Below are 144,179 nucleotides of genomic sequence, written 5' to 3' on the forward strand. Positions count from 1 at the left end.
AAAATTAGTTTCTGAAGTAAAAGGTGAAAAAAAATTAAAATGTGCAGTAGTGAAGGTCCTTCATTTCCTCTACTCTTCTGTTTGGCATGCCTTAGTCCTGTCAGGTATTCAGGAGAGTGTTGAAGTTCCCTTTGATACACTGTTCCTCCGTATTGTAAACCACAGTCCTGATTTTAAAGCAGGCAGTATTTCTTTGTTTCCCAGTCTGCCTTTATTTGTGTTTACAGAAGAGTCAGTTTGTGGTTCAGCCCCTGGGTGGCAGTGTTTCTGGATTGACCTCTGAGGCTACAGATCCTGTCTAGCCAGTATTTAGTTTTTGTTTTCCCTATCACACTTAATACTGGTTTGGGAGAGTCGACTGCCCCAGAGCTGGTTCCTTAGTCATTACTCCCTGCTCTGATTCCCAGGTTCCACAAAAACAACTTTCCCCTGCAGTCTCTGTGAGTGACCCCAACTGGGCAATCTTATGTATTGGGTTTAATAATCAAAAGCAAAGATTTTTTTTTTTTTTAAATATATTTTATTGACTTTTCACAGAGAAGAAGGGAGAGGGATAGAAAGTCAGAAACATTGATGAGAGAGATCGATCAGCTGCCTCCTGCACACCCCCCCACTGGGGATGTGCCCGCAACCAACGTACATGCCCTTGACCGGAATCGAACCTGGGACCCTTGAGTCTGCAGGCCGACGCTCTATCCACTGAGCCAAACCGGTTCGGCCAAAAGCAAAGATTTAAGGAGAAAAAAAAAAAAAAAGCCAGAGTGCACAATTCTCCCAAAGTCTCTTCTGCACGTCCTCTCTCCCCTGGCACTAAGCAGCCAGCACACTGGCAAAATCCGAGACTGCCTTTTTGCACCCAGTTCAGCTATGGGCTGATTTTTAGAGTTCCCTTCTGCCAGCAGCCCTGCAGGACCCCTTCCACACTCGTGGATCATGCTGGCCCCAACGGCCGCGGACTTTGTGGGGTGCAGACTTCCCCTGCATGCGTTCCTCTCTCCAACCTGAATTATAAACCGCACCTTTATCTAGGCGAAATCTGACCTTTCTGTGAGGAGGAGCAGGGCTCGGGCTCGTCTGAGTCCAAGTATTTGCGCTGCTTGAGATCTGGTGTTCCTAGGTTCGTAGCTGGACCCTGGGTGCCGTGGTTGCAGGGTTTCTGGATGTATACGTTTCCGATATCAGCCACTCAAGATGGCGTGGTCTCCGAGGCTGAGCCGGTTGCTCCAGGGGAGAGATTTCAGCAGCAGTGGAGGCTGCCCGGTTAGGGGAGCCCGATCCGGCAGTCTCCAACAGTCCCCTGGAGTATAGCTATCGCTCACCCACAAATTTACACTCTCGGTACGTCCATACACTTTTCGTTCTCTCACTCTCACACTGTCTTGCAGTCTGCCTTTCCTTCAGCAGCAATCTTCTCAAAAATCTCTATCAAACATTTAAAGAAAAATTAATACCAATGCTTCTCAAACTCTTCCAAAAATTAAAAGAATACAGAATGCTTCCAAACTCATTTCACAAAGCCAGCATTACCCTGATACCAAAACCAGACAAGAATGCCCTCCCTCCCCCCACCCCCCCACACACACACAAATTGCAGGCCAATATTCTAAATGAACATAAATGCAAAAATCCTCAAAAACTGCCGAAACCGGTTTGGCTCAGTGGACAGAGCGTCGGCCTGCGGACTGAAGGGTCCCAGGTTCGATTCCGGTCAAGGGCATGTACCTGGGTTGCGGGCACTTCCCCAGTGGGGGATGTGCAGGAGGCAGCTGATCGATGTTTCTCTCTCATCGATGTTTCTAACTCTCTATCTCTCTCCCTTCTCTCTGTAAAAAATCAATAAAATATTAAAAAAAAAATCCTCAAAAACTATTAGCAGACTGAATTTAAAAATACATTAAAAGGTTTATAAACAATGATCAATTTGGATTTATTCCATTAATGCAATGATGGTTTAATATTTGTAAATCAATCAATGTGATACAGCACAAAACAAAATGAAGACTAAAAATCACATGGTCCTCTCAATACATGCAGAAAAGGCATTTGATAAAATTCAACATCCATTTATGACCTAAAGAAAAACTTTAAACAAAACAGGTATAGCAGGAATGTACCTCAACATAATAAAGGCCATATGTACCAAACCCACACCAAATATCTAACAGAAGTATAGCAGTCAAACATCCCTCTCACAATCCGGGACCACTGGCTCCTAACCGCTCACCTGCCTGCCTACCCGATAGCCCCTAACCACTCTGCCTGCCAGCCTGCTCGCCCCCAACTGCCCTCCCCTGCCAGCCTCATGGCCCCAATTGCCCTCCCCTGTCGGCCTCATGACCCCCAACAGCCCTCCCCAGCCGGTCTCATGGCCCCCAACGGCCCTCCCCATCTGGCCTGATGGCCCCCAACTGAACCCCCTGGCCGGTATCCCGGAAGGTCTCCCAGTCTAATTAGCATATTACCCTTTTATTAGTATAGATATGCATGATAGGGGAAAAAACCTCCAATTACTTATTGAATTCTATTCTAATATGAATTAAGCTCTTAATTTTACTGTGCAAGTCAGGTATAAGCAAAAAAAATACAATCCTCTATGACAGTAGTTCTCAACCTTCTAGCCCTTTAAATACAGTTCCTCATGTTGTGACCCAACCATAAAATTATTTTCGTTGCTACTTCATAACTGTAATGTTGCTACTGTTATGAATTGTAATGTAAATATCTGATATGCAGGATGGTCTTAGGCAACCCCTGTGAAAGGGTTGTTCAACTGCCAAAGGGGTCGCGACCCACAGGTTGAGAACTGCTGCTCTATGAGTATTTTTTTAAGGGCACAGACTTAACAAGTCTTTTTTTTTTTTTTTAAGGGTATAGACTTAACAAGTAGATGATGAGAAGATGAGAAGTCAACCAGAGGACACTGAGGCCACAAAGTTGTTAGCAACAATGGGAAGCTACTCCAGCCCTGGAATTGTAGAAACAGAGGAGACCATTGCTTAAATCCAGGAGCAAAAACTGAAATTATGCAGACCAGTCTGGGGCATGTGGCAAGGAGACATGGAGAAGTTGATGGAAATAAAATTTATGATGAGCAAAACAAACAAAATAAATACCTCATTGTATTACTATACTAAATAGTTTAATGTTTAAATACTTGCATATGTGTATTTTAATATAATAGCACTCCTTTAAAATAGTATGCATTTTACTTTATACATTTAAGAACATCCTTCCTAATAGGGGTACTGTAGGTTTCACTAGACTACCAGGGGTCCCATGACTCTACTAATGTTGCCAAGCCTCCCATGGCTCACCTAGGGACTTAGCAATTGGGATTGTCCAGTCTGAAATCCTCTCCTTGAGCTTTCTGTGGCAGCCAGAGCCAACTTCCACAAATATGCCCTTCATGATAACCTAAAATATTTCTCAAAGATCAAGTAAATAATGCCTTACTCCTGGTAGCCTTCCTAGGTTGATTAGAGGAGAGCTAATAAGTTTCTCACCTTTCTGATCAAGGGATTCACATGGTTACTTTTCCACATTTCATGCTAGTTGCATAGTTAACTCAAACCCTCATCCATGAGTCCCTACTTTTGCTAATTAGAACATTTAGCCAATTGAACAATATTATATTCTACCAGAGGTCCAGTGCACGAATTCATGCATGGGTGGTGTCCCTCGGCCTGGCCGGCGATCAAGGCCTATTTGGGGGAAGGGCCCCCGGGAGGTTGGCCGGCTGGGAGAGGTTGGCTGTGGGAGCACACTGACCACCAGGGGCAAGCTCCTGCATTGAGTGTCTGCGCCCTGGTGGTCAATGCACATTATAGCAAGTGGTTGACCGTTCATTTCAGCCATTCCGGTCATTCGGTCACAATGGTCACTTAGGCTTTTATATATATATACATAGACTTATGCAGGCACTGACATAAGAATATACAAGCAGAATGTTGCTTCTTGGTGTTAAAAAATCATAAGGATATAAACATATTCATTTATAACACACTCATTTTCAAGTCACACTAAAAGTAAATATCCCTTTTGAACATTAATATATAATTTTTTCATTCCAAATTTGAACCATCTAATGTTTTAACCAATAGTGTTGCAACTTCTGTTTCATCAGAATTGATATTTTACCACATATAGCAGCTGCTATGATGATTAAAACAACAATAATCCAAGTACCCTCTTCCACAGCCTAAATCTTATAAAAAGATATGCCACAGGTGTAAGGAAAAGGGTGGATACTCCTAAAGCTAATCATTCTGTTGGTGGATTGGACTATAGGGACTGCTGCCAAAGAGAACAAGACCAGTTTACAAAGGTGTGCTGAACAAGACATAGCCTTAATCTGAACTGACATCACCATGATCAAAATATCACAAAATTCAAAATCTCTTGTAAATATGCTTCTTTTATTTGGGTCTGGCATGAAAGTTGCATGCACATGTGTAAATTGTGGTTATATACATTAGGCACAGAATAGAGAAGAAAGATTTACATATTTTAAAGCACACCACTGCAAAAATAAGTTATTTTTTACATTCAAACTCCTTCCTTCAGTTTTGCCTGCTTAAATTCCATCTTCACCCTACTCCCATATGTTAAGTGTTTCCCCTAACCCTTCTTCTTGCTTTCAGATGAATTGGTTCTTCCTTTCTCCTCCCATTGAGACTAATTTCCTGATATTTTAATATTGTCTTCTCATTTGTCATGATCACTTTTATCACAATCTGTTTCCACTCATCTTTCCTATTTACCTTTCCTTGTGTTTGCCTTTTCTTCCCCTTCTATCCTGCTGTCAACATAATGCTCCCTTTTTCCTGTAACCAACCAACAGATGTCCTTTATGAGTTCTGGCTTTCTGGATACTTTCTTGGAGTGTTAGCTCCAGGGCCTGAAACTGTCCTGGCAAGCTTTTTCTTGTCTACTTGGCAGGAGAGTGGGACATATTTCCTGGTTACACACATATACACATGCACACACACACACACACACACTTCACCATGGACCCAGTTCAGCTTCAGTAAATGTTAAATGATGAATAATAGATACCATACTAATCACATAGAGACATTAAGATAATCCATTGATTTTCAACACCTCCCTACTGCCTATCCCACAGGGTTAAGGCACAGACAAAACATATAACAAAATTAATAAAAGATTTTACCCATAGTGGGCATGAACCAATTAGCAACACACAATAATTTTATAAGCATGAAGTATAAGTAGTTTCAAAGTGATTCTCAGGTTCTTGCTCTTAAAATTCACAGAGTGCTTTTCCATGTCAATGAAGTGAAATTATGTAGGCTGATGCTTCTGCTGGCCACATCAATTTTTAACACCTGTTGGGAACCAAGGAAAAGTATTGGGCATTAGATGATTGAAACATCCTGCAAACAAATCAGAGATGAGCCAATGGTCTACACAACACACTGAAACTTTCACAATTCATTGCCTAGTTTGCAGACTGATCTCAAATTTTCAGATGACAAGGGTCTTTCATAATTCCTTATAAGACAAAGATCATTCAGTGATAGTGACAAGACAACAAGCCTCAAAATACTGCAGTATGCAGCCATTGTAGAGACACAATCCCACAGACAAATTGGAGAAAATGTCCTCATATCTATTCATTTGGAGTATTGATTTCCTCAGAGCACCCCTTTTATTTCCTCCTTCTGCTAGTCCCTCACAGTGCCTGGATGACTGTCAGTGAGAGTCCAATATTTCAACTTTTTTTCTAGGCAAATATTGTCCATAAAGTTTCACCATATGTGCAGTCCATGAGTTGGTCAGCAACAAAAACGGGTAAAGTCCTTTATGAGCTCTTGGTAAAGTTTGGGGAAATTGGTTGATAAGAAAACCACAAATATGAGGAAACAAAAAAAAATACAAAACTGAAGGAAAACTTTTGTTGCAGGTCTTGTAATCAGAGAGGATTATGGAAGAAAAATAGTTCAGGAGAAAGCAAAGAGTAAGCACACAAGGAAAGATTCTATTTGCCATGAAGAGAGATGTTAGAACCACTTCATTAATCCCAAGGCACAGTGTTTTCACATATTTAACATTCATGAAATCATAATGTGTCTTGCAATCAACAGCCTTAGAATCACTGTGAGCCAACCAGCACTCATGACAATTGTTATTATCTATGAAAACATGAACGTCTTTGCTATTACTGGTATTATGAATGGATAAACTGCAAACCACTTAAGGATCACTTTAGGAAGGAATATGAATCCTGGCTGACAGTAAGATCAAGAAAGTGCTAAGATAAACACTTGTATAAACATGTTAGTGGCTTGGAAGAAAATCTCATAGACAAAAGTGGAAGAGTTTTATGATATTCTATATCACCAGCACCTGGGATAGTATCTGGGAAATGTCTTAACCCATTAGTGTCATGTAATTATTTTTTAAATAATAAATAAAATACTAAGAGATTTAAATATTTAAATAACAAAAGGAAAATTATATGATATACATTGGTTAAGGCATTTCTAATATTTCTTCAAATTCAGGATCTACCTCCTTCTAAGTCACTTTGATGGCAGAATAATCAATGCCCATGTATCACTACCCAACACTTCCCCATTATTATCACTTAACATATTTAAATGATAAAAACCTATGTCTAAAAGAGTTTTACAAAGCTATAAGTTCAAAATAGGATTTTCAGTATCATATTTTTGTCCCTTATTTTTGTCTTTATGGCACATGAAATGATGGGGTAACTTGTAACTAATGGTATCTTACAACTGATAAAATATGGTAGTTCAAGCTATCAAGTAGATCTCTGAGGCAGAAATGAGGAATAAAACATAGGGTTTTACATAGCTTTGCAGACAAGGAGACATGCATGGAAAGTAAGGACTACTCATAGGGAAGGTGGGTGAGTGGGAAGAGATCAACCAAATAACTTGTATGCATATATGCATAACCCATGGACACAGACAATAGAGTGGTGAAGGCCTGGTGGGTGGGGCAGGAGGGGGAAGGGGCAGACTAGAAGAGGTCAATAGGGGAAAAAGGGAAAATATGTAATACTTTCAACAATAAAGATTTTAAAAATAATAAATAAGCAAACAAATAAATAAATAAATTCCTTGAAAAAGGTGAAGGGATTAAGCAAAAATAAAATAAAAAAATAAAAGAAAGTAAGGACGCAGACCCTCAATCCCAAATGATAAAGGCTGATTTCCCCTCCATCACTATACTGTCCATGTTGACACACTTAAAACAGAGGGATTGGTGAAAAGCTTTGCAGGAGAAGGTGTCATTAGCAAGAAAGAAGCAGGCAGTTCACAATGCATCTCAGGGTTGGGAAATACCATTCAGACCTTTCACTGGTCACACACCTCTAATGTAGGGTTGTAGGTGAAGGTGGGTGTTATATCCATGCCATTCACAGAGATGCTGACACTGGAAATGGAGGTACTGCCCACTCCCCAGATTTCAATGTAGCCCAGATTCAAAGGGTTTGTATCCGTGATGTATTTGTTGAAAATTACATGACTCTTCATCGTATTCTGTCAAATTAGAGATTAAAAATAAATAAATATATAAAGCAAAATTTGTTCAAAATTTTCCCCACCTCTTTTTAGGCACAAATGCAGGTCATGAGGTAAGACAACTTCAGAGTTACCACCTCGTGTCCTTGTAGTGGAGACCATGATTTCAGGACTTTATCACCTGTTTCAACTATCATCTAAATTTTCTTTGACTAAAAAGCACCTGCAGGGTCTCCAGAATTGCCCTGAAGTCCAAGGAGATAAAGGGTCTCAGCCATTAGGAACCTTACTTTCTATATGTAGAGAAGTCAGAAAATGTGCAGAACATTCCAAGACAATATAAGGACAAGGACTCGATAACATCGAAATAGCTTGTCCATCTCTGCCTCACTAAACTGGAATAAGTTACTGACAAAACATGAATGGGTCTAGTCACAGAAAACTTCTGGTAGCATACTAAATCTATCTGAAGTCTGGAGAAAGGAAAGGATGCAAATTAGCAAGGTAGGCAGTGAAGGAATTCTAGGTGGTACTTTATGCCCTTATGATCTCCAGCATCCTACGAAGCCAGTAGAACTCTAGTGCCCCTTCATAGTATCAGTCACACTCACCTGAATGGCAGAAAAGCGGGCCAAGTAATAGAGTCCCTTTTCATAGGTGTCTGCAAACAAACAAGGTAAACATGATCTGGATTTATGCTTAGAATTCTCATTGCCTACTTGTCTTTTTTTTCTTTACTGATTTCCATTTTGTGATTTAAGACATATGTATAGAGATTAGTCAGACTCTTGCCCCCAACCTCAATGTGCACAGGATGTTTGAAATGGGTGTGTGTAGACACGGCTGTCTGGTAGACGCACTTCACATGATGCGGTTTCCCTTTAATCCACTTGTCTCCCTTGTTATGTACCACTCCCAACATCTTCCTGGTCACCTCAGAACTTCCCGATTCTTTCTGCTAGAAGCACGCATATGTGAACATACGTGATGTAGACACATATCACAATCATCAAGAATGGTGTCTTGGTCAGTTTGTCTTAAGAGATATCAGGCAATTTCTTAACCGTAAACTCCAGAGAACAAAGAAACCCAAAGAAAAGCCTCCAGTGAAGGTGGCCTTATCAGAGCCTTGTTACAGGTATTCCCATCCTACTTCCTACCCTGTGGCTTTCTCACTTGTCCCATGTACCCATCTCTTTCCAATTTGCTTACTGCTCACTCGATCAGAGGGCCTTGGCTAGCCTCTAGAATTGTGCTGTCCAAGGTAGCCTCTGACAAAATGTAGCTCTTTAAATTACAATTAATTAAAATTAAATAAAATTAAAAGTTTAGTTCCTCAGATACAGTTGTCACATTTCAAATTCTTAGTAGCCACCTATGCCTAATGGCTATCACTGTGGGCAACAGAGTTATAGAACATTTCCATCACTGCAAAAAGTTGGATTAGACAGCACTGGCCTAGAAATAGCTAATGATAATTAAACCATCCTCCTGAAAGTTCACCAATTCCTGTAACTCCTAATGAAAAATTCCCTCAAATAAATAGCACAGCTGATAGAGGTATTGTCACTCTTACTGGGACAATAAACCATGCAATTAGGGAATGTGCTTTTGGACATACACCATACAGAAGTATATTTCAATTGGTTCAAAGAAATTTTCGCTTTGGCTCGGACCATGGATAATGGTGAGAGATTCCCAGCTAAGCTTCATTTACATGCAGCATAAGGATCAAGCACACTATGTACTACTTCAAACAGTTACATATATAAAAAACATGAAAAATTGTTTTAACATGAAAAATGAAAAGCAGGCCTATAATATATCCAGGAGCCCAGTCAATGGTACAGACATGAATCTGAGGCAACCCTTACTCACCAATGCTTTGCCCATCATCCCAGAAGAGCCAACCTTCAGCAGTTCCCTGATCGTCCAAGGCAACTTTGAAGCCTAGGGATTTCTGGCGGCTGTAGTGAAGTGGGAGGGAGGCATTAGTTAAAAACCAAGCCACAGTCTCAAACCAAGAGTATTCAAGAAACATAAAGGAAGTCCTTCATGCTATAAAGACTGAGAGTTAGATTTCAAGATGCTCGTGACCTACTTCTAGTTTTGTCTCCATTTGCTCTATGACTTCATACCAGGAATGAATGAATTAATGAATGAAGCAAGGGGAGTTTTCCTTTAAGGTTCTATAAGCACCACCAGACACTACAAGCAAACTCATGAGATTCCTTCCCTCCCCCATTGTGAGGAAGGATCTGATGTTGTGATCTTCTTTTATGACCTAACTTCCTAAATATGTATATAGTGAGTTTTGTCTTTGGTTCATTCCATTTTTAACTAAACTTTTGGACTTAAATTCATAGGGCTCTAAGAATTTTAGCTTGACATCAGACAGACATAGATTTTAGTCCATCTTCAACTACTTACTAACACTGTGACTCTGAATTAATCAATGCCTGCCCCCCAGGTCTCAATGAAGCCTCTTTGCTTTTCTATAAAATGAGGATAATAACAGTACTTACACGATAAGTGTTTATTTTTAACTTTTTTAAAGAAAAAAATAGAAATTTCCATACTATTTCAGTTCTAGGTACACAGCAAGTTTTCATTTGCTGTTAGCTATTATTTATTATATAGGCTTAGGTCTAGAATTTTTAAATCCGTGTATGGTGAGGAATCTCACCCTCAGGCATCAGCTGCATTATGGCTTACACAATTTTCCAGCAATAGTTTCTTCCATTTCAATTATCACTAATTAGACCTAGCATTTAACCCACTTAGATTTAAAATAGTTGTTGATAATTGTTCAAAGAGCAGAGAGTCTGAAAAAAACAAACCAACTAACAAAAATGTTTAGTACAATTGCTTTTGGACCCAAGAGTACTGCTTACAGTGGACTCCACCAAGATCTGAGCTAACTGGTCCCATCGCTCACCTTAAGTGGGTGTTCTGTGCAGGCTCTTGCCAGGGCAGGATATAGCCCCCACGGACGTGAAGATTAATGTGGTCAAGAGGGGCTGGCAAAGTCTTCCACGTTCCCCTTGCTTTAATGTCCACACCCTGAGGGCCAGAAGAAGGTCGGAGATGACGAAGGAGACAACACACCTCTGAACAGTGCATTTACCAGACATCCACTCTTCCAAACTTGCTGCCTATTCATAATCCTTCCACACATACCTGTTATACATTTTCCCACATTCACCCAGCAGTATGGTGATTATGAAAGGGAAGGAGGTGAGGGGGGAGTGAGAGGTAAAGGGGGTCAAATATATGGTGACGGAAGATTTGACTTTGTGTGGTGGGCATACAATTCAATATACAATTATAGAATTGCACACTTGAAACATATAATTTTTTACCTGATGTCACCCTATACATTTAACAATAAAAATGTTGCCCTGAAGTGGTTCCAGAAGACCCTGTTTTTCCAGATGAGTTTCTGGGCTCAGACAAGCCTAGAAACATTCTACAACAGAGAATGTGTTCACCCTGCATTTCCAAATGCAACTGCATTGCTCCAGTGCACAAGGGTAGGGCCCTTCCTTCTGTGTGCATTTTACACTCGCTTTCCTTGGGGAATTACGTTTAACAACTCCTCTTTGAGCATCTGTGCTGGAGAAGGAGACATGGAATAAAAAGAGAGGAAAAGGCCCCTGCACTTATGAACTTTTCCACGGGCGGAAAATTAAACAAAAACTATAGTTGACAGAATAATTTCCTGTGTTTACTAGTGTTACCACCATTGTGAATAGTGGTGGTAAAAGGAAAGATAAAAACTAACACATTATGAACACCCACAAAGGCCAGGGAATAAGTGAGATACTTCATGTGTTATTTCACAATTCTGTGAAGGAAGTGGTTCTCCCCAACTTGGAGGTGAGAAAACGGAGGCTACAAGGTTAAAGGTGACCTGTGCAAGATTAACATCAGGGGAGTTACAGAGCCACAATGTGAGCAGAGGTCTGTCAGATTCTAAAGCCTGTGCACGCTCCCATTTTCCTGGGCTGTATAAACAATCAGAAAAACTTACCGTGTAGTAATCATACCAGCGGGCTCTAGGGAAGTATGCAGTGACATTTCTTGCATTCTAAAATCAAACACAAATAAGTCATGGGCAGTGGGCTCAGTTATCTAAGGCAGACTAACCAACTTGGTCAAAATAACAGTGATGGCCTTTGACCCACACACTTCATCTCTCTAGAGGACAGGACTGTAGGGGAGCCTCCTTCTCTCCCTACTTCAAATGGGAGATTTGCCTGCTCTATGCTTGTGGCTTCTGTAAAGTCCTTCAGGATCCAGGGTTTTGGAGAAGAATTATTATCTGCTTACAGACTTAACCCACATACACCCTCTTGAAAGAAACAAAGTTGGGTCTGGGGCAGAGGAAAACTTTGTAGATTTACATGCCTATACTTCAGAGATTCTGATTAGTGCACTAAGTTTTGAAGAAGATGCAATTAACTGATGCTTTGATCAGAAGCCTAATCATCAACAGTAAAGGTAAGGAAATGGCTTTTGCTACTTGAAGACCTCCTATAGATGGAAGGGAAGGCCTAGCCCTCAACGGTAAGATTATACACGTTGTTTCAAATGATCCTTATGAAAAGTTTTGCTTTAATGGTGACAGAGGACTGTAATGAATCTTTACAGTATTGTCCCCACCTGATCACACTCCTTACTTCAGTTAATGAAGAAATTCGTATATCTTCATATATATCATATGGTTTCTTCCTTCTCTATTTGTCCTATGAATCAGAATCTGTTATGATGATTTTAAAGATGAGGGAGCTGAGGACAAAAACCCCTAAGTGATGGACTTCAACTCAGAGAGAGAGGAAGAGACAGAGGTAGAATAAGAAGCCACTGCTCAGGACCCCCACCAGATCAGGCCTCTTCTCCTCCCCCCATTCACCAGGCTTCGTAACTGGGACCTCTGCTCATCAGAGGCCTCCATACTTACAGGCACCAGGACGGGGCTGACCAGGAAGGCTGGGCCCAGCAGGAACTGTTCATCTATGTTCCAGGTCACCCGGTCTGACACAAACCTGGAAAGACAAACCAAGGTACCATAATCAGGGTGCCAATAGGGCTCCAGGCCAAGGCCTTGAAGAAACTCCTCAAGTTCAGACCCAAGTCAGAAATCCAGCTTCTCTACCTTAAATTACTTTTTCTACCTTAATCAGATATATATTCACTTTCTGCATATTATCTTCTTCAAACTCCAGACATGATTAGACTTAGACATGTTCTCACCTATAGATAGCTCCATGTTTCTTAACCATGGCACATCCTAAATGCAAGAATGGCCTTCAACACTCAAATCTCCCCCTGGAATGCCTATGATCTGAGCTTCTATAAAAGATAGGTAGGTCTACATATTCTTAATCTAGAAAGAAATTATTCTGTGTTGTATCATTTTGAAAAAATAAATTAAATTCAATAGTCTCTTATTAAAGATCCAAGGTATCAGTGACACCATGCTAGATAACATATTCAGGTGCCTAGAAAGCTTATGGCAAAAGGCAATCATGTCTTTAATTTAATTTGGAAGAACTGTTTTCTTCAACTGACACCACAGAGAATAAAATTATCCCTTAGTCATCGGGATTCCAGCTAAACACTCACTCATGGAGAAGAGGCCGCACGACAGTACTGCCCTCTGTGTGGGCCTGGTGCATCAGGGTGTAAAGATATGGCAAGAGGGTATATCTGGTCTGCAGGACACTTTTGGAGATTTTCACAAATGCATCATCCCAGGATACAGGGTCTTGTCTCTAAAGGACAAAAGGAGGAATTTTAGAGCTCACTGTAGGGGAGCTGGGGTACTTGAGGTCACTGAATGTTTATTACAAATGAAAATCACAATTAACTAAATCAAAGATGATTATAGATAAGACACACAGAATATTAGACTGAAAGAGGTCACTGAAGCTCTCCTAGGACAGCTGATAAAATTTTCCCGTAAGACACTCTTTTTGGAGATATATTTGCTACAACGCTGCGTAAACAAAAAGAATAATCTAAAGAACACTGGAGAAGATGCTTCATTGAACCATAAGGATCTTTTCATGTACCTATTGGCCATTTGTATGTCTTCTTTGGAAAAATGTCTATTCAGTTCCCCTGCCCATTTTTAAAATCAGATTACTTGGTTGTTCCTTTGGGTGAGTTGTGTGAGTGCCTTACATAGTTTGGATATTAACCCCTTATCAGATATGTGATTTTCAAATATTTTCTCCAATTCTGTAGGTTGCCTTTTCTTTTTTTAAAATTGTTTTTTGGCTGTGCAGCAGTTTTTAAGTTTTATGTTGACCCATTTATTTATTTCTGTTGATTGTTCTTTTGGAGTCCCATCAAAAAAATCATTTCCAAGGCCAATGTCAAGAAACATTTTGCCCATGTTTTCTTTTAGGAGTTATATGGTTTCAAGTTTTATGACTAAGTCATTAAACCATTCTGAGTTAATTATGTGAATGATACAAGATAGGGAACCAATTTCTCAACACCATTTATTGATGACACTATCCTTTATTAATGAGTATTCTTGGCTCCCTGGTAAAATATTAGTTGATAGCTTAAGCAAGGTTTTATTTCTGGGCTCTAGATTCTGTTGTATTGATCTGTGTTTCTATTTTTAAGCCAATACCATACTATTTTGATTACTACAGTTTTGTAATATAATTCGATATCAGCAAGCATGATGCCTCCAAATTTATTCTTCTTTCTCAGATTGCTTTGGCTATTAGGGGTCTTTTTTGTTTGAAAAGTATTTTAAGTTCTTTTTTGATATCTGTGAAAAATTCCATTGGAATTTTGATAGGAATTGCACTAAATCTATAGATGGTTTTGGGTAGGACAGACATTTTAAGAATATTAATTATTCTGATCCATGAACATGAGATCTTTCCATTTGTTTTTGTCTTCTTCAACTTCTTTAATAAATAACTTGTAGTTTTCAGTATACAGATCTTTCACCTCATTGGTTAAATGTATTCCTATGTATTGCTTATTGCTTCTTGATGCTCTTGTGAATGGGATGGTTTTATTTCTTTTCATGTGTTTCATTATTAGTGTATAGAAATGCAAAAGTCATTTCTGTATGTTGATTGCATATTCTGCAACTTTACTGTATTGATAATTTAATAGTTTTTTGGTAACATCTTTTGTATGCTCTCTATATAAGATCATATAAGCTGTAAACAGAGACAATTCACTTCTTTTCTGATTTGAATGCCTTTTGTTTCTTTTTCTCATCTGATTGTTCTGGCTAGGACTTGCAGTATGATGTTGAATAGAAACAGTGAGAGTGGGAACCCTTGTCTTGTTCATGATCTTATAGAAAAAGCTTTTAAACTTTCACTACTGAGTATTATGTAAACTGTGGGCTTGTCTTACTTCATTATGTTGAAGTACATTCCTCTTATAACCAATTTTTTGAGAGTTTTTATCATGAAAGGATATTGTATTCTGTCAAATGGTGTTTTTTTTTTCTGTAACTATTGAAATAATCATATGATTTTTATCTTCATCCTATTAATGTGGTATATCACATTTATTGATTTGTATATGTGGAACCATCTTTATGCCCAAAGGTTAAACCCTACTTGAGCATGTTGTGTGAATCTTTCAATGTGCTGTGAAATTTGGTGTGCTAATTTCTGGATCTATATTCATCAGGGATATTGGTCTGTAGTTTTCTTGTAGTGCCCTTATCTGGCTTTAGTAACAAGGCAATTCTGATCCTCTACAATGTGTTTGGGAGTATGAAATCCTCTTCAGTTTTGGGAAAGAGTTTGAGAAAGATTGGCATTAATTCTTCTTTAAATGTTTGATAGAATTCTCCAGGGAAAACATCTGGCTTTTCTTTGTTGGGAGATTTTTTATTACTGATTCAATTTACTTACTCATTATTGGTCTGTTCAGGTTCTCTATTTCTTCATGATTCAGTCTTGGTAGGTTGTATTTTAATAATTTTTGCCCCAGGCTGTACATTTCCAGGAATTTATACATTTCTTCTAGGTTGCCCAACTTGTTGGCATATAGTCTCTTATAATCCTTGGTATTTCTGTGATATCTGTTGTAATGTCCCTTTTTCATTTATAATTTTAGTTATTTGAGACTTCTTAATTTTTTTCATAGGAATTCCAGCTAATGGTTTGTCAATTTTATTTCTTTTCAAAGAAACAGCTCTTAGTTTTGCTGTTCTTTTCTATTACTTTTTTGGTGTCTATTTCATTTATTTCTGTCCTGATCTTTGCTATTTCCTTTCTTCTGCTAATTTTGTTCTTTTTCTACTCATTTGAGGTACAAAGTTAGGTTGTTTACTTGAGATCTTTCTTTTTTCTGAATGATTCTCTCTTAGAACTGCTTTTGTTACATCTCATAAGTTTTAGTATGTGTTTTTCCATTTTCATTTGTTTCCAAATATTTTGTATTTATCTTATGATTTCTCTTTTCACCCATTGGTTGTCTAATTTGCACATATTTGTCAATTTTCCAGTATTTTTTCTGTTATTGATTTCTAGTTTCCAAAGAAGACATTCAAATGGCCAACAGCTGCATGAAAAGATGCCCAACATCACTAATCATCAGGAAAACACAAATCAAAATCATAATGAAGTATCACCTCACACATGTTAGAATGGTTATTATCAAAAAGACAAAAGAAACCCAGTGTTGGTGAGGATGTGGAGAAAAGGAAACCATTTGTGCACTGTTGGTGGGAATTTAAACTGGTACAGCTACTACGGAAAATAGCATGGCAGTTCCTCAGAAAATTAAAAAAAGACTACCACATAATCCAACTATATGAAATTTGTCTCTTGAAGAGATATCTGCACTCCCATGTTCATTGCTGTGCCATTCAAGATAGCCAAGACATGAAAATAACCTAGATGACCATTGATGGATGAGTGGATAAAGATGTGATATGTACACAATGGAATATTATCCAGCCACAAGAAAAAAGGATATCCTGCCATTTGCAGCAACATGAATGGATCTTTATGGCATAATGCTAAGTGAAATAAGTCAGACACAGAAAGACAACTACTGTGTGATAACACTTATCTAAAATATAGGAATCTTAATAAGTAGAACTCACAGAAACAGAGTAGAATGGTGGTAATCAGAGGCTGGGTGTTGGGGAAAATAGAGAGACATTAGTCAAACGGTAAAAATTTCCAGTTATAAAATAAATACAGCGTGGGGCAAAAGTAGATTTATAGTTGTTCATATGGAAAATAATACAATAATTATTAAATCATAATACAAGAATAAACTTTGTGTTTTGCATACTCACAACTGTAAACCAACTTTTTCCCCCTGCTGCTTTTTCTGGGGATTTAATGTACAGCATGATGAATACAGTTAAAAATACTGTCTTATATATTTGAAAGTTGCTAAGAGAGTAGATGCTAAATGTCGTCATTCCAAAAATAAATGGAAATTATCTGAAGTGATGAAGGTGTTAACTAACCCAAGTGTACTAATCATTTCACAATATATACGTGTATTTAAAAAGAAAAGAAACAATAGGGTTTAACGGGTTTATGGATATCAGTGGGGAATATGACCAACTCAAAACTGGACCTGTGTTCCTAGTGATACCCTCATCCTACCCTTGTCCCGATGGTGTTGTGGTTCCTTGAAAAGGGGTAAAAGGCCCCCAGTTGCATCCAGCGAGCACACATCTCATATTCAGCATCTCGAAAGAACCCACAGATATCTGCTCCTGTCTGAGACAAGAGGGAATAAAATGCTCCTGTTGATGATTTCTGAACGACGTCATCACCTTCTTGGGGATTAGGGGTGATCCAAAGGGCACTTACATAGGATATGCCAAAGAGGCTGAACTCCATCATGCCTGCAAGGAGAACCACAGCTGTGTCAGACACACCATTCCCGACCCGCTTCCTACCCACTCCTCAGAGAATCCTTTAACAAGGATCCCACCTCCCCTCCCCACCACACACCAATGATAGACTTCCTCAGCTGGTCCCATGCAGCCGTGTTGTCTCCCAGCCAGTGTCCTGCCCAGCGGCCAGAAGAGGGGAACGTGGAGCGGGTAATGACGATCCCTCTTTCTCCTGTCACCTCTTGCACAGCTCTGGTTGGAGAGGAACAAGGAGATGATTGAGATCAGAACAGGGGAAGAAAGGCCACAAAGCTTCTCCTCCTAGAACTTCTGACCCAAGGCCATGGTGACAACATGTTTCCTGTTAATGGAGGAAATAGAGAAATCTGAGCTATAGTGAGGTTCCCACTGACCAATCCCAGGTGGATGGAGAGAATAACACATATACCTTTAGAGTATTTACACTGTTTTACAAAGGACTTCACTATGCAATAAACTCACTGGACCACCTAAAAACAATAAGTAATCACCAAATCTTACTATTTTTTTACTTGGTACTTAGTTTTCTATATTTTGGGAAGAAGGTGAATTCCTTTATAAAGCTTTCCTTAGAATAATTCTTATTATTCAGGGACTGAGTTCACAAAATTGGACAAGGCTAATTCAATAGAACACTAGATGTCTATCCCAACATGAATGACCCCCCAAAAGAGGTAAGTGACTTTTGAAATAAAGGAACTATCCGATCCTCTACATTCTCTTTGCTTCTTATATCTCATGTTGTTATAGCATCAGCTGCACTGTGTGATAATGGCCTATGTCATCTCCACTAGGACTGTCGTCTCTCACTGGCGGGACCAGCCCTTATTTAAAACTGTCCTGTTAACTATGATTACAGGGCCTGGCTCCATGCTCATGAATATTTGTCCAAAAAGGAAGAATGGCTACATAGTAGTAATTAAAATTGTTTTAACCCCATTGGAAGAGGAAATGAGAGGAAAAGCCGGGGAATTCATCAGTCACTGGCTGCCCCTGCGGGTTGTGCCAGTTAGAGAAGGAAGATGACAACTCACTCGTATGTGGGTCTGGTCTGGGACCACCCATACAGGCTGTGCACATCGTAGTGCCGCACCCGGGAGCCGTCGGGCAGGATCTGCTCGCTCTCCATGCACAGGGTCTTGCTGCTGAGACCCCTGTCCCTGGACTCCAAATCTAAGGAGAAAGAGCTAGTTATGGAAAAGCCACCTCTGATCCTGTTTATCACTGACTTCTCTTCAAGGGACTGAGCTCTCCATCTGCATGGGGCCCTCTCCATCCCAGAGGCCCAGGAACATGCTCAGCTCTGGGACCTGCAATGGTGCCCACAGGCCATTCAACATCAAGTCTTCTGGAGGGGTCTCCAGAAGGAAGCCAAGGGCATGGGGAAGAACAGAGTTGTCAAACGCTATGGGGCAGCCTCCAACCTAGGCTTTCAACATGGTAATTCTTTCATGTCATTCTTATCTTAATTCTGTGAAAAGGATATCATTATCCTTCTTTCACAGTTTAAAAAACTGAGGCTGGGAAACATCAAGGAATCTGTTGAAGGTCATAGAACTCACAGAGAGAATAATTTCTGGGGCCAAGATATGAACACAGGTGTAATACCAAAGTCCATCAACTCCATGATAAGGGGAAGCCACTATTTTCCACCCACCAGTAGCATAACAAATTCTCATGGAGGAATTAACTTGAGCCTGAAGAAGCTGTAGCTGTAGGATCCTTTGGAGACATAACTACTGTTAAGTGTTTTCTGAACAAACTCAGAAAGTTCACTCAGTGGGGTCAGTAACTTGCACACACCCAACTGGGTAAAGTGATTGAAATGTGTCTGTTGCTGGCTCCCCCAAACCAAAGCACCACTGAGATATGCCCTGAGCAGTCAGGATAAGCCCCTGGCTGCTGAGTTCTTGCAGGGGTCAGTCCTTGTGGCCATGGCTCTGCCAGTAGAGGAGGCCCAGGGTCCTTACATGGCATATAGGGAGGGCGGTTCAGAGAGGCATTCTTGCAACCTGGAGGAACTGCCCCATTCACAAAGCTTGATGGTTCATTCATATCCTAGAAAAGTCAAACACAGATATATTTTACTTTACAAAACAGTTACTTTCTGGCCCTGCCAGTGTGGTTCAGTGCCGGGACCCGGTCCATGCTTGCTGTTTCAAGGGACCTGGCATATATGGCATACTGTTCTTAATATGTTTGCTCACCTTCTTGGCACTATGTGTTTCAACCAAGGTCTCTGAGAAAGGTTGTTTCCCCAGGTAGGGATTTTCCCCTGAAGTTAGGGAGGGAATAAAACCTCTTAACTAAGTGCCAGGTGGGTAATTAATCACTTTACGAACAATCATGCTTAAGCTACATAATCTTTACTCCCTGGAATGGAGATAAGGAACGCCCTAACCTTTGAAATAGAGATTGATAGGATTGGAATCAACTGGTATAAATACAGATGTAAGAAGACAGAACCCACACAGAACTAGAGACAGAAGAACTTCGCTGGAGAGAACATGGCAAAAGATCCTGGACTGAACCTGACTACAGAAATGGGCAAGAGAACCTGACTAGAACCTGGTGACTGAACCTGGCTGGAGAACCTGGAGAACCTGGCTGGAGAACCTAGCAAGAGAACATGGACACAGAACCTGGCAGGAGATCCTAACCAGAACTTCGCTGGAGATCCAGACCAGAACTTGGCTGGAGATCCTGGCTAGAGATCCTGGCTAGGCTGCTGATCAACTGAACACTGTCTCCGTGTCCCTCCTTCTTCGCTGACTCCGTCTACACCTTTGGGGACCCCTGGACCTGCTGGGGTTGGACCCCAGCAGTTCAGTGGTTGAACGTCAACCCATGGACCAGGAGGTTGCAGTTCAATTCCCGATCAAGGCAAGCTCAAAATAGTAGGCGGGGGGGGGGGGGGGGGGGGGGGGGCGCGAGGGGGGAGGATGGGGTGTGTGTGCAGGAGGCAGCTGATTGATGATTCTCTCTCATTATTGATGTTTTATATCTCTCTCCCTCTCCCTTCCTTTCTGAAATCAATAAAAACATATTTTTAAAAAATAGTTACATGCTGTCCACACAGAGGGAAAGAAGTAGTGAATAAATCATTCACCATCCAGTAATCATTAAATCCATATGAGAATTGACTAGAAAGATAAATTAAGCCCTACAAAAGGACTGGCTAGCAGTGGTTCTCAACCTTGGCTGCACATTAGAATCACCTGGAAATCTTTTTAAAATCCTGATTTCTGGGCCTCATCCTCCAGAATTCTGTTTCTTTGTTATGGGGTGGGGCCACAACATTAGTAACAAAGAAACAGAATTTCCGGAGAATGGGGCCCGGAAATCAGGATTTTAAAACGATTCCCAGGTGATTCTAATGTGCAGTCAAGGTTGAGAGAATCACTGGGCTAGAGGATTAAAAAAAAAAATTCTCCCTCAGGGTGTGAAGCAAGTTGCAGTTCTAAGAAATTCCTAGTAATGACCTTGGGATTTTACAGCAGGAACGTGCGGCAAGGTACACGGTCTGAAGACTATCAGGATGTTCCTTAGTGGAGGAACTATAGTCTGATACATCCAAAGCTCTCTAGGGTGATCATTATCCTTCTTGATTAAAGGTCAGTGATACATACACTTAGACACACAAAGATAGACACACCCCTATCCAAATATACACAGACACAAACACTCACAATCCACATGCCATCGAACTTCAAACTCTTGTCTGGATCCCGTGGATTGGTGTGTAGTTCTTTCAACTCCCTCTTCCACCAGGTGGCAGTTGAATTACGGAAAAAATCTGGGAAGGCCGCGTAAGCTCGGTATAGCTATAAAAATTAAATACAATTTACTTGTCCCAAACATATTAGACAGCAAACAGGCATTTACTAAGAGTTTAACTCATGCACAGCCTTGTACTACGTGGTGACAGATAATCCAAACAGAGCCTAAGTAATGTTCTTTGCTTATTTCAAATATAATAAAAGCATAATATGCTAATTAGACCAGACAGCTGAATGACCTTCTGGGCGTCCTTCCAGACGACCTTCCGGATGACCTTCTGGACAAAGCTGGGGCTGCCAGCCACCGCGGCTGCAAGGGCCAAGCTCCTGGCACAAGTTTCAAGTACAATAGTACAGGGGAAATTTTAGCACAATTAGGACCCTCCTTAGCATTTGGAAAACATCCATAGACTGATTTCCTCTCCATATCAACATGAACAGTAGCAATCAACCCCTGGACTCACTATCTCGTTTATTAGATGCCCAACCCTCAACTTTTGTCCTGCAATTTCCTAACTGTTTCTCAAAGACAAAGCATGAGCCAGGGGGAGTCTGCAGCCCGAAAGGGGCAGACATCAGGTGCTTTGTCAACAGGTTGGAAAGAAACATCCAGTTGTGTCTCATTCCCACTAAGGAAAAGGGGTGAGAGGCAAGATTGCATTTTATTACATTAGCTCCGTGGTCGGCAAACTACGGCTCGAGAGCCACATGCGGCTTTTTGGCCCCTTGAGTGTGGCTCTTCCTAAGCCTTCGGAGTACCCTAATTAAGTTAATAACAATGTACCGACCTATATAGTTTAAAAAATTTGGCTCTCAAAAGAAATTTCAATCGTTGTACTGTTGATATTTGGCTCTGTTGACTAATGAGTTTGCCGACCACTGCATTAGACCATCTAACTAGTATGCACCTGTGTTTTCTCTAGCTTCAGAATCACTTGAAAATAGCTCTTGTGTGTCAAGTAAATTGGGAGGATTTAGGAAAAAGATGCACCTTCCCCTTACTTTCCTCAAATAATAAAAGTTATGTTTTCATTTTAACCTGGAAAGTAGACCCAAGGTTTAACTCCTTAACTATACTGTAAGATCTTTGAGAGCAATGACCTTGTTTTATTTTCTTCTGATTGATCTTTGTATTCCCCCATAGTGATTAGCTTAGAACATAAAATAAATGCTCAGTGCCTAATTGTGAATTCACACCACTTTAGTAGCAGCAAATATTCATACATTTTTATATAGGCCAGATTGCTTGTTATAGAACTTTATGGTCCTTTGTATGTCTCAGTAAATAGGTTCCTCTATGTCAGGGGTGGGCAAACTTTTTGACTCGAGGGCCACAATGGGTTCTTAAACTGGACCGGAGGGCCGGAACAAAAGCATGGATGGAGTGTTTGTGTGAACTAATATAAATTCAAAGTAAACATCATTACATAAAAGGGTACGGTCTTTTTTTTTTTTTTAGTTTTATTCATTTCAAACGGGCCGGATGCGGCCCGCGGGCCGTAGTTTGCCCACGGCTGCTCTATGTTCACCAGTGCATTTTAAGAGTTAAGCTCAATAATGCTAGTAGTAAGGGTAGGGGAAGCAACAGAAAGACTTGGTCATGGGAACTTCCAGCTTTTATACACAATGGACAAGAGGCAAGTAGAAACCCATATGTCTAGATATAAGGCAAAAAAAAGGAACACAAAGAAAAAAAACAGAAACAGATCAGTATACGGGATCACAGAAATGTGAGAGGGTAGTGAGCCACTTCATTGAGAGGCTGGGAGAGGGAGGCAGGCCAGCAATGTCTTTTTGTGGAAAATAGCGGTAGAAACATGGAACCAGTAGAGAATCTTTCACGAAGAACAGAGAGCTCCAGCTCAGGCAGGTTGGAAAACATGGTAGGCAGGCAGGGTGATAGAGGATTAGAATAAAGATTAATACCAGCCATGTCTGAGTCATTTCTAAAACAAATAAACTGATTAAAAGATAGACCTTCCTGGTAACCCTGACTTCACCCAATATCCACAAAGGACCCTTTACCTCCACTTGACTGTCCCAGTCTAGAGAGCTGTTTATAACGATATTGGGCAAATCAGGCCAGACCTGTGGAGAGAAAAATGTTCAAAAGCAATGCAGGAGATAACTTCTCTTATATAGCATTTCCTAAGAAATAATAAACCATGGTTCTATAGGTGATAATACTTGGATTTTTCACATAGGCTTGATTTAGAGAGAAGTGCATCTCAGTGTATATACATTCCTTAAACATTCCTTAACTGTGTTGACAGATATTGATTGACAAAATGAGAACTTCTGACCTCAAAGCCAAATGGAAAAGGTTAAACAACAGGCACAAACATATTAACAGTGACCCACCCTTCACCTGGGTCACTGTGAAAATCATACCTTTCCCCAGACAATGTCTCCACTGTTTGGAGCCTTGATGAAGACATCATCCTTCAAGCCGCGATCGAATGCAGGATATTCCTTTGTCTCATTTCCAGAAATGGCTGGGTCCTACAATCAACACACAGGTCAGGAGAGAAAAACAAAGCCAGAGAATGACTGGGGACAGAAAAGAGAAAAACTCCTCCATAGGGAAGGCACTACTTTCCACCTGAACTGTAGAGCTTCTCTTTGACCCTCAACTTCTCTGCACATAACATGGAAGGAAACACAGTACGTGTAAAGTTTTCTCCACCAAAGCTTATTCACGCTCCCAAAAGACTCCTCCCATTCACAGGGGGACGAACCAGAATGAGGATGACTCGCATCCCGTCGGCCTTCATGCGATTAATCAGAGCTGGAAACCCAACAAACTTGGGGCTGAGGGTGAAGTCCAGCTGCCGCTCCATGTAGTCGATGTCCGCGTACTGCACGTCCTGGGGGACACACAAGGGAACTCAGTGGCTGCAGGTTCCAGACGAGAATAGACCAACCCTAACCCAACCAGTAGGGAATTTCAGACGGTGTTTTTTGGATTCTTTCAAATCCCAGTTTTGTCATTTGTCAGGTAGTAGGGTCTGGGAAATCTACTTAACCTTCTAATTTTTCTTTGTAAAATAAAAAGAAAATTAAATTAGCAAAATATAGGATAATAATGCCTATCCAGCAGGGCTGTTTTTGAGAATAAATGAAAACAATGGATGAGGGAGTGCCTTGTATATGACCAATATAAGGAGTGATTGTTGCTACCTCCCCCAAGAGCTGCCCTGGTATTATTTGTGGTTCCGATTCAGAGAAAATAACATAATGTCAATTACCCAGTAGGAATACAACATGGATGGTGAATCTACCAAAAACAAAAACTGTAATTGCTTTGGATATCCAATCCTGGGGGTTGTTAAACACAGCTTTCTCATTAAGAATGAAATAGTGCATGTTGCACTTCCTATGACTAGAAACAACTGTAAACAATAAAAAATAAATAGGATACAATTAAATACAGGGGTTGGCAAAAGTAGGTTTATAATTATTTGTATGAATAATACCATAATTAATAAATAATAATACAAGAATAAACCCTGTGTTTCATAGACTCACAACTGTAAACCTACTTTTGATGACCACTGTATGTAATTGGCTCATGGAACCAATTATCTAATTATTGGACCCTTCTTGTCCTGAAATGAAAGAGTTTTATTCCACATGTATTTCCTCTGAAAGTTAGTTCCAAGGTCCCTACATTCAACGGAGGATTAACTCAAAGCTGAGGGAACACTGTGCTCCAGCCTGGCATAGTGTTCGAATAGTGATTCTATCTGCACACGCAATGATCTGACTGAATTTGGGTTGAGTTTTTAAAATTAAACAATACTAGTATTGGGGGGATTCTTCTATTCTTATGGAACCAAGGATGTTTTTGACTAAATATTTTGAATTCATATAACAGAAATGGAAGCATGATCTAGCAAAAAGCTGGGCCTATGTCCTCCTCCTCTAGCAAATCACTGTGGCTCTAAGGTGAGGACCATGACCCCCACCTGTATTACTGGGTTGGGGTGAGGCTCAGTGTGATGTATGAGAAAGCATCTTGTAACTTTACAGAATCCTGCAAAAATAAGGCAAATGAATCCAGATACAGACACAACTGGGGCTAGCTGTGAGGACCCAGAACAAGTACACCAAGAGACTGAGAACGTACATAGGGGATCTGGGCAGCCACCATCTCATCATACAAGCTGGCAATCTCAGAGTCGTTCTGGTATCCATAGCGACACAGCTGAAATCCCAAGGACCAGTAAGGAACCATCACTGGCCGACCGATCAACTAAAAACAGACAGAAAATATTAGTTTTTAAGAACACTCTAAATTGAAGTTGTACACAAAGTAATAAGAATATTTTTCCAGTGCTCCAAGTTAGACGATCAACAAATTCAAATCCAGAGAGAAACTGAGAAGAGGCACAGCCACTGGGATACCTTGGAGAAAGCCTCCTGCTAGACTGGACCTCCCTGCCCAGGAATTTTGGAAAATCTCATCTTACTCTGATTCCTAGGGGCAGTCTAGCTTACTGGTTAAGAACACATAATCCATAGGCAAAAAGCCTAGGTCATCATACCCGTTCCAATCCCCGCTGACTATGTGACCCTGGACAAATGTTAAATAACCTCTTGTGCATCAGTTTCTTCACTTTTAAACTGGGGATAATAATAGTATTTGCTTCAGTGTTTTTTTTGTGAGCTGAGGACTGAATGAGGTAATATGTCAATGTAAACTGTTCTGACACATATCAGTGACATACAGTTAGTTTTATAAATGTTTGTTGCTGCTGCCAAAACAACTGTCATTACTACTATGACCACCTTCCCCACCACTACACTACCATCACCATCACATCACCACCATCATAAACACCATCACTCGCAACCACCATCACCACCACCTGTACACTACCATCATCATCACATCACTATCGTCATCATCAGATCACCAACATCATCACCCTCACTACCACTATTGCCACCTCCCCAACCATCCCTAGTACTATTAATTCTACTGCTCTGAAATGCTTTGAGAGGCTATGAATTTAATGATTATTGGGATGTATATATTTTTATTTATTTTATAATCTATCTGTCTCCCAGTAAGACCAATAAACCCAATTATCTGAGAACTATACTAGTGAATGTAGGTTTTGGAACACAAAATATACTGTTTAAATTCTTGGTAACCCATTGAATTCCCTCCTACCTCAGTGTACTGCTGAGTGACAAGCTCTGGAGTTGGCCCCAAAACCACATAAAAGTCCAGAATTCCTCCTGTGGTACGGTATGTCAAGGCAGGCAGGGGTTGGAATGTCACATCTGAAAATGTAGGAAAATACAAGTCAATCTGAAAATCTTTCATGTGATGAACTATCTCCTGAAATGCATAACTTCTCCCTTTTCCAATGCCTCTGTATTGTGAGAAAGTACTTTGTACTGTACCTACACAGAACTGAAGAAGTTAAGCGAAAGTCTACAGGGTCCTATCTCTGGATTTTTTTCTCTTTGGTGTTCTTTGATATCTTATTATACGTTTTCTCATTCTGCTCTTTTTAATTATTATAATTTTATTTTAGAATAGTTTATGACTTATAAGTTGCAAAAATAGTACCAAGTATTCCCATATAGGCTTTCCCCAGTTCCCCCCAATAATAATATCTTACATAACCATTGTACATTGTCAAAACCAGGAAACTGACATAGACATAATATTATTAACTCAGGTATAGACCTTATTCAGATTTCACCACTTTTTACATGCACGCTTTCCCCTCCACCTCCTGCTTTTCCCACCTCTTTCCAATATACAATAAAAATTTTCTTCACATCTTCATACCCCCAGAGAGAGTGCTCTGCCCATAGCGTCTTCACTAATTCAATTATACAGATAGCTTCCACTAGCTGATCTCTAGGATAACTGGGACTTGCTTAGTGTTGCTATCCCTTCTTACATGATTTTTGCCAAATAAGAGTTTAGTTCATTCTTGTTAACACATATTACTGAGCTGAAAATAAACAGAAAGGCTAAGTAGAAAGGCTAAGAGGAAACAAAACTGGCCACATGATAATGATTTTTACTTTGGCGGGCAGCTAGGTCAAACACATTCTAAACTTCTTCAAGAATGATTGGTTCACAAAAATAAGGTGAGACGCTGGCATCATCTTACCCATGGCATTGCTGTTTAGCAGAAGCACTCCATGGGCACTTCCATCCTCCTCCAGTCCCATGTAGTAGGGTTGGACACCATAGGAATTCTTCTTGTACTGGAAGAATCATATGAAAAAGTGGGAAGAGGTGGCTAAAAAAGAAACTCAACAAAAATTGATTGGTAAGGTGTGTCTAGTCTTCTCTGAAATAAATAAAATGTATAAGAAACAAAGGAGCCTGGAATTGGCCCATTTGCCTAAAAACAGATGTGACCACCCAAGTTGAGTCTGGGAAGATGAAACACGAAGTGTACATATGTGGGTGGAGAGATGCAGAGACCCAGATTCCAAAACTCTGCCCTTACCCCCGGGGGTTCGTCTCGGGAAAACATCCCCCATGTGTGCCAATTCAAGTCTCTTGGGTAGGTTGTGTGCTCATTTTCTCCAAAGCCATAAAGATACTTGGAGGAAAGGCGAGTGGAGATGCGGATGAACATGTCATTGAAGGTGAAGCCAAGAAGCTGAGAGTCCCAACTGCAACACAAAAGAGTATATTTGGGAAAGAAACAGGCTGTTCTATTGGCTTCAAGCAGCTAATTTTTCAAGGAAAACCAAACTCTTGATTCCCTCCTCTCCCACCCAGAATCCTGTTAATCACCCAACCCAAACCAAACCAAACCAAACCAAAACTACTTGATTAAAATAATCATAGATGTCTTTGCTAAAAGCCCAGGAGCAAGCTTCATTCTTTATTTTCCTCTATTACTACCTCCCTTCAGTTCTTCTTTCAGAATGCCCATCTAATAGCATTCTCCAACTCAGTTGCTATGGTTCCATACCAACCCCAGCTTCTACTCCTGCTCCCTACAGACCACATTTGCTACAAAGCATCCAGAGTGAATTTTTTCAAAGTATTTCACATCATGTCACTCCCCCATTTACAATTCTTCAGTGATTTCCATTACAAAATTTTATGAAGTCTAATATGAAACCCACCTAAACTCCAGCTTCATCTCCCATCACTTACCTCCCTACCTACTAAATTGCTCCAACTCTGTATTGGATATTCCCACCCACCCGCCCCCAATATGCCAAGTTTACTCCTTTTTCATGGCCTGTGTACTCTTCAGCCCATCTGTCTAAATTGTTCTTCCCCACCCCTCAGATTTCCACATGAGTGGCTCCTTTTCCTCACCCAGGTCCTTTTTCCAATATCATCTCCTTGGAGAGATCCACTCTGATCACAGTACCCAAAGCAGTAACCTTCTACAACCCTCAATCATCCTGTTCTTTTCCTACATAGCAGTTGTCACTATCTAAACCACCTTATTTATATTTTAACTTGAGTTATCTTTGTGATTTACTTATTATTTTTTGTCATAAAAAGAGAGACCTTATCTTCTATAACCACAAAAGATAAAGGCACTCCACAAACATTTGTTGAATGAATGCCTAAGTGCATGCAACTGCCTCTGTAATTATTCCCAGAGGGCTTTCTCATAAGAACAGACCCAAAGGAAATAACTTATTCATGAAACTGGAAATGGGTAGTGTGGTGCTTTGAGCAGTATATCTCCAAGGACAATGGGCAGAGCAATGAATGTGCAGGTATCCATCAATTTCAAATCAGACTAGGAGCCACTTACATCACGGTGCCTGTACTCCTGCGTTGAATTTCAATCCCAAATGGATTCTTCTTAATGAAGACATTATAGAGTTGACTCTCAGGGGTGCTGGTTGGAACTGTGGGTATGTTGAGAGGGACTGGGACTTCATACCGATTGTTGTTGGGATCATAAATCTAGTGACAGAGAAAAATGACTTTAGGTAACTATGGCGCCCTTAAAGCCCATAACCTTAGCAAAACCCTGATGACCTTGACAAAGAGTATGAATGCTATATTTTTTTGTCTTTAAGCTCATAATACTCTGGATTTTATTAACATATGAAAGAACAATGTTAGATTTAACTCTTTTTTTTGTCTGTCATATCTTACTTAAGGCTTCTATTATAATAACACATTCACTTTGACATTGGTGCTATCCTGGAACATCAGTCTAGAATCAATGTGGTTTATGATTATATTTTTTATTAGTTTATGTGTAGAAGTATGAGTCTATGTGAATACCTGAAAACTTTTCTGAATTGAACTGCCCCTAAAAAATATAAACTCGCCCTGACCAGTTTGGCTCAGTGGATAGAGCATCGGCCTGCGGACTAAAGGGTCCCGGGTTCGATTCCGGTCAAGGGCATGTACCTTGGTTGCGGGCACATCCCCAGTAGGGAGTGTGCAAGAGGCAGCTGAATTGATGTTTCTCTCTCATCAATGTTTCTAACTCTCTATCATTTTCTTTCTCCCTTCCTCTCTGTAAAAAATCAGTACTTGGTTAAATAAAATAGGTATCCTCACTAAAAATTGATTCACTGAGTATCTAATATATTCCTGCTTATACTGTACTAGATACTAGGAATAACTAAACTGCATAAGACACATTATTGTTTTTAAGAAATTCACATGCTAAGCTAGTAAGAGAAAGACCATTATCACATGATCTCACTTATATGATATGGGATCTAATGAACAAAATAAACTGACGAACAAAATAGATCCAGAGACATGGAACAGAGTGAAGAATCTCAGAGGGAAAAGGAGGAAGAGATTAATTAAGGAATTTATATACATATATGCATAACCCACGGATGCAGACAATAGTGTGGTGAAGGCCTGGGGTGGGGGCGGGCAGGAAGGAATGAAGGGAGTCAATGGGGTAAAAAAGGGGGATATCTATAATACTTTCAACAATAAAGATAAGTTTGAAAAAAGAAAGAAATTCACATGCTAATGGGAGGTAAAAGAGATGTACCCACAACACTTGGGTGATAATATGCTAATGTAGAACTTTGCAGAAGTGTGACACTGAAGGGAAGGAAATACCTAACACTTCCAGGGAGACTGAGTGGATTTCACAGAGAAAATACAGACTGAGTCTTAAAAGCTTTATAGCCATTAACTCAGCACATAAAGGAGATCAAGTCATTTCTGGTAGAGAAATAAGTGCAAAGGCACTGAGTATTAAAGCAAGGTCAGAAAGAGGCAAATATTTTGTAGAGAGTTACTGTGTGATCAGGAAGTAGACTGGCAAAGAGTTAAAGCTGGAAACCTAAGCAAGTTCATTTATTTCAAACCCATTAGGTGCCTATCAAATGCCACCAGGTCTATGGTGAGGACAGGAATATAAAAGCCTCGTCCTTATATTATAAGATGTACAAGAACTCAGAGTCCAGGTTGATATTAGAATGTGAACAACCTGTCAGGTGAAGCCTGATGTTTTTCATTTATTCTCTTGATGAACATCTAAGTGCTGACTACCTACTGGACTCGGTGTTAGATTTCAGAAACACAAAGATAAAAGGACATTTCCTGTCTTTCAGACACTCACAGTTCAATATAGAAATATACATAAAATAGGCCATCACTAGTCCTTAGATGTAATAAATCATAGAATAAATCATTTTCATGTCTATTTCACAGGTATCCCAAACTCAGTATCCAAAACTGAACTCATCATCTGATTTTTCCCAAGCTCAAACCTTTCCAGAGTTTCCACTATGGTTAATATTGCCATACTCCATATAGAGATGGAGGCTAGCAACATGGCAATCATTCTTGGTTCTTCCCTCTTGTCATTACCTACTTGCAATTACCACCAGAACCTGTAACACTACCTTCTTATCTCTCAAAGATGTCCGCTGTTCCCCATCTCCTTCCTGTACTATAACCAAGCTCCAGCCCTCATCTGGATTACCTAGCTGGTAACCTCCTAGTTTGTCTCTCCTTTCAACTCTTGTCCTTTCAGTAGACACAGCAATCTTTTAAAAATGCAAATTAGAACAGGTCTCCCTGTGCCATTACTGGTTTCTCACTGCTCTTAGGATAATGACCTAGTATAAGATAGCATGGTTAACCTAGAAGAGTGAACTTATTTTAGGGTTTTGTAACCTTGACTAGCAAAAACTGATGGAACTGAAAAGTGCTAGTCAGTATTTGATACACAGTCTGTGAACACGTACCTTAAACTGCAGCATGTCATTCTTGTGGTAGGTCACATTCACATGGAGGGTGTTCACAGGTGTTGAGGGCAAAGCGTTGGCGTAAAGAGAAGACTTTAAGGAGATGACAGCTGTGGCCCCATGTGAGTTATACTGAATATCATCAACAGAATATAGCTCATTGGTGAAATAGCAAAAAGGGACTCCTGGGGAAGTGGTTGCCTGAGAAGTAAAGCCAAAGTCAGCTCAGCATGTGGTCCTGGGATTATCAAATACAAAGGGGCTGGAAAAAGTAATTTACAGGGAGATGCAGCCAGACTATCACTTATTTCCCTATGTGCTCTTTGGTTGTGATACAAGTTTAAATTCCTGGTCTCCATGTAAAATATTTTTTTAAAAATAATTTTCACTCCTGTCGCTACCTACTCTTCATATCCAGATAAAAACCCAGTTTCCTTTGGAAGTCCTTTCTTTCTGTGGATTTTAAGTAATCACATAGGTACCGGTGCTATGCTCATGAAATTGTAGGTTAAGTGTAAAGAAATTTAATTATGATAACACCATCAGCATTTTTACCTCCCAGGCACAGCCACGGGCAATGCACTTTGCTTCAGAAGCACCATCCTCATCAGGATAACAGTCTATTTTTTCTACATCCTCCATCACCAGGTTCCATTCCACAGTGTATGCTTCTCCCAGGACAAGATCAAGTCCTGTGATAAGGGCAACCTGTGGGAATGGGGAAGTGACAAGGAAATTTACCCTCAGGACATAGGCCTTGCAAAATCTGAAACTTCTTTGGGGAGAGGAATAGAAATCATACCAGACTGAATAATCCAAGTGACATACCACTGGAGCCTCTATGGAGAGAACTATATGGGGAGTGGGAGCAGGAACCACCCAATGGCAACAAGGCAAATGTCACAACTCTATGTCAATCTTGTATATAACATTTTGAAAAGAATTTGATAAAATAAAATCTTCTGTAATCACTCCTTTCTTTCCTTCCCTCACCTGCTTCCTCTTCCTTGTTTTGTCAGGAAGGCTTGCTTCTGCACTTCCCCTTGTAGCATAACACACACAAGCACAAGTGTCATTCCAAATTTAGTTTATCTTCCCCCAAACCAGTGTCCCCCAGTGGTCTAGACTGATGGCAAGAACAAAGGAATAAGAATAACATGGCCTGGGTTCTCATCTCCATTCTGCTGTGGAAACTTAGACAAAGTATTTCAATTCCTTGGGTCTGTTTCATCAATTGCAAAATTGGTGAATTGGCAAAATCATTCCATTTCCTTCTATTTCTGACACCCCAACCTCTTCATTTCTGCAGGCCAAAGCCTCAAAACTTGAAAACTTTTAAAAATCCCACTTTCTAATTCAAATATCTAACATTTTTCTATATACTGTTATATTGTCTCTTCTTTAGCAATTTCCTTAGAGAAAGTTCACATTTGTCCAGAGCTATAAAATTACATTCTAAGGATTATCATCCTTCTTCCAGTCTCTTCTCAGTCTAAATTCATCTTGCACTTCCCTGGACTATGAATCCCATCCCCCTCCATGACAATTCTCTTAAACATTGAGTTGAGGGTCAATAAGTGACCCTTTGACATTAGATCAGATCCTTCTCGTTTTGGCACTAAGACCTTCCAAAATCTGACCATAAGTTATCTGTCCAAACTGATCTCCTTCCAAAAGTGAATCCTACCTGTTCTAGTTATATAATATGCACAGACTAACGAAAGGCTAACCTCTTACTAATACAAGGCCATCCTTAGATTGGCTCATTCTGACATCCCAACCTTGAATGTTTTATCCTCACAAATGCTCATCTGTGGAATAAACTGCTAGTTGCCTGTCCTACATAAAAGTTATCCTCTTACTATTTCAGTTTAGAATACTAAAGTTCCCACTTAAGAATTAAAGCTGTGGCCATTAATGGGTAAATTTTGAGCCAAGCTTTTGTTTCTTGATTTAAGGGACTGCTTCTTTCTTTCCTGTTTCCTCTTTTTATTCGTACTAAAGCAAGGCCATAGTGACTGGAATTAAGCAGGAGGCACTTCCAATCATAAGAGAAGAAAAAAGTATCAACCCTGACAACCTTGAGCCACTGAATCAATGCCAGCAACTGACCTCTTTCTAAAGTTCTTATTGCATAAGGGAAAAAATCCAACTTGTTTAAACCACCATTTGGCTGAGTCTCCTGACACTTGCAGCCAAATGAATCTCTAGCTGATGCATCGTCTTTCAAAGTCCAGCTCCAGCCCTATATTCTGCAAGGACTTTGTTCAATATTCCATTAAGCTTTGAACACTGACTTAGAATAAGTTAACACTTTGCATATGTTGGTTTGGGTTGCCTGTCCCCTTCCCAATAGTTTCATATGTATATATTGTGTTTCCTCACAAATCAAATTGAAACAGTTAAAGAGCCCCTTTGGCCTTATATTAATTAATCTATTTAACAAACATGTATTGAATTTGTTTTCATATGTGAATCTGTCAAATGGCTTGCACTTTTCTGTACTCACCAACAAAAATGTAATACTTCTTCTAACTTTATTATGTATGCATCCTCAATGGACATTATCAGGACAAAATGTCACATGTCACTGATATATCATTATAATAGAAAACTAAAGTTACTTATTTTCTTAAGTTTGGAAGGTCCCTCAGAAACATGCTAACCCAGTAGCTCCCAATCCCAGATCATACCTGTAGTAAGAAGTATTTGAGGAAAGGGTCCCTCCTAATCTATAGTAATAAAAGTGTAATATGCTAATTAGACTGGACATCCTTCCAGACGAAGCCGCGCTGGCAGGGGCCAAAGCAGAGGTGGCAGAGGCCCCCAGCCGCCACCGCAGCAGGGGCCAAGACCCTTGCACGAATTTTGTGCATCAAGCCTCTAGTGTTAAAATATCAGAGGAACTGATTACAACTACTCAGGAGCATCATATCTTATCACAACTGATGAAAAGTTATTTTATTGTTATCATCTAACCAAATAAGTAGCCATTAATTACCTAGACTTGTCAAATTCTTTGACTTAAAATTTTTTCTAAAAATGTATGTGTTTTAGTGAGAATTTATACTAATATATCTCAGTACAGTTAAAAAAAAAAACACTCTTTTCAAATTTTTCATTAATGGGGACCTCCTCCCTTCTTTACCTTTCTAGCATCAGCCATCAGTTTTCAGATCTACTTTTCCTCTATTTCTGTTCCCCACACTTCTTCTGTCCCAGAGAGAACAGAAGACTAGGGCCAGTGGGGGAGTAAGGATGAAAAGACTATTTGCCTTTATCCCAGTTTCCCAGCAACTCCCTCATTCATTCTAGTGCTAGCCCACTCTTCATTCTTTTTTCTCTCCTAACCCTCTGACTTTTCACTCCAGGCCTCAGTGTACTTTGGTCCTTTAGGACCCATTCAACCTTGGTAAGAAGGAACACCATGAGCTGTGAAGAATTCTTGATAAACTGTCTCAACCAAAGGGATTTTTACCTGTCGGTTAGGATCATAAGTGACTTTAGGAGAAACCTGAGTTGGTACACCATTGTGTTTCACTACAATGTTGTTAGGTTTTTGGGTCCCAAGGATTTTAATCTCTTTAAATACTAAATTATTAGGGTCTTTGTAGGTTGACTGCAAAATCTTCACATCCAAGCGGTTCTGCAAAACAATTAAGCACAAAGATCTAACTATAAAACACAGTTTCTCAAGTCACTCAAATATTCCATCCTAGATCAGATACCCAAAATGGGTTTGAATGTCTCTTAGCTATCTCTACTCATCTGTGCTTAATTAGTACAAATGTATTTTGATACTTCCTGAGGAGGAAGAGAGAAAGAAAGAGAGCTTTTTAATAATTACTATTAAAAAACTGACTGCTTTGATTTATTCATTTCATTGCCTCCTTCTAACTAACATGATTGATTCAGTTATTAGGAGAATGTGCTCACCTATACCATAAATGCATATGAAGCTAAAAGTATAATTACACACATACACAAACACACATGAGTCTTGTGGACCAACAAAAGCCCACACTTAAGATACACAAAAATATGCTACTTACTTGGGTGACAGAAAACTCACATAAGATATAAACATTATTGGCCACAGTATCTGAAAGTGAGAGAAAGACGAGTCAGACTCTGATCTGCCCACCACAGGAGAACAGTTTTTACTCTGGCTGTCTTTGAAGCTACATCTTGATAAGGACAAGTTTATAGACAGAGTCTCCAAGGCCAAGTCACTGTTTTCCCTTTTCCTTTCTCCTTTAACCTTGAAAAGGTTCCCTTTCATGTGCTTCCAAGGAATATTCCTTAAGTGAGTCTATTTCCTAAGCTCAAGCCTCAAGAGTCATTAGTATATTGGAGACAGAAAAATGTGCTAAGAAACTAGATATAGACACATAGCTAGATTTTCACTGCCTTTTCACTGGTTATGTTTTTTCATACGATCAACATTTGTTCAGTAGTCTTTTGGGGGAGATGTCCACATTAAATGGCAGGAATGGTGTTAAAAACATCTTTCAGGTTCCCATTGACAATAAAATGAGAGCCTATGACTACTGCTGGCCAATGGGAGAATTCTACAAGGTAGAAATGTGTTTTTCCTCCATCAGTGGTCCACCTACCATAAACAGTGCTACTAAAACAAAACTCTTCTCTCCAGTGATGAATGCTATTGTGCCTGGTGAGATATCTCCCCCAGCTGAATGACCAGAGGGGTAGCTCAAAGATGCAGGTTCATAAATAGTGACATTGGCTCACCGTTCGTTTCCCCATCATCCCAGAAAAGTTCGCCTCTTGCTTCTTTGTTGTCATCTAGGGCAATGATAAGACCAAGAGGGTTCCGTCGACTGTAGGAGAAGATATTTATTTAAGAGACCAAGACTTAAAACTCAAAGAATTTTGTCAGATAAATTGAGGATGACTATCAGATTCAGATGGAAAAGGATCCTAGCATCAGACTGCTCTGCTTTTCTTCAGGCACAAAATCAACAGGTACATTCCTCTCTAGAATCATTGCCCCAAACATTAGCAATAAACACCTATGGTAGGAGGCAAAAAATTTAAGCACCAGAATCACACAATAACTGCAATAAAAACTACCAATGCAAGTATTATTTAGAATACAAACTATTAGAAAACACAGCAACTTGATTTCCTATTTTTTTTATATGGGAACTTGCTGTGGACCTAGTGACTAAACTTTAAGATAAAATATTTTATATCCTTAATGCTAGGTTCAATACCAAAGAAGATGGGGAAGCTAAAATTTGGATATGATTCTTATGTTTTTTAATAGAAATTTTTCTTTAAATTTATTTTAATAAACATCATAATTGTGATTTTTTAAAAAAAAATAGACAATAACTGGTTCAGCCTAATCACTTAAGAGATGTTACATGCAGAAGAAGTATTAATTGTGGCTGGGGGATACATTTTTTCCCTGCCAGAGAACCATTTTGACTCAGAAAGCAATAAAACACAATAAGGTCTATCTATAAAATGTCACCTTTCCTAATTTTATTATTTATTATTAGTTTGTTTTGAGAGTAAAAGAAAACATTCCAATTATCTGCTTTATAATTACGAATAAGAAACACAAAACACTACTCAGTAAGTTAGTGAAACAGATGGACATAATCTACCTCCCAATTTTCTGATCATGTTGCATCCCTCACTGACCTCACAGTCTATTGTATTCTCACAGCTTAGCCTTCCACTATGCCCTATGCAAGCTCGATCCCATTATCAACAAAATCACCTGCTTCCATCTAACATGCATATGTTGAGTAGTTTTCATTTGCTAGGAAGTCTAAGGGATACAAAGATGAACAGACACTCCATTGATGACCTTAAATATTGTAGGAAATATTAAATGTATTCACCAAATAATCAAAGCAGAAAGTAAAGTGTGACACAAAAGTTAAAATACTTATAGGAGTCCAGAATGACACTTCTAGCAGTGTGGTGGATTAGATCTTCTAGAGGATACCAGACATTCTGAAGGACCCACCCACTAAAATACTGCTTGATCCTAGATAAAATACAACCCATGGTCCCTGCAGGGAGCTAATGTGATCCAGGACAGCAATCCTGGCTTGCAATCAAAGAGAAAGCAAATCATCTCTAGAAGAATGAGACCCACATTTGGAATTTTAAGATCACCACATTTGAAAAACAAAAACAACTAATCATATAAGATAATATGCCAGCATAAAAGAAATTGGCAAAAACAACTATTGATTTTGATTCCACTAATGACTTTAAATAATTGTATTTTCAGGTAAAAAATATAAAATTGGCATACTTAACAATATGATTGGCATATTTAACAATATTAAGGAGGAAAGAAAAAAAATCAGCTAAACACCAAAAAAGTATAACATATGACCAGAAAGTTGGAAGTGGCAGCATTCCCTTTGCTGGAAGAGTTGGGAAACATTTCCTGCAGATAAAATCTGAGTTTAATTTGAAGGATTATTAAGAACACACTAGACAAAGAATGTTAGAATCTTGAGAATATCATGCTAAGTGAAATAAGTCAGATAGAAAAAGTCAAGAATTATATGATTTCACTCAAATGTGGGATATAAAACTGAAAGCAACAAGTGAACACACAAGACAAACAAACAACAACTCATAGACACAGACAACACTATAGTGGTTCCCAGAGGAAAGGGTGTGGGAGAGGTTATGAAGGGTAGAGGGGGTCGAGTGTATGGTGATGGAAAATTTGACTTAGGTTGCGAACACACAATACAATATACAGATGATGTATCAAAGAGTGGTACACTTAAAACCTATATAATTTTATTAACCAATGTCACCCAATAAATTTGAAAAAAAAAAGAACATACCAGGCAAAGAATGTTGGAAAAGATAATAAGTGCTTAAGCCCAAATGCAGGAAAATAGAAGGGTATGTTTGGAGAATAGCAAGATTTTCAGGATGGTGATCTACAGGTATGTGCTAATGTACACCCAGAGGCACAATTATTAAGTAACTTGGAACCGGATTGTGACTAGCCTTGAATGCCCTACTAATGAAAGAATTTTCTCTAAGCAGAGGAGCAACCGGTTGAGATCTTCACTTTGGAAATATCAATTAAAACCTACAGAATGACTGGCTAGAGGATTTTTAAAAAAATATTCTCTCTCAAGGGGGTTTAGGAAGATTAGGGTTTAAGGCAGCGGTTCTCAACCTGTGGGTTGCGATCCCTTTGGTGGTCAAATGACCCTTTCACAGGGGTCGCCTAAGACCATCCTGCATATCAGATATTTACATTACGATTCATAACAGTAGCAACATTACAGTTATGAAGTAGCAACGAAAATAATTTTATGATTGGGTCACAACATGAGGAACTGTATTTAAAGGGCCAGAAGGTTGAGAACCACTGGTTTAAGGTCTTTCAAAATCTATCTGGATGCAGTTCTAAATCACAGCTTCCTCAGAAGAGGCCTAGGGGCAGAGTTTAATGACCAATCACACATACATACACCACACACACTAGAGCATCTTCCTCCCCACTCCCCACCCTCAACATGACGTGTCAGCATCTTCTGCATGGGAACAGATGGGCACAGAAATGACCAGCTTTGTCAGCCTGCCCCTCAAAGGAAACTCAGTCATGCTGTACCTGGCAACAGTGGTTGTGGCTGGCTGTTGGGTGGGGAAGATGTAGCCTCCTCGAAGGTGAAGTCCAATTTTGTCTCCAGGAAGTTGCATTTCCACTTTCTGCTTCCTCCATCTTACTTGGCTCCCCTGAAGCATGAAGACAAATCAATCACATTGCCATGATGGGACATTCACCTCCAGCTTTCATCCCTGCGCTGAATTATCTTGGCTCTCTCCTTTACCACCACCTAGCTGAATTACTGTCTAGTCGGACAATCAAACAAGAGAAGGGGAAACGTCAAAAACAACAGGTTTTGTCATCAATTAGGTTTTGGGGGCACGTGTATGCCATGTTGAGGCTATTTGATATACATTATATGAATGAATAGCTCTAACTCATGACCAAACTCAAATTGTTCTTTGGCCCTTCCAGCATTTGCCCATGAGACATTCTACTTGAGTTTTTATCCGATTTCATCATGACTGACATTAAGTCATTAGGCTCATTTCATTGACTCGGCTGAAATTACAGAAGACATTACAGAAACACTCCTTTCTTGTCTACACAGCTGTAGCTGTGGTCTTGAAAAGTTTAAGAAAAGTGAGTGCTACTTACAGTCTCATAATCATACCAGACAGCATCAGGCACATAGGCCATCACTTTTTCTGCACCCTGAAATGAAAACAAAATATACTTCTTCATGGCCCAGCCTCTGAAAGGGATCAAATACATTTCCTAGCATTCCCTAGGGAACTTCTTTACCATATATCGAGAGTGCATAAATGACATTTCTTGGCCTTGTTATCGACTCATGCCTTTCTTCTAATGGGAATAATAAAGGCAATAACTGAGCAACAACAAGAAAAAATCCTAAGTGGAACCACATTAAGAATAACGACAACTGCCGAAACCGGTTTGGCTCAGTGGATAGAGCGTCGGCTTGCAGACTGAAAGGTCCCAGGTTCGATTCCGGTCAAGGGCATGTACCTGGGTTGCGGGCACATCCCCAGTAGGAGATGTGCAGGAGGCAGCTGATCAATGTTCCTCTCTCATCGATGTTTCTAACTCTCTATCTCTCTCCCTTCCTCTCTGTAAAAAATCAATAAAATGTATTAAAAAAAAAAAAGAATAATGACAATATTGAAACATGTTGTGGTAAAAATTCCAGCTTTACATTGGTTATCTCATTCACACTTCACAACAGTCCCCAGTGATGGGGATTATTATTATCTCACTTTACAGCTAAGGAACTAGCATGATGACATTCCTAGATCACATTGGTACTAAGTGGCGCAGGCAACAATCTCACATTCATCAGCCTAACTTTATTTTTTTAAATTTATCTTTATTTTTGGAATTATTACAGATGTACCCCTTCTTCCCCCATTGACTCCCTCCACCCTGTGCCCCGGACTTTAGAGTGATCCTGGGCCATTACACCCTTCTGCCTCTACTTCACAGAACAAGTACTGATCTGCTCTGATGATCTGACAACAAATAGGACCATTCTTAAACCCAGAGTTGCCAGTAGATGCTTCTACACTGGTTGAGAACTTGGTCAGAAAAAAGATTTCTAGAGGAAAGAAAATGTGAAAGTATCAGATATACAACCTCCCCAGCACATTGTCATCAAGCCTGACTCAGCCACACATGTTGGAAATGGGTTTGGAATAAAGAGAAATGGTTCCAAGGAGAGGGCTGCAGGAACAGAAGCTGACACCACCAGTGTGTCTCTATGGGAACACATACCTCATCCAGAACCGGAGTGATGAGGAGGCCAGGCCCCCATAGAAACTGTTGGTGCACATCCCAAGTGTTGCTGTCCGCATAGAACCTGGAGATTGGAGAGACGTTTGCTGAGATGTGAGCCAACGCTTCCTGGAAGCTCTCCCCTCAGCCTGTCCAAAACATGCAGGTTCCCTCCCAGGGCAAACTCCCCCAATTTTTCTATGATGCCTATTCAACTCCCACCTCCCCAATCCTGCAGAGAGATCTGCTTCCTCTAGCCCATGTACCCTCCTAATCTCTCCCCAGGTTAAACAGACATTCCTGTTCCAGTATCTATGCTAGGCTTAGGCAGGTTCAAGGCCGAATTCTAATTGCCATATCTCCCTTATAAAGAAATAAGTAAAGTAAGTTGTACATTTTAAAAGTTCAGCTGACCATCAAAAAGAAACTGGATCTGGTCACAAAAATAGAAGATTATTACAATTTTACTCTTTTTCTCTCTTATGTTAGCTGCCTTTTAACAGAGAATTCCAGGAGATGGCAAAAACTTACCCCAAATAATCTATAATAATAAAAATATAATATGCTAATTAAACTGGACATCCTTCTGGACGACCTTCTGGATGAAGCTGGGGCTGTGAGGGAAGCCTGAATCCCAGGTGCCTACCAGTGGCCAGAGGGAAGCCCGGGTCCTGGGTGTGGGAGGGAAGCCCAGGTCCCGGATGCCAGAGGGAAGCTGGTGCCAGCAACCGGGGGAAGGAAGGCCTACTCTTGTACAAATTTCATGCATCGGGCCTCTAATGAATATATAATAAAGCAGATATGTGCTTGAGGGCCTAAAATGTCAGACACATAAGGACATTAACTGTATTATGATAAGGAAAGCCTCTTAAGTCCTAGAGCCTGAACATAGTGAGTTACAACAGAGACCATCAAGTTCAAGCTACCAATCCTTTAAATTAAGATTAAAGAAACTAAGGATAAAAGAACTAAAATGACTTGTCTAAGATAAAGAGCTGGTTGGTGACAGAACAAAGACCCCAGTCCCATGACATTTAGTCTAGCTTCCGTCCCAAAAGAGAATAGGCTGTAATACTTAAACAGTATCTAGGCAACAATAGCCTTGCAAATACCACCTGGGTTTGAATTGTTTCAATTGTCACTCTTATATATGATGATAGAGTCAATGTCATCAGTTGCATTAACAAAAGGCCTTTGGGTTAGGTGGACTTACTCATGCAGAAGGGGCCTGGCCACGGTGTCCCCCCGGCTATGAGCGCGATAAAGGAGAGTGTACAGATAGGGCAGTAGAGTGTAGCGGATGGTAAGGTAGTGCCTGGAGGAATTCAACAGCAGAGAGTTGGCTCCAAAGGAGGCAGGATCCTGGGCCTGGAAGGAAGGAAGATGTTGCAGTTGTCAGCTGGCCATGCACAACAGAAGTATCTGGAGAATTCCAGACCCCATTCATCACAACCGAGAGTTTACTTCCTGAAAGACCTGGAAGCTTGGCCTCTGATCAGTACAGGTGGGCAAAGAGAGATCATTTCACCAAGTAAGTGGCCATTCTTCACCTTGAAACTCAGCTCCCTTCACCCACTCTTTAGGGGTGCTCTCTAGAGAGACTGCCGGTTCAATAATTTTGAAGCATCTCCTCATTTGATTCTCATTACAATATAAGCAATGTTGATAAAGTATACAGAGGTTTGATAAAAACCTTCACAGACTCGCCATTTTCTTGACTGAAGCATAGAAATAGCAGAGGCGTGGCACAGGGCATTTTAATGGTGCATCATAGGTCCTGGTTGATTGCAAACAGTGGTGCAAATTAGCCTGATTGAGCACCAGGTAGGAGGATGGCTCAACACATTCCTTAGATGCAGTCCTAAGGGATGCCAAATTTATTTACATCCTATATCCTGGGAGACTTACCTTGTAGCCTTGGCCATTGTGATTCCTGGCAAATGGGTAGAAAGCTCCCAGCTGCATCCACCGCCTGCAGAGCTCCTCAGGGGCATCCAGTGCAAAGCCACATATGTCAGCACCCACCTGGAAGGACACACAGTCAGCTCAAAGGGAGGACATCCCCCTTTGCTTTCTACCAGGGACTTCAACTAAACTTTGCTAACCTCTTACTGAGAAGGCTAATATGGTGCGATTGAATTGGTTTATATCCTGTGTCCACTCTACTGCCAAGTGACGTTGAGTAACTTACTTAACCCTCCTGTGCCTCAGTTTCCTCACTTTACCAGTAAAGTAGGCACTAATTAGTTACAGAGGGTTTTACTAAGTGAAATAAGTAAAACACTTGACACACAATAGCTTTTTGATGAACAGTTACTAGAAATGTTGTTTATATTATTATTTTGACCACACTGCTATTGGAATTAATTTTCCAACACCTAAACCTGATATTGTTACTCATCAATTCAAAAATTTCCAGAGTCTCCTTTCAGCTTATCCTATTAGCTCCACAAAACCTGGCTCCAACCCATCTTTCCAGCATTACTTACCATTCTAGTCTTACACACCAACCCTCACAGACCCATCAAAATGACCTCCCCCCATGAGTCAGAAAAATTATATCCACTTTTCAAAGTTAAACTCAAGTGCTATCTTTTCCATGAAGTTTCTCTTGACTCCCTTTGTTCCTTATAATCTTGTTAAGTCCTTTCTCAGGATTTCCCTTAACAGTTGACGTATATGTCCCTGTTGGCACGCTTACCCCAGCTTGTCATAATTGTTTGTTTATATATGTCTCCTCTTACTAAATTATAAACTCTTTGGGGAAAGAGAGGCATTTCTGTTACTATATGTATGTTTTTCTTTGCCCTCACCATGCATACCTAACTCAATACCTTGCATATAGTAGGAGCTCAATAAATATATATGTTGAATTTAACTAAAAGATGACAAAGCCACTTCTAAAGTGCTGGTAATGTTGTTTCCTCACCCAGGTGCTGGATACATGGATGTATTCAGTTTGTGAAATTCATCAACTGTATACTTCAGGATATGTGCACTTTCATGTGTGTATATTATACTCGAATAGAAAGAAATGTTCCAATGATATCACTTCAAGGTTGAACTTTCTATCTTTATAAGACAATGCAAGGAAGAATGTGGTGGGATCAGAGCCATACTGTGTAGATGAAACACATACTCTCAAGATATGAAATCCCTGGGCCATGGAGGGTAGGGAGGGGAGTCTTATGATTTGAAAACTTTCTAAAATGAGGCTTTCTGGAAATTGAGGTTCATAAGAGAACTTGGGATGTGAACTCACCATTGGGATACCAAAAAGACTGAACTCGAGCATTCCAGGAATGGACCATCGAAGGTCATTCCAGGTGGCTGCATTGTCTCCTAACCAATGAGCTGCAAACTTGCCAGATCCCGCAAAGGTGGAACGGGTTATAATGAAGCTTCTCTTATTAGGGAACACAGTCTTGACAGCTCTAGAAAGAGATAGAGTGGGAATCAATGTGCAACCTTAGTATGTCTCAGCCCAGCAACATATACCAAGGGCCTCAGAAGTCAAAACCCCATCTGCCTCTTCTTGTTCTCTGCCGGTGGAGTTAGAGTTGCTGATGGCACAGACTGAATTATTAAGGATATTTATGTTTTGTTTTATTTTAAGGTGTTTTCTTATGTACATCAATAACTCCATAATTTTCAAGACATTCCAAAGCAGACTTTAAAAGGCTACTAACAATAGGCATACAAATTTTATGGAACAAAGGCAAAATTTAACTTTATATAGTTGTGTATAAACAGGGTGGGGCAAAAGTAGGCTTACAGTTGTGAACATGCAAAACACAGATTTATTCTTGTACTGTTATTTATTTGTTGTATTCTTTTCTATACAGACAACTGTAGACGTACTTTTACCCCGTCCTAATCACTGGTCTTTCACAGGGTGTGATTTTAGACATACACACAAATGAACATAGGAACCCCCTCTTGGGACTTAAATTCTTTTTTAAGTAGAAACACTTTGGTCACAATCTACATAATAAAAGCCTAAGCGACCTTTATGGCGGAACAACCAGAATGGCCGGTCGCTATGATGCGCACTGACCACCAGGGGGCAGATGCTCAATGCAGGAGCTGCCCCCTGGTGGTCAGTGTGCTCCCACAAGGGGAGCACCACTCAGCCAGAAGCTAGGCTGACGGTTGGTGAGTGCAGCCGTGGTGGCGGGAGCCTCTCTCACCTCCACAGCAGCGCTAAGGAGCAGCAAGCCAAGCAGTAAGGAGCAGCGAGCCGAGCAGTAAGGAGGAGAGAACAGGTGGACAGTAAGGAGTGAGGGGTCCCAGACTGCAAGAGGGCATAGGCCAGGCTGAGGGACACCCCACCCCCCAGTGCACAAATTTTGTGCACTGGGCCTCTAGTTTTGTAATAAGAAAAGACATTTTAAAATTATGTATCTATGTGAATATTTTTATAAGTAAATATAAAGATACTAGAGGCCCACTGCACAAAATTCGTGCAAGGGCTTTGGCCTTCGCAGCCACAGCAGCTTGCCTCAGCCCTTGCAGCCCTGGCTTCATCTGGAAGGTCATTTGGCTATCCAATCTAATTGGCATATTACACTTTTATTATTATAGGTATCATCTATATTTTTAAAATAAGAAATCTGTTATAGTCTTAAAAACATTTGCTTTACAATGTTTTTAACAACTTTCAAGAAGGCTAAAATCACACCATGACTTTGCTAATGAATGAATGTGGTTTTGGTCTGGCCTCCTTCTGTCATAGTTGCAGGAAAGAGTAAATTCTCAATACCTTTTCTTCACTATAGAATTTGAGTCCACACACAAAGGCAGACACAGCACAGAAGGCAGAGCCAGCATCTAAGACCCCAAAGCACATGGAGTCTTAATTACCTAACCCTCCACCCTCCAGACAAGACAGTGTGGCAGAGAGGAAAATACGTGGACCTAGATTCATGCATAAATGTGCTTAAATTTTGCTTTTACAATGTATTAGCTGTTTGAACTTAGTCAAGTTACTTCTCTTTTTTCCTTCCAACTTTTCATTTATTCATGCATTCTTCTATTTCATACTTTCCATGAATATTTATGGGACTCCTTCTTCCCTAGGTAGTTTCTCCATTCATTCAGTAATAATAACCATACTTATCTTGCAAAGTTCTTAAAAGTAAACCACTGGCACCTGGTATCTAGCAAGATCAAGAATGTGCTATGTTTGATGTCCATAGCAACAGTATCCTTACTCTGCTGTAGCAATCGCCATAGAGTAGCCATACAGGTTGTGGACATCATACTGCTTGCCCCAGTGCTGTATTGCATCCATGCAGAGAGACTTGCAGAACAGGTACCCATCCAGGACTCCTGGGAGAAAAAAGGGTCAGAGAGTGAGTGCCTACGCTGCACATTCCCTATTCTTCGACTGTCATAAAAGCTGACATCGTTCTCACCGGGCAAGCATTTACTGTGGCCATCCTGCAAATGATCACACAGATTCCTCACTATCAAAGGGGTAGTTACTCTGATGTATAAAGAAATTGTGTTGGCTCATACACATCCTCCCACTTGGGTGCTCATGTGACTAGAGGCAGGCATTTGGAACAAGATGATTCCATTAGACTTGAGATTCAATCTGAATTATTCAAACTCAGCTAAGTTAAATGGTTCAAAAATATAAATACCGGATGAAAGTATAAATTAATTTTTCAACCCATCTCTCCATTGACCAGATATTATAAAAACAATTGCCCAATCTCTCTTTCATTCATCTATTCCTTTCTGCTCTGATTGTGCCACTCTGGTTCAGATCCAAATGACCTTTGGATTTTAACTATTGCAAAAGGTTCCTAATGGCTTATTGACTTCTGACCTATTGATTTTCTAATCCATATTATATATTAATGCCAGGTTAATACTTCTAAAACCATTTGACTATTATATACTTCCTTTTATTAAAACATAAGCAGATTCCCTCACAAAAAGAATAAAGTGTGAACTGTTTAGCCTCCTATCCAAGTCCTTCAACATTTGATTCTGACCCATCTGCTCCAATTTCCTACTTTCCCACCAGACTGGAAGTCTTCATAAGATGCTATAATTCTAGAAACTCATTCCTTTCTTAATCAAGACACTTTTTGTCTGGGAGCCTCTACAATAAATGCTGGGATTTCAAGGCCACACCCTGTTCAAAGTTAGTGGTGTTCAAAGTTCAAACAGAGCTCATTTGTATCATATTCAATGACTTAGACTTTGACCTCCCAAGCCATTCATTCTGGCTTCCTTTTCTCCTATGGTTCAGGTGTGTTCTTCACACTCTTGATATCACTACACTTGAGCCTTATCTGAAGACCAAGCCTGATTATCTGGTTTCCCTGTGGTAAGTCCTGACCTTTGGGAGTGGACTCTAGAGCAACATCGACTAACCACTAGCCTCTAGCTTCTGCACCCCAACTTCTCTAGACCTTCCCCTAGAAACAGGTCAGACTATAGGTAGAATGAATAGATTGCCCCTTTTTGAATTGATGCCTCCTTTAGAAAAGCATGAAGTGTTTTTATTTTCTTTCTTAGTTTTTCTTATATATTACCCACATTCTCCTTTCTATATGCACTCACATGTACAAACTCTCTTGCCAAGTTGTCCATATATATCCTTATGAAATTAAAATACCAAATATGCATTGCCACTTTAATTAGACTAACTACTAAGACTTACTGGGAATGAATGGAGGATAATTTAGATTGCTTGTGGAACATCCTGAAAGTGAACCATCAACAAAGTTGGAGAGCTCATTCATATCCTAGAAGACAGAGGTTAAAAGTTGTGTCTTTTTTTTGAGGAATCAAAAAAAAGATCCCAGATATTTCTTTTTTAAAGAGGTTCTTATATACATGGAGAAAAATAGATATTCCTATCTTCTCTATACATTGAAGGTTTCATGGAGATGGTCCTTATAAATCCCTTTAAAATTATAGCTGTCTATAATCACAGAAAATAAAAAATTTCCAAACCCATTAGGTGAAAAAAGATCTTAATTTATACAGTACCATATGTAAACTTATATATTCTCTGTATATCCAAATATAGCTATGAATACACACACAACAAATATACATATATAAAAAAACAATCATAAGCAAAGAGAGTGAGAGAGCAAACATGTGCCGATGGATGTGCAAGTGAGGGGTCTGAAAGATCGATACCAAAATATGCCTTTGGTCAATATCATTTTAGAGGGTTTTGCTTTCATCTTTGTAGCTCTCTATATTGTTTGAATTTTCTACATTTCTCTTATAAAAAGAAAAAATCTTCAACTCTAGAGCTCTCCAAATTTTGCTGAACATCTGTAGTTTTACATTTGTTTTTATTTGACAATATGTAAGACATTTGCCCTTACTGCAGCCACAGTTTTGTCATATACCTGGTACTCTGGCTCTGATAAATTTATCCAATATCTCCAAATGAAAAGGTCCTGAACTGATAATTCAACAATTTATGTACTTGTGACAATACAAAGAGTATGATCTATTTCTACTTCAGTTCATTCATTTGTAAAAGAAGTGCTGACTTGGGGGGAAAAAACAACAGATTACTTCTAATCCTAATGATCTGATTTTGATTCTAAGCTACACATTTTGATAAGATTATTGGAATAGAAAAATAGGGAATTTGAACATCAAGAAGTTAAAAAGCATGACCACAAAAGAAATACACAACTTTAACATAGACAATGAAGACACTGACATTATTAAATATTGTGCTTGCCTTGGTTCAGTCATCAATTCAAATGGAGACTGCATCCAAGAAACCAAGAGAAAGCTGAGACTCAAAAGGACAGCAATGGAAGAACTAGGAAAGGTCATATGAGCAAGCATGTGGCATTAAAGACCAAAGGTAAAAGTACCCACACCTTTGTATTCCCTATTACTATGAATGGATGAGAAAGTTGGACATTGGAGAAGGCTGATAAGAAAAGAATTGATTCAGCTGAGATAAGGTGCTGAAGGAGAGCTCTGTGGATACTGTGGACCATCAGAAAGATGAATAAGGAGGTCCTAGAGCAAGTTAAGCCTGAAACATTACTGGAGGCAAGAGTGACAGAACAGAAGCTGTCCTGTTTCTAACACATCATGAGAAGGCAGGATTCTTTGCTAAACATATTAATGCTGGGGGGAAAATAGAAGGCAAAAGGAAAAGAGGAAGACCAAGTATGAGATGGACTGCCTCATAAAAAAGAAGCCTTTGGCATGACTCTGCAGGAGCTGAGCAGAGCTCTTGAGGACAGGACACTGTGGACTTCAGTCATTCATAGGGTCTCTAGAAGTCAGAGCCAACTCAATAGTGTGAAACACACACAAAGTAGGGAATGCTTAGAATTACTGCCATACTGGCTTTCCTCTCCTTCTCTCCCCTCTATGCTCCATGATTCAGTTATATAGATATACACTATCTGAATATTGGCCAGCAAATAATCAAAACATTAAGAACTCACAATCCAGATTCCATCAAACTCCACTTGATTGTGGAAAAGCTTAAATTCATTTGACCACCAAACAGCACACTTGGGGTTGGTGTAATCAGGAAACACAGTTTTTCCAGGCCAGACCTGCAGGAGAAGAAAAAAATAAGCAAAGAAGAAAACACTGATCCGAGTAAATGACGTGAATATAGAGTAAAAGAGAGTATTTTGAAAAAGAAATTCCTAGTATGATCAAGGCAACAGAAGGGCTCGGGCACAGGCTCTTCTCAGGAATGTGAAGCACTCCAAATACCTAGAATAAGTGTCAGGAGGACTCAAACACAGTCACGTGAGAAAAACTCATTTTTAAAAAATTGGTTAAGTCCTTGCTAATTTTCAACTCTGGTTCACCCTTCCTTCTCACTTTCTCTACTCCCACTTCTAGGAATGATAAATGAGAGGGAGGATTATATATATGTCAACTGGTCCATTACAAATAGTAGGTTCTAACCATCAATTACTTTTCTCTATCCCTTTCCTGTATGCAGGACTTCGAAGGTATTAGAAATGAACCAGTAGGTAACACCTTCATGGAAAACAATGACAATAAAACCAAGTAGTCATACTTGTCAAATACTACCGAGAAATCAAGTAAGAAAAGGGATGAAACAATTCCAATGGATTTGCCAATTATTGGGATAACTGGTACCATTTGCTGGAGCAGTGAGACTACAATCAGCTGATGAATGAATGGGGGTGAGGAAGTGCATATTTTGTATGGGGGCTATTGTTGAAAGGGACTTGACTGTGAAGAGAATATAAGAGCTAGGATGGCTGGCAAGTATTTAGGGATGAAGGAACAGGGAAAGTTTAGTCCTAACATATATAAGACATCTGAAAACATGAACCAAAACAATTACATACACACACAGCCCCTCTGCCAGCCCCCAACTTCCCCACTAAGTTACCTCCCCAATGAGTGGAGTCACTCCATCTGAAGCATTGATCCATATCTTCATATCTAAACCCCTGTCATACGGGCCATAGGGATTACTTGAGGAAGAGTTGATGGAGATAGCTGGATCCTAAGAAGGAGAAAAATACCTTAAGGATCGAGCTTTAAACTAGAGGCATTTAAAGGGGGCTGGGAATTGGGGACAAAGGAGGGGGAGCTGGTGTAATGACAAGAAAGAGCAAGTGCCAGGTTTGGGGGTAAATGAGGATGGCACATACCACAATGATGACCAGTTTTTGTCCGTTATTGTGCAAATCCTTAGCAAAATCAGGAAAGCCTTTATAATCGACTGGATTATAAGTGAAGTCCTTCCTTGCATCCATATAATCAATATCAGCATGCTGAACATCCTGAAAGAACAACACAAAGTACTCCTCCATTTAGTTCCTGGGAATTTCCCTGTTAAATGAGTCAGTTCAATTATCATTGTTATTATTCAGGAGACACACAGACTCTGTGCTGGGCTCTAAGCAGGGTACATAATCAGTCCCTGGTGTCTAAGTGGTTCTTTTTCCAATGGTGATTTCAAAACAAATGGCACATTGTTTCCCTAAGGCCTGGAATCAGGTTAACCACATCATCCTACCTTGTTGCTTGGCCATTGGGATTAAAAAACAATCTAAGAAACAAATCACAACCATGACAACAAGTCACGGAGGCTGTGGAAAACATAGCCAGGCCCTAAATTCTACCCCATTCATAAGATAATGGGGGAAGGGGCTGTCTTCTCCCTCATTTCACCACCCCGCATTTTGTTGTGTGCTGCTCTACTTCAAGTCTTTTTTTAGTGATTATCCTTCTCCAATTGAACCTGTATGAAAATAGTGGGACCCAGAAAGAAATTGACTCTTGCTCTAGGACAGTGATGGCGAACCTAAGACACGTGTGTCAGAGGTGACATGCGAACTCATTTCTTTGGTTGATTTTACTTTGTTAAATGGCATTTAAATATATAAAATAAATATCAAAAATATAAATCTTTGTTTTACTGTGGTTGCAAATATCAAAAAAAATTCTATATGTGACACAGCACCAGAGTTAAGTTAGGGTTTTTCAAAATGCTGACACGCCGAGCTCAAAAGGCTCGCCATCACTGCTCTAGGATCTAGGTGTTGCCCTCCAAGGGGCTGGGGAAGGGAGAGAAGAGGATTATTCCAGAGACTATTGAGCTTTTCCCTTTGTTTCGCTTGTAAAATTTCACTTCGAATTATACAACAGGCACATTCAAATTTATTCAGAACATAAAAATATTTGATTACATGTATATACTATCTCTTTTTGCTCACTCAAACTAGGGGGGAAAAAGCCTTGAGAACTAAATGCATTATGTAAATAAAATGCATTATATGAAATGTAGTTAATATAGTAAGTATAAGAAAATTTTACTAATAAAAAAATGTCATAAGAAAAAAATAGAGACAAAAACAGATTGCCTCCTAACCCCATAATCATGGTCTCTAAGTAATATTTCCTACTAAAAAGAACCAGTCCTTGAAGGAATGTCTGGCCCAACAAAAAAAATAGTCTACCACTCTAGCTCTAACTGGTTTTGTCCAGTGGATAGAGTGTCAGCCAGGAACACATGGCTGGGTTGGGGTTTGACCCCCAGTAGGGGGTGTGTATGAGGCAGCCGATCAATAATTTTCTCTCATCATTGATGTTTCTATCTCTCTCTCCTTCTCCCTTCCTCTCTGAAAATCAATAAAATTTTTACATTATATATATATTTTTTTAAACTCGGGTGGAGAAATTATAAACAATTATTCTTATTTCCCAAGGGAACTCTTTTATTTTGGAGGAATTTTTAAAACCTTACTTACGTAAGGGAGCTGTGCTGCCCGGTTTCTCTCCACAACTTCCTTCATGTTATCTAGGGTTCCATAGTCATAACGACTGAGTTGAAATCCAAGTGCCCAGTATGCAGGTAGGACTGGTCGTCCAATGAGCTAAAAGATATTTGAAATAAAAATTAGGAAATGTTCTATTTTTAATAAAAGCCTCTACTAAGCGTTGGTTTAGGGGCACAAAATATACTCCATTTTCCAACACACTTTTTCATTAATGTTGGATATTAGTCTACTTTCCCAGTCCCTTTATAATCATCGAGAATAGGGTCAATTTGTAATAGATTTACAATAGCTATTTATAATAGCAGATTTTCATGAGTCACACTTGCATAGTAAACTTGCTTTTCTTTGTGCTATTTAGGACTTTCCCAGTCGTCATCATGATATAATTTTACCTCTAGATATTCCTGGACCACTTCTTCTGGAGTATTTCCCAAGAACACATAGAAGTCCAGAATGCCCCCAATGGTGCGGTAAGTGATGGCTGGTGTGGGCTGGAGGGCAACCTCTTGATAGATTAAAAATGAAGAAAATAAAAATTAGAATTTATTCTTGATAATTACAAAGCTTTAGATCAGAGGATCGCGGCCAACTGAATATTAACAAAGTGATCCTAAGATTTTGTATACAAAGGGACAAACTGACAATCAAAGTCCACCCTGGCAGCACATGGGAGTCTAAGCACTGGTTCTGTGACAGATTTAGATAATTGGTGACTGGAGTGTCAAATGTAAATATCTGATATGCAGGATGTATTTTCATTGTTACAAATTGAACATAATTAAAGCATAGTGATTAATCACAAAAACAATATGTAATTATATATGTGTTTTCCGATGGTCTTAGGCGACCCCTGTGAAAGGATCATTCGACCCCCAAAGGGGTCGCGATCCACAGGTTGAGAACCGCTGTCCTAAGGGCTCATTTATCTTCCTGAAAAGTCATTTGCTTTCCCATAGGTGCTTTTCATCCCTCCCAGCTCCTCTAATAAGTAATTTTTTTTTTTTATCATAAGTGCCTTTATCCCCCTCACCTTTACCTATTAGGATGATATTTCAGCTCCAAATTGTAACACTCCCTTGAGCTGCTCTCCACTGAGCACGCTTATGCATATGCATGTTGCATGTGTAAATAAACTCCGTCCTTTCTCTTATTAACCTGTCCTTTGTCAGTTTCATTCACAGGCCCCCAAATATTAAACTTAAGGGGATAGAGAAACTCTTTTTCTTTGACATTCATAACTATATAACATGCTGTTCCTACTCTGCATCCACCATTATTGCAGGAATATAACCCACTGAGGCAGTAGCCTCAATGAATCTCACACCAAGCAAAAGCCAACCTAGAAACAAAGTCAGATATGATACTGTAAATTCACAGTCCCTCAAAGCACCAATCACAAATCCCAGAAGTGAGTCTCCCTATACCTTGTTTTGCATTTAGAGATAAAAGACCTCAAAATCTACTGAAATGTACTCTGCAGCCATGGGAGCAACCACACAGAGTATCTAGGGTCCTGTGTTCCTTCCCTTATTATCTGGTTCCTTTCAACTACCTGACACTGTATAATCCTTGTACTATCTCAATCTGTTCTTAGAATACTAGGTATCTCAGAATCATCTAAAATTCTATTAGGTATCTTATAACAATCAGATCACCTGGAGAGATTCTCAGATGATCTGTAGTGAAGGATCAGATCTTGGTTTTTAAATTTCCATTTCTTTTTAAACTGATACTTTTATAAAATAACATGAAAATGAATTACTAGGAAATGGTTTATGCATGCACTTAGATGCTACAACAATGTTTACTCTTGATTTTTATGCTCATCTTACTGTAGAACTGACACAATCTGTGAACCATCTGTGGGCCACGCTCTGAGTGTCATGGATCTAGTCCATTGATCCTCAGTTGAAAAGAGGTTTGGGATCAATATCCTATGCCCACCATCAACCCTGGGAGAGTCTGATACATCTCTACTCCTGTGCTGATTGATTCATTGCCACTAGAATCTGTTGTTACTTTTGCAGGCAGAAAAAGAGCATCATCGATCTAATCTAAAATCTTCAACTACTTTCTAGGGTCCTATAAGGTTACACTCTTTGGTCTTAATCTGATCTTGCTCCAAATGACCCTTGCCACTCCTTTATCTTGCTACCCTTGGAGTGTCTGAAGGTGACAGTCACTGCTCGGTTGTAGCCCCCTGGTTAGGCCCAGTTACTTCATCATCAGGCCAAGAGCAACTGGCTATTTCCCACCTGAGCTTATATCAACCCCTCTTCTGGATGAAGTCTAAAGGAGAACAGCAAATTGGTAGAAACTGTCTCTGAATAGGTTATAGTTTGCTGTCTTAACTCTATAATAGAAAAATATTCCAACAGAGGCAAACACATTCAGGAAGGTCATAAGCTAGGAGGGAAACCCCTACTCATCACACACAAGGCCTTCAGCTATGGCTCAACCATTCCTAAAGGGCTCCATTCCTTTCATCATCATGCTGTAAGAAAGGGACTGAAGATCCCTCTGATGCTTTCTTTTTTCATGACTATTCCTTTAGTCCTTTACCCATGGCATTGCTGTTCATCAGAAACACTCCAAAGGACGATCCACTAGCATCCTCAAGGCATAGGAAGAATGTCTGTGCACCATACAAGTTATTTCCATCCTGCAGAAAGATAATTCAAAACCACAAATTTACAACCTAGTAGTCTAAACTCCACTTGGCCAGAAATGAGTTAGGAAATCAGTGTTAATCATGTGAGTAATTGACAGGGAACTCATGATTAAAGAAGGCATAACTAAACCTTGAAAATATAAGGTTGATATTTAGTTGATGCTAACCAAGTAAAGAAGTGTTCGCGTATTGAATAAGCCACCTATGACCATTTATCTAAAAGGAGTGTGAGAGCATGTGATATCTGGAGTTCTGAAAAGCTCTCCTCTCACCGAGGTTTGCCTTACCTGACCTAACACCCCCCCGAAAAAGCTCCATTAAGCCTTAATAAGAATCGGGCGCCTTTCTAATGTGCAACTAGAGCTTTTCTTGAGATACCGGGTCTTCTAGTCTTTACAAGAGTAGAGTTTAGAAATTGAGCTGGTCTTCCATATGTTCGACTAGTACAGTAGTTCTCAACCTGAGCTGTATCCCCACCCAATTAAAACAGAATCCCTGAGGATGGAAGCAAGCACTGATGGTCTGTTAAATTTCCCCAGGTGATTCCAATGTGTAGTCATGTTTGAGAATCACTACTCTAGAACATTTAGCATGCATACAAATCATATAAGAATCTTAGTTACATGTGGATTCTAAGTCAGTAGATGGAAGAGGGAGCTGAGAGCCCACATTTCTCACACAGTGGTGCCCATGCTACACATTTCAAGTAGCAAGGATCCGGGGCTCCTTATTAAAGAACTATCATCAGCCATTTCCAGCGATTAAATTTTATTGCTGTTACTTACAAACTTTTTTTTTACATTGGGGTTTATTTGGCTTTTCTGAGTCCCCATTTCCTAGTTGTTAGATGGAGTAAATTATACTTATTTTTTCAAAGTTCTTTTGGTAAATAGTAATAATGCATAAAAATAATCAATAAATTATTCTATGATCTCTTTTCATCCAGCCACTAGTTCCACTTAGTCAGGAAAGTAGCTGAACAAGACCTGTATTGTTGAGCTTAGAATACCTCTGCTTTGTCAAAACAAAAAAGCAAAAGAAATAATAAATCAGCAATAATAACAATAAAATAACAATAAAATTTGACTCTTTCACTCCCCCAAACATTCTTAACACAAAGAATGATTAATATAATATTTTTAGTTGATATTTTATCCTGTTTTGCTGACAAACATGGTTAGTTGGTGATTTATAAAGGTCAACCTAAAATATAGAGATCATAATATTGTGCAGAGTCAATATCAGTAAATGTTTTCTCTAGAACTAGTTAGTTCAAAAGGAAGATATAAGTAAAAATAGTTGTCATTAACTTTCTATGTAGCAGACACTATTCTAGAGACTCTATATAGCAATTCATTTAATTTCCATCGCAACCCTATGGTAAATATATTGCCCCCGTTTTATATATGAAAAACTGAAGGCACAAAGAGGTAACTTGCCCAGAACCACGTAACTGGTGACTGGCAGTGCCAGAATTCAGACCCAGACAGCCTCATCTTAGCATCTTATACTTAGTCATTACACTGTATGCTGGTGGGTGACCTTCAAGAATGAGACTATAATATTCAGTGAAGAGGGTCCATCCTGTAACCTTACCCCATTAGGAGTTGTATCTCTGGCGAATATGGGCCAGGTCTTCCAATTCATATCATGGCGGTACTGTCCGTGCACTTGTTCTCCCAGGCCATACACGTTGGCACTGGGCAGTCGGATGGAGAGCTGCAGGAACTGATCAGCAAACAGGAGAGGCCCAATGCTTGAGTCAAACCTAGACACAGACAGAAAACACAGGGACAGGTGGGCAAGTGGGGTGGAGAGAACACAACTGATTAGAAAAGTGGTCCATGTCAATGACTCAATACCCCCTACTTAACAGGCCCCATTTGTCCTCCTGGGACATTTTTCTTGGACACCTAGAGATCAGGACTTCCTGGGGGCAGGTACCATGTGGTACATTTCTTAGATTTGTCCCATAGACACTCTACCACATGACCTGAATTATAGTAGATGTTCCATAAACAGTTACTAGTGGATGAACATGACTAGATAAATGGAAGGGAAAAAGGGAGGGTGGGAGAAAAAGGACACAGCCCAGTGACTGGTCTACAATAAATGCTTAGTAATGACAAAAAAAAGGAGGGATGGGGAAAGAGGAAGGTAGGCAAAGAAAAAGTATATTCATTTGGAGGTGGAGAGTCTGGCCTCCAACAGGATGCTTACAACCTTTAAAATGAATCCTTCCTCAGGCTTGCAAAGCTCCCTTCCCCTTCCTTCTCTGTTCCCCAGATAGGTTTTCCAAACTTACAGGATTAAATTGTTGCTTTTTCTGATCACTTTGATGCTAAATGGCTGTTTGGAGACCTTAACGTCATAGGTCTGGGAAGGAGCAGCATTTCCTTTGAAGGCTTGGACATGTTCATGCGGCACTTCATACCTGTCACTCTTTTGGTCAGTTAACTATCCAGAGAGATGAAGGAAAAGAAAGCCAAAATAAAAACGTGTCTGTCTTCTCAAAATAGAAGCATCCCTGCCACACCAGTGCTTCCCACTATCTGTGCTCATGGTACTGGAACTCAGGCACTGATCCAAATGGCATTATGTCTAAGGTGCATGTATACATTATATTATCAAATTCTGATGTTGAATACTTGGGCCTAAGCTAGTCCTTAGGTAGAAATATATACTCCAACTCTGAAGAGATGGACTATCTCTGGAATTTTCAAAGAAGATATCTTGTTTTTCCTCCCTACTACATTTCACATGGTATTAAGGGCAAACAAATGAAAAACAAAGTTCACCAGTAAACTCTAATGCATATTCTAGTATGAAGTTATCTCACTGAAGGAAGGCTATAGATGCCTTTGACATATAGGTGCTAAGTATGAATAATGACAGTAGAGGAAAAATACCTCCATTAGCAAAATGTTCTATTTTGTAGTAACTGCAGTCATGGGTAGGAAATAAGAACCTCTCAAAACAGATTATTTTTAAAAATAAACAAACCACAACCTTAAAGTGGAAACGATTGGATGTCTGATATTCCGCTGTGAGAAGGACATTGTTGACATCATTTCCAAACAGGGATGGAGAGGGCATCCTTTTCAACTGGGCTGTGAATCCTAATATAGAGAAGAAAAAGGTTTACAAAGCTGGCTGTGCACATTTACAAAAATAGACATAAAATTAACATTTATGTCAAAAAGCCTGGTGAAAAGCCTTTATTTCCCCCATCATGTGCTCATACAATCTGAAGCTAGGTACCGTCATTACCTTATCCAAAAACCATGCCTCGCTTCTACAAAATTTGATTGGAAACCTCCCCCAAAAGGCCTAACTCTCATTCTACCAGCCCACAATCTGTATGTATACAATATTCCTCCTTGGTTATTCTCCTGTTACATTACAGGTGATCATGTACACTGATGCCATCTCCCTAGTTACCTAAGCCAGATGAGAGTGGAGACCTTAGAAAAGCCTGGCAGGCCAAGAGTGTCTGGCTAGGGAACATGCTCCTTCTAAGAATCTCCCCAAAGTAGTCTCCCCTGGCTGGTCATTAGTGTGCTCTATATTTTAGGGTGGGAGGGAAAAGAGGGGATATTTAGTCCATGCACACTGACATTGGCTAATTTTCCAAATATGTTGAAAAAATTGGAATTACTTTCACATCATTAAAATCACATTAAGTAGTCTCAGATTACTGAGTTCAAATCCCCCTCTTTAAATGTTAGAAACAGGGACCAAAGAAGTGATGATGTTTACGAAGAAGTTACATGAAGGGAGAGTCAGAAACAGAGTATGTCTCTGAAGTCCCAAGACAGAGTGATTTTTCCTTGATTCCAAAATAAATTCTAGTCCTTGTTTAAGAGCAGCGCCCACCTTCAGTCGCATGCATGAGTGTGGCCCTGCAGAGCAAACTGCATCTTGCCGAGGCTCTCCTCTGGAGCCAACAGAGCCAGTTTCCAGAGAGTCTGGAGCTCCCACCTCCTGGTCTGGCTTACCTGCATTTGTCTTTACAAGGTCACCCTCCACCTGGTAGCCATGACTCTTAGAATAGTAGCACCAGGGCACACTGATGGGCCCCTGAGGTTTCCAGCAGCAGCCACGCTGTTCACAGGTGGCCTGCAATAAGAGATTTAGTCACAGTAACTCCATTTGTTACTAGAACGGTCGTTTACAAACACAATTTGCACTTGTGATGCCATTCACTTCGTTTTACAAATAAGGGAACTGATATTTAAAGAAACTGTGTTATGTCCCAGGCCATGCAGAACTTGTACTCAAAACCAATCTTTCCTTCAAATGTTCTTCCTAGTTACTGCTATTATATAACAATATAGGGACCACAATGCAGTCCACATCTGCCATCACAATGAAACTGATAAATTTAAATATTCTAAACGACAATATAGGTACATCACAATAACCCAAACTTTCAATTGGAGTTTCATATACATAGGTTTGGTCTTTAAAAAACAAAGCCTTGACAATCAACTTTATTCAAAAGCTTTAAGATCAATTTTGCTTTGACTTTTAAATGTGTGAGGTTATATATGTGACATTTACTTAGTTAGTCTCTCCACTCATCCCAAGGCAGAGAATAATTGTTCCCTGAAACCCGAATCGATTCCAATTCTTATTTAAGAAAGTTTCCTGCCTTATACCACAGTTAATGACTGAATCAAGTGGAAACTAAAATGAACACAATCCCTTTCTCATCTCAACTAATTCTGGAGAACCAACTAGGTTACATAGGGAAAAGTACAAAGAAACCTCTCGTCTTGACTGTGGCTAGACCGAGTGACGTATATATAGAATGTGGCAAAAACAACAGAGTAGATTAGAGCACAGAAAAGTGGCCAACAGTCACATAAATGAGCTTGAGAAGGATCACCCCACAATCACAGCCAACACCATGACGGCAGTCTTCTGAAAGACTTTGAGCCAAAAGCACCCAGCTGGACAAAGGCCAGATTTCTGACCACAGAAACTGTGAGAAAATAATGTTGGTTGTGTTAGGCCATTAAGTTTTGGGCCATTTGTCTCACAGCACTAGATAATGAATACAAATACATCCTGCTACATTATTTTACAGATGAAGAACCTGAGGCCCCCGAGGGAGAGGTTCACAGAGGTGACGTGACCTGCCCGAGGAGGCTCAGTTAGCTATTGAGAAGACTAGGACCAAACCTTCATTCTCTCTGTCCATTTCCTTTTTTCTATGGCCTGGGGTGAGAATCTGATGAACACATTTTCAGGAGGATATAGCTTAGCTATATAAACACTTAGTGTAATCAAATGTTAATTTTTATGTCAATAGCCATATTAAGGATGGAAAAACGATGCCCATCTGTGGTTTATATTGCTGTGGGGTCAGGTGTCACTGTGAACTCAACTTCAACTAGCAGTTTTTGCTTTTTTCTTTAAAACCCCACTCAGATGAAACTTCAGTATAACAGGAAAAGAGAAGGTGTTGAAATGGGTGCTGAACACAATGGTTCCTGTATGCTCCCCAGAGCTCAACGATTTCTTCATTAAAGTGGAAAGGGCAAAGACCAAGAGTGGCCAACCTGAATACCCAGGTCCCATAGTGGAGCTGAGCAGCTACGAGGAGAAGTGGGAAGAGAAGCAGAGCATGTCTCATATAAACACAAGAGTAAACAGTATGTGAAACCCAGGAAAATACTTGTACAGGGAAGCTCTAAAACATGGCAACCTGAATTGGACAGAAGGCACACAGAAGAAGGAGACCCAAGCCACAAATATGCCCCTTTAAGTGGGACATGAGAATTAAAATTTGAGAGAAAAATTTAAATGTAAGGCAAGAAAAGATGTATATGAGGGTAGGAAGTAGGGAGCAGTAGATTAAAAAAAGAAGAAGAAAAAAATGGAAAACACAAAATAAGACCTAGAAAAAAAATATATTTCAATTATCCTGTCTTAAATACTTAACTTAAAAGATAAATACTTTAAAGATAAAAAAGTCTGATTGCATTTAAATTCAGCTAAGTTGCTGTAAGGAGGCACACTCAACATTTAAGCTCACCAAAGCACTAAGAGTAAAAGTGTTTGGTTAAACAGATATGTGAGAAGAATGCTAAACAAAGGCTAGTGTAACTAGGGTAATATCAGACAAATAGACATGAAGTAAAAATTCATTATTAAAGAGACATTGAGACACTACACGATGGTAAAAGGTTCAATTCACCAGGAAATTTGATATGTAAATAATAATAAGGACTCAAAATATTTACAGGGAAAAATTTTTTTTAAAAATATGGAACGCTTCACGAATTTGCGTGTCACCCTTGTGCAGGGACCATGCTAATCTTCTCTGTATTGTTCCAATTTTAGTATATGTGCTGCCGAAGCGAGCACTTACAGAAAAGTTTTAAAGACTGACAAGGTACAATTGAAAAAGATGGTATACATGATGAGATATTTTTAAAGAGCTCCCTTAGTAGCTGATAAAGTAGACAAAAAGTAAAGATATTTTACTTTTCGCATAATGGACATATAGGCTCCTGCACAAACACAAAGAGAGGAACTGAGTTGCTCTCACAGGTGGAAGCCAGATCCTGAAGACAGTGTAAGATGTAATCAATCTCTGCTCCACCCATGTCCAAGACTCCTCCAACCCCAGTGCTTCTTACACTTAAAGGAGTAGAGAAGAAACAAACAAGTATTGCATGCCAAAGTCAGGCATGAAAGAAAAAGGAAAACTAGAGCCCAGTCTAATCCATGAACATAAATGCAAAAGCTTAGAAAAAAAGACCCTCAGCTTTTTCAGAAATCAGCAACATAGTCAATACTGACAGAGTAGTATTCTTTCCAGAGATACAAGGATCCTTTAATATTAAAAAAATCCACTTGTGTGTCCCTCACAATAACTTATTAAAGGAAGTAAACGATATAATCATTTAAATGCATCCGTTGTTCATGATGAAATTCTTAGCAAATTGGGAACAAACAGTAACTTCCTTAGCTGACTAATGAGTATCTACCAAATGGTGAAATGTCAAGAAACATTCCCTTTAAAATCAGAAGAAGAAAAAAACCTAGGTGACCTGTGTCTATGAATTCCTGTAACTAAAACTATATTAGAGGTCCTAACAATACAATAGGACAAGAAAGAAAACTTTTTATAAGACTGAAAATATGAAACCAAATTATCATTATTTTCAGACATAATATCTAGATAGAAATCCAAGAAAAGTTATAGAAATAAGTTGAAAATAAGTTAATTACTATTTTATATTATACTAGAGGCCCAGTGCATGAATCCATGCACCAGTGGGGTCCCTTGGCCTGGCCGGCGATTTAGGCCGATTGGGGCGTCTGTCCCCTGGTGGTCATTGTGCATCATAGCGACTGGTGGAACAGTCGAACGAATTATCGAATGAACAGTTGGACAGTTAGCATATTACGCTTTTATTACATAGGATCTTTTATTTTCTTCATAGTTTTGTAATTCTTTTCTGAATGCAAGGGGCAAAAGGTTAACAGTTGCCACTATAGAGATGGGTGAGGCTGCAGGAAGAGCAGGTTTCAGTATGTGCACAAGTGTGGGAGATCAAAAGTTCAATTTTGACATGTTTGTTTTGAGGTACTTATCAGACATTCAAGTGGAGATGCTGAGTTGACAGTTGCATAGATAAATGTGGAATTCAGGAAAGTGATTTAGGGTAGAGGCATTCCTCTGATATGTAGGCACATAGGGGTTACCATTGATAAACATGACACTGGATGAAATCATCAAAGGACTGAGTGTGGATAGACAAGATATTTATAGATGTCATATAGAAGATGTCATATAGAAGAGGAGGAATCATGAATTGGTTCAAAAGGTACAAATTTCAAGTTATAAAATAAAAAAAGTCATAGGGATGTAATATACAGCATGGTGACTATAGTTATAAAATTATATATTGCATATTTGAAAGTAGATCTTAAAAGTAAATCTTAAAAGTAGATCTCATCACAGCAAAAAAACAAATTGTGTAACTATGTATGGTAGCAGATGTTAACTAGACTTAGTGTGTTGATCACTTTGCCATATATACAAATTTTTAAATCATCACTTTGTACACCTGAACCTAATTTAATGTTCTGTCAGTTGTACCTCAGTTTAAGAGAAAGAGGAAGAGAGGGGGGAGGGGAAGGAGAGAGAGAGAGAGAGAGAGAGAGAGAGAGAGAGAGAGAGAGCAGTAGTGGCTGGTATCCGACAGAGAAAGGGTGTTGCCCTAAAAATGACTCTCATGTAAAGACTTGGGCACTATCAGCAGCTACAATTGAGCTGAGAATTTCTTCTCCTGTTCAGGTTTAAGCTACCCATACTTTAGTTCTTTTTCAATCATCCATCTTGCTTCGAGGTATGGTGTTCATAAATTATGTTTCTATGGAGTGATGGCTAATGCTGGTGACTCACTCAGACCCAGTCTCCTAGCACCTTAGCCAACACAATGAAGTGTTTGAATGTGACCCAATAGAGAACAGGTGCTCAAATTAGGTAGAAATATAATAAAAGTAAGACATTCAAGACAGCAGTTTCAATCAGGCATATAATGGAATAAATGGGGATAAATGGGATTCAGAAGAGAGGCTGGGAGGCTACTGGAACAATCCAAGCATGTGGTCACAATGGCCTAGTGCCGCCGTGGGCAAACTACGGCCCGCGGGCAGGATCTGGCCCATTTGAAATGAATAAAACTAAAAAAAAAAAAAGACCGTACCCTTTTATGTAATGATGTTTACATGTTTACTTTGAATTTATATTAGTTCACACAAACACTCCATCCATGCTTTTGTTCCGGCCCTCCGGTCCAGTTTAAGAACCCATTGTGGCCCTCGACTCAAAAAGCTTGCCCACCCCTGGCCTAGTGTGATCGCAGTGAGAATGGAAGTCAAGTGCTTGTTCTGGACAACATTGTTAAGAAAAATGTTCTAAACTAACTAAAATACATGAAACACTGGTCAAAGGGATAAAGGAGAGAGCCAGGCAAAAGTTCTTCTGTTTCTGCCCCAGAGACTAGAAGCACTATAGAACTATAACTGAAATCTCATAGGTGAGAAGGGAGAGCAGATTTGGTGAGGAGGTCAATACCTCAGAGCATTTATTAAAGACTCTTATAATAAAACACCAGAGAAACATTACTGAAGCAGCAAAGACATCTGAAGTTTACCAATAGCCAGGAACAAGATGGGGCGGGGAAGGAGCGGGAACAGACTTAGGATGCATTGGTCCTCTAGGCGGGCTTCTGAGCAACTTGTTTCCTAATACACAGTGACAGAAGCAAGTAAATGAGGATGGATCAACTTGCTGCAAACCTAGTGTGTCAAACATCCTGTTTAGGTACAACATGCCTGGACCACAACTTCCCATTCCAACTGACAAAGCAGCATGTTAAAAGACCTCTATCGTCTCTCTCTCTCTCTCTCTCTCTCTCTCTCTCTCTCTCTCTCTCTCTCTCTCATATCAACTCTCTCTCTCAAAAAAAAAAAATCAATGGAAAAAATATCCTCAGGTGAGGATTAACAAAAAATAAAAATAAAGGACCTCTATCATCAAGCTCCAATCTACCTTTCAGTCTTAAACATTAGCTTCTCTCTGGTATCCACCCTATATCTTGGTCACATGGGACCATTCACTATGTCATATATATGCCCCACAATTTCCTCTTCTGTCACTCAATATACATCATCTCTTGTATCTTGAAATTGGTAAAATTCCAAAATTTTACCTTCTCCTTAATAATAATCTCTTCTGTTTTCTGATCCAAAGAGTATTTTTTTCTCAGATCGTATGAATTTTTGTTTCATTTCCCAGTCATTTACTTACTTAGCTTATCTCCTCTACTAGAATCTATGACAAGAAATATATATATACTAGAGGCCTGGTTCACGAAATTCATGCATGCGTAGGGTCCCTAGACCTGGCCGGCAATCAGGGTCAAACAGGATCCCCCCCTCCCCACCTCCCTGCCTCCTCCTTCCCTCACTCCCTCGGTACCCTGCCACAGCTGCTGACTACCCGCCATGTTCTGTGCAGCCCCCTGGTGATCATTGCATGTCATAGTGAGCGACTGAACTCCCCTTCTTCCAGTTGAACTCCTGAGGGGACACTTTGCATATTAGCCTTTTAGATAGATAGATAGATAGATAGATAGATAGATAGATAGATAGATAGTTTAAGTGAACATAGCTATAACCCCAAATATGAAACTTTGTGGCAGTTGGCCCCGTACTGAAGTGGTTTTGGTTTTGTTTTTCTTTCTCCTTTGTATCTTCTTTTTCCTTTGTTTCTAAGCCTTTTAGTCTCTCCTTGTTTCTCATTACATGATTCCACTCAGCCTCTAATGGCTGCTCCAAGCTGCTGTGTATGAAAAACCAACCTCTGATACCTGACTCTGAAGGTCTTCCAAATTCTAAATCCATCTTTTATATTCAGCCTCATTTCTCCTACTCCAAGCAGGCAAGTCTCTACACTAATCCAAGAGAAGGTCAGGGTAAGATGCCAGGTGAAGGAAGGGGAGTGAACACCATAGTAGTCTTGGTAAAGTAAATCGGTCTAACCAGGATGACACCTACCGTAGCAAGCTTGCTGCCCTTCTGTGCCTGAATAGCTGGTCTAGGCACTGCTTTATCCTGTCCTGGGGATTTCCTGATTATTAACTATCTATCAGATTGGATCTCTCTTGCCTTCAACACAGCCTCTGGGCTTCCTAACTCATTTTGTCCCATCACTCTGCTCCAATCTGCAGTTCATAGTCATTTTCTCTACTCCAATTTATCTGGCTCTGTTTGCCTTATCAACCTTAACTTCCAGCCTCCTCAGAGGCCCAGCCCATCTAATCCTATGGCTTATCCCTAATCTGTTTGTTCTCTCTTTGCTGCCTTAGTTCTCTCTGACTCAGCACATATGACATTTCAGTCAATACCAAAGGCTCAAGTTGTAACAGTTTCCATACTTCCCATCTCTGTGACTTTGTCCGTGTTATGGGCTGAATTATATCCCCAGAAAAGAAATGTTGAAGTCCTAATAGTCAGTACCTGAGAATGTGACCTTATTTGCAAATAGGATTGTTGCAGATGTCATCAGTTAATATGAGACCATACAGGAAAAGAGTGGGCCCCTAATCCAATATGACCAGTGCCCTTAAAAATGGGAAATTTGGATGTATTTTCAGAGAAAAAGAGAGAGAGAAAGAGAGAGAGAGAGGGAGAATATGCCATGTAACGATGGAGGCAGACATTGGAGTAATGCAGTTATAAGCCAAGGAATGTCAAGAACTGACAGTCATCACCAGCAGCTAAGAGAGAGCCAAGGGACATATTCTTTCTCAGAGCCCTCAAAAGGAACCAACCCTACCCACACCTTGATTTTGGACATCTAGCCTCCAGAAGTGTTACAGGGAAAAAATAGAAAATGTCTTTTGCTGTTAGAATCTTTATTTTAGATAAGCCAAAACATCAGCTCTCAAGCACAGCACAGACTGTCCCAGCCCACTGACAACAGGATGGCTACAGAGACAAATGAGAGAGTGCCATGTGCCCACACATCACCTGCAGTGAGTGTCCTTTGTGTCTAACACAGCTCTGCCATTTCAGTGGACTTCACTCAGAGGCTGCATTTTGCTTTCATTCATTCTCTAAGTGAAAGGTGACTGATATGGTAGGTTTAATATATTTTATAATCATTATATTCAGCTGGACTTCAGCTCCTGATCAAGAAACCCTGCCCTAGAGCAAACATCCAGATGCCTGCACTATCTTAATCTGGTATTTATTATCTTCTTCTTTCAAAGTATGGCTCTTGACACTTTGTCCTTATTTTAAATGTTTTATGCACGTGTATGACTTTATTGTAGATCCTAGATAACCTTTTGAAATTGTGAAAGGAGGGAGACTGACAGAGAAAGGCCAAGAACAGAGGCAGTAGGCAGTAACAGACTTAGAGAAAACCAGTAACCAAGAAGTATTGCCAGGTTAAAAACAAAACCATTACAGTATAAGTCCCAAGTCTTACCTGGGACATACTTACACTAAAATACTATTCATTGTTTATCTGAAATTCAAATTTAACTGGGCAGCCTGCACTTCTATTTGCTGAGCCTGTAAACCCAAAAGTATCTTCCAATGCTTCCTCTCCCAAAGCTGTTCTATCATACAATCATGGACAGAAGATTAATTTGCCTGAGCCACCAAGAGCTGCATTGAAAACTCTCTGGGAGTGATAAACATAAACAAAATCCATGAAAACAAACAAAAAAGCTTTCCAGCAGCATAAACTCCTCAATGAAAACAAGACCCAGAACTCAAACCTTTGTGGGTGACTGGTCTGGGATGCAGTTTATCCGCTCCGATTCATTGACCACGGGGCACTCAGGGGGGATAACTGTTCCAGAATCTGAGATTATCCCAAAAGCAAATATAAAATGACCATTAGACAGACTTAGTATCACAGACATTTGATATCCCTGTAGTTCGCAACCCCTCCCATTATATGAACTCCACTACTGATTGGGTTTCTCTCCATGTCCTTGAAATGCATTCACTTCATAAAGCCTCACTTTGTTCCTGCTGACTGCATTCACCTCCATGCACACCTGCATCACTTTCTACCACCAAGACCCTCCCCTATGAGACACTGCATTAAGAATAAAGAGTCTGACTCCGCTATTTGATCAGAAACTAATTCTTCCTCTTCAAGTCCAAGGGTCAGTAAACTATGGCCCGTGGGTCAAATCAGGTCACAGCCTGATTATTCAATAAAGTATTGCTGGAACACAGTTGCACCAGTTTTTTATGTATTGCTGATATCTGCTTTTGTGCTACAATGGCAGAATGAAGTAGTTGAGATAGAGACCACCTGGCCCACAGTAGCGCAAGCATGTCAAACTCACGGCCCACGGGCCGCATGCCTCATTTATTTGGCCCATGTTAGCCTTTGAGTTTACATGCTTGGTCTAGCCATGGTCGGCAAACAGCAGCTCGCGAGCCACATGAGGCTCTTTGGCCCCTTGAGTGTGGCTCTTCCACAAAATACCACGTGTGGACGCGCACATACAATGCAATTGAAACTTCGTGGCCCATGTGCAGAAGTCAGTATTTTGTGGAAGAGCCAGTATTTTGTGGAAGAGTCACACTCAAGGGGCCAAAGAGCCGCATGTGGCTCGTGAGCCACAGCTTGCCGAGCCACAGTTTGCCGACCACTCTAGAGCATTAAGCCTCTGGCCCTACGCAGAAAAGTCTGCAGACTCTGCTCTGGTCCTTCACTTCCACCCCAGCGGCTGGATCACCGTAGGTTTGCACACAGAACATGTTGTCTTGAATGTTATCACTCTAACCACAGCAACCTCAGTTCTGCTTGCTCAGTCAACAGGCAGTCCCTTCTGGGTGCCAAGCCCCAAGACCAGGTTGGTGGCATCCTATGTAAACATAAAGTCTCCTAAAGGGAGCCCACTGATCTAGAAACTGGCAGCTAGAATCTGCCCAAGGCCTTTGATTCAGATTTTAAAAATTAGTAAAATTTAAAAAGGCACATTTAATGCTTTCTAGTATGAGGAAGTGAGATTTCTTTAAGACACTGCAGTAAATTAAGAATGACATTAAGTTAAAACAATGAGGTTTTTAATTCGTTTTCATTATTCCAATTCAAAAGTGCTGGATTAAAAGAATTTCATATTTGTTCCAGTTTCTGCATAAAGTTTTGAGTTCCATCTTTAATCACAGAATTTTAAGGAGTGAACAAACTTTGAGGTTATTTCATCTAACTTCCCTTGAAAGCGGAAATTGCTAGGACTGGGAATGAGATGAAGGGCCAAGGTTTCCTCTAGCCACAGACTGACTGACCTTTCATGGACTGAAGGGTAAGAAATCATGAATAACAGCACAATCCATCCTCTCTTTTAAAATAACACAGTTCAATAGACTTTTAAATTTTTTATGTTTCAATTATAGCTTTAGGTATAATTTAACATTATTCTGTATTAGTTTCAGGTGTATAGCAAAGTGGTTAGAAAATCATGTACTTTACAACAAACTTTTAATAAAATAACTCTGATAGCTGTTATTTTTTTAATGAACCAAACTTAGGCTGAAATACTTTAACTTCTTATTTGACTGCCTTTCCTATAAAGGTATTATTCATTCTTACTATGTATTAACAGACCTAGACTTAGTCAATGAAATTTGGAAAATATATTTCATGTCTGTTGTGGAATCCTGCACTGTGCTAGTTGGGAAATAAAAGTGTCAGAATTTAGGCCTACAGTGAATCCCTACTGAATTGCCACAGTTTGCTTAGGTGCTCCCCAACACACACTCACACTCATACTCACACTCACACTCACACACATTCACATACACACACACACACACACACACACACACACACTCACAGCAAAGAACACAAAGCACTCTTCCTTGTCACTTATGAGGATTTTGCTTTGTTAAGAGCAACATGTGGAGGAAGAACACCAGAGTTCCTTGTTACCTTTGGATTTCAAAGACTCTTTCGCAGAAAGCACAAAGAGAGGAATAGTGATGATAAACACAATAAGCAGGAGAGCACTGAGCATAAGCTCCAACGTAGTAAAGTCTTTCAGCTTCGTTCTTGCCATCTATAAAAGGAGAAAACAATTTTAGATTTGAAAAGGATTTTAAATTTCCTATATTTATTTAATATATACAGCTAGTAAGTTTTCTTTAATGGAAAAGCCCAAATATATTCCTAAGTAGATGAACAACAAATCCCGTGTACCCATTACATAGGACAAAAAAATTATCAACTCATGGCCAATCTTATCTTCATTCCTACTTACTTCTCTCCCTAACCTTGCATTATTTTTAAGCAAATCTCAGATTTCATAACTTTTCATCTGAAAATGTTGAAGCATATCTCTTAAATAAGAAATTTCACAGAAGACGAGAAAAATGATATACCTAAATTATTTTTAAAATAATCCCATAATCATGAACTATCTAGTCAATGTTGACATTTCCATCATTGTCTGATTTTTTTTAATTTTTTTTAATTGATTTCAGAGAGGGGAAGGGAGAGAGAGAGAGAGAGAGAGAGAGAGAGAGAGAGAGAGAAACATCAATGGTTCATAGGTCAACTGTCAACCACTGAGCCACACTAGCTGGGCTAATAATTTTTTATAGTTTGTTTGTTGTACTCTCATAAGGATGCAAGTAAGATTTATATATTATAATTCATTTATATTTAAGTGTTTTGTAATTAATAGTGTTTGGTTTGTAGATTTTCCCACAATTTGGATTTTATCAATTGTATCCCCATGCATGCTAACATGTTTCTCTATAAACTATTAGATCTAGAGTTTTGACCATATATAGGTTTGAGTTTTTAGCAAGAATGGTGCATAGGTGGCATAGCATCTTTCAGAAGGAGACATAAAATCTATCAGATTCTCTTTTCTTTATGTTAACAGCCACTGGTGAGCATTCCTTAGAACCATTACATCATTAGGAGTTGTGAAATAGTAGTGCTGGAATTCTATCCCTCTTTATGAGAATTACGCCTCCCATGCAGTCCATTCCAGATATTTCCTTCAGCACCTCCATCTTAGGACGTTGTCCTTTCTTAGGGACAGTTCTGATTCCAGACTGAGTTGTGGCCCTGACCTGCATCAGTAGCAAGTAATAGCAAGCCTCTCACTCACATCTGTCCTTCCCATGGTTTTCCCTGATATCACTGCTTTAGCCCCTCCTTTCTCTGACCCTATTACTATCATTCTTTAAAAAGCTTGTCCTTTGCAGGTCAACAGTCCATATTCTCTCTCAAACAATAACTAAAACATATCATTTGATCACTTGTGCCAAATTCCAACAGCATTTTTTAAAAGATAACGTTTACTATCTTTGAAAGGGAAAACTTGACATCTGCCATTGGCTTACCTAAGATCTGAGAACTTCAGGAAAAACTGTTTACCTAGGACAGCAATACCCTACATTGACTGCATTCTATATTTGTAATGATACTGAGATATAAGAATAGCCAAGCTTAAATTTTCCATTGTGCAGCTAAAAGGACTGGGGTGCTTTAATGACACTTGTCCAAAGTTTAGGACAAGTCAGTGGGACAATTAGTGGCCCTGTCTCCCACCTTATGGATCTTCCTTATGATCTCACGAACTGTTAGATAAGGGCACATCTGTCTTTCATGTTTTGTGTGAGAATAAGAAATCATATAAAGCTATATTATAGTGCAGAAATGTGCCACTCAATGGGAAGTGAAACAGACAGCAAGTCTTAATCAATACATCAATCAGAATGAAGGGATAAAATTCTCTTAGTGCCATAGAAGATCTTATATAGAAGCAGTAAATAAATCTATTGTCAACTTGGGTGGTGTAATGGAACAATTTCTAAAATGAATTTCATTGACCTGTCAGCTTCTTGTACCCCCTTAAGTTGTCTGTAGAATCAGACATAAAGAAGCATTTGAAGGAAAAGGAGGAGAGAGAAGAGAGAAGTACAAGAACAACTATGTGAATGGGGTAGTTGGTCTTGAAGCCTTACAAACTTTTAATGGCTTCATTACTTGTGATACAAAATGGTGTTATCTACAGTCTAATTCTTTTTTATTTTTTGATTTTTTGATTTTTTAATAAATCTTTATTGTTCAGATTATTACAGATGTACCTCTTTTTCCCCCCATAGCTCCCCTCCACCCGGTTCCCACCCCACCCCATGTCCTTACTCCCCCTCACTGTCCTTGTCCATAGGTGTAAGATTTCTGTCCAATCTCTTCCCACACCCTCCATACCCCTTCCCCCCCCCCCAAGAATTGTCAGTCCACTCCCTTTCTATGCCCCTGATTCTATTATATTCACCAGTTTATTCTGTTCATCAGATTTTTTATTCACTTGATTTTTAGATTCATTTGTTAATAGATACGTATTTGTTGTCACTTTGTTGTTCATAATTTTTATCTTTACCTTTTTCTTCTTCCTCCTCTTCTTAAAGAATACCCTTCAGCATTTCATATAATACTGGTTTGGTGGTGATGAACTCCTTTAGCTTGTTCTCATCTGTAAAGCTCTTTATCTGACCTTCAATTCTAAATGATAGCTTTGCTGGGTAGAGTAATCTTGGTTGTAGGTTCTTGCTATTCATCACTTTGAATATTTCTTGCCACTCCCTTCTGGCCTGCATAGTTTCTGTTGAGAAATCAGCTGACAATCATATGGGTACTCTCTTGTAGGTAACTGTTTTTCTCTTGCTGCTTTTAAGATTCGTTTTTTGTCTTTTGCCCTTGGCATTTTAATTATGATGTGTCTTGGTGTGGTCCTCTTTGGATTCCTCTTGTTTGGGGTTCTCTTCACTTCCTGGACTTGTAAGTCCATTTCTTTCACCAGGTAGGAGAAGTTTTCTGTCATTATTTCTTCAAATAGGTTTTAAATATCTTGCTCTCTCTCTTCTTCTGGCACCCCCATAATTTGGATGTTGGTACGCTTGAAGTTGTCCCAGAGACTCCTTACACTATCTTCATATTTTTGGATTCTTTTTTCTTTTTGCTTTTCCAGTTGGGTGATTTTTGTTTCTTCATATTTCAAATCTTTGACTTGATTCTTGGGATCCTCTAGTCTACTGTTAAATCTCTATATATTATTCTTTATTTCAGTCAGTGTATGGTTAATTTCTAATTGGTCCTTTTTCATATCCTTGAGGGTCTCACTCAATTTCTCAGAGGTTTCTAGAAGATTCTTGAGTAATCTTATAACTGTGGTTTTGAACTCTATATCCAGTAATTTGCTTTCCTCCATTTCTTCCATTTGTGACCTGTTTCTTTGTCTCCGCATTTTGGCTGCTTCCCTGTGTAGATAGAGTGGCCTTGTGTGCTAGGTGTCCTATAGGGCCCAGTGGCTCAGCCTCCCCAATCACCTAAAGTGGACACTCTTGGTGCACCCCTTTGTGGGCTGTGTGCACAGTCTTGTTGTAGGTAAGCCATGATTGCTAATGGTATCATTGGGAGGAATTGGCTGTGAGGACCAGCTGTTTCTACAATGGAAGAACTGCTGTGCTGGAGACACCCTTATGTGGCAGGACTTGCTTCAGTGGGGCTTTGGTGCTCATTGAGTCTGCCCCTTGAGTCTGTTGCTTATGGATGTGAAGACTTATAATCTGGTATGGTCTCACACTGACCACTGGGTACACTGGCTCTTGGATCTCCAAGGAGGTGCAAAGTCAGCCACTGCCTGAGGCCACCCAGCAGGAGCTACAGCGAGATCTGCAGATTCCTCCTTTTGTTTGGGGTTTGGAAGTGCCCAGATGAGGCCCAGCTGTGAAGCAAGTCAGGCTGCTGCTGAGGAGCCTTGGGGCTTCTTTTGGAAGCTTTGGAGCTCTCTGACCCAGCTGCAGTTTGTTAGGTTAGTCTGCGAAAGGATAGGCCATTCATATGCAAAAACCACTGTGCACAGCTTGGGTTGTAAATTGGGTGGGGTGAGGTCTCAGGGAATCACCAGGACAGAGCAAACAGCAATGGCTGCCAGTCAGCCCTGCACTGGCGAGGTTCCCGCATCTCTGTGTCTCCGAGTCCTGCACCCCCACACAGGAACAATGATCGCTGCGAGCACCTCTGAGAGAAAGCCACCCTCGCGTTCCTGTCCTGATGCCAGACAGTCCAGTTTCTCCCCGTATGAGTCTGGGTCCCCAGAGTCTCGCCTGGAACTGGAGTTCAGAGCAATCAGGACCTTGTATCTTCCTCCCAATTAAAAAAAAACAACAGTGCACCCAGTTGTCAGCCTGTTTTGCGCGCACCTCCACATCTCTGCACCTCCTACTGGTCTCAGTGCACTTTTTTCTTTCCTTCCAGTGGCAGAACTTCCACTCAGCCAGCCCTCCCATGGTTCTGGATGATATCTGTTCTGTCTTTTAGTTGTAGTTTTGATGTGGTTGTGAGAGGCAGCAATACAGGTGTTCACCTATGCCGCCATCTTGGTTCTCCTCTCCCCTCCACTCCTATCTGAGAATCACTTTGGGAATTTTGAGTTCATCAATTTATTTAATAATATTGTATGATATTAGCCAATGGGGGGGAGTGGCCAGTGTAAATTGAGGACAATGAAATAAGGGATGAATATGAAGTAGGAGGCAGTAATAAGAAAAAATAAAATAACATATTTGGAGAGAGTAGTGGGGGAATAATTGTCCTTTTGTGAAAGTTTTCAACCCCATCAAAGCACCCCTCCCAACGTCTCCAGTATTTCAATGCACCCTCTCTACTCCTGGCTCAGTTGTGACCAAGAATAAGTTTTCCTAAGGCTTTTCTCCCATTGATGTATCTACTTCCTTAATTTACAACACCCCTCTTCTCTCTCAAATTGTGAGTTCCCAGGGCATAAGAGTTATACCTGCTTATTTCTCTTAACTTTCTTCCTAATTACCTATTAACAGTATCTAAATACTTACTGACTGATAATATTTTATTTACCAATTAAACATTTACAAAATACCTACCTACTTCCTAATTATGGTATCCATGAAAGTATTTTAGAGAATAAAATGATGATGCCTGCCTTAAATGAGCTTAAAGTCCAATACTATTATTTCCTTCTACCCAATAAAAGTGATGTAAGTTAGAAAGAGTACTCTTCCTTGAGAACTAGCAGACCTGAATTTTATTCCTCATTCTGCCAGATGACCTTGAGAAATTTATTTAAGATTTCTGGTCCTCAGCCTCCTCATTTGCAAATTAAAGAGGTTGAACTGGAAGATCTATAGAATTCATATTAAAAGCTGGTATGAATGAATCACACAGATTGCTTGCTTTTTTACTCCTCCAACTCACAAAACATTCCTGTGCCAAACATTTCATTACTATTTTCCTTCATCATATTCCCATGTTCTCCTTCTCAAAACATTGAACATGCTAACTACAGCATGAGAAGACCTGAGCCCTCCCATTTCTTGCTGCAATGGCCAAAAGGATGTGCTTAATACTCTAGAGTTTCAGCTTTCTTATCCATGAAAGGAGAATTAATAATATCTACCACTACTATTGCCTATTGTCACTTTATTGTGAAAATCAAATAAAACCACTTTAAATAATAAAGTGTTGTGTGCCATTATGTTATTATGTATTGTAGAGAAGATAGTGGGCACGGGATAAGAAACAGCATGTTCCTAAGAAACTCATCAATCCCACATTCTGTGAGTGTGGCACTGGACCTCACTCAGCACTTTTAAAGGGCAAATGCGTATTCCTGGCTGCTGTCCTCATGAACCTGTTCCCATGTGAGGGCTCTTATCTGCTTAAGTGCTTTATGACTGCACGTGTCAGATGATTCAACGTGTTATCTGAGACACAGAACAAAAAGTTAGGAAGAAATAGGAGGAGCCTTGAACAGTCTTGCCCATTCAAGGTCCACTTTCTCCACCAACCCACCCACTGATCCTCTCCCAGCCTGCCTGTAAACCACAACATCTTTACTCAAAAAAAAAAAAAAAAAAAAAAAAAAAAAAAAAAAAGACACATCTGTCTTAGCCAGTTTGGCTCAGTGGATAGAGCGTCAGCCTGTGGACTGAAGGGTCCCAGGTTCAATTCTGGCCAAGGGCACATGCCTGGTTTGTGGCCTCGGTCCCCAGTAGGGGGCATGCAGGAGGCAACTGATCAATGATTCTCATCATTGATGTTTTCTCTCTCCCTCTCCCTTCCTCTCTGGAATCAATAAATACATATTTTAAAAAACAAACAAATACATCTCCTCCCTTCTTCCCTCAAGTTTTAATTCAAAGCTCCCCAACCTTATTGCTTGATATTTCCTTACAGCTTCATTCTCCACCTAGTCAATGTGTCCTCACACAACCTCCACATTCTTCTCAGCCTTGCTCAGTCCTTTGCCCAAAGAGTCAATGACAAGAGGATTTGTTTCTCATGCACTGGATGAGAAATTGCTGTTTGTCAATGGAATGCCCTCTTATCATAAGGGAAATGGGGCTGGACCCTTCTCAACAACAAGGATTGCCTTGTTTTTCCTAATATCAATTACCCAATTCTGTCTAATCTTTCTTACCTGCCCTGTCCTCAGTACCTCACCTTCTTATAAGATATCCCATAATATTAACGTTGCATGTAAAATTCCATAGAGATTAATAATCTCCTGTGTCTGGTATAATTAAATTAGGTAATGAGATAAAGAGTGATCTGATGGTCATGCAAAAAGAGGAGGTATCAGAATGCCTATCAAAGTGACCATGTCTTTTCTCTTTGGTGGTTGCTAATAGTTGTGAGATAAGTGATTATTTAAATTTTTCCTTGTGTTTGTTAACACACTTTGTTAGACACTCTGAAGAAAAGGCACCCACACATTGCTAGCCAAATGGTAAACACCATATGCTCAATGAAGATTTGGCAGAAACTGCCAAAATTATTTCCACCCACAGTTTGGAATTCCATTTATAGAAATTTAGCCCATTAACATATATAGACATGTGGGAAGCAATGTATGTACATATAAAGGTTTTCATTGTAGCAGGACATGTAATACATGTAATAGCAAAAAATTAAAAATAGTATAAATATTCATAGAGAGAAAACAGAGTAAAATGTGCAATAAAATAAAATTTAATAATACCCAAAATCGTGATGTGGTGGTTTAAAAATAAAAAAGCCCACAAATTCTTTGATACTCCCCCCTTCAAGAGGTGGAGCCAAGCCCCCTCCCCACTCACTGAGAGTGGCTGAACTTAGAGGATCACTTCCAACAAACAGAACATGGTGGAAGGGACGGAGTGGGACTCCTGAGACTCGATTATTAAAGGCATTGCAGTTTCCTCCTCCTTCTTTCTCTTGGATCACTTCCTTGCTCCTTTTCTGGGGTTATTTCTTGGAGAAGCCAGCTGCCATGTCATAATAACACTCAAGGGGCTTGTGGAAAGGTCCAACAGCTAGCAAGAAACGGAGGCCTTTAGCCATCAGCCACGTGAGTGAGGCCTCTCAGAAGTGGATCTGCCAGCCCCAGTCAAGCCATCACATGATTGCAGCCCAGGCAACATCCTGGCTGCAACCTCATAGGAGACCTGGACCCAGAACCACCTACCTACGCTGTATTCTTAAGCCATAGAAACTGTGAGATAATAAATGTTTATTGCTTCAAACTGTTAAATTTTGGGGTAATTTGTTACTCAGCAATAGATAATTAACACGGATGGGTCAATATGACTTTTGAATAATATATCAATTGCATTTAAAAGTATCTGTTTGCCTCTTATTAAAAGTCCTTTTGTATCATATATTCAAATGTGGTTACCTGCTCTATGGTGCAATCATAATTATTTCTAGCTATAAAAGAGAAACATTTCCTTAGCCTTCAAAAAAAAAATAAAGCCCTCAGCAGCATCTTCTGATTGACCTTCCTTTCCAAATTACAAGGATACAATTTAGGAAAAATCAAGATCAAGAAAAATGGCAAAATAGAATAGGAAGTCATTTAAATAGCAAGCCTTAATTGTCATCCATCTGTGAATATCTATTTCATATAACAAACACAAATTGTGCAAATTTAATGACAATGGTAATCACAGCTAATGATGTTTGTGTGACTGTGGGAAGAAATTTCAGACTTTGTTGCATGCAATCCTCATAACTCCCCAAGCTAGTTACGGCCACTAGCCCTGCTTTCAAAGGAGGAGGAATTAAGCTTCAGAAATGTCAGATCACTTGTCTGATGCCACAGAGCTGATAAGGAACAAAACCACAACCTGAACACCTGCCCTGTGACTCCACAGCCAGACTCTTAACCATTATTCGTTGTTCTGTGCTATAATGTCCCCACTGTATACAAGCTAACATTTTTGTGAGATGTGGTTTTATCAAATAATGTCTGGATCATTAGCCAAGTACTTAGAATGTGTGGTGTACTATGCAAAGCACTTAAGTGCATTATTTCACTTTGTCTTCATAACCACCAGCCAGGACTGCTATTATCCCTGCTTATAAATAAGTTAAGTGAGCCTGACAGAGGCTAGATAGACTAGGTCTAGACCTCAGAACCAGGCTTCAAACCAAGCAATCTTGCACTGCCAACTTGCACAGTGCGATGCAAATGCAGAAAATCTATATATTCATAAATAATTAGGGCTTCAATTAAGAGGAGGTAGAAAGATGCCTAAGTCCTTCCAAAGACAACCATTTAGTTAGAAGGCTTATGGAAAGAGAAGGAAACAAAACTCCTGCAACATTTGTCTCCATCACACCTGGGGGATTTAGAAGTGGATCTGTAAGCATCTAGTATACTTCAGGTATGGCCACAGGCCTGTTTTAAATTATCTGCAAGGCCAAGGAGAATGAGCTGCTGACATACCACATTACTCATTGGGTTATCAATGCTATGTCTTTGGTGGGATGGGAGATCTCACTGACGTTTACTTATTCATGCATCAATTATTTATTAAGCTTCTACAATGTGACAAGCATTATTCCAGAAATTGGTTATACAACAACAACAAACAAAAAAACAGATAAAAATTATTGTGTTCTTTCAGGTACTCAAAAGAAACAGTAAATCAAATAAATATACAACAAGCTAGCCTGTGATAAATGGTACAGAGAAAAAGAAAGTGGGGGTGGGGGAGGTGAGGAATATGTGGATGAGGGTGGCAATTTTTAAAAAATATCATTTTTATTGATTTCTGAGAAGAAGGGAGAGGGGGAGAGAGATACAAACATCAATGATGAGAGAGACTCATTGATTGGCTGCCCCCTCCTATTGGGAATCGAGCCCGAAACTCAGGCATGTGCTCTGACTGGGAATCAAACCCGGGACCTCTGGGTCCATAGGAGGACGCTCAATCTATTGAGCCACCATAGCCGGGTGAGGGTTGCAATTTTAATTAGGCTGTCAGGGGAAATCTTATGGAAAAGGTGCAAATTATTTTTGTACATAAATTATGCAGACTCTGATAGTAATATTTTCCTCTTGGATTAACGGTATATGAATAATCACCAAGCCTCATTTTCCTGATACTGTTATAACTATTTTCAGGCAAAGTAGATAGGTAACCCAGGTGGGGGCCCAGTTTATTGAAAGGGCCAATAAACTGGAGAAAATGGATAATGGACTCTGGTCTTTCCTGGATTACAGCAGTATCTGATTCACGCATGGTGAGCTAAGCCTTTCTTTTAAAAATCCTCAGTAACACAAGGTAAGAGATATAGTAGAAAAGAGATGGTTAGTTTTACAGAAACTGAGAATAACTGGCAAAGAGAACCCCAGCAAGTCATGGCTAGTCCTCCAAAATCCGGGGTACAATTTACTTGGTTGGTCCATTGTCTCCAGCTACTTAGAGAATAGGAGGGAGAGAGTAGCTAAGAGCCTTCTTTTTCCAAGTCTGGTCACATCCGAGTGCAGAGATCTGAAAGCTAGCTCTGAACCTACATAGCTGTAGGACCTTGGAAAAACTGCTTAAGCCCCTTGGGCCTCAGTTTCTCCTTCTGCGCCACAAAGGGCATCATCTCTAGAAGACAGCTGTGACCTCCTGTGACCCCAGCACCAGGTGTACCAAGGCTTATCTTCCTCAACACATTCAGCGGTTGCCTGCTGCGCCCATTTTAAATGAACATTGTATTCTTCTAAGTCCACATGCCCGTTAGTGTTCCATGCTGATGGAGCAGTTTGTAAAGTTAGTGACTTTATCAGCTCATCGAAGCTCATTTGTGAGAGAATGCCAGAAAAAAATCACTGGCATCTTGGGTAAGTGTGAGTGAAATAATGATGAGCTATCTTAAAAGTAGGGGTAGGGTCCTTCCATTTCATTCTGCCCCTGATAGCACCTTGGCCGGACCCAGCACAACAAACCAAAGGCCCTGCCCTCTCTCGCCCTCCCAGCCCACCACACATACACTCACTGACACAGGACACCAGACAGCTTGGAGATCAGGAGGTCCCTTCAGTTCAGATCCTATACCAGGAACCTAATGGGAGCCTATTCTAGTGAGATCTATGGCTTTGACCTGGGCCTCCCTCTTTTTCCCCAATAATAATTCTTCCTCCCCTACTCAGTGGCCAATTAGAAGTGCCCAGATGTGTCTAGCTAGACTCTGTCAACTAATTTTAAAGTTTATATCAGAGAGGGATCAGCAATAACCCATTACCTTCCCACCGTCCCCTCGGTGCTGCTGTTCCGTTTCATACGTGCCTGCCAGTCCAGATACTGCCTCTTACCCTCATGCCCTCCTTCTACATGAAATCTCTCACATTCCCCACTGCACACTGCACACCAGTGCGTGCACACATCCCAATATTTCACATGCATACCCTTGGGCTCTTCCCTATAGCAATCCTTTATTTGAGCAATAAAGGCACAAAACTCACAGGGACATAGATTTCTCAAGTTCCTGACTGTGATGAATTAGCCAATTGCCACTCCTCAATCACAATCCTACATCCTTATAAAAGGAACTCCCCAAGTGCTCTAATCTAACTCCCAAATTTTAACTGCTTTCCCTCACCTCCCCCACCATCTGCCCAATCAGAAAGAATTTCTAACAGCTACCCCCCCCCCCCCCGAATATTAAACCATTCATCACAACACACACACACACACACACACAACAAAACAACAACAAAAATCCAACACAGGTTTAGCTAAAACAGGGCTTGTAGACTCAGCCTGGGTCCAGAGGAACACACTCATACAAGTGTGCATGCATGCAGACACGGACACCCCCAAGAAAAAAGATGAGTGAGTTGAATTCTGTTTTACGTATCTGTGTGTGTAATTTTGAGACTTGTTGTGGTGTATTTTTTTATCTATGTTTAACAAATTAACAAGGGCATTTTGACTAAAGCAGATCAACGCGAGTCCACACACACACATACACATCTACAGCCACAGTGAGCAGTTTACCAACGTACCTCGTCACCGCCCAGCGCAGCTCCTGCTCCGTCTGAAGGGTGACCTGGCAATAACCGCAGAGACTCACACAGTCCACAGAGAGCAACCTCAGCCCTGGTAACTGGTCACTGTGCTGGTTAATGGGTTTCAGATGCAAATGACTGCACAGCTTTCATTCCCGGGATCAGATTTACTAGTTAATTAGTAATCATAGTCCAGCCCTGGGAGAACATCCCTGAGGGCTTGGAGTGAGCTGTGGCCACCTGACTCCCCTCAAGCCCTCTGGGCACTGAATGCTATTCAGCTGGGAGGGCACTCCATGTGCCTCGTGAAAGAGCACAGACTGACTCAATGTGCAGACAGATGATAAAAGGCAAAATATAAATGACACCAGTGTCCTAATGAGCCCCCCCTTCCCCCCATCCCCCCGCCCCCCCCACCTCTCAGGGACCCCTAAGCTCCCAGAAACCCAGTGACACTTAGTCATGCAATCAGCTGATTTGTGTTTAAAGGAAATACTTTCGAAAATGTTTCAAAATAGTGTCTTTTTTCCTTGCCTCTGTGGAAGTGTCTTTTGGCTTTGCTCTGCGTGGAGGATCTTTGGCAGCCTGGTGGAGACTGGTGGAGAGGCCCACTCCGCAGCAAAGCCCACGTGGGCCGTACATTTGGTATTACCTCAAAGGCTCAGCAAGTCTGGCTCCTTATTTCACAGATGAGGAAGCCAGGACCCAAGAATTTCGTGAGGTTTGCATGAGTGTAGAGACTAAAAGGTCCAATCTCAGGTGAGGCAGAGCTGAATTCAAAGGCCAGTCCTGCTTACCAGCTGGGGCAGCAGAGCCAAAGAAGCAGCAGTTTCCTCAAGTTCATGACCATAAAAATCGTTACCTATCCAGTTACATCGTAAAGATTAAACAAAATAATGCAAGTGAAAGATTTGGTTTTACATAATAACTACTCAGTAAGTGTCAGTGATAATAATAGTTATTGTTAAGCATCTGCCACAGCTATGAATGGACTCCCACCCCAAGGCACCTCAACTATGACACTATTTCCTTCTCTGCTAAGTCAGGATTCCCCCATCGGTAGGTACTCATCAATGTCTCATAAAGAAAACCTCTCTAGCACTTTCGTTGTGCAGGGCTCAGTACTACCCACACCTGTGATGCTGCCTGGCTGAAGCAGGTTAAAAGTTTAGCCCCTGGCTTTAAAAGAGAGATGATTCAGGCCGGACCAGTGAACAAGGTATGCGGTGCCTAAAGTGAGTGGTTTGCTGTCCTGGTGACCTGGCCTTCCCTGGGCAGGAGGATGATCCCGGCAAATGTGAGAATCAGTAATGTGATGACAAAGCCTCCCGTCCCCATTCCTTACTCAGATCTCATGATCCCATATCTGGGTCATGTATCCGCTGCTTCTCCACTTCTACCCCCTGGGAACACAACAATAGCCTCTTACTAAACATCAGTCAATTCAACATATAGTTATTATATGTGTACTATACACAAGGTGCTATCCGAATAGCAATAATAGTAACATTTCTGAAATGCTTACTAGGGCCTGTGTATTATGTTGAGTGATTCACACACAAGGTTCCATTTCCTCCTCATAACCACACTATGAGGTACACTGAGAGAAATTTTCCCAAGGTTATCCTATATAATAAAAGGCTAATATGCAAATTGACTGAACAGCAGAACAATCAGTTGCTATGATGCGCACTGACCACCAGGGAGCAAATGCTCAACGCAGGAGCTGCCCCCTGGTGGTCAGTTCACTCCCACAGGGGGAGCACCACTCAGCCAGAAGCTGGGCTCAAGGTTGGTGAGTGCAGCAGCAGTGGTAAGAGCCTCTCCCACCTCCCAACAGTGCTAAGGATGTCCGACTGCTGGCTTAGGCCCGCTCCCCGTAGGAAGCCGTCAATCGGACATTCCCTGAAGGCTCCCGGACTACAAAAGGGCACTGACTGGGCTGAGGGACCCCCTCCACCACTACCCCCGGAGTGCACAAATCTCGTGCACTGCGCCTCTACTGTAATTAATAAGAGGTGAAACCCGAATGCAAACCCAGGCAGTCTGCTCAAGCATGAACTTGAACACAAAAACACAAATGTGAGTGATACCTCTGAAATAGGAACTTTTAGGAGTGAAAAAGGCAAGTTTAGGGAATTTTTTAAATTAAGGGGGTCCATGAAAAAAACACAGGGTTGCAAAAGGTTACATTTCCATAAGACAAGGAGCAGGGAGCCAGCAGAAGTTACATTTCCATATAAGACAAGGGAACCGGGAGTAGCCAAAGGTCTATATTTACAAAATAAAGGAGGGCCTCACAAGTCCCATGTGACATTTGACCTTTGAGCTCAGAAGTTGCTATAGTGACTAAATCAAAGGGGAATGGTAGCCAATCAGAGGGGATATCGAGGCACAAAAACTGCAGTCTTTATAAACCGGGAAAAAGGAACTTGGTGGGACTCTTTCCCCCTCCCCACACGGGAGTCTGTGCTGTGAGATTCTTTCCCCTTCCCCACGTGGGAATCTGTACTTATTCTTCAATAAATTTCCACCTTTGCTATACCATCTTCCATCCGTGGATTCATTCTTTGATTCTGACGGACAAAGAATCCAGGGAAGCCATCCTTCCCAGGGGAACACCACGTGTTCCAGTCCAAAAATCCCATATCACCTCGACATCCTCACCCCAAGGGAATGTAAGAAGTCACATGACTGTGATACAACAGAAAGACAGCACTGACAAATGCTATTGGAAAAATAACACACACAATGGGGAGGGACAGAAAAGAAAGTCTAGATAGATGGGAATGAAAAAGGAAGGGGGACAGGAAAGACAATGTGGGCCAAGGGATCAGCATAAATAAAGCACAGAGGCAAGGAAGATCAATTTGTGTTGATGTTTCTCCTTTTCTGAACTACTGGGGTGATAGTATATCCCAGAACACATTGTTCTATTTTATAGGTAGGCATACCCCAAAGTGCTAAAAGGGATGCTAGCTGCTCCTCAAGTCCCTGCCAGCTGAGTTCTCCCAACTCTTCCCAAAGCCAGACCCCTTGAGAAGCCTATTCTGACCAGTGAGTGGGCCGAGAAGGGACAGTGTGTGTTCTCATCCTCCTGGCACTGAATAAAATCCATTTAGGAAATAAGATACTCATCCGTCTGGACTTCACTAGCAATAGGCTGTGGGTGGGTTCGATGACCCTAAAAGTCTATTCATCTGAAACAGTTGACTATGACATTGAAATCAAGATAAATCTTTTTCTTTTTTGCATAGTGTTTCACTGTTAAATTTTCAGATGGTGATTTAGTAGTTCCCTGAGTTTGAAATGAAACTCGCCTGAACTTTGCTATGCAAGTCTCTACTTGCTACAGGCCTTGGGCAGTCATTTAGATTTTCTGTAGCTCAGCCGCTTTCTCTGTGTATTAGATGTGATCATATGCACATCATAGTCAGTTTTCCAGTCCTGTCCCAACCTGTCTTTTCTAAAAATAAAGTCAAACAAAATCTAGCAAGCAATGTCATTAGCTTAATTTCTGTTAAGAATTGTTTCTCCAGTTCATCAACTCCCAGAAACAGCCGCACTAGCTTGGGCTGGAGGAGGGGGTCTCTTCCATCCATGGACCACTGATAGACAAGCAGAGAGCATCAGAGCTTCCTACACTGAGCTAATTCTACAGGCCAAGGGAGGAAAGCCAGGCCTCGCCCATCACTTTGTTCTTTGTGGTTCTTCAGCGCGCTCTCTCTCTCCTTCTCCACACACACTATATCACTCTCACCACACACATCATCGATACCGCTTCCTGTCACAAATCACCTCTCACAGTTTCCATAAAGCCTACAAACTTTAAATTGTACCTCTTTCCTTTATTGCAGCCACGTTGGTTTTTCTTCCAAATATAAGCCCTTCACATCAGAGGCTACCTGGAAAGGGAGAAATGGAGTTGCTTGGGGCAGGAGTAATTTTTCTGCCCAGAAATGTCCAGAGGAAGGTAGGCATAGAAGCTACTTTCACTGATCATTGCAACATTTCCTTCTCTTGTGAAATATCTACCTGGTATGATTCAGCAGTTTTACACTGCCTTCTATCCTTCCCTACCGGTAACCTCCATAGACAGAAACACATGGGCACACATGTGAGTCCAAGGAGAGAGTTATTAGCAATAATACATTACCTGCTATCACATGTTGGTAATAAAACTCAACATTTGTAGAACACCTTGCAGTTTTTAGAGCATTTTAATCTACATCAGCTCTTTAATCGCAACCCTATGTGACAGAGCAGGTATTTTCAATCCCCATGTATAAACAAGGAAACAGAAACTAAGAACAATGACTTGCTAAAGGTCATTCAAGTAACAGCATAGTCAAACGTATACTAATTTAATTTTAATCTAGTAATCTAATGTGCATGAAGCCTGAAGTCAGTAAATCCAGAAATTGCTTTATCAGCCTAATATTTGTTCATTTATTTTAAAAATTCAAAGTTCACTCTCCACTATGTCTCCCAAAGTGGAAACCCTCTGATCCTGTCAGTTATCAAATTCTACCATCCTCACCTCACAGATGGCTACTTCCCTTTAAGCCCAACTCGTGTACTAGAGATTCCCATCATTTCCTCCATGGCTCCCCTCCCCCACACCCAGAGAACACCTGCCCACTCCCATAAGGGAGCCCAGCATAACCCTAACCCACTGGGCACAGGAGATTGAACGAGTACTGGACAGTTGACCCAACCTGGATTCTCCCTCCCAAAAATTAGGATTTGGAACCAAGAGTCTGAATCATGCCACATTGGGCACCAAGTCTATGGGATCACGTCATAGTATTGAGAGGCAGAAATCAAAGAATTTTACTGAAAATACTTGTTTCCCCAGCAGAGAATGGAACAGACATGTAGAAATTAGCAGAAACAAGAGACCATTCAAACCCAAAGAAGGAAAGTCAGAGAGCCTATTTGCCAGTATTTTTTCTATTTCTGGAAGGCCAGTGTACAACTGAATTTCATGTAATTCTTGAAATTCCTGCTTCTTGACCGAAATACTACCTCTGCTATTACTATCACCATCACTTCTACTACTAACCATCACCACCACCACCACCATCATCGTCTTCATCATCATCCTTTCTATCACCCAATTTCTGTGAGTTTCTCTGCCTAGTAACCATGCTAGCCCTGCTCTTATAGGCTCTCATTGTCTCCCTTTGTCCAGTGGAAATATCTTCACCAAAAATCTCTAACCACTCCAGCAGAACCTACAAGCAACACATATCCTCCTGTGATCTTTGTTTTGCTGTCTTTTACAGTCACTTGCAATTGTAGGACCTTCAAATCCCCACAAAGGTTCTGAATTGTTTGGCATCCCCTTAGAACTGTATGTCTTAGGTCAGGACACATTAACCTAGGGCAGTGATGGCGAACCTATGACACGCTTGTCAGAGGTGACACGCGAACTAATTTTTTTGGTTGATTTTTCTTTGTTAAATGGCATTTAAATATATAAAATAAATATCAAAAATATAAATCTTTGTTTTACTATGGTTGCAAATATCAAAAAATTTCTATATGTGACACGGCACCAGAGTTAATTTAGGGTTTTTCAAAATGCTGACACGCCGAGCTCAAAAGGTTCGCCATCACTGACCTAGGGCTATATGGTGACTCACTGAGAGGTACATAATACATCTACTTGGGAGTTCAATTTAAACCAAAATTCATTGGAGAAGAGCAAGTAATTTGAATCAATATTTGGAATTATGAGAAATGTAGCAATATAATGTAATAGCATGCAAATTTGCATGAGTTTTTTTTCAACATAAAAACCTAAGATTTACAGAAATTTCCCTATGTAATGAGCCCCTGGTAAGTATGTTTCTCCTGATCTCCCACCTCAGGGGGAAAATATGAAAGAAACATCATAGGAAATGTCTTCAAGGCACTGACAATGTCTTACAGCAGTGGTTCTCAACCTTCTGGCCCTTTAAATACAGTTCCTCATGTTGTGACCCAACCATAAAATTATTTTCGTTGCTACTTCATAACTGTAATGTTGCTACTGTTATGAATTGTAATGTAAATATCTGATATGCAGGATGGTCTTAAGTGACCCCTGTGAAAGGGTCGTTTGACAGCCAAAGGGGTTGCGACCCACAGGTTGAGAACCGCTGTCTTACAGCCACACATAGACTCTATCGTGGTAGCTCTCTTCTGTGGCTCAGCCTCTCCCCCCAACCTACTCTCTGTCTACTCTGCTTTCTGTGAATCACCATGTCCACACTATTTCCCCTGTCTCTGCTAGATAGAGAGCTTCAAAGGGCCAATCCTGCACCATGTTCTCTTGCTTTTTTATGTTAGAGAGAAACAGAACAGGAGTGGTTATTGTTCAATGTCTTCCAGCTCCATCAGCTTTTACTTAAAACCTCCTCTTCTTTAATTCATGTTAATAGACAAAATGAAGTTTAAGAAGAGGTCCAGAGCTCCCCGTAAAGGAATCTCTACCTACAGGTCCTTGCTGAGGAAAGTAATCTGATGGATGCCCCTAGTCCCAAGATTCCATGTTGGTTCTAAAGCTGACTATACCGGAGATGGGCACCTAATGCAAAGACAGCCAATCCTTAAATTGGCCTGCATCTTACGAAGCAGCTTGCTCTGTGACCACTAGATGACTCGATTCCATTTCTAAATGTGAGTCACAGGAGATCAATTAGTCATTGATGAATTAGCAGGATCAATTAGTAGCAACAGCAAAATCTAAGGATGTAGAGACAGAAAGAAGAGCTGTGTGAGATAATCTTTAACCTCATCTCCCCATATGAGTACCGCTAAGCCTACCTCCTTTTGACTATTATGAATGGACAAAATATGTTTTAAAACACAGGAAGCAGAAACAACCTTCCTTTTGTTTTCATTCCTGCACTTTCTGTTTCCTGCCTCTTTGTGATAAGCAAGCCTAGACAGAGAGCAGGCTGACCTTCTCCCCATCCCACTTCCTGGTGTCATGCTTAGACGGGCAAATGGATTCAGGCCCTTCTTACCAGCAAATTATCAGTTAGCAACTGCATGCAGTATTAGTGGCCCAAGCACTGTGACTTCAAGACATAAAAAAGATTACCTTTCAACCATAATAAGCAGCCTGGAACACAGAGTTGCTGGTGTGGTTTCAAGTACCCAAAAGATGTCAGGGCGAGAGCTTTGAAATTCTCTCGATTTTCCCTCATGGGTGAAGCTCCAGCATAACATCTGCATTTGGGCACAGGAAGAAGAAAAGGCAACAGGGGCTTTCTGAGAAATCCGCCCAATAACTTCTTGAGTCTCATTGGCCATGCTGATCTGAAAGAAAGATAAGAGATGAGTTTAGTATTAGCTTAGAATACTGATTTACCGAACAATGCAGTTCTGTTAGTAATGAAAAGGAGAGAATGATATTGTGTAGGCAATTAGCAACATCGCCCATGAACAGAATGGCAAGTCGGATGTGTAGACTCTGCCTACATCCACTGAATGTTCCAACCCAACTTATTTGTGTGCTGCTTTAGCTTTTAATAAAATAATACCCTACACTCCAGTTCACTGCTGCTCTCTTCAGGTAACAGGAGTGATTGACAGAGCTGGATTGGGAAACTCCTGGGACTCTTTTCTCCACATCCTCACCAACACTTGTTTTCATCTGTCTTTTTTATAACAGCCACTCTATCATGTGTGAGGTGGTACCACTCGACAGTTTCCCCCTGCCCCCACCTTGAGGTATATAGCACATCTTAGCACTCTTTAGTTCCTCTTATACCCTTTTGTTTACCAGTGTGTCTTCAGTGCTCATCACAACATCTGATATATTATGTTCTTGATAAATGCCATCTAATATATTCATTGGATATATTTAAGCAAGTCATTGGAAACACTTAAGCAAGGCATCCTAAAGGAACGAGGTTTGATATTACTAGTAACAGTGCCTTTATGTCAAGCTAACCAATAGCAATTTTTAAAAACCAGTCCAAAGAATTCATTTCCAAAATTCAAAAAATAAATGGCAGCAAAAGTCCAAACACATATATTTTATGCAATTTTTAACATCCATTTATTTGCAAAATTCCAATGACTGCAACTTTTTATCACATCTGATGAGGTGTTTGTTCCTGCCACTGCTCTTAGCACTGCATTAATTGAGCTGTTCTTAGCTTCCTGAGAGGAGCAGTTTTCAAAAAACAGCCAGATGGTAAATACCATCCACACAGGTTTTTTATATAATTGCAAACACCATGTGTACATAAATTAAATGGAGGGGGAAACCTATGAGGGTTTTTGCTACTTCTCTCTAAAAGAACTATTGAGTATTGAAAGATTATGGTGAGATTTGCTATTCACAATAAATCACTTAGCTCAATGATTTTATTGATTCTTTACATAAAAGGTTATAATCTTTACATAAGTGATTTTAACTTTGTGTTTACATATCTTTGCTTGTGCAACAGAGCCAGTGTTTTACATCTGGGTTCTTTAGGAAAGCAAACACTTTCCTAAACTCCTTTGGTACAATACTGCCACCTGGCGTGGTAAGAGAAAGGGAAAACATGCTTCAGTTGAAAGTACAGAACTCTGTCTCATTATTTAGCATTCTGAAAAAAAATGAATGATCAAAATGAGCGGGCTACAAATGTGATGAGTTAAATACAATTTCAATGCTATCTGATCATGTACAATGAAGGACTTATGAATATCTGTATATAAATATCTCATAATAAAACAGCTTAATAAAACATTTTAGTAATTACTGATTTAAGTTACATTACTTATATTTTTAAAATATATTTTTATTGTTTGTTTTTTTTAGAGAGAGAGAGGAAGGGAGAGGGATAGAGAGAGAAACAGCCAATCGCTGCCTCCTGTACTCCCCCTACTGGGGTTCGAGCCCACAACCCAGGCATGTGCCCTGACCAGAATCAAACCATAACCTCCTGGTTCACGGGTTGACACTTAACCGCTGAGCCATGCCACAGTCACATTACTTACAAATAAAAATAAGGAGCTTTAATTAACAGCAAACATAATAAACAGAAACAGACTGGCAAATAGAGAACAGCCTGATGGTTGCCAGAGGGAAGAGGGGTTGGAGGACTGGGTGAAAAGGGTGAAGGGATTGGTATTGAGAAGTACAGATTGGTACTTACAAAATAGTCATGGAGATGTTAAGTACAGCACAGGAATATAGTCAATAATATGATAACTGTGTGCGGTGCCAGTAGGGTACTGGAAATATCAGGAGGAACTGACTGTCACTCTAACCACTATCCTGTACACTTGAAACTAATACAAAATTATATTGAATGTATACTGTAATTTAAAAATTTTTTTAATTTAATTTTTTAAAATATATTTTTATTAATTTCAGAGAGGAAGGAAGAGGGAGAGATAGAAACATCAATGATGAGAGAGAATCACTGATTGGCTGCCTTCTGCACGCCCCGCACTGGGGATCAAGCCTGCAACCCGGGCATGTGCCTTTGACTGGAATTGAACCTGGGACCCCTTAGTCCGCAGGTCGACACACTATCCACTGAGCCAAACTGGCTAGGGCTTAAATTTAATTTTTTAAAAAGTAGACATAAAAAATAAAGTATCTACAGAAACAAATGAGGCAACTCAGATAACTCTCAGATTAAAGGAATATGCAGGAAAAGGAACAGGAATAATAATTAACATTTACTATTTTTTCATCCATAAACATAATGTATTTACTTATGCTTCTTCAATATCTATTAATAAACTATAATTTTTCAAGGATTTCTTAAATATGCCCTAACCAGTTTGGCTCAGTGGATAGAGTATCGGCCTGTGGACTCAAAGGTCCCAGGTTCGATTCTGGTCTAAGGGCACGTATGTTGGTTACAGGCACATCCCCAGTAGGGAGTGTGCAGGAGGCAGCTGCTCGATGTTTCACTCTCATCGATGTTTCTAACTCTCTATCCCTCTCCCTTCCTCTCTGTAAAAAATCAATAATATATATATATATTTAAATTTCTTAAATATTTTCTGTTAGATTTATTCTTCAACATCATATATTGTTTTATTATAGACTAGAGGCCCGGTGCATGAATTCATGCAGCAGTGGGGTCCCTCAGCCTGACCTGTGGGATTGGGCCAAAACTGGCTTTCTGACATCCCCCGAGGGGTCCCGGATTGCAAGAGTGCACAGGCCAGGGCAAGGTACCCTACAGGTGCATGATCAGAGCTGGGGAGAGATAGGGGAGGTTGGCCAGTCAGGGAGGGACTGCAGGGGGGCTCCAGGGCATGTCCAGCCTGTCTCGCTCAGTCCCGTTTGGCCAGACCCCAGAGCCTCTGTCCGCTGCTGGTCAGTGCACATCATAGCAAGTGGTTGAATGGCCTTAGCATATCATTAGCATATTATGCTTTGATTGGTTGAACAGACAACCCTTAGCATATTAGGCTTTTATTATATAGGATTATAAATTTTGTTTTTTTCTTAATAAAATTGCATATATTTAGCATGTACAACATAATGTTTTGATATACATAGTAAAATGATTACTACAATCAAGCTGATTAACATATTCATTTCCTCAGTGAGGTGTGTGTGTGGGGGGGGGGGAGGAGCAGTGTGGTAAAAGCCCCTGAGATCTATTCTCTTAGCAAATTTCCAGTATTTGATACAGTATTAACTATAGCCATTATATTGCACATTAGATCTCTAGAACTTGTTCATCCCACATAATTACAACTTTTTACCTTTTGACCAACATCACCCCATCTCCCTCACCTCCCCAGAAGTAAGAAAGTGCCATCTCTTAGAGGAAATAGGCAACAGACCATTTAGCTTTTCCCTTTATCTTCATTCATTCCACAAAATAAATGAGTGAGTGAATGAAGCATGAAAGACAAAAAATAAAAGAACTGAAAAAGTTAAGATACCTGTAAGAAAAAGAAAAAAAAAGTAAAAAAGAAGCACTAGATCAGGGAGGAATGTTATAAAACAACATTCAGTCTCTAAATGATCAGTTATTCAGTCTTATTGAGTAACTAGTCAGATTTTTCCCCAGAGCTTGCAGAAGTGAACATGAAATCAGTCCATATTCCTTTAGAAATTGAGGAGAATTAGAGATGCTGGAGAGACAGCTCCCACCAAATATTTGGAAATGTTACCTAGGGAAGAAAGCTAGACTTCAGAAATTGCAGCCAAGTATGTTAGAATATAATCCTAGGAATGTTAAAATGTCCTAGATGTAACCTTTGAGAGTGTTGTAGGCTACCAATACTTAGTGAAAATTTCATTCATTTAAAAAATATTTATTGAGTAGCTTCTCTGTACTTTCATGAAGTTTACATGTTTTAGGGGCATGGGTTTAGGCAATAAATAATTAAGTATATGCCAAAATATTCAGCAGGTGAAGTATGACAGGAAGCACTCAAGATCTGGGTGAGGAATACCATTCATAGGATGTTTAGGGAAGGTCTTTCTTCTAAGGTGACTTTTGAGAAGACATTTGGAGAAGAAAATGAGACACTGGAGTATGTAGAGGAAAAACATTCAGTGAAAATGAATGGTCCTGAGGTGGGACAGTGTTTGATGAGTTCGCAGAGCATGAAAGAGGCCCATTTGAAGTGAAGGATGAAGCAAGGACCTCAGATGACATCTGAGAAGAGACAGAGGCCCTGATTATGTATGTGGGACCCATGGGTTATTGTAGGGATTTAGCTTTTATGATGAGAAAGATGGGAGGCTCTGAAAGGTTTGAACACAGCAATGGCATGGTCTTAGTTATATTTTCATAGGATCACTATTGTTTCTTTGGGGTCAGGGAGTGGGCTGGGAAGCAGAGTGAGCAATAATGCAAGCCAGATTTCCTCTCTACTCTCTCCCTTCATGGCAAGGTGCCGGTCTTGTTCATGGTAATACTCCTCTTGCCAAGCACAGTGGTTGGCATAATAATGACGGCTGAATGAATCTCTGACAATGGCCGTCATACCAGGCATACACCGGCGCCTGGGAGGAACTGTGCGCTTGTCCACATTAAAAACAAAGTCTATGATTAAAGTCATGCCTCAGAGGTGACAGAAGGCATGCAAATGGAAAGAGGCACCCTATCCAACCATAGTTCATTGAAATATATGCTTTGCCTGCTGCCAGTTCCCTTGAAACTCATAAGCAAATTTTACTCTCTTCTCACCCATGCAGGTCCAGATGGGCATGCAAAACTGAGCTAGGGTAACTGAGAATGTCTTGTTTGCATCCGTGATGCTGTGCCATGGCTCCATGGGAAGGCTGTTGCACAGAAACACCAAGGTTTCTTAAAAGCTTCTGCATCACTGAAGAGATACAAGCATCATTCTTCTACTCATATGATGAGCTTTTGTGTGTATCTAAGAGATATTCTATAACAGCAATTTCTCTCTCAGTTTCCTGCCAGAACTTTCCATGCATTCACTTTGGCATGGATCTAGAGCAAGAGCTAAATGCCTGGTTCAGTATATAGACTTACTTTCCTCTACTGGGTGGTATGTGAGTCTTAGGTTAGCCAACTAAGAAGAGACATCATGTTGACTCTGACTCCCGTCATAACTGTGTCCTATGAAGTCAAGACTGTGTTTCTGGTCCTTTCAGTCCTGGAGTTTGCAGTGGGGATTCTGGTCAATGTCTTCATTTTCTTGGTGTATTTTCGGGATGTGGTGAGGAGGCAGCCCCTGAGCACCTGTGATCTTGTCCTGCTGAGTCTCAGCCTCACCCGACTTTTCCTGCATGGACTGCTGTTTCTGGATGCCATTCATCTTACTCACTCCCAGCGGATGAACCACCTGCTGAGCTTCAGGTACCAAACCATCATCATGCTCTGGATGATCATAAACCAAGCCGGCCTCTGGCTCACCACCTGCCTCAGCCTCCTTTACTGCTCTAAGATCGTCCGTTTCTCTCATGCCTTCCTGCGCTGCTTGGCCAGCTGGATCTCCAGGAAGATTTCTAGGATGCTCCTGTGTACTCTCCTTTTCACCAGTGTATGCACTATCATCTGTTCTTGGGACTTTTTTAGTAGATCTCACTTCACAATCACAACTGTGCTATTCATGAGTAACAATTCAGAATTCAATTTGCAAATTGCAAACCTCAAGTTCTTTCATTCCTTCCTCTTCTGCAGCGTGGGGTCCATCCCACCTTTCTTGTGTTTTCTGGTGTCTTCTGGGGTGCTGATTGTCTCCCTGTGCCGCCATATGAGGACAATGAGGGCCAAGACCATGGACTCCTGTGACCCTGGCCTGGAGGCCCACATCAAAGCACTCAAATCCCTCATCTCCTTTCTCTGCCTCTTTGTGGTGTCATTATGCACTGCCCTCCTCTCAGTGCCTTTACTGGTGCTGTGGCACCACAAGATCAGGGCCATGGTCTGTGTGGGGATAATGGCAGCCTGTCCCTCAGGGCACGCAGCCATCCTGATCTCAGGCAATGCCAAGCTGCGGAGAGCTGTGGACAGCATTCTACTGTGGGTTCAGAGCAGCTGAAGGGTAACAGCAGACCACAAGGCAGATCCCAGGACACCAGGTCTATGTTGAGAGTGGACATGAAATGGGCCCTTCATGAATGCACATCCAGTTGTTCAGAAGCCTATTTCAACTTCTTCTGCAAACCATAACTGAGAAGTCTCTCCTCTCTACATCAATGAACTCACCCAAAGCAAAGAAGAATAAAATAATAAAGCTCTACATATGGCCTAGGCAAGTAGAATGGCATTGGTTCCCTAGGTTTGTTTTGATAAAATGAATAAAATAGAAAGGTGAGGTACTCAGTGTAAGTGCTTTGTATACTATAGCTTGTCAGTGCATGATATGAGCCAAACCATGAGAAATCAGGTCTTCTGAAATAATATCTAAATCCCAAGATAGCATGGTTAGCTTTTCACATGACTGTTAACCCTATTTCTTAAAGTAGATGCTAATATAGTGTTTGAAAATATTCACCACTATGGCAATTACAAAATCCTCCTCAAACTCCAAAGTTTTTATGGAAACATGAGAACAAGTATATCACCACTTCACTTCAAGAGGTAGTTCATTAAAACTTCTACAGGAATCAAAGGATGGGGTCATTTTGTCTGAAAATACATTGACTCAGAAATGTACATTCAACCTGCTGCAGGGCAGACATCTACTCAGTAGGCACCTGGGACACCAGCACTTTGTGTGTGCCTCTGACTCTGCTCCATTGGCCCATGAAGAAAGTACTTTGGTTCCAAACATTGGTCAGTCTACTGGGGAAGCTGCCAAAATAGCCTAGCTAAAAGGTATGCTTCTAGCAATTCAGCATTCTCTATCTGCCTGCACAGGAACCCAGCCCACAAGACTTTCCTCATATCAGATCCTAAAAGGCTCGGAAGAGAAAAGGGGTCGCAGACATAGATCTTGACAGACTTCAAAGACATAGCAGGACATCCACAGAGTCTCCTACTTCTTCTTTTTTTAAAAGAAATTATTTTTTATTGATTTCAGAGAGGAAGGGAGAGGGAGAGAGAGAGATAGAAACATCAATGATGAGAGAGAATCATTGACCAGCTGCCTCCTGCACACCCCACACTGGGGATCGAGCCCACAACCTGGGCATATGACCTTAATGAGAATCGAACCTGGGACCCTTCAGTCCACAGGCCAATGCTCTATCCACTGAGCCAAACCAACTAGGGCAAGGCTTGTACTTCTGCTAGCTGTAGGCACTGCTATGGAATGCTTCCTTCTCTCAGGCACCTGATCTTGATAAATCCAATTCCTCCTCTGTTTTCCCAAATATACTTTGCATCACCAGCAACTTCAACTTTCCTTGGTGGACACCAAAGTTGTCCAAAGTTTCCCTTAAAGGCAGTAGTCCCCACTCTTGGCTGTACAGTAAAATCTCCTGGGAAGCTTTTTAAAAATCTCAATGCATGCACAGGTGACATACTAGGTCAATAAAATGGAATCTCCGGGCATCATTTGTAATGCTCCCCAGGTGATTCCAGGGTACAGCCAATATTGAGAACCTCTGTTCTAGATGCCCTTTGTCATGACCTGGATGGTGTGGCCTTTTTAATTCCACTTCCCCTAGACTATTTGGAGGAATATGATCATAAAGGAAAAAATTAGAGGACATCCGTGTAGAGTTTTCCCTCTTTTTGCATAAGTGCTCTCTGGACAGGTCTCCATGATATTTTACTGATTTCTGTGGCTTTATGTTTAACATTATATTTTGATACAATTTCAAATTTTTAGAAAAGTTGAAAGAATTCTTCTAGACCTTTCACCCACATTTACCCATTATTGACATTTTGCTCCATTTTTCTCTCTTCTTCCTCTCAACCCCATCCTGATAACTCTAGTTCCAACCCAATTATATGTGATTTGCTTCATTCTTTTCTTACATATTTTAATTTCCTCCTCTAATATGAGAAGTATCTTCCATTTATGCTCAATACATTTGCATATTTGCTTACAACCAGAATACATAAAAAAGTGGTTTCAGAATTGCTATCCTGTATAACACTGCAAAAAGCAAAAAAGACTAAACTTCTACATTTGTTTACAGCAGTTTTTCCATTTTTAGGTAAAATTTACATATAGCAAAATACACAGATGTTAAATGTATGACTTGGTGAGGTTTGATAATATATACACTCATTTAACCAACACCCCAAATAAGATATGCAAAAAAAAATTTTTTAATATTTTTATTGATTTTTTACAGAGAAGAAAGGAGAGGGATAGAGAGTTAGAAACATGGATGAGAGAGAAACATCAATCAGCTGCCTCCTGCACACCCCCCATCGGGGATGTGCCAGCAACCAAGGTACATGCCCTTGACCGGAATAGAACCTGGGACCTTCAGTCCGCAGGCCAATGCTCTATCCACTGAGCCAAACCGGTTGCAGTGGTTCTCAACCTTCCTAATGCCGCGACCCTTTAATACAGTTCCTCATGTTGTGGTGACCCCCAACCATAAAATTATTTTCGTTGCTACTTCATAACTGTAATTTTGCTACTGTTATGAATCAGAATGTAAATACCTGATATGCAGGATGTATTTTAAGGGGTTGTGACCCACAGGTTGAGAACCACTGGAGGGCAAGATATGCAAAATTTCCATCAGCACGGAAAGTTCCAGGATTCCTCTTCCAGTCAATCACCACCCACTCACTAGGGGCAACCACTATACTGATTTCTTCCCATAGATTAGTTTTGCCTGTTCTTATATAGAATCATACAGTGAATACTTTTGTTTTTGCTACTTTCACCCAAGAAAATGTTTTTGAGATTCATCCTTAATAGTATGTCAGTCACACTTGTTTATCCACTCATTAATGATAAATATCTGTATTGCTTAGAGTTTGGGGCTATTATGAATAATTTTTAATAAACATTCTTGAATCCATCTTTTTGTGGCTATAGTTTCGATTTCTCTTAGATAAATACCCAGGAGTGGAATTCCTGTGTCATAAAGTTGATGTTCATTTAACTTTACAAATAACTGCTAAAGAGTTTTCCAAAGTGATTCTAGCATGTTATGCTCCCATTAACGTGCAAAGAAGTTGTTTACATTCTTATCAACATTCGGTATTGTCAGCATTTTGAAATTTTGGCCTTTCCAATTCTAGCAGAGGTGAATGCTATCGCATTGTGGTTTTAATTTGTATTTCCCTGAGAACCAATGATATGGAGCACCTTTTCATGTACTTCTTGACCATTTGTATATCTTCTATTGTAAAGTGGCTATTTGATGTTTGAACTATTTTTATATTGAGTTGTCTTTTATGTATTTATTTGTAGAAGTTTATTGATTCACAGCGTGTGTGTGTGTGTGCACGCACGGGCTTATTCTGGATACATGTCTTTTATCTGACAGATTATGTATTGTGAATAGTTTAACCCAGACTACGATTTGCCTTTTTATTTTCTTAATTGTGTCTTTTGATGAGCAGAAATTTTGAGTTTTGACAAAACCCAATTTATCATATTTTTCCTTAGTGCATTTTGTGTCCTCTCTATGAAATATTTGCCTGCCTCTAAAATGCAAAAATAATCTACTAAGATTTCCTCTAGAATTTTAATAGTGTTCACTTTTATGTTACATTTATAATTCATTTGTAATTAATTTTTCTATATAATGTTAAGTTGGATTGAACTGTATTTTTCCATATGTCTATCCAGTTATTCCAGTACCATTTTTTGAAGATTTCTCTTCCTCATTGAATTGATTTGACACCTTTGTCAAAAATCATCTGGCTGTATATTATGAATTTCTTTCTGGTCTCTATATTGTGTTCCATTGGTATATCTGTCTCTCCTTTCACCAAAATCTCACTTTCTTGATTATTGTAGATTAATGTTAAATATTGAAACCAAATAGTGTGAGTTTTCCAAATTTATGTTTTCCAAAATTTTTTTGCCTTATCTGAATTCAAAAATTTGGGACCAATTTGTTTATTTTTTTAATACCTGTTAAAATTCTAATCATGTTGAATCTAGATGTCAACTTAGGGGGACTTGACTTCTTAAAAATATTCAGTCTGACAATCTATGAATATGATATATCTCTTCATTTAGTTACATCTTTAATTTCTTTCAACAATACTTTATAGCTTTTAATGTAGAGTGCTTACATATCTCTTGATAAAATTATCCTACATATTTAATACTTTATAATGTTATTGCATATGCAATTTTTATTTTTAAATTATTTGCTGCTAGTATATAAAAATAGCATTTACTTTTATATATTAATCATGTGTCTTGTTACTGTCCTAAATTAATGTATTAGTTCTAGTAGTTGTTTGTAGGTTCTCCAAAATGTTATACTAAAACAATTGTGTCATCAACAAATTAAGACAATTTTTTTTCTTTCTACCCAATCTTTATGCCCTTTATATATTTTATTTAACTTATTTCATTGGCTGTGATCTTCAATACAATATTGATTGGAAGTATGCATCCTTGCCTCAGTCCTGATTTTAGAGGAAGAACATTCACTTTAAATATAATGTTAGCTATGTTTAAATATTATACTTACATACCTAATATAATCTTGATCCCTTATAGATCTCCTTTTTCAGATTAAGAAAGGCTATTTTTTAAAATATATTTTTTATTGATTTCAGAGAGGAAGTGAGAGGGAGAGAGAGAGAGAAACATCAATGATGAGAATCATTGATTGGCTGCCTACTTCACGCCCCCCTACTGGGGATCAAGTCTGCAACCCTGGCATGTACCAAATAGAAGCAGGACCCTTCAGTCCGGAGGCCAATGCTCTATCCACTGAGCCAAACCAGCTAGGGCTAAGAAAGGCTATTTTTATTGCTAGTGTGCTGAGAATGTTTATCATTAATGGGGATTGAATTTTATTAAAACCTTTTTCTGTATATATTGAGATAATTCTATGTCTCTTCTCTATTTTGTTAACTGATTTGCATTGAATAATTCTTGAATGTTAAATAAATCTTGCATTGCTGGATAAACCCCTATTTAGTCAAAATGTATTATTATTATTTTTACTAGAGGCCCCAGTGCACTAGAGAAATTCATGCACTGGGGGCAGGGGGTGGGGGGTCCCTCGGCCTGGCCTGCACCCTCTTGCAGTCCGGGACTCCTCGCTCCTTATCACCCGCCTGCATCGGAGGCAGGAGAGGCTCCTGCCAGCACTGCTGCGAGCGGTGCTCCGCCTGTGGGAGCACACTGATCACCAGGGGGCAGCTCCTGCATTGAGCATCTGCCCCCTGGTGGTTAGTGCACATCATAGCGATTGGTTGTTCCACCGTTCGATATTTTGCATATTAGGGTTTTATTATATAGGACTAGAGGCCCGGTGCACAAAAATTTGTGCACTCGGGGGGGAGGAGGGGTTCCTCAGCCCGGCCTGTGCCCTCTTGCAGTCTGGGACCCCTTGGGAGATAACGACCTGCTGGCTTAGGCCTGCTCCCGGGTGGCAGAGGGCAGGCCCAATCCCTAGGTGCAGCCCCTGGTCGGGCTCAGAGCAGGGCTGATTGGGGAGTTGGGGCACCGCCCCCTGTCATGCACAGAGCAGGGAGATTGGGAGGTTGTGATGCCACCCTTAGTCACGATCAGGGTAGGGCCGACTGGGGGGTTGGGGCACCGTCCCCTGTCACACTCAAGGCAGGGTCAATGGGGAGGTTGCGGTGCCACTCTCGGTCACATACAGAGCAGGGCCAATCACGGGGTTGGGGCACTGCCCCCTGTCACTCACAGAGCAGGGCCCATCAGGGGGGTTGGGGCTCTGTACCCTGTCACGCACAGAGCAGGGCCCATCAGGGGGTTGGGGCACCACCACTCTCACACTCAGGGCAGGGCTGATGGGGAGGTTATGGCTCTACCCCATCACACACAGAGCAGGGCCCGTTGGGGGGGGGGGAGCTCCCCCCTATCAGGCACAGAGCAGGGCTGATCAGGGGGTTGGGGCGCCTTCCCCTGTCACGAACAGAGCAGGGCGGATAGGGAGGTTGTGGCCCCACCCCCTGCCACACACAGAGCCGCAGGGCGATCAGGGGGTTAGGGCGCTGCACCCTGTCACATACAGAGCTGCAGGGCGATCAGGGGGTTTGGGCGCTGCCCCCTGTCACGCTGATCCCGGTGCTGGGAGGCCTCATGGCTCCGCTGATCCCCATTGCTGGGAGGCATATTACCCTTTTACTATATAGAATAGAGGCCTGGTGCACGGTTGGGTGCCGGCTGGTTTGCCCTGAAGAGTGTCCTGGATCAGGGTGGGGGTCCCCACTGGGGTGCCTGGCCAGCCTGGGTGAGGGGATGATGGCTGTTTGCAGCTGGTCACACACCCTTCAGGGTGGGGGTCCCCACTGGGGTGCCTGGCCAGTCTGGGTGAGGGGCTGAGGGCTGTTTTCAGGCTGTGGGTGACTGAAGCTCCCAACTGCTCCTTTTTTTCTTTTTTTTTTTTTATTCTGGGCCAGCTTTAGCTTGAGGCTTGGCTCCAGCTCTTAGGCCTCGGCTGAAAGTAGGTTTCTGGCCTTTGCTTACAATGTTGCGAATCTGCTGGCTGAAGTCCCGCGGTATTTGTTACAGAGTTTCTTAAACTGCCTGCTCAGAGGCCTGCAGCCGCAGGCGGGGAACGTTGGTTTCCTCCGTCACTGAGGCAACCAAGCCTCATGTTAGTTTCAAGCTGCCTGGATGCCGGCCGCCATCTTGGCTGACAGTTAATTTGCATATCTTGCTGATTAGCCAATGAAAAGGGTAGCGGTCGTACACCAATTACCATGTTTCTCTTTTATTAGTGTAGATATATTGGTCTATTTGACTTGCAATTGTAAAGAATTTTTGCATCTATATTCAGAAGTACTACTAACTTCTATTTTTTAAAAATATCATTGTCAAGTTTAGTATTAGGATTATTCTGGCCTCACAACACAAGTAGGAAATGATTCCATTGTCTTAATTTTCTTTAAGACTTTGTATAAAATTGGTATTAATCTTTCCCTAAATGTTTGATAGCATTAATTAGAAAAATCATTTGAACTAGGAATTTCTTGTTTTTTAAATTTTATAATTACAATTTGTTTAATAGACATAGTATTATTAATATTTTATATTTATCCTTGTGTTTACTTTGGTAAGTGAGCATAAATTTAATCATAATATCCTTTTTTATCACTTTAACATTTGTAGTATTTGTTTTGCTAGACCCTCTTTCATTCTCAATTTTGATAACTTTTGTTCTCTTTTTAATTCATCATTCTACCTAGAGATTTATCAATTTGTTGATATTTCCAAACTTATTTCCTTCTGCTTACTTTCTATTATTTATTATGTCCTTCCTTCTACTTTCTCAGGTTTAATTTGTCCTCCTTATATAGCTTCTTAAGGCAGAAAATCAGATAATTAAATTTTTTTCTGTCATAATATAACCACTTTAAGCTTTAAATTTCCTGCTAAGCATTTTCCCATAGCCCACATATTTCTATATACTATATTCCCCTACCTTTATTGAGATATAATTGATATAACATCTGTAAGTTAAGGTGTGCAATGTGATGATTTGATACACATGTATATTGTGAAGTGTTTACCATAACAAGATTAGTTAACACATCCTTTGCCTAACATAATTACCATTTTGTTGGTCTTGGTTGTTATGGTAAGAATATTAAAACTCTACTCTCATGGCAACCTTCAAATATACAATACAGTATTATTAATTATAGACATCATGCTGTATGTTAGATCCCTAAAATGTATTCACCTTATAACTGAGAGTTTGTACCCTTTGACCAACACCTCTCTATTTCCCTCACCTTCCAGACCCTGGCAACCACCATTCTACTCCTTGTTTCTATGAGTCCAGTGATTTTAGATTTCAAATATAAGTGATATCATACAGAATTTGTCTTTCTCTATCTGACTTATTTCACTTTGCACAATGCCCTCAGGGTCCATCCATGTTGTCTCAAATGGCTGGGTTTCCTTCCTTTTTTAAGTCTGAATAATATATAACACCTTTTCTTAATTCATTTATCTGTTGATAGACACTTCTGTTGTTTCCAATTCTTGGCTATTGTGAATAATGCTGCAATGAATATAGAGGAAGTATAGATAGCTCTTCAAAACAGTTATTTTATCTTATTCAGATATATACCAAGAAGTCAGGTTGCTGAATCATATTATAATTCTATTTTTAACTTTTTTTAATGTCCTCCATACTGTTTCCCATAGTATCTCTACCAATTTACATTCCCACCAATAGTGCACAAAGGTTCCACATCTTCACCAGCATTTGATATCTCTAGTCTTTTTTATAATAGCCATTCTAACAGGTATGAGATACTATTTCATTGTGGTTTTGATTTGCATTTCCTTGATAGATAGTGATGCTGAGAACCTTTTCATGTACTTGTCAGCCATTTGTATGTCTTCTTTGGAAAAATGCCTATTCAAGTCCTCTGCCAATTTTTTAATCAGGTTGTTTGGTGTGTGTTTTTCATTGTTGTTTTATTTTGTTTTGTTTCTGTTATAAAGTTGTATGAGTTACTTACACATTTTGGATATAACCCCTTATCGGATATATAGTTTACAAATATTTTCTCCAAAACTTAAGAGTTGAGTGTTGTTATTGCTAATTGTTATAACAGAACCTTAAATAGGGAAGTTACATGATCAGAGCAGTGATTCTATAAAGATTTGTCTGGTGGTGTTTTCTAATACTGATTTGCAGGGAGAAGGCAAAGGGTTGGAGCCATTTTCACTCCAGCTACAATGAAAGATTTTGACTTGGATGGGGTAGTGAGAATGGCAAAGGTATAAAAGAGCTTTTGTAAAACATCACCTAGTGTCTTGAAATGGTGGTTGATAGAAAAGGAAGAATCAAGGATGTTTTTAGTTTGTGAGTGTGTTGTAATATAATACAATCATTAACAAAAATAAAGAAGTTAAGAAAGGAAGTTGGATTGAGTTTGAGTAAAATGATAAGTAAATGTGGTTTGGGACTTAATGTAACTGGGTTGACATCATGTAACCTAGTTGGAAAACACCAACCAATTCTTGAAAATAAAGAATTCGAATTCAGATTAAAGGATAGGACTAGAAATAAACTTGTGATAAATAAAAGAGGATGTAGCCTGAAAGTGAGGGATGGAAAAAATATTCCATACAAATGGAAATAAACAAAAAAAAAGGCTGGGATAGCAATATTTATATCTGACAAAATAGACTTCCAAACAAAGGCCATAACAAGAGAGAAAAGAAGATCACTACATAATACTAAAGGGATGAATTCTACATAACCCTAGTAAACATATATGCACTATATATATATATATATATATATATATATATAAATATCTTATGAACTTTAAGGGAGAATAAACAGCAGTACAGTCATATTAGGGTACTTTAATATCCCAAGGCTATCATTGGATAGGTCTTCCAGACAAAAATATCAATAAGGAAAGAGTGATCTTGAAAACACACTAGATCAGATGGATTTAATTGATATTTACAGAACATTTCATCCCAAAACAGAAGAATATACATTCTTCTCAAGTGTACATGGAACATTCTCAAAGATAGACCACATGTTAGGACACAAAACAAGTCTATACAAATTCAAGAAGCTTGATATAATACCAAGCATCTTCTCAGATCACAATGACATGAAACTAAAAACCAACTATAATAAAAACATCCCCAAACATTAAAACACATGGAGGCTAAATAGAATGTTATTAAACAATGAATGGGTTACCAGTGAAATCAAGGAAGAAATAAAAATTACCCAGTAACAAATGAAAATGAACACACAACAACCCAAATCTATGGGGCAGAGCAAACGCAGTCCTGAGAGGGAAGGTCATAGCATTATAGGCTTACCTCAAGAAGCAAGGAAAAAATCTCAAAGAAACAATCTAGTCCTACACCTAAAAGAACTAGGGGGGGTGTTGGAAGCCCAAAGTAAGTAGGAGGAAGGAAATAATAAAGATCAGAGTGGAATAGATGTGGAAATAGCATTCAATAAATCCAGTGCCCATTTATGATAAATGCTCTCAGCAAAGTGGGAATATGGGGATCATCCCTCAACACAACAAAGCCATATATGGCAAACCTACAGCCAACATCATACTTAGTGGGCAAAAGCTAAAAGCATTTCCCTTAAGATCAGGAACAAGACAGGAATGTTCATTTTCACCATTCTTATTCAACACAGTACTAGAAGTCCTAACTACAGCAATCAGACAAGAAGAAAAATAAAAGGCATTCAAATTGGAAAGGAGAAATAAAACTGCCATTATTTGCAGGTGGCATGATTTTATACATAGAAAACCCTAAAGACTCCACCAAAAAAAACCTGCTAGACTCAATAAAAGAATTTGGCAAAGTAGCAGGACATAAAATTAATATCCAAAAATCAGTGGCATTTTTATGCACCAATAATAAACTATCAGAGAAACTAAAAAAAAAAATATCCCATTTACTATTACAACAAAAATAAGGTACCTAGTAATAAACTTAACCAAGGAGGTAAAGACCTGTACTTGAAAAACTATGGGACATTGGAGAAAGAAATAGAGGAAGATACAAACATGTAGAAGCATATACTGTGTTTATGGATTAGAAGAATTGGTAGAATTAACATCATTAGAATGCCCATACTACCCAAAGAAATCTATAGATTTGATGTAATTCCTATTAAAATACCAATGGCATATTTCACAGATCTAGAACAAATATACCAAAAATTTATATGGAACCACAAAAGACCTCGAGTAGCCCCAGCACTCAAGAAAGTAGAACAAAGTTGGAGGGATCATAATACTGGATATCAAACTATATTACAAAACCATTGTAATCAAAACAGCGTGGTACTGGCACAAGAACAGGCATATAGATCAATGGAACAGAACAGAGGGCCCAGAAATCAACCCAAGACTTTATGGTCAATTAATATTTGACAAAGGAAGCAAGAGCATATAATGGAGTAAAAACAGTCTCTTCAATAAATGGTGTTGGAAAAATTAGACAGTTACAAAAAAAAAGAAAGAAACTAGGCCAACAACTTACACCATACACAAGAATAAACTCAAAATGGATAAAAGACTTAAATATAAGTCACAAAATCATAAAAATTCTAGAAGAAAATAGGCAATAAAATCTCAGACCTCTTGAGTAGCAATATTTTTACCAATATATGTCCTAGGGCAAGGGTAACAAAGGAAAAAAAGCTTCTGCACAGCAAAAGAAACCATCAACAAAATGAAAAAGGAACCCACTGGCCCTCACTGGTTTGGCTCAGTGGATAGAGCATCGGCCTGCGGACTGAAAGGTCCCAGGTTCGATTCCAGTCAAGGGCATGTACCTTGGTTGTGGGCACATCCCCAGTGGGGAGTGTGCAGGAGGCAGCTGATTGATGTTTCTCTCTCATCAATGTTTCTAACTCTCTATCCCTCTCCCTTCCTCTCTGTAAAAAAACAATAAAATATTTTTTAAAAAAAAAAAAAAGAAAGAAAAAGGAACCCACTGTATGGGAGAACATATCTGCCAAGAATACATCGGATAAGGGCTTAATTTCCATAATATATAAAAACTTATACAACTCAACACCAGAAAGACAAAAAAATCCAATTTTGAAGTGGGCAAAGCCTTGGCTGGTTTTGATCAGTGGTTAAAATGTTAGCCCATGAACCAAAGGGTCTCCAGTTCAATTCCCAGTCAAGGGCATGTACCTTGATCAGGTTTGATCCCCAGCCCTGGTCGGGGCATGTGCAGGAGGCAACCAATAAGTGTGTCTCTCTTCCCTCTTTTCTCTCTCTCTCTCTCTCTCTCTCTCTCTCTCTCTCTCTCTCTCTGGTCGGGGCATGTGCAGGAGGCAACCAATAAGTGTGTCTCTCTTCCCTCTTCTCTCTCTCTCTCTCTCTCTCTCTCTCTCTCTGTCTCTTTTCTTCCTCCCTTTTACTCTCTCTAAAAATCAATGGGAAAATATCCTCTGGTGAGGCTTTAAGAAAAAAAAAATGGGCAAAGGAAGGACCTAAATAGATACTGCTCTAAAAAATACATACAGATGGGCAATAGACATATGAAAAAATGCTAAACATCACTAATCATCAGAGAGATGCTAATTAAAACTACAATGAGGTATCACCTCATACCTGCTAGAATGGCTGTCATTAATAAACCAACAAATAACAAGTGCTGGCAAGGATGCAAAGAAAAGGAAACCCTAGTGTCCTGCTGGTGAGAATGCAAAATGGTGCAGCCACTATGGAAAACAGTATGGAGTTTCTTCAGAAAATTAAAAATGGAACTGCCTTTTGACCCAGTGATCCCACTTCTGGGAATATATCCTAGGAATCTTGAAACACCAATCAGAAAGAATATGTGCACCCCTAAGTTCCTACAAGCATTATTTATAATAGCCAAAATCTGTAAGTAGCCCAAGTGCTCATCAGTAGATGGGTGGATAAAAAAGCTGTGGTACATTTACACAATAGAATACTATGGAGACATAAAAAAAGAAGGAACTCTTACCCTTTGCAACAGCATGGATGGACCTGGATATTATTATGCAGTCAGAGAAAGACAAATATTACATGATCTCACTTATACATGGAATCTAATGAACAAAGTAAACTAATGAATAAAATAGGTCCATAGGCGTGGATGCATGGAACAGACTGACAGATCTCAGAGGGGTGGGAGGTGGGAGAAATGGAATGAGATTAACCAAATAATTTAAATGCATAGACCATGGACATAGACAATAGTGTGGTGAAGGCCTCGGTTGGGGTAGGGGGTGAGTGGAGGGGGGGCAAAGGTAGGGTTAATGGGAGACATCTGTATTAGTGTCAACAATAAAAAATAAATTTAAAAAATAATAATAATACTGAATAGTCACCATCCTCATATGGCACATGGTTTAGAATGTGAGTGGCTGGGGCCTGAGAGGGGATTGAGCAAAGCTGGATGACAGTGAATGGAGCAAATATGACACATGAGGACCTGCTCACTAATATCAGTGACTTCAGATGGATTTCTTTACTTAAAAGTTTCACTTAGACATAATTTCAGACTTGAAAAAATGTGGCAAGGGAAGTACAAATGGTTTCCAGATACCCTCCACCCAGAATCCCTATTTAGTAAGATTTTACTACATTTGCTTTCCACTATATTTCAAGAAGATTCAGACACAGAAAAAGGGTGAATCTGTGTTGAGGTATTTTGTTTTCCGAATTCTCCTAAAAATGTTCCCTTGTATCAGAACCCCTCTGGCAGGAACCTTCCTATCACAAAGGCTATAGACTTCCTTCCCCTCCTTGCCCCACCCTCTCCCTTTGCCAAGAGCACAGAAGGGGAAGAAGTGTGCACTTGGGGATGCTGCCAAGACAGAGAGACTGTGTGAAGAAGGAAGGAGTCGCCTGGGCAGAAGGAGTGTATTCTCAAGAGAAAGGGCTCTGTCCACCACACCACGCATAAGACCACCAGGAAGATCCCCACTGCAAACCAATCCAACCTTTCAGGGAGAGAGCAGGTAAGTCTATGTCCTCTCTGCAGATTGTTGGCTCTTCCCCAGTTCCAAGACCTTCAGGGACACCTGTCCTATCTGTCAGTTCCTGACATAGTCTTTGAAAGACTGAGGCTTCTGACAGCTGAAGTCAGGATGGCCAAGAATACTAACTAAGGTGCTAGGGAGCAAGAATCATTTCAAGGCTAAGGGTTTTCAAAGTCCAGAAAAGGATTTAGTTTATTAGACAGAATTTAGGAGGCCACACATGGGAACAGGGCTGAGGCCCAGAGCTGAGGGATGGATGGGTGAAGGAGAGGCAGTGTGCCAAGTTCAAAGGCTCCCAACCAGCACAAAATCCTATCCATCTTTGGGCCTGTGCTGGGTCTCCTCCTTGTACCTGTCAATGGCATGCCTGCCTTCAAACCCCCCTCCCAAGGGTGCTCTGAGAAAGGCACTGGCATATGTCCTAGTGGAGAGAAGTCTTGTCCCCAGACACTGATGGGGGTACTGTGCTCTAATCCCCACAGGCCTCCTCATCTCATCATCATGAACTGGTGGTGCATGATCATCTCTGGGCTTATCGTGGTGGTGCTTAAAGTTGCCGGAGTGACCTTATTTCTGCTTTATTGTGAGTATTTGAGCAACCTCTTACCCCAACTCCATGTTGTCTTGTTCTTGGATCTTTTCTCAGAATGAGTGGTTAAATGTATAGATTAAGTGCCCAAGTCTTTCCACCTGAGAGCAACTGACAATATCCTTCTCACTTCCCAAAACACACAATGGGCCAGGTTCCTTGCTCTACCTTGGAGACATAGAATTGACTCAGAACCCCACACAAAGCTTTCATCCTAGAGCATTAGTTGGGTAATCTGAGCTGAAATACTCAGCAGTGCTTGCTACTGTTGCTAAAATCTGAAAATTCAGCTGCAGTTCATCCTATTGTTGGAGCTGAAATATAAGATAATGGGTTTTTTATTTTTTTTAATATATTTTTATTGATTTTTTACAGAGAGGAAGGGAGAGAGAATAGAGAATTAGAAACATCGATGAGAGAGAAACATCGATCAGCTGCCTCCTGCACATCTCCTACTGGGGATGTGCCCGCAACCCAGGTACATGCCCTTGACCAGAATCGAACCTGGGACCTTTCAGTCCGCAGGCCAACGCTCTATCCACTGAGCCAAACCGGTTTCGGCGATAATGGGTTTTTTAGAAGGAAGGCATTTCCTTCTGTGTACACAGAAATGAATTCATCTGAATGCTTAGAAAGAAAAGCCTCCTATCAAGGAATTTTACTGCAATAGCAGCAAGTAGAATCTTCTCCAGCCCCAGAAGCCAGTAGGGAAAATAAATGAGGAAGGAAATGTAGTTTAGGAGGCCGTGGTTGGGTAAGAAGTATCTTCCTTATGACCCAATCCAAAGGTACAACTTGTATCACATCAAAGAGCAGGAAGAAAATATAAATATAAATAAGTGAATGTATTCACAAAAAAACATATACGTACATGTCTTTGTGGACCAGAGTCAGACAATTCTATATTTTCCATTAAAAGTCACAGTGACCTAGCAGCCCCTGTGGGGATGTTTGTTATATTCATCCCACAGTTGGGGCTGAGCCAATAGCTGATTTTCTTTGCAGTCCCACAGATTTTTGGCCAATGTAATGACAGCTGCAGTCCCACAGAGAGCTATGGAACAGGTAACATGCATGACAATAATCTCTTCTCCATCTCGTTCTAATATGCTGAATTCTCTTTAGAAACCTTTCTCAAGGACTTTTCCCAAGAAGTTCTTTGGCAGGAAATGTGCATAAATATCTGCTAATTTATAAGATATATATATATTCTGGGATGTACATCTAATGTACAACATGGTGACTACTGTATTCTATACTTGACAGTTGCTAAAAGAGTAGATCTTAGATGTTCTTACTGCAAAAAAAAAGTGGCAATTTTGTGAAGTAATGAAGGTGTTAGCTAACCTTATTGTGGTAATAGATTTTGGAGTATATATTGTATTAAATCATCACACTGTACAACTTAAACTTACACAGTGTTATATATCAATTATATCTCATAAAGCTGAAAAAAATAAAATAAATTAAATGCAACACAGTCAGTAAAAAATCTTCTATTTGGTCCCCTTCCTTTTATAGTTGGGAAACCAAGACTAGACTGAGTGAAATTCCTGGTCCTCGGTTTTCCTCCTGGGTCTGAGAAGGGAAATTAGTATGGAATCACTATGATGTAATGTGAAAGTACTTAGTAAACTCTGACATGTTGTGCACCTAAAGGAATTGTTATAAAGAAGTCCATTCCCACACACACACACAAAAATTGCATTCAGCATCTTTTTGTGTGCCAAGCACTATACCAGACCAACCAGAGAAGAAGAATAAAAACAGGACATATTCATCAACTACAAAACACAAGGCAAGATGCCAGAGCTATGGGGGATAAAGAGGTGGGTGAGGCACGGCTCTCCTTCCTAAACCGACGTCTCCCCCTCACTTCCTCTTAAGACACCTACTACTTTGTACATCTTTAAGAGAATAATTGTTTCTTGTTTGTCACAGACAAACAAGGCACTCAGTACACTGAGTTAGTTACATGAAGGAAATACTCATGAAATATTTATGGAGTTCTGTTCAGTTACGATCCCCAAACCAGGTTATTACATATCACACACACACACACACACACACACACACACACACACACACACACCTTTGAACTGGAGACTGAAATAAAAAGTGAGTGCTAACTTGTATGCTTTATTAATATAAGTGTAAGAAGTAGCTGTCTGGGTCCATTAAAGAGGTCTTCAACCACAATGGACAAATAATTGGGCCATTGAGGAGAAATTTTACTGCCTCTGAAGCCACTGCAGCTTCCTGCTCAGGCGGCCAGTGTTCCCAGGAAAAATGAGGCCTCTTGGAGGCCTATAAATTCTCCTAATTATATTCAAATAAATATCTGCCTCTTCTCTGCCCATAGGAAAGCTCTGGAATGTTTGCCTGCCTTCTTGTCTGCCCATAGCTCTGGCCCTGAAACTTGCTCCAGTTAGCCACAGTCCTTAGCGCTGATGAGTTCTGATCAAAGAAGGCTCCAAACGTTGCTGATCATGAGTTTTCATAAAGGGTTTGAGGCACCAGAACTGGAGAGAGCAGCAAAGATGCTGTGTAGAGCCTGGAGGGGAAGTGGTCCAAATAGCTCTTTGGATATAACAGTGTCAAATGTGAACATGAGAAAGGAGCAGGAGGTTTCCTTCTGATACTAAATCCATCCATTCTTCTTCCTGTCTCCTGTTCTTTCTCTCAGCATTTCACACCCACATCACACCAAAAAATAAAATAAAATAAAAAAGACATGAACTAGAGCTTGGGGTGTGGGACATGACAAATAATGGTAGTAGTTTGATGGAAGGTTCCAAGAAAAAAATCTCTGAAAAATTCTAGCGCAAAATGACCAAGAGCCCCTGTCACCTCTATTGTCCAGGGACAAATAGTCACAGGGACTTGAAGCTGCTCTGAGTCTGTGTGTTATATTTATCACAAGCCTACCATAAGGTTTTCTTTTCCTTTCAGTCCCACAGATTTTCGGGAATGGTAATGACAGCTTCAGTCCCACAGAGAGCTATGGAACAGGTAAAGAGCATCGTTATAACTTCCTCTCCACCCCCAGGTTCTTACGTAGTAATTTCTTAAAGACTTTTCCCATTGCTTCCTTTCTTATGAAACTGTTTTGCTCAAAGGAACCCATAAAGACCTTCTAATTCATTCCCTTTATGTTATGCATAGGGATACAGAAATTAGACTGGATGAAATTTCTTCCTGGATTGAGGATGATTTGTTTGAATATAATTGTTATAAAGAAACCAAGTCCCACTACATTATGACTCAGTTCCAGGGATCTCACCTACAACCACTAATTCATGCTCTCTTCTCTTGGATTTCCTTAGTCTGCCCCAGCAGGTGGGATTTTCATCAAGGAAGATGCTTTTTCTTTTCCACCTCTGAAATGTCTTGGAACAAAAGCAGGGACCTGTGTGAAGCACAAGGATCGACTTTGGCCATTGTCAACACGCCAGAGAAACTGGTGAGAACATGAGAAAGATACAGTAATGCAGCCCACCTGACACCAGTCTCAGTGGGAGAAGGGGTGGGACAATTTGACTGGTGGAGCTGGGGTGAGGTGGGGGATGAAGAGGTGGCTGTCTGGGAGCTCAGGCTCCTTGTTCTGAACCTGGAGCTGGGGTAGCAATGGGGTGTGCTCCTCAGGTCCATTTGGGCTAGAGAAATCCATGAGGCACAGCAGTAGACTGTTATCCTGGGGATGGGTTGGAACATTTAAAATGCAGGGAATGACCAAATGAGCTGATGTGTATCAAAATTGTTTAAGAAATATAGAATACTTTAAAGATGTACGCTATTAATGTATCATGCCAGTCTGCCTCATTAATAAGGAAGATGCCAATTAACAAAATGAGTAAAACACAAATAATCCTATATAATGAGGCTAATATGCAAATCGACCAAACAGCAGAGCGACCAGTCGCTATGACACACACTAACCACCAGGGGGCAGACACTCAACGTAGGAGCTGCCCCCTGGTGGTCAGTGCACTCCCGCATGGGGAGTGCCACTCAGCCAGAAGCTGGGCTCACAGCTGGTAAGCACAGCGGTGGTGGTGGCAGGAGCCTCTCCTGCCTCTGCGGCAGTGCTAAGGATGTCTGACTGAGAGCTTAGGCCCACGGGCTCCTGGACTGACAGAGGGCACAGGCCAGATTGAGGGACCATCCCCCCCCCACCCAGTTCACGAATTTCATGCACCAGGCCTCTAGTTAGGTCATAGAATTGGGATTGCAGTATACAATTATGATAATAGAAAAGCCAACACTATGCAAAAAAGCTTTGTTTTAGTATCTCCTTTTATGCTCATAACAATTCTGAGGAGGAATTATTATCTGTAGTTTATATATAAGGAAATTAGGGCACAGAAAAGTAATTTGGCCAAGGCCATACACCTACTAAAGGACAGCAGATGGAACTGAGATATCTCTACCTCCAAAACCCATACTCTACTCAATTTTAGACCTATTATATTTTATTTTGTAGTTGCCTCTTCAAACCCTAAGCATTTGCTGAGTGCTAGACATTGTGCTACATACAGTAATCATGCTTCTTTCCCCTCTATCCCTTCACCCTTCTTCTAAAAAATACTCCTGTTATTGAGAAGAATTTGTAAGAGGGTCTTCTGTGAATCTGGGATGTAGATGTCCAACAAAGAGCTAAGAACCTCCATGGGAAGGAAAAGTACTTTAACATAGAGAACCAGGAGCAAGAGAGTGGGGAGAAAAGAAAAAAGATGAAAGGAATGGAACAGAAAGTCAATAGTCTCATTGTCTCTACTAACCCTTATGTTTTGTGGCATCTCAAGTGTGGTCCTTGGCATTCTCTACTACTTGGCATTCTCCACCATGCCAAACCCAGAAAAAGATCATCACACCAGTGGTTTGCTGATGATTCTCAAGTGTGTATCTCCAGCTCAACCTTCTCCAGCTAGCCTTCTCTAGACCAGTCTCTCTCTCTCCCTCTCTCTCTCTCTCTCTCTCTCTCTCTCTCTCTCTCTCTCTATATATATATATATATATATATATGTATATATATATATATATATATATATATATATCTCCTTTGATGTTTCAAAAGCATCACAAACTCACCATATTCAAACTGAGTCGTTATATTTTACTCCAACTGTTCTTCCTCTTGAATTCCAAATACTTGTGAGTATTTGTGTCACCCCAAAAACAAATACTGACAGTTTCTGGGACTTGATCTTTTGATTCTCTCCTAAATTAATTGCTAACAAAATCCTTCCTTATCTTCCTATAGCAATAATTCACCTGTCATCTGGATTTCTTCAAAATTCTTCTAACTCCTCTCTTTACCCCTAGTTTTGACCTTACTATCCCCCACAGAACTGATATAATAAAATATGTAAGGTTTTTAATTGTCTGTGCTATTTGCCAAGTTAAAATGGGTTAAAGTCCAGCTTCCCTAGCATGACATATAGTACAGCCTCTGCCTTCTGCCAAGGGTTGTGTGCCAGCCCATCTCCCTTCTAGCTCTGCACCAGCCACATTGAACATCTTCTAGTTCCTCAAATGCTCCAGGTTGCTGTGTAGTCTGCTGTGATCTGATGCCCCCTCTTCCAGAAAGGATAAGTCCTGTCCCGTGTTTTTGCCTGAAAAACAGCTATCTCCCCAAAAATCATTTCATATATCACTTCACCTATAGTCTTTCTGGAAAACCCCAAATCCATGTAGAATTGGTCACTTCCCCTTTCTGTCTGTGCCAGATCTAGCATGTATCTCCTGGGACACCTCACTATGCTGGTTGACTCATTATCTTCTCTTATTAGACCTGTGCATCTTCAATGTGTTTGGCATGACTGAGGTTTTAGAAATGGTGGTGAAATCTATGCACCTCTTCCCAAAAACATTACATAGGCACAGTATTTTGAATAAAATTCTAACAGCTTCATAGATCCCCTTGGAAACTATCCATGGTTTCCAGCAAAAGGGCTAAAGGTTAAGAAACCTTGTTTTAGACCAGAGATGGCGAACCTATGACACGCGTGTCAGAGGTGACATGCGAACTCATTTTTTTGGTTGATTTTTCTTTGTTAAATGGCATTTAAATATATAAAATAAATATCAAAAATATAAATTTTGATATTTATATGTGACACGGCACCAGAGTTAAGTTAGGGTTTTTCAAAATGCTGACACGCCGACCTCAAAAGGTTCGCCATCACTGTTTTAGACCATGGGTCAGCAAAATTTTTCTTGAAGAGCCAAGATAGTATACATATATTTCATGCTTTTTGGGTCATAAGGTCTTTGTCACTACTACTTTACACTGCCATTGTACCTCGAAAGCAGCCATAGACAATATGTTTAAAAATGGGCCTGGGTGTATTCCAATAAAACCTTTTTTACAAAAATGGGCTACAGTCTAGATTTGGCCCACTAGCTGTAGCTTGCCAACCCTTGCTTTCGATAATAATTTCTTCAGGAGAAATGAATTTGTTTCCATATCCCTAGCATTGTACAATGCCTGGTGTGTAATTGACACTCAAATGTTTGTTAAATGAGTAAATTTGCTAATTAATGTTTTAAAATAATAAAATTAGATATGTTGAGGAAGGAGAACATTGAGAAAGGAGGAATAAAGGCAACAGCCAAGGGGATAGAGAGAATATCTAAGTGGATTCAGATATCCACTAATTGTGGAAGGTATATGAAGAGTACAGAAGAGGCCAGGAGATCCCAGACTTCTGGCTGGGGTGATTTGTTGTTCATTAATTAACTATGATGTCTTGGATTAGCACCAAGTTATGAAATACTCAATAAACACTGATTATTTCTCATGGAATTATCTGCTTTAGCAATACTCTTTAAATCTCCCTATTTTCTCAAAGAATTCACTTGACCTCAAAAACTTCATTCAGAATGTAAAATTTCTGGCAAGGAAAACAATCCTATGCAGAGAGAATCAAATAAAGGTGCATTTGAAATTGCCTTTTTAGAGATAGTATAGGGCAGTGGTCAGCAAACTGCGGCTTGCGAGCCACATGCGGCTCTTTGGCCCCTTGAGTGTGGCTCTTCCACAAAATATCACGTGCGGGCGCACATGTACAGTACGATTGAAACTTCGTGGCCCGTGCACAGAAGTTGGTATTTTGTGGAAGAGCCACACTCAAGGGGCCAAAGAGCCGCATGTGGCTTGCGAGCCGCAGTTTGCCAACCACTGGTATAGGGAATGTGTTAGAAATTGAAATCTTTAGAGCCCTACAGCAGACCTATGCAGATCTACTGCACCAGAGCCCAACAGCCTGTGTGAACAAGAGCTCCAAGTGGTCCTGATGCTGTGTGTAGACCGAGAATTACTTCTCTAGGGTTTATGTTGTCAGCCACAGAGTCCTCTTACCAGCCTTCCTTGTTCCCAGAATCAGATATGATCATGGGCCCACTAGCCCCAGGAAGCAAGAGCAAAGAACCTTCTGTTGAACTGTTTGCTTGTTTTTTAATTCCTAGAAGTTCCTCCAGGTCATAGCTGGAGCTGAGAAGTATTTTATTGGCTTACTATACCAGCAGGCAACGAAGAGGTGGCATTGGATCAACAACTCCATTTTCAACGGCAAGTATGTGAACAACCCACATTTTTCTAGAGAACTTTGTTCAGTTCAGGAGTCCAGATCTGAGATTCAGTGGATTTGTCCTGGAAGAGCACAAAGCTTAGACCTAGTTCTCTGTTCTGTTTCTCTCCTTTCTTCCAACCCATCCATTCCCAAAGATACATTTTTTGGTAATTTTTTTATTATGGAACATACCAAACATTTCTAAATAGAGAGAAGAATATTCATACAACAAATTATTTTGTTCAAATTAGGATCCAAACAAACCCACATACTAGTACATACCATTTGTTTGATCTATCTCATAAGTCTCTTTTAACCCACAGATCATATTTTATTACTAAGTTCTGACAAGTTTCCCAGATGTGGCTTCTTTATCCAAAGAAAGATAAACATTAGCAACTTGTCTCTGTCTTAAAGTTATAAACTTTAATTCCCAAGAGCTATCTTTTATCTTTCATTCCATGGACATACATTGGTGGAGAACATGGCATTGCCAGTGTACATCTGAAGAGACTGAGTCAGATAGAAAGCAAGTCCATTCCCTGCCTATAACTGGGCTTCCCACAGAGGAGTGGAAATTAATATTCACTGTCAAATAAATGCCAGACACTTTACACATGTCATTCCTGCACTATCCACAATGATGCTACAGAAAAAAAGCTTTTGTTAATCCCCATTTCACAGACAGTTGGATGGAGGATAAGTGACTTAGAAATGTGTTGAATGTCACCAAGCTGAGAATTGATGGAGCCACATTTTGATCCCACATGCACTTGACTTCATAACTCTTGACCTTTCCATGAAGCCAGACTCTTTCCAGTCAGACTAAAAGAGCCTGACTGACGGAAAAAGGAGGTGTGAGAAGGCCAATGAAGTATTTCTTTCCTAAAGCCACCTGCTGCCTAGAGCAAGAAGTATCTTCCTCCTCTCAGTCCTCTTGCTGTGCACATAGTACCTTCAGTACTAAAACATTACTTCTGGGAGGAAGTGGAACAAATGACCCATGTGGTGCTTCTAACCAAACACAGAGTGTGTCAGTCCAAGACTGTGAGTCCATAAACATTCACACGAGAGTTGACAGGAAAGGGTCAGTTTGGAGATGGATTTGGGGATAAGAGGGGGACTGGAATCAGAAAAAGGCAGGACTGAACTGATGGGCCTTAACCATGTTGTTTTCTCATTCAGTATTACCAATCAGATTCAGAATTTCAACTGTGTGACCATAGGCCTAACAAACACATTTGATGCTGCATCATGTGACGTTTTGCACCGCTATATCTGTGAAAAGCGTGCCAAAGAAGAACCAACATACTCATGAAGATAGAAAAAGAGAACATTGATAATTGGGACTGATCCAAGAAATAGAGAATATCAAATTACTGTGTCTGTCTTCTACGGGTTACTGGCTGAGCTCCCTAACCAATCCTCGGGGCTAATGCACGGGCCCCTTTACAGATATACTTGCATGTACACAACTGAGGCAAACCCCCCATTCTGAGCCAGTAGTTCCTCAAGAGTCCATTTCCTGTGAGAGTCGCATCTGTGATTCCTTTTTATCTGAACAAGTCATGAAGTCAATGATCCCTTCGTGCATCTGTAGACTAGAAGAGGCCTGGCTGTTTGGAGGAATGAGCTTCTGTATTCCACAAGAGGGACTGGATACTAGCCATCTCCAGGAAACATGAACAGTTGTGTGGAGGCACTTCAGTTGGTATAAAGACAACTATGTTTCTGTAGAACTGAGCATTTCTCATTGGTCAACAGGGCTGAGCCTGTTGCTAGGGTCTGTCTGATCCTCAGAGCACCTGGCCACACTACCAGGGAGAAACTGCAGACTGAGCAGGTGTGAACCTTATTTAGAGAGTAGCAAGGGTGGAAGATGGATAAACTCCACTTCTGTGCCCTCATCTCTGTTCCCAAGAGACCCCTCCACACACCCTTCATCCCTGCCCCTGGTCTGAACTGAGATCAGGCTCTGGGAAGGACTCTTGGAGCCGAGCTTGGAGCAGAGAGAGTGTTGTTCCAGGGAATGAGGAGGAGTCTTGGCAGGCCAGGAATCTGCTAGGAAATCCCTTTTAAGACAACACAACAGTCAAGATGATCAAGCTGACTGAATCTCTGTTCTTCAACAAAGCTCTAAGAGAGACTCAAGCTAACAATGTTCTTGGTTTTGGCCTGAATCTCCATTTTAACAGATTCTGATTATCTGATCATATGTGTTGAGTATATTTTAACAAACTGAGGTTGTCTCCTGGGCCCCAGTGATCACAACATATTCCTCTTTGCAGTTCTGTAGCGACCCTGCCAGGTACAGCTTTGCACTGGTTGACATCACACTGATCCCAGACAAGTCCAGCTGATCAAGAATTAGAAAAGAAGGGAAGGGGGGTTGCTCAAGGAAACATTGGGTGGAGGCAAGGAGTGGGCATATAGGAGAAAGGGCACACCAGGAACAAATGGAAATCATTCTGGAGGAAATAAGAGTCCATTTGGCCCGATGGGAAGGAAGGCAAGAAAGAGGTAGAAAAACCATGGGGTATCCTGTCTGTTCTCTGAACTCAACATAGGCTATAGACCCTCCTCAGTGCATGGAAAAGAGAAGAGAGATGCCCACAGGTTTTCAGTAGCAAGAATTAAACCATGAGAGACTGTACAAAATAAATGGAAATTATAGTCACCTAAGTAAAAAGCTTACCATTTATGTCTAATAAAATAAATGTCATTAGATGAATGTCAAATTAAATTACTGTCAGTTTTACTTTTATTATTATACCACTAAGCTCTGTTCCTGTGTTACTAAGCGTCATAGTTTTTGGTTAATTAGCATGTCACTTATTTATAATTTTAAAAAATGATATAATTAGAACTTGCTTGAAGGAGATTGCCAGAAACGATTTGTGTTTGGGGTAGAGTGGATGTTGGAATTATATTAGTAGTCTCATGGTGTTCGCAAAGACCAGTGCTGCAGTTGAGGAGGGAGGAAAGACTAGGTGTGTGGTAAAAAAAAAAGAAAAAAAAAAAGAAAAAGCAGAATTCTAACCAAAGTTAAGCCCCAGAATTCAAACAACAGAGTGAAAACCACAACCGTCTGTTTTGAGAAGGGAGAACTGTGGTTGCCACACTTCCTATGCAATGACAGGAGAGATTGCAAACCTTTAGAGTCCGGAAATGTAGACATCTAGTGATTTCCCTAGGAGACAGCTCAAATTTTCCCCAAGATAAGGAGGTGTTCTATCCCAGTTCTAAAAGAGGTCCCATGAGCTTGGCTGGGGTGCTGGTGGGGAGTATATAGGAAATATGTGGACTATGGTTTAAGTTTATTACTGGGGGCAGGGGTGGTCAGGTATTAGGATAGATAAATGTCACCTTACAGGATAGCAGCAGTGTGGTTTTCATTTTTTTATTATATATATTTTTAATCCTCACCTGATAATATATTTATTGATTTTTAAAGATAGTGGAAGGAAAGGGGGAAGAGAGAGAGAGAAAGAAAGAGAGAGAGAGAGAAACATTGATCGGTTGCCTCCCATATGTGCCCCAACTGGGGTTGAACCCACAACATAGGTATGTGCTCTGTCCTGAAATCGAACCCACAACCTTTTTGGTTTATAAGACAATGCTTCAACTAACTGACCACCCAGCTGGGCTGTGGTAGAGTTTTTTAAAAAAGCAATGTAAATCTAATAAACCACTGGATTAGAGTTTTGACTCTGCTTCCAATATGGTATGGGAATCTGTATAGAATTCTTATGTTTTCTGTGTCTTAATTTCCTTATGTATAAAATGGGGCAGTAATCTCTCTTTCACAAAATTCTTGCATATAATAAATAAGATCCTCACTATGTGTCTCAATGGTGATAAACAATAGGGGAAGCCCTTAGTGGAATATTTGCAGTTAAGACCTTTATCTTAGAATTGGCTCTTCAATTTGACTTTTCATTCTCTTTATAGTGTCCTTCGATGCACAAAAGATTTTAATTTTGATGAATTCCAATTTATCTATTTTTTTCCTTTTATTGCCTGTGCTTTTGGTGTCATATCCATTAAATCGCTGCCAAATCCAGTGTCATGAGACTGTTCCCTATGTTTTCTTCTAAGAGTTTTATAGTGTCAGGTCTTATAGCTAGATCTTTGATCTCTTTGGATTAACCTTTGTATATGGGATAAGGTAACAATCCAAATTCATTCTTTTGCATGTAGATATCCAGTTTCTCCAAGTGCCAGGTCTTTAATCTCATAAGATTGAAAATAATGTTCTATATAATTTTTTCCTTCTTGAATCTAATTATAAGCATATATCTAGATTACAGAAGCAACAGACTATAACAAAAGCAAATTACTACATGAAACATTACCCTATCTCAGACAAACATAATCTTACACCCCTGGATTGAAGTTAGGCATTGTGGTAGATTATATTATTGTTCACAAACTCACTGTCCCTCCCTGCAGGAGGACAATCCTTTCCTATCCTGCTGGTAGCAGGCTTGGCCTTGTCACTTGCTTTAGCCAATGAAGGCTGACCACAATTTACCATACTCTTCCCCACCCCCACCCCAGTTGGAGGTTGCCACATTAGCCTGGACTATACAGAGGACAATGAGGAGCAGAGAGACAATTGACCCATAGTCAAATACTGGGAACAGAATAAACATTTACTGTTGTGAGCTACGAAGATATTTGAGGTTGTTTGTCATCATAACATACCTAGACTATCTTGATGCAAGAATGAATATCAAGTAGTTCACATAAAGATATACAATTAGCATTGCACAAGTTAGCAATGTAGGTTATTTAGCACACTGGTTAAGCAGATGAACTCTGATGCCAGACTGCCTAGGTTTGGATCCTGGGCCCCTACATACTAACAATGTGACCTTGGGCAAGTCCCTTCCTATCTCTGTACCACAGCAATGCTTTTCCTAAGCTTGCAACTTTTATGTTAAAAACTAAAAATATTTCCTAAAATATTTTTATTTAACAGGTAGCTCCATTTACCAAGTGTCTTCCAGTTAGAGAAATATGTGTATGTAAATAAGCAGGTATTCCTGTATAATAGAAGAAATAAATACATAAATTCATAAATTAAAAAGGGTGAGAGGTTGAATTACTACATCCCTAAGACACAAAATAAATGCAATTATTTTATTTTTATAGGCAATACACACACATGATTACACAAATAATAAAAAAAATCTTAAAAGGCATGCAGTGAACAGTCTTGCTCCCTTCCCCATTCTTTGTGCCCATCCCCCTACCACAATCCCATAGGCAATCACCTATTAGTTCCTTATCATTCTGTTAACAAGTAAATCTATATATATAAAAGCCTAAGTGACTGTTACGACCGAACAACCAACTCAACCTGAACAACCAGAAAAACCAGTCGACCGGTCACTATGACATGCACTGACCACCAGGGGGCTGGCATTCAATGCAGGAGCTGTCCCCTGGTAGTTAGTGCACTCCCACAGAGGGAGTGCTGCTCAGCTGACCGACCAGTCACAGCAGCCCACCAGCCTGGCAACAGCCACTCCCTCCCTCAGTAATCCTGCAGGTCCAATCTCTGGAGAACAGGCCAGGCACCCATGGACCAGCACCACTGGCATGATCCCAACAGCGCCGCAGGCCTCCTGGAAGTCAGCCTTGGGCACCATGGCCGCTTCCCCTCTCTAGATGCTCCACAAGGAAGAAACAACATAAAAGTGGCTGCCAGGTGACTTCCGACAACTGGCGCAAATGTCAGTGGGACGGATCCAGATCCCAGGCCAGCAAGGGCATTTTACTGCCTGCCCCCCCACACCCGGACCCCACCCGTGCATGAATTCGTGCACCGGGCCTCTAGTATAAATATAAATATGCAGCAGGTCCTGGGCAATTTGCTACAATGTTGCCATAGGAACTTAACTCTCATTTATATCAATTCACTTACGGCAAAACTGACTTTATACTACATCATTTTGCCACTGTTCCATGGACCTATCAACAACATTAAGTGAGGACTTACTGTGCATTCTTTTCTACTCCGTCCTTACACAAAAGGCTGAATACTGAAATTCAATGTACTTTCCTTTTCTCACTTACCAATATGGCTTGGAGATCATTTCTAACCATTGAAAAAAAGAGCTTCTTTATTCTTTTCACAGCTACATAACATTTCATTGTACAGATAAACATAATTTTTTTAACCAGCTACCTATTGATATCCCATTCAATTACCAATATTATAAAAATGTTGTAGCAGATGAAACTGTGCTTATGACATAAGCAATGGAAACAGTGGCTGGAACAGAGTGGGACAGACTAGGGGGAGGGCAAGGTTGGGAAATGCAGGAAATGAGGCATGAGAACAGCTCAGTGAAGAGCTGGATAATAGCACTGTAACTTGGGGGATGGGAGGAGCACAGGAAAAGGAGAACTAAGAAATACAGTGGAGAATCAGAGCCACAGACAAAGCCTATAAAGAGGAATCAGGAGAGAACGTGGGCAGGAGAGGACAAACAAATGACGGGGACAGGAAGCAGCAGAGGGTGGTGTCATGGACCATGTAAGGGCTGGAGAATGTGGGAAAGGCACTTCCTCTCAGTCTGGGAGCCAGCTTGGTTTGTCACTTCAGCCCCACGCAACAGCTCTGTTGCCCCACCTCCTTTGTGACAGGCAGCATGATCTGGGGCCTGTCAAGTGAGAGAATACCTCCTTACCTAGCTCTTCCTCAGAAAGTCCACAACTTAAGAGATGTGTCTGTATGTAAAAGTCAAACCACCCTGGGATTGCAAAGGTGCCCAGAATTGTGGAATGAGTTCCTTCTCTATACTATGCAGAGAAGAAATGAGGCAACAGGACTTTGGGAAAGAAAACCAACGAAATATGTTTGAGCCAGAAAAGGAATAGGGAGCTTTACATGTAGGACACAAAGCACAGGACATATTATGGGAAAATGATTCGAAACCTAGAATTAAGTAGTCATTCAATTCTTCGGTTGGAGAATATTTTGTCTAGCCTTTTCTGTTTAGAAATCTAAATATTGCATATATTATTTTTACATTTAGTTTTTAAACGTTTTACTGTGAAATATCTCATAACTTGAAAAAGCATATGTGTTTGTGCACACACAGAGTAGAGCAAAAGTAGGTTTACAGTTGTGAGTATGCAAAACAAAAGAGTTTATTCTTTTTTTTTTTTAATATTTTTTAGGCGAATTTTTTATTTTTTTTAATATATTTTATTGATTTTTTACAGAGAGGAAGGGAGAGAGATAGAGAGTTAGAAACATCGATGGGAGAGAAACATCGATCAGCCGCCTCCTGCACATCTCCCATTGGGGATATGCCCACAACCCAGGTACATGCCCTTGACCGGAATCGAACCCGGGACCCTTGAGTCCACAGGCCGACGCTCTATCCACTGAGCCAAACCGGTTTCGGCAAAGAGTTTATTCTTGTATTATTATTTACTAATTATTGTATTATTTTCCATACAAACAACTGTGAACCTGCTTTTGCCCCACCCTGTATATGTATATATAACAAATTGGATTTTAAGATAATAAAATGAATTTTTTAAGATAATAAAGTAAATTTGCAAGTTAATAAGCAACCACATTAAAAACCATGGCCATGACTTAAAAGATAAGACTTTTGTTGCACACAGACTATTTGATGATGACACGATGCAGTTCCAAAGATAAGTAAGTACTTTTCATTCTAGAATCCATAAGAGTTTCCCCATGTAAAAGCCTTAGGGCATGAGAATCCCGCCCCCACCCCAGCATGCACCCTTGTCTCTCAATTCACAGGACATCCTGTCTCCAACTGCTCTGACCTACCATCCTGTCTACTTCCCTGCTCATTTTTACCACCACCCTTCTATCCTCAAGGGCCTTAACTGTCTTCTATGCTTGTTATGCAATGCTCTGCAAAATACTTTTGAACAGTTACAAGAAAGTATCCCTAACCAATCCCACCCAGATATGGTTATTTCTTTCCTTTGTATCCTCCAAGACAAGGCTCTATTTGCATTGTATTCTAAAGTTTTTTTTTCTCTCCAGTTATATTTATCAGTTTGGGGTTGTTGTTGGGAAGTGGGGTCTAACCAAGACACCATCACAAGAAAAGAGCTATTCTGAGACAAAGTAATGAGTCTTTCCCTAACTTGCTGGCTCCCTGGAGTGGATTACCCAGGTATTTCCATTATTGTTATGATGAAAGCCATCCTCCACCTTTCATTCAATGGCGGGGGTAAGGGGAAGAGATCAACCGAAGGACTTGTATACATGTATATAAGCCATACCAATGGACATGGACAACAGGGGGATGGGAGCATGAGTGTGTGTGTGGGGGAGGTTGGGGGTTAATGGGGGGGATGAGGACACATTTGTAATACCTTAACTAATAATAAAAAAAATAAAATAAAATAAAATACAAAAATAAAAAATAAAAAAAATAAAATAAAATACAAAAATAAAAAATAAAAAAAAAATTAAAAAAAAAATAAATAAAGCTCTGAGATTTCTCATTTCCTCCAGCTCTGAGCTTTTGATGCCTCTGGTCCCCAGATGACAACAGAGAAGTGGGGTCCAGAAGGAACTTCCATCTGTTCTGTATGGTCTCTACCCTGGGGCTAGAATACAAGAAAACAGTTGCTATAGAGGCAACATCCTTCAAATTCTCAAGTCTATAATTCCAGCAGGGGAGACAAGACCTAGGCAGTTTGTGCCTCTAACCAAACTGCCATCGTCTCCGTCTCATAGAGCAACTTGGAAAATTCCAAATAGCATATCTGCTTGTCTGTGACATTCCATTTTCTCCAGAGCCCTGGGATAAGGAAAAATATTAGAAGACACCAAAATAGATCACATGGAGTTCCTTAGGGTGTCTAGGCTCCTTCCCCTGACCTTGAGTAATGGCCATGCAGATCTTCACTTAAATATCTTCTCTTCTTGGGCCCTTTTCCACTCATCCCTTCTAATGCAATACATGGACAATTTCACTAACTCTTTTAGACTGTATTTTTCTTTCTATTGGCTCTCATCAATATCTCAAATCAAGTTACACATTTACTTGATTATTCATTTATCATCAAAATCCCACATTAGAAAGAAGTACCTTGAAGGCAAGTTCTTTTTCTTGTATCACCACCAGTGATAAAAAGAGAGTCTGCCAATATCTCATATGACTGTCAGCTGATTTCTCAACAGAAACTATGCAGGCCAGAATGGAGTGGCAAAGATATTCAAAGTGATGACCAGCAAGAACCTACAACCAAAATTACTCTACTCAGCAAAGCTATCATTTAGAATTAAAGGTCAGATAAACAGCTTCACAGGTAACAAGCTAAAGGAGTTCATCACCGCCAAACCAGTATTATATGAAATGCTGAAGGGTATTCTTTAAGAAGAGGAAGAAGAAGAAAAAGATAAAGATAAAAAATATGAACAACAAAGTGGCAACAAATACATATCTATCAACAAGTGAATCTAAAAATCAAAGAATAAAAAATCTGATGAACAGAATAAACTGGTGAATGGGATAGAATCAGGGGCATGGAAATGGAACAAACTGACAATTCTCAGAGGGAAAGGTGTGTGTTGGGGGGAGAGATTAGGCAAAGATCTTATATGCATGTATGCATTACCTATGGACACAGATAATATGGTGGTGAGGACCTGGGGCAGGGTGGGAACCAGGTGGAGAGGAGCTATGAGGGGAAAAAAGATGGGCATAATAACTGTAAAAATCTCAAAAATAAAGATTTTTTAAAAAGAAAATAAAACTTGAAATCAAACCAGAAAAGAAGATCTAGAGAGCATAAGACATAAGGAAAAATCATTGTTCAGTTTATGATATCTGTAGGGGCATGTGACAGGAAAAAAGAGAGGGTGAAAGTTCAAGGAAATTTTTTAAGTAGGCAATTCTTTATGAAAGAAAAAACAAATGGAGAATTCGAGCAATACCTGTATAAGTATATTGTTTATAAATATGTACCAGCAGAAGTAGTTGAACATAGCTGCCTCTGATTATGGATTATCACTGGTTATCACTATATGAATCATTTAGAATTATTTGATATTTTTTCTTTTTTATTGTGGTAAAAAATGCTTAACATAAAATTTACCATTTTAACAATTTTAAGTGTACAGTTCTGTGGCATTAAGTACATTCACATTGTTGAATAACCATCATCACTATCCATCTCCAGAACATTTTAATCATCCCAAGCTGACACTCTGTACCTATTACTTAATAACTCCCATTGTCCCCTTCCTCACACCCTTGATACTCATCTTTTTACTTTCTGTCTCTATTCTAGTTACCACATATAAGCGGAATCATGCAATAGCCATCCTTATGCATCTGTCTTATTTTACTTAGCATAATGTTTACGATATTCATCCATGTTGTAGCATGTATCAGAATTTTATCACTTTTTAAGCCTGAATAATATTCCATCGTAAGCATATACAACATTTTGTTTATACATTCATCTGTCAAGAGACTTTTGGGTTATTTCCACTTTTTGACAATTGTGAATAATGCTGTTATGATTGTGGATAATGCTGTTCTCTTTTATTACAAAGTCTTAAGAGTTATTAATAGTAAATTATATAAATACGTGGGTATAAAAGTAAGTGTTCAGGTATGGCATATGAATGGGAAAATCCCCAGGGTTGGGTTGACTGCTCTGATTCAGAGCTTACAGTTGCTAACCACTTGTGGTGTAGCTGAGTGGGGCACATGACATCAGGCACAGTGTTCAAAAACAATATGGGCTCTTAGGATGGCAAGGACAGAGGCTGAGGGTATAACGGATGAGGATTCTAACCTACTAGGATGACCTGATAAAGGTACAGGACTTCTTAGGAGTTGCAAAGCTATGAGACAACTTGGTACACTGGTATCATGACAATAGAAAGATAGAAAATGTGAAAGTAAAGCCACAAGTACATGCTGATGAGAGAATCAGAAGCAAGCCTAATGTCACAGAGGAAAGACAAATATGCCTTCATTTACAATGAGACATAGATTACAGACATGAGAGACAGAGGAAAGATTGACCTTCTACCATTAAAGAGCCCCTACTCAACACAATGGTCAGGCAGAAAATTTACAATCATACATTAATTGAGAGAGTATATTCCTTGGGGCTTTCACTATAGATTCAGCAGTGTCCCAATCAATATCCCAGCAAGCTTTGTTGTAGATATATACAAAATGATTCCAAAATTTACATGGAAAGAGAATGGTAATAGAATAACCAAAACAGTTTTGAAAAAGAAGAGTCTTTTTTTATATTATTTATTTATATCACAAATTGATCTAACCACATGTATACATATATTCACCTAAATATGATGCATATTGATATCTCCAACACTACTAGTAATCTACTACTAGATGCCTTATTCTAGCTTTCTCTCCTTGCTCATCTGTAACTTTCCTATCCACGGTGAAAGACCCAGGCCCTACCAGCTGCCATCCTTTATTTATTTGCTCAGCTGTAGTGTACACATCCAGCAATTTCAGATTTGTTAACTCATCCCCTCAGTGAGAAACGACTTTACTGACAAGAGTACTATGATTGGGCATGGTTCCTTTTCCTAACTTAGTCTTGTAGACTCCAGTCTAAACACTGCTTTTCAAAGTCACTTCCCTTTTTACTCACCACCTCGGTGAGGTAATCTCATATATTTATAATGTTGGGAAGGCTGTCTTATGTGCACAGTCTTTTGTCACCTACTTGGAAACATAAAAATGGCAGAAATATTGATAGACAAGAGTGGTGCAACAGAAACTGGGATGGAACAATATGGAAACTGAGACATACAAATTATGGAGCTCAGTGTAGAGCTGGAAGACAGTTTGGTAAACCTGGTCCTTGTGAGGGAGGGGAGGGGAGAAAGGAATATAGAAATGTAGTTAACAGAGAAAGGAGATGAAATGCTCCATGTCAGGGTGGAACAATGTGAGAGGCTGCCTGTTTTCTGCCCTCCATGCAACCTCCCTCAGCCAGGGGCATAGTAAGTTCAACTCTCCCTTGTTACTTTAGCACCAAGAATACAGCCCCACTGCCCTTCCACATTTGGGGCTAGCATGATGATATGAGTGATGCCGGGCAAGAAAATGTCTCTTTCAAGACCTTCCCTCCACACCCTGAAGTGTCTGTATCATCATCCAGCCCTGAGGTTAGTAAGAGGTCAGGGCTGTGGAGTGAGTTCATTCTCACTACTGCCAGTCAAGAAAATCTACAGGGAGGTACTGTCACTGTTGGACCTTGGGGCAGAAACCTCAAGAAATGGTTGAAGCCTGAGGCTGGACTTGGGATCATGCAGAGAAGTAAAAGAGGGACCTTTAGGCAGTGAGATCATGAAATCATAGGACAATATAGGCGAAGATGACTCCAGCCCTTAGAATCAAACATTTAGGTCAGCTGACAGAAAATGAAGTATCCTTTTCCTTGCATTTTCCAGTCAAAGATCTGATTGTTCTAAAAAAAATCACACACATTTTGTATATCTACATTTGTCAAATTTATATTGTAAGACATATAACTACAGAAGTATAGATAAATGTATTCATTGCACTTAAAAGTTAATAAAGTGAACTCACATATAGGAACCATCCAGTTACAAAATGGAACACTTCCAGTTTCTTAAAATTCCCTTGTAGATTACAAACTATTTGTTGATGAAAAGGATCATTTCAGATTTGAATTAGGGCTTTCAGATTACTCGGTTCCATGATGATGAGTCCATGATTGTCTTTAGGACAGAACTAACCCTTGAGGAGGTGACAGCAGCGTTTCATGACATCTCGAAAGGCCTCTATGAATTTGTCATTCCGGAGGGTGAAGATAAATGGGTTCAGAAAAGGAGTCACTACTAAAACCATCACTGATGCTACCCTGTTGTATTCAGCTGCCTGTGTTTGCTTGGGTTTCACATAGAGGAACAGGCAGGTGCCATAGCCGATCACAACAACGGTGAAGTGGGAGGCACATGTGGAGAAGGCTTTCCTCCGGCCAGAGGCTGAGGGGATCTTGAGGATGGTGGAGATGATGTAAGTGTAGGAGACAATTGTAGGGATCAAAGAACCAACAATAATGAAGACAGCCATTAAAAAAAGAATAAGCTCTGTGAAAAGGCTGTCATCACAGGATAGTCTGAGAAGTTGCCCTCGGTCACAATAAAAATGGTCTAACACATTCGATTTGCAGAAGGTCAACTGAAACGTGGCATAAACTGGCCAGATTTGAAAAAGGAACCCAAACACCCATGACATAATTACCACCCAGATGCAGGTGTGGCTGTTCATAATGCTGCTGTATCTCAAAGGGTTACACACAGCCACATAACGGTCCACAGCCATCACTCCCAGTAATACCAACTCCGACGTGCCCAAAGAAAGGTACAAGTATAGTTGTGCACCACAGGCAGTCAAAGATATAGCCTGCATCCCAGGGAGCAACAAGCCCCAGAGCATCAAGGGAACGGCAACAGATGTGATCAGGATCTCTAGGACAGAGAGGTGGCCAAGGAAAAAATACATGGGGGACTGCAGACGTTTATCAACACAGACAGTCACAATGATGACTATGTTTCCCATTAATGTCACTGAATAGAGAAAGAGGAAGACAGCAAAGAGGATATTGTGTTGTTCTTTGGAGCCATAGAAACCAAGGAGATAAAAATCAATGGCACTAGAGTAATTCTTCAACATTTAGTCCTGTGTTGTTGCTCTTTATGAAATCTAGAGAAAAAGAGAGAGAAAACATGTTCACAATTTCAAAAGACTTCAGAAAACATTTCCTCTGCTCTTAGGCTCCCCATCATGATCAAGTGGGCTCATTTCCTACTATTCTTTGTATAAGATTGATGCTAAATGTTTTATGAGAAACATATAATATATGAAGACAGATGTATATGTCCAAGAAGATGAACAAAATCACCAATACCATATCCCAGGCATAAAAACCCACCCACCCCAATATGCACCCTGTCCCTTAATTCACTAGACATCCTACCTCCAACTCTGCTCTAACCTCCCATCTGTCTAGTTCCCTGAGCATAGGTGCTCATTTTTACCACCATTCCTTCCATCCTGAATGCCCTAAGTCACCCTTCTGTACCTGATATGTCCATGCCCTGCCAAACTGCTGCATCTCAGCAGTTACAAGGAAGTCTTCCTAGCCAATCCCACCAGACTTGATTACTTCTTTCCTGTGTTTCCTTTAAATGTAGGCTCCATTTGCCTTCTGTTCACCTAATGTTTTCACTGCACTCTTCTTTATCATCATTTCTGCCTGTTAGTAGGGCTGCTGGCAGGGAGGTGGGTTCTACTCAGGACATTATCGTAAGAATTATTTTGAGACACAGTATTGAGTCTTGCCCTGACTTCTGGGGAGCTGACTCCCTGGAATGGATTATCCACTTCTTTCTCCTTATTCTTATGGTAAAAAGCCATCCTTCACCTCTCACTTCAGTGAACGTGTCTCGTCCAAGTAGGAAGAGTATCACCAGCTCCCAGTTGGTGACCTCTAGCTCTGAGATTATGATCCCTCTTGCCACCAGATGACAGAGGGAGTCGGGGTCCAGAGGAGTGCAGAGGAGGCTTGGACTTTGATCCCCAACTCCCATCTGTCCAGCATGCCCTCCATCCTGGGAGCAGGAGACAAGAAAGCAGCTAGAGTTTAGAGGCAACATACTCTGACTTCACCTGGTCTCAAATCTCTAGTTCCGGCAAGGAGACAGGCTTACTGTCCTAGGCAAACTGTCCTGATCACCAACCAGGCATGATCTGAGTCCCACAGAGAAGCTTGGAAAAGTCTCCAGAGAATATCTGCTCATCCATTTTCGTCAAAGTCCTACAAATGAGGGAAAGTGTCGAAAAACACCAAATGAATCGCACTGACTTGGGATCTCTGGGCTCCTTCCCTCACCACACACAGGTCACTGATCGAATGTCTCCAGTCCATGGGCACTTCCCCAGGCATCCTCTCTAAAACAGCACATGCACTTACTCATATTGGATCGCTCATGAGGCTGTATTTTCTGCTCATTGGTTTTCATCAACAGCTGAAATTAAAGTACCTTAAGGGAGTTTCTTTGTCTTTCTTATTCACTGTCACATCTCCAGTGCCAAGAACAGAGTATGCACTCTTTTCATGTTTATTCAATAAATAAATCAATGAATGAATCATAAACAAGTCAATGGATAAACAAAGGGTATCCATCCTGACCTGCTTTCTCTCCTGTTAGAGGATAGGGTGCTCTTTTCACTCCTCACTAAGGCATTGTCCGGTCAATCTGTGGACCCTGCCTGGAAATCACTTACAAAATGGCAGACATGAAAGAAAAAGGGAGGAGGGAGAGAGCAGGGCACTGAGTGGTGGCAGAGCGCTGTGTTCATTAGCAGCACTGAGAAGGGCAGAGTCTGCCCTCTGCTGTGGAGAAGGAACCTGATATACATCATCCACCCTGCAGCTCCTTTAGTCCATGCCTCACGCTCTAGGTGTCCTTGCGCTGAACAATAACAAATCCAAGAACTGCCCATCCTGAGCCTCTCCTACTCTGACTTTCATGGAGAGGAACCCTTGGAAGACACTCACCTCCAGAGAAGGGGACTTGCCTGGAAAGGTGCATGGCTCTCCAGGGATCAGCCCAGGCTACCTGCTGCCTGGCTACTGCCGAGCTTGCTCTGTGGGCCAGAACAGCTCCTACTGTCTTCACTTGTGGCGGGGGCGGGCGGGGGGGTAGAGGGGGGGACAGTGCTGTGGGGAACCCAGTTGTCTCCCTCTGTCTCTCTCCCTCCTGCTTTCCTTCTCTCTGTCCCCAAGGAGAGTTACTCACTGAGGAACTAAATTTGTCAAGTTCAGAGAAACCCTAGGGATGCCGTCGAGGGAAAGCCAGAGAAACTTTCACTCCTCCCTCCCGAGGCTAATCAAACTTTAGAAGGAGGAAAAGTTTCTGTAACGGGCAAATTTGACGTCTCCCAGCCAGGAGTTTCTCAGTGCCCAGGCTGCCTTCCTCCTGGACCCCAATCCTGGTTATCAGTTAACAGTCCAGGTGGTAAATGGCCAGCCCCCTGCTGCCTCGTGTGACTCTCCCTGATGCCAATTAGCCCTGCAGAGCCTACTGGACTCTCAAGCAGAAGACACCAAAGCACACATCCAAAACCCAGAGGCCACCAATACCCTCTGTCAAAAAGTTTTTCAGCTCATCTTTCCCAGAGATCTGCTCTCCATCTACCAGATACTCTCTGACCATAGTTATGGGAAACCTGGTAAGAGAAATAGAGGATCTGCCACCCAAACCAACCTCTCAAGCAGCTCAGGCCCCTGCCTATTCCAGACTCTCCAACAAGCATGCATTCCAGCTGCGGCTGTTCAGCCATATTTTCCCATCTAGGTCTTCAGATGCAACCCGGGCATCTTCCTGAGCTGCTTGAATTGAGAGGAAAAGGCTGAAGAACCCACATACTGAACTGACCCCAAAAAGTAGGATATAAAAATGAGGGTGGCTGGGGTGCTAGATAAAATAGAAAAATAACATTTAAAATATTTGCATTTAGAAAACAATTTCCATTTTATATAGTATTAGCACAATTCGTGTTAAAAACTAAAATTGTATAGAGGAATATAAAACAAAATGCAAACGTCCTTCTCACTAATGCCTGATTTTCCCGATCTGTCTCCAACAGGTACACTAACAGGACTTTCTATTGTGTCCATACAGAAGTTTTCTGTGCATACACAACATATCTCGAAATAATCTTTACTTGCAATTTTAGTAGAGATATTGTCCTGTTACTTTCTTTTTGTTATATGTATATGTGTGTGTGCATTAAACCTTCCCATGTGAGCACCCATATATATCTCACATTTCAAGTTATTGTTAAATAAATATTCACCTTATGAAAAAGCCATCATTTGCTTAATGAGTAGCCTGCTGATAAACATTGTTTTTCACAGCATAAATGATGCTGCAATAAATATCTGCACATGTAAGCCTGTGCATTTGTATAGTTATATCTTCCTATTAAATTTATTCACTGTTACCAAATTCTCCTCTGAAAAGTTGTGTCAATTTATAATCTCTTGAAAGGAGATTATATTGGGACCATCCCCCTAGCCTTCTGCAGGGATTTGCAGAAAATTTCCTTTCAATGCTAACCCTGTCCAGATCCCAGAATGCCACTAACATATCAGGAGTCAGTGAGTACACTGTGAAGTAAGGAAATGACTCGGAGGTCCTCATCCCCATGGGAACTGTGCTGCCAGCTGCCCAGGCCTCCTCTGTCCTAGCATCTGCCTGGGAGCCTCTCAGCAGCTGTGTTGGGTCATGTGATGACTGTTTGAGAAATGTGAAGCCAGGCTGATGGCAAATGAGGAATCCAAAGAGGATGGGCTCTTCCTCTCAGAATCCTTATTATAGAACCAACTTCCCTAATTCAAGGTATGGTTCAGTTTATCTAATGTCCTACTACTGTTGTCTAAGGCCACAGTCGCCAGTAGACAATTCAGAAGTAGGATTGCCGGAAACCAATTCCGGCATGACAGCAGGGCTGCATCTGGGAATGGCTGAGGGCATTTCCCCAAACCTGAAAAGGGATTATTGCTTGGCTGCCAGACAGCTCAGGGCATCTTAATCTACATGTTATTGCCTCCTACTGGCCAAACACCTGAACAGCCGTAGGCTAATTTCCCCATTCTGACAATGCTTGTGTATACCCTTTGAAGTGTATATCTCTGCCTCACCTCAGGACAATTTGTGTTAATAAAAAGCAGGGGGTCCTGAGACAAGGAGACCTTAGACCTGAGACCTTAGAACTTAGATCTTAGTTTCCTTTAAACTAGGCTCCTCTGACCCCCAAATGCCTTTCAAAATTATGCTTCGTCTCTAGACTCTTATTTAATCTACGCACAGCCTTCTCCAGATTGCTGAACCCTTCTTGATGCTGGAACAGGAACCCCGGCATAGGATGGGGTGTAAACTAGTAAAACCCATTGGAAAAAGTTCATACATTTCTTTAAAGCTAAGTATATACCCCTACCCTATGATCCAGCAATTCTACTCCCAGGTATTTACCTAAGAAAAATAAAAGCATATGTCTTCATCGCACAGACTGTCAAACTACAGCGGGAAGACTGGGGAGGGTTGAGGGGCGGGAAGAGGGGGTAAGAGATCAACCAAAGGACTTGGATGCATGCATATAAGCATAACCAATGGACATAAGACACTGGGGGGTAGGGGAGGCCGGGGGAATGTCAAGGGGAGAAAAAAAAAAGGAGACCCATGTAATACTCTTTGTAATACTTTAAGCAATAAAAAAAAGAAACTGAATAAATAAATTTAAAAAAGGAAAAAAAAAAGCATATGTCTTCACAAAGACTTCTATTAGAATGTTCATAGCAATTTAATTCATTCTAGCAATGGGCACCAAACAAATATCTATCAACGAGAGAATGATACGGTCAGGCCTCATTAATCACGGATCCCATATTTGTGTATTCATCTGCTCGTTAAAATTTAATTGTATCTCCATTTGCCACGCTTTTGACATGGGCATGGATGCTCTGAGCAGTAAAAATGTGAGCATAGGATGCATGTGTTCCACCTGAGGCTGAAGAAGGCTAACCTGCCTGCTTGTTTCAGCTCTCAACTGTCAACAAGCATCTTTTTAGCTATCTAATCAGCACCATGTTTTTGGCATTTTTGCGCTTTTTGTTGGTGATTTTGCCCTTCAAGGTGGCTCCCAAGTGTAGTGCTGAAGTGCTATGGAGTGTTCTCAAGCAAGGCTGGGATGTGCCCTGTGGAGAAAACAAGCTTAGATAAGTGTCAGATAAGCTTCATTCAGTCATGAGTAATTGTGCTGCTGGCTGTGAGTTCAATGTTAATGAATCAACAATATATATTAAGTAAGGTGTTTATGAAAATGTTGTGACAGAGACTCAGCAACTTTATAGGATGTAACTATCATGAATAATGAAAATCAACTGTATATTCATATGAGGAAATACTATGTAGCAATGAAAAGTAACAAACTGCCAATCCATGCAATATAGACGAATCTCACTCATATACATTGTGCTGAATGAAAAAAACCAGACACCAAAGAATGCATATGTTCTAACTCCATTATCTAATGCTCTAGAATAGGCAAAAGCAATCTCATCTATGTTTTTAAAAAGCCCCAAAGTGATTGCTGTGGAGCTGGGAGGAAATGGACTGGAAAACATTATGAGGAAATTCTGTAATATATGATCCTCTTTACATATTGCTGAATTCTATTTGCTAACTATTCTATTTTTACTTCTATGTTTGAGAGATACTGGCCTGTCATTTTCCTTTCTCATAAGGTCTTTCTCAGGGTTTGGTATCAAGGTCATTTTGGCTATCACAAAATGAATAGGAAAATATGTCCCTTTTTTCTATTTTATGGAAAAACTTAGTATTATTTCCTCCTGCAGCGCTTGAAGGTTTTCATTAGTGAGCACATCTAGGTTAGGAATTTTCTTTGTGAGAGTTTTTAATTATAGGTTGTGGTAGCTAATATCCACCCCCCCACCCCCCACCCCCAAAATCTGCACCCTACTTCCCAGAACCTGTGACTGCTACCTCACATGGCGAAAAGGGCTTTAAGTCTACCAGCCCTGAGGCCCTGAACCTAACTGTCCCCTATACCTGGGCTCCTGAGCATTAAGATATGGCTCTTGAGATGGGAGGCTATCCTGGAATATCTGGAAAGTCTCTACATCTTGTAATATTTCTTGCCATAAGTCTGCGATTTCTAATGTTACAGAACACCTCCAGGTTTCTTAAAGGTTACTGTTTGCATGTTATAACAATTTAATTTCAGTTTGTCTTTATATTTTAAGTACATAACATGTAGATATCATAGAGTTGGTCTGATAATCTCTGCCTTTTAATTGGAGTGTTTGGTCCATTTACAAAGACTATGATCATTGATTTTTTAAAAATTTATTTAGGTGCATCATTTTTCTATCTTTTTACTTTGTCCTATTCATAGTTCTGTTCTTCTACGCTCCATGTTCTACTTTTTTTTTCTGGATTAATTAATATTTTTATTTCCAATTACAATACCTTTAATGGCACTTAGATATATCTTTGGGGATTATTTTAGTGCTCGCTACTGGGATTATAATATGTACTCTTGAATTATCACAATCTACTAAGTGTTGATATTATAACACTCTACATAAAATGTAAGGTACAGTTACACTTATGCCCCTACTATGATATTGTTATATATATTAAATGTACAGGTGCTATAATCCCCAAAATACAGAATCATAAATTTTGCTATATAGATTCATATGTCTTTTAAAGGAATTATGAGAAGAAAACATCTATTTTGCAACTGTAAGAGATCTGCATTTATAGTCCTAAATTCTACCTTAGTGATTATCTAAGGCCCTTTATTCTTACTTTTTTGTCCATTTGTCCTGAGACATATGTCAGAGAAGCATTTAGGAATGACTCTCCCAAATGTGATAGTTATGTGACTGAGTCAAAAAAAAACTTATAGATTAGAAGGCACTGAAGAGGTTACCTATTGAGGGAATCTTCACCATAACATTATTAATTGATGGGCATTGAAATATAGCTTGACAATTTCTAGGGATAGTGAACAGAGTCTTACCAACTTAATATTTAACTGTTGAACTATATGTCTAATCTTAAACTAACAATGTAACTTTCGCCCATGGTCCAATTTCTATCTTTCTGAGTTTCATGGATGTTTAAATGTCTTCCCTCTTGAATCTTAAATACAAAGTATTATCCATCTCAATAACTATGCCATGGAATCTTAACCTTCCAACATCCAGACTACCCACCTTTGGATGCAAGGTGTCTTGCTGTGGGTGTTCTTTTATATGTTCATGTGCTTTGTACTTAGAGACTTCTAACTGCAGAGACAAATCCTTCAGTTCTGGAAGATTTTCTTATATTTTCTTTTACAATTTGTTTACCTATGTTTCCCTTACTCTATCTTTAGGGATCTCTTATATTCAGACATGGGATTCCTGAATTAATCCTTTAAATTTCTTAACTTGCTAATTTTCCAACTTTGGGGCTTATTTTTTATATTTTTGTGGATATTGCTTCATTTTTTTGTCAACTTATGTATAAATTTACTTTTGCTAGTCCTAAAATTATATTCTAGGAGCCCTTTCTTCTACTTGTATTTTACATAGTATCTTCTTCTTCTGTAGTATTATGTTCTATTTTCTAAAGATAAACATTATAGAGGTCTTTTTTGTTTTGTTTTCTCTATATGATCTCTGTTTTTCTCAAAATTCCTTTCTTTCTATTTTATTTCTCTCATAGTGAAAGTTCTCAAGTATATCTATCTTTGACTTTCCTTTAGTAATTGTTTTTTATTTTTCTCTCCCTCACTCTTCTTGTGCTATAAACTTTGTATCTGTAGTCTTAAAACCTAGAACTTTCCCAACTTAATACTTTTAAAGGGAATAAAGTCTTGTCTCCGGTTATTGTGGTGGGTTGGTGGAATGTGGACAGAGTGAAGAACGTCCTGGCTTGAGAGATGACTGAGGATTGTCCCAGTTTTAATCTGGGACAATCCTTGGCCAAGTGGTCACCCTACTTGTGAAACAGGTATTTCCTTAGCTACACAGAAAATGCAGGGGACTCTTGGTGCCTAACTGCTCTGTATACAAACTTTTCACCAATACCCTTACACTTCTTATGGTGGCTGGCACCTCCACATGCTGAGTCTCCCAGTGGTTCTACTGGATGAATGGACCTGCTTCTTTTTTGTTTTCCCCTTTTCACAAACTTAGTTTGTATTTCATTGTCTTATTTTTCTGGAAAACACTTCACTCTGCTTTCCATATAAAAAAAGTTTTGCAAAATATCATCAATTTTACCTCCACCCCTCCCTATTGTCTTTGCCCTTGTTAACTTCTTTTGTACTCCTATAGTGCCTTTTAGTATGGTTGGGGGAGCAAGTAGAAATAAATGGTCAACTGAGCATTTTAAATTGAAAGTCAAGCTACTTACTTCTTCTTTTCCCTTTACTATAACATCCTGGGTGAGGGTCAACTCTCTGGTTTTCAGGAATCTTGATCCTCCTGATGCTTTACCCCCTATGTTTCAGCCGTGGACTAAGGGCACATAGGAGTTATTAGGTAAGCATATATAGTGGATGTGGTGCCATTTGGAGAGAACCAGAGCTATGAACTAGAGAACTAGAGCTGCATTTTGGCGGAGAGGAATGGGAAAGGATTGAAGAAAGAGTAGCTTGCCAAAAGCCGGTCCATCTTTGCTGCTTGACACAGTTGCTGCAGGGAAGAAACATCTGCACAGCATATGTTTCAAGGGACCTGGCGTATATGGCATACTGTTCTTAATATGTTTGCTCCCCTTCTTGGCGCTATGTGTTTTAACCAAGGTCACCTCTCCAAGAAAGGTTGTTTCCCCAGGTAGGGATTTTTCCCTGAAGTTAGGGACGGAATAAAACCCCTTAACTAAGTGCCAGGCGGGTAGTTAATCACTTTAACTACGAACAATCACGCTTAAGCTACATAATCTTTACTCCCTGGAATGGAGATAAGAAACGCCCTAACCTTTGGAATAGAAATTGATAGGATTAAAATCAACTGGTATAAATACAGATGTAACAAGACAATAAAACACAGAACCTGACTGGAGATCCTGGCTAGAGAACCTGGCTAGGCTGCCGATCAACTGAATGCTGTCTCCGTGTTATTCCTTCTTTGCCGGCTCTGTCCACACCTTTGGGAACCCCAGCACCTGCTGGGGTTGAACCCCAATAGTAGCTTTAGGAGAGGTTCCTCCTCTGACCTCTCTCTCTCTCTCTCTCTCTCTCTCTCTCTCTCTCTCTCTCTCTCTTTCTGGTGTGTAAGGAGGCATGGAGAGAGGAGGTATGAATAGCTCTGGTCACAGAGACTTGGAAAATACCCTCTTTTCTTGGTCTAGACAGAGCCTGGAAAAAGGGTCAGGGAAAGTAGATTAGGAAAGTAGAAAAAGGAATAGGCATAAATTGCCCCTAAATAGTGCAAGGAACCAAGATAGGTCACTTCCAACGTCAATGCCATTGACACTATAATTGAAGAAGAAACTTTTTTCACAATATGTAATACAGACATCTCAATGCAGGGCTGCCCTCTGACTCAAGACTGCTGATGTTGCACTAGGAAGTGGAGTGTGGGTTACACCTGTGTGTGTGTGTGTGTGTGTGTGTGTGTGTGTGTGTTTACACTTGCATGTATGCACTCACATGCATACATCATAGGAACATAATTTACAGAGGTTACTCTCTAGTTAACAGACAGCTGTTTAATCCTTCATTAACATCTCCAAATGCCATTAGACAGTAGGTAAAGATTTCTCCATCTTTGAGCATCTGTAAATGTCAGGAGGCATCTCTAAATCAGGAAAAATATTTTTCTCCACCTGAAAAGGTTCTTTGCACTGAAACCCAAGGGACCAATTATTTCCTCACTTTGAAAACTTAGTAATAACTTAAAGCAATTATCTCCTTCTTAGATGGTGTGAATTTTCCCTCGACTTATACTAATACATCAGGGCACAAGATCATTCAGAATTTCCTCTTGATAGACTCTTTGCTGCAACTCTCCCAACCTCTGAATCATGGCCTCCTCTCCATCACAAGCCAAGCACACAAACCTTTCATTCCTACTCGCCTCTTCTAAAGTGATAAAGTTTTTGACTTCTGGGTTTGGAAATTGGTTTAGGATAAACAAATCACCCCATCATCATCAGAATCACACAGAAACAACTCTGTCTCAGATCTAGATTAATATAAAATACATGTTATTATGACACTAGTAGGCAGGTATTTTCTTAACCTTAGACTTGAAGGACCTCACTAAAGGAGTATTTTAAAGTTATTTGCCATTAATTTTCTAAAGACCTTTTTCCTTAGTGACTATTCTTCCAGATCTTACTGCTGAAGACAGTCTGAGAGTTAGAACCTCAGGAATCTTAACTTAAGCTTTGTATTAACTTGTTAGGTAAGCTAGAGCAAATAATTCAGCTTCCAAAATCTCATTAGAATTGGGAGAAAGGGTATTTTGAAAATTGGGAGAAAATCTGTCCTAGTGAGATTGATCCTTATATTCTTTGGTTCCCTTACATTTTCTCTTGATTTGTCAGAGGCCATGGGCATATGTAATGTCATGTGAGAAACTCTAGGATGGTATTTGCATGTGAGGTGAAATGTGAATTGAATACACTAACTTGCCAAATGGAAACCTTAAATCAGTTAGTTTTATAGTGTCTTAAATCGATTAGTTTTATAGTATCTCCCTTCAAATCCAAAGATGAGACTTGTCTTCAATTTCTTATCTGACTGATTGAGGGTGAGCATAGCAGGGAGACTGCTTATGTGAACTACTCATTACTCCTCTGCAAAAGTGGCCTAAAATGGCTTTCAGGAATTCAGCATGGTGGATAACTATGCTTCCCATATTCTTACTTCATCTGCACCCTGATTCATAAAGGAAGTAAGAGGTCTAACGAATCTACCATGTTTCTAATACTGAGAATAATCTTTATATTGAATAAGGTTATTTTCTGACATAATAAGGAAATCATTATCACACATGAGAAAAATAACATTACTTCAGTAATATAAAATGTATAGTCCATATTAAAATTTTCTAATTTTTTCCAAAAATACCTTTATAGCTTTATTAAAGCTCAAAGATCCTAACAAAGTTCATGTATTGCATTTGATTTTTTAAAAATTTATTTTAATTGATCACATTTCCTCTAATTATTTTTAGCCTTTTATTTTTTTATAAACCATTTTCTTTTTAAATTTTTCAATTACAGTTGCCATACCATATTGTGATTACATATTTATATCTTACAAAGTGATCACACTAAGAAGTCTCATATTCATTTGGCATCATGAATAGTTATGATAATATCATTGATTATATTTCCTATGCTGTACTTTATTTCACCATGACTATTTTTATAACTGGAAATTTGTGCTTCTTTATTCCTTTCACCTTTTTCACCCATTTCCCCAGTCCCCCTTCCATCTGGCAACCCATGTTTGTTCTCTGACAGTTTTTTTTTTTAATCATAAATAGATGTTGGATTTTGTCAAATGCTTTTCTGCCTCTATTGATATGGCCATGTGATTTTTATCCTTTATTTTGTTTATGTGGTGTATTGCATTAACTGATTTACAGGTATTGAACCAAATTTGCATCCCAGAAAGAAATCCCATTTCATCAAGGTATATGATTTTTTAATGTATTGCTGAATTCAGTTTGCTAATATTTTGTTGAAGATTTTTGCATCTATGTTCACCAGGGATATTGGGCCTATAACTTTATTTTTTGTAGTGTCTTTGTCTGGTTTTGGTACCATGATAATGCTGGCATCATAAAATGAGTTTTCAAATTTTTGGAATAGTTTGAAAAGTACTGCAGGAAGCCCAACAGTCTTCCTTGGACTTTCTCCTTCCTTCTTTTTCTTCCCAATGCGTCCCCAAGGAAAGCTATACACTGAAGAACCCCAGGGATGCAATCAAGGGAAATCCAGGGAAACTTTCAGCCCTTCTCTCTTAAGGCAAATCAAATTGTTAAACTCTTTAAAGTTTTTTAATGGGAAAACTTAAAATCTCCCATATCAAGAGTTTCTTAGCAGCCAAGCTGCCTTCCTCCTAGACCCCAAGTCCTAATTACCACAAAAGAGTTCAAACCAGTCTCCTGTTCTCTCCTGTGTATCCACCTCATCCCTTTTAGCCTTACAGAGCCTAAGAGACCCCCAAGAAGAAGATACCACAATTAATTCCAAGGTGCACATCAAAAAACCACAGGCCAGGGATGAGCAAGTGACAAGAGTAAAATGGTGGATTGTGCAGTAAGTATTTCCACAGAAACTTAGAAGCTGTGAGAACTTTGTCAGAATTTTGAAAACATTCAAAAAATGAAAGCAACCAAGGAAACTGATTCAAGAAAAAGACAAATTAGAAATGTTAGTATAGCTTTGTGGTGTTTTTACTTCTTTTTGCCCACTCTTTTGGACAGCAACCTTGAAACAGCAATCTGCATTCCCAGCATGGGACCCCATTTCCTGGTTCTGAAGCGAGCAGAGGAGACCTTATGCAAAGTATTAAGCATGTGTGTTCTAACCAGCGTGGCTACCTGATGGATTCATACAGGAGGTTCATCTTTGTTTAATGTAATACAGAGCTTATTCAGAGTGGAAAGAGGTGAGCATTGCCCAAATGGGCTTTCCTAAAAATCTGCAGCCCACCAGGGGCAAAAGATTATTGTTAAGGATACAATAGACCATCTAACGCAGCGGTTCTCAACCTGTGGGTCGCGACCCCCTTTGGGGATCGAACGACCCTTTCACAGGGGTCGCCTAAGACCATCGGAAAACACATACATAATTACATATTGTTTTTGTGATTAATCACTATGCTTTAATTATGTTCAATTTGTAACAATGAAATTGGGGGTCAACACAACATGAGGAACTGTATTAAAGGGTTGCGGCATTAGGAAGGTTGAGAACCACTGCTCTAAAGTCTCAGCTGGAAAACTGGGGGAAGTGTTTTTGGAAAATTAGGGAATTTAAAAGCATATGCACTTACTGGGGAATTAAAAAACCCCATATATATGTACAGGGCAAGATGCATATTCAGAAAAAATCTGAGAAGACACCAACCTTTTGCTTTAAGTAGGACAAACTCAGAGAGATCTATACGAAGGCACAGTATAGTCAAGTCAAAAGAGAAAGACAAGGAGACAATCCTCAAATCAGCAAAAGAAAAATACTTTGTCATGTACAAGGAATTCTCATAAGATTAACAGCCAATTTTTCATTAAAAATTATGTAGGACAGTGAAGGCAGTAACGTAGCATATTTAAAGTGTTGAAAGGAGCCCTAGCCAGTTTGGCTCAGTGAATAGAGCATCTATCCTCGGACTGAAGGGTCCCGAGTTTGATTCATGTCAAGGGCACATATCTCAGTTGCAGGCTTGATCCCTGGCCCTGGTCAGGGTGTGTGTGAGAGGCAACCAATTGATGTGTCTCTCTCCCATCAATGTTTCTCTCTGTGTGTCTCTCCACCTCCTTTCCACTCTCTCTAAAAATCAACGGAAAAATATCTTTGGGTGAGGATTAACAGAAAATAAATTAAAAAGTGTTGAAAGGAAAAACTGTCATCCAAAACTACTGGATCCAGCAAAAATGTCCTTAAAAATGAGGAATAATGAAGACAATATGAGATAAGCAAAACCTGAGGGAGTCTGTTTCCTAAATGAAATGCCAAAGAGAGTCCTTCAGGTTGATACGAAAAAACACTAGACAGTAACTTAAAGCCACATGAAAATATAAAGATTTATTAATATAAAAGCCAGGGTTAATATAAGCCACTTTTATTGGTTTTTGGTTTCTTTTTTTGTTTTGTTTTGTTTTTGGTTTTTGTAATGCCACTTTATTGCCTGTATAATTAAAAAATAAATACAGAAAATAATAAGTATGTCTTTTTTTGTTAAATTGTAGAAATCCTTTCTGTATTTTGGATAATAAACCTTATAGATATATGATTTGCAAATATTTCATCCTATTTCGTAGGTTGTCTTTTCACTTTCTTAATAATGTCCTTTGATGAACAGAAGTTTTTAATTTTGATAAACTAATTTATTTATTTTTCTTTTGTTTCTCATGCTTTTGGTGTCATATCTGAGAATCTGATGGCAAATCAAAGTCATGAAGATTTACCCCTATCTTTTCTTGTAAGATTTTTATGATTTTAGCTCTTATATTTAGGTCACTGAACCATTTTGAGTTAATTTTTATGAATGGCATGAGGTAGGGGTCCCACTTCATTTTTTAACAGGTGGAAATCCAGTTTTCCCAGAACCACTTGTTATTGAAATTATTCTTTTCCTGTTGAATATTTTTGGAACCCTTGCTGAAAATCAATTGGCCATATGAGTTTGTTTCTAGATTCTCAATTCTATTCTAGTGGTCTACATATCTACCCAATATACTTGTAACACACTGTTTTGATTATTGAAGCTTTGCAGTAAGTACTGAAATTATGAAGTGATTGAGTTTTTTATACATATAAGTAAGAAAGTCTTTGAAATGTAGGATAGTCAATATCTAATATTAGAGAATATGTGGTCAAATGACTTACTCAAGGTCACACAGCAATTTAATAGCAAAATGGATTCAGTGACTAGGGTCTCCTGATTACTGTCTAGTGATCATTATTAATACAAAATACTGTTTTATAGAGGGTTTCTTGTACATAATAAATTGTTCTGGAAGATCTCTTAGAATCTACAAACTTTGAAATTATAAGACTCAAAAATATTCTGTAGAAATCACTTAATTTGGGCACATAATAGAAGTTCAGTGAAATTTCCCCA

At 40.1% G+C, this 144,179-nt stretch overlaps 4 protein-coding genes and 1 non-coding gene across 9 annotated transcripts; 2 read left to right on the forward strand and 3 right to left on the reverse strand.

Moving 5' to 3' along the window:
* Positions 1–4,396: 4,396 nt before the first annotated feature.
* Positions 4,397–84,559, reverse strand: MGAM (maltase-glucoamylase). 3 transcript variants are annotated; one of them, XM_036328504.1, is made up of 48 exons: positions 84,422–84,559; positions 69,194–69,320; positions 67,020–67,105; positions 58,701–58,821; positions 57,712–57,821; positions 57,008–57,159; positions 56,299–56,470; positions 54,594–54,693; positions 52,424–52,536; positions 52,002–52,127; positions 50,400–50,531; positions 50,135–50,251; positions 49,200–49,313; positions 47,423–47,507; positions 45,957–46,074; positions 44,006–44,177; positions 42,652–42,768; positions 41,957–42,111; positions 40,744–40,828; positions 39,610–39,666; positions 39,016–39,140; positions 36,138–36,226; positions 35,438–35,487; positions 34,864–35,031; positions 31,941–32,093; positions 31,386–31,586; positions 28,961–29,115; positions 27,680–27,848; positions 27,335–27,431; positions 26,374–26,486; positions 25,324–25,449; positions 23,933–24,061; positions 23,586–23,696; positions 23,220–23,282; positions 21,105–21,239; positions 19,386–19,473; positions 18,450–18,588; positions 17,495–17,628; positions 17,351–17,385; positions 17,141–17,257; positions 13,146–13,294; positions 12,481–12,565; positions 11,551–11,607; positions 10,456–10,580; positions 9,396–9,484; positions 8,129–8,178; positions 7,365–7,535; positions 4,397–5,348 (listed from the first exon to the last, which is right to left on the reverse strand). In XM_036328504.1, the coding sequence occupies exons 2-48, from the start codon at positions 69,318–69,320 to the stop codon at positions 5,271–5,273; spliced, it is 5,460 nt and encodes a 1,819-aa protein (XP_036184397.1). In that variant the 5' UTR covers positions 84,422–84,559; the 3' UTR covers positions 4,397–5,270. The 3 variants fall into 3 exon arrangements, with proteins under 3 accessions (XP_036184397.1, XP_036184398.1, XP_036184399.1); XM_036328505.1 differs by lacking the exon at positions 84,422–84,559 and adding an exon at positions 80,580–80,707; XM_036328506.1 differs by lacking the exons at positions 67,020–67,105; positions 84,422–84,559 and having other exon boundaries at positions 69,194–69,291.
* Positions 60,971–61,077, reverse strand: LOC118666730. The gene has a single exon (XR_004971057.1). It is a non-coding gene; the product is annotated as a U6 spliceosomal RNA (small nuclear RNA).
* Positions 84,560–93,110: 8,551 nt separating the features above from the next.
* Positions 93,111–94,067, forward strand: TAS2R38 (taste 2 receptor member 38). Its single transcript, XM_036327021.1, has one exon. It carries the CDS (start codon positions 93,111–93,113, stop codon positions 94,065–94,067), a length of 957 nt encoding a protein of 318 aa, XP_036182914.1.
* A 13,334-nt stretch (positions 94,068–107,401) lies between these two features.
* CLEC5A (C-type lectin domain containing 5A) lies at positions 107,402–119,253 on the forward strand. 3 transcript variants are annotated; one of them, XM_036328507.1, is made up of 7 exons: positions 107,402–107,565; positions 108,069–108,169; positions 109,181–109,240; positions 111,128–111,187; positions 111,502–111,638; positions 115,646–115,752; positions 116,935–119,252. In XM_036328507.1, the coding sequence occupies exons 2-7, from the start codon at positions 108,088–108,090 to the stop codon at positions 117,065–117,067; spliced, it is 579 nt and encodes a 192-aa protein (XP_036184400.1). In that variant the 5' UTR covers positions 107,402–107,565; positions 108,069–108,087; the 3' UTR covers positions 117,068–119,252. The 3 variants fall into 3 exon arrangements, with proteins under 3 accessions (XP_036184400.1, XP_036184402.1, XP_036184401.1); XM_036328509.1 differs by lacking the exon at positions 111,128–111,187 and having other exon boundaries at positions 116,935–119,253; XM_036328508.1 differs by lacking the exon at positions 109,181–109,240.
* A 9,102-nt stretch (positions 119,254–128,355) lies between these two features.
* LOC118665728 (putative olfactory receptor 9A1) lies at positions 128,356–129,487 on the reverse strand. Its single transcript, XM_036327022.1, has one exon. It carries the CDS (start codon positions 129,462–129,464, stop codon positions 128,520–128,522), a length of 945 nt encoding a protein of 314 aa, XP_036182915.1. The 5' UTR covers positions 129,465–129,487; the 3' UTR covers positions 128,356–128,519.
* Positions 129,488–144,179: the final 14,692 nt, after the last annotated feature.

This window comes from Myotis myotis, unplaced genomic scaffold, assembly GCF_014108235.1.
Source record: "Myotis myotis isolate mMyoMyo1 unplaced genomic scaffold, mMyoMyo1.p scaffold_m19_p_11, whole genome shotgun sequence".
In the NCBI taxonomy this organism is placed as follows: Eukaryota; Metazoa; Chordata; class Mammalia; order Chiroptera; family Vespertilionidae; genus Myotis; species Myotis myotis.

Bases quoted from the DNA above. Each gene is read 5' to 3' on its own strand.
- CLEC5A (XM_036328507.1), top strand. From the start codon at position 108,088: ATGAACTGGTGGTGCATGATCATCTCTGGGCTTATCGTGGTGGTGCTT. The intron at 108,170-109,180 runs GTGAGTATTTGA...TTTTCTTTGCAG, and splicing joins GACCTTATTTCTGCTTTATT to TCCCACAGATTTTTGGCCAA. The intron at 115,753-116,934 runs GTATGTGAACAA...TTTCTCATTCAG, and splicing joins AACTCCATTTTCAACGGCAA to TATTACCAATCAGATTCAGA.
- LOC118665728 (XM_036327022.1), bottom strand. From the start codon at position 129,464: ATGTTGAAGAATTACTCTAGTGCCATTGATTTTTATCTCCTTGGTTTC.
- TAS2R38 (XM_036327021.1), top strand. From the start codon at position 93,111: ATGTTGACTCTGACTCCCGTCATAACTGTGTCCTATGAAGTCAAGACT.
- MGAM (XM_036328504.1), bottom strand. From the start codon at position 69,320: ATGGCAAGAACGAAGCTGAAAGACTTTACTACGTTGGAGCTTATGCTC. The intron at 56,471-57,007 runs GTAAGTTTGGAA...GTCTGTGTCTAG, and splicing joins AAAAGCAACAATTTAATCCT to GTTTGACTCAAGCATTGGGC. The intron at 35,488-36,137 runs GTGAGCCAATGT...TCTCACTTTCAG, and splicing joins GGATGATGGGGAAACGAACG to ATACTGTGGCCAATAATGTT.